The 140,455-nt window shown below is 43.0% G+C and overlaps 10 protein-coding genes, 4 long non-coding RNA genes and 3 other non-coding genes across 23 annotated transcripts; 10 read left to right on the forward strand and 7 right to left on the reverse strand.

Annotated features, from left to right (window-relative positions):
• Positions 1 to 8,714: 8,714 nt before the first annotated feature.
• Positions 8,715 to 16,279, reverse strand: LOC119136961 (coiled-coil domain-containing protein 39-like). The gene is made up of 19 exons (XM_037275856.1): positions 16,214 to 16,279; positions 15,864 to 15,989; positions 15,635 to 15,781; positions 15,397 to 15,555; positions 15,236 to 15,328; positions 15,020 to 15,148; positions 14,155 to 14,346; positions 13,955 to 14,058; positions 13,735 to 13,867; positions 12,113 to 12,307; positions 11,867 to 12,034; positions 11,657 to 11,794; positions 11,151 to 11,359; positions 10,601 to 10,730; positions 10,377 to 10,536; positions 10,059 to 10,165; positions 9,546 to 9,707; positions 9,134 to 9,213; positions 8,715 to 8,936 (listed from the first exon to the last, which is right to left on the reverse strand). Exons 1-19 carry the CDS (start codon positions 16,277 to 16,279, stop codon positions 8,846 to 8,848), a joined length of 2,589 nt encoding a protein of 862 aa, XP_037131751.1. The 3' UTR covers positions 8,715 to 8,845.
• A 675-nt stretch (positions 16,280 to 16,954) lies between these two features.
• On the reverse strand, positions 16,955 to 21,329 carry dcun1d1 (DCN1, defective in cullin neddylation 1, domain containing 1 (S. cerevisiae)). Its single transcript, XM_037275256.1, has 8 exons — positions 21,188 to 21,329; positions 20,783 to 20,825; positions 19,846 to 20,059; positions 19,259 to 19,427; positions 18,800 to 18,930; positions 18,625 to 18,707; positions 18,304 to 18,400; positions 16,955 to 17,855 (listed from the first exon to the last, which is right to left on the reverse strand). Exons 2-8 carry the CDS (start codon positions 20,783 to 20,785, stop codon positions 17,779 to 17,781), a joined length of 774 nt encoding a protein of 257 aa, XP_037131151.1. The 5' UTR covers positions 20,786 to 20,825; positions 21,188 to 21,329; the 3' UTR covers positions 16,955 to 17,778.
• setd9 (SET domain containing 9) lies at positions 20,906 to 21,979 on the forward strand. The gene has a single exon (XM_037275255.1). It carries the CDS (start codon positions 21,124 to 21,126, stop codon positions 21,976 to 21,978), a length of 855 nt encoding a protein of 284 aa, XP_037131150.1. The 5' UTR covers positions 20,906 to 21,123; the 3' UTR covers position 21,979.
• Positions 21,980 to 23,023: 1,044 nt separating this feature from the next.
• On the forward strand, positions 23,024 to 28,475 carry eif4a2 (eukaryotic translation initiation factor 4A). The gene is made up of 11 exons (XM_037275252.1): positions 23,024 to 23,169; positions 24,079 to 24,124; positions 24,208 to 24,340; positions 24,689 to 24,828; positions 25,232 to 25,400; positions 25,611 to 25,720; positions 25,800 to 25,943; positions 26,240 to 26,377; positions 26,762 to 26,851; positions 27,308 to 27,387; positions 27,453 to 28,475. The coding sequence occupies exons 1-11, from the start codon at positions 23,141 to 23,143 to the stop codon at positions 27,595 to 27,597; spliced, it is 1,224 nt and encodes a 407-aa protein (XP_037131147.1). The 5' UTR covers positions 23,024 to 23,140; the 3' UTR covers positions 27,598 to 28,475.
• On the forward strand, positions 24,386 to 24,462 carry LOC119137707. The gene has a single exon (XR_005100990.1). It is a non-coding gene; the product is annotated as a small nucleolar RNA SNORD2 (small nucleolar RNA).
• Positions 25,073 to 25,144, forward strand: LOC119137712. The gene has a single exon (XR_005100994.1). It is a non-coding gene; the product is annotated as a small nucleolar RNA SNORD2 (small nucleolar RNA).
• LOC119137710 lies at positions 25,980 to 26,165 on the forward strand. Its single transcript, XR_005100993.1, has one exon. It is a non-coding gene; the product is annotated as a small nucleolar RNA SNORA81 (small nucleolar RNA).
• Positions 28,476 to 28,601: 126 nt separating the features above from the next.
• Positions 28,602 to 30,900, reverse strand: LOC119136649 (lactosylceramide 1,3-N-acetyl-beta-D-glucosaminyltransferase A-like). Its single transcript, XM_037275254.1, has one exon. It carries the CDS (start codon positions 30,868 to 30,870, stop codon positions 29,740 to 29,742), a length of 1,131 nt encoding a protein of 376 aa, XP_037131149.1. The 5' UTR covers positions 30,871 to 30,900; the 3' UTR covers positions 28,602 to 29,739.
• Positions 30,901 to 31,350: 450 nt separating this feature from the next.
• Positions 31,351 to 32,592, reverse strand: LOC119136652. Its single transcript, XR_005100783.1, has 3 exons — positions 32,415 to 32,592; positions 32,175 to 32,275; positions 31,351 to 31,438 (listed from the first exon to the last, which is right to left on the reverse strand). It is a non-coding gene; the product is annotated as an uncharacterized LOC119136652 (long non-coding RNA).
• A 7,675-nt stretch (positions 32,593 to 40,267) lies between these two features.
• Positions 40,268 to 67,659, reverse strand: LOC119136980 (F-box-like/WD repeat-containing protein TBL1XR1). Of its 2 annotated transcripts, none has more exons than XM_037275905.1 (16): positions 67,445 to 67,659; positions 65,627 to 65,693; positions 60,289 to 60,389; positions 60,023 to 60,168; positions 59,667 to 59,889; positions 59,317 to 59,449; positions 57,268 to 57,409; positions 54,390 to 54,453; positions 54,212 to 54,309; positions 53,770 to 53,830; positions 44,090 to 44,211; positions 43,915 to 43,989; positions 43,693 to 43,820; positions 43,236 to 43,401; positions 43,066 to 43,167; positions 40,268 to 42,478 (listed from the first exon to the last, which is right to left on the reverse strand). In XM_037275905.1, the coding sequence occupies exons 3-16, from the start codon at positions 60,344 to 60,346 to the stop codon at positions 42,452 to 42,454; spliced, it is 1,545 nt and encodes a 514-aa protein (XP_037131800.1). In that variant the 5' UTR covers positions 60,347 to 60,389; positions 65,627 to 65,693; positions 67,445 to 67,659; the 3' UTR covers positions 40,268 to 42,451. The 2 variants fall into 2 exon arrangements, with proteins under 2 accessions (XP_037131800.1, XP_037131801.1); XM_037275906.1 differs by lacking the exon at positions 67,445 to 67,659 and adding an exon at positions 67,043 to 67,246.
• Positions 67,660 to 75,399: 7,740 nt separating this feature from the next.
• On the forward strand, positions 75,400 to 78,120 carry LOC119137440 (calcium-activated potassium channel subunit beta-2-like). 3 transcript variants are annotated; one of them, XM_037276739.1, is made up of 7 exons: positions 75,400 to 75,849; positions 75,945 to 76,078; positions 76,174 to 76,266; positions 76,517 to 76,636; positions 76,772 to 76,942; positions 77,331 to 77,526; positions 77,625 to 78,120. In XM_037276739.1, the coding sequence occupies exons 4-7, from the start codon at positions 76,581 to 76,583 to the stop codon at positions 77,907 to 77,909; spliced, it is 708 nt and encodes a 235-aa protein (XP_037132634.1). In that variant the 5' UTR covers positions 75,400 to 75,849; positions 75,945 to 76,078; positions 76,174 to 76,266; positions 76,517 to 76,580; the 3' UTR covers positions 77,910 to 78,120. The 3 variants fall into 3 exon arrangements, with proteins under 3 accessions (XP_037132634.1, XP_037132635.1, XP_037132636.1); XM_037276740.1 differs by lacking the exon at positions 75,945 to 76,078; XM_037276741.1 differs by lacking the exons at positions 75,400 to 75,849; positions 75,945 to 76,078; positions 76,174 to 76,266 and adding an exon at positions 76,295 to 76,451 and having other exon boundaries at positions 76,497 to 76,636.
• A 759-nt stretch (positions 78,121 to 78,879) lies between these two features.
• On the forward strand, positions 78,880 to 97,350 carry LOC119136959 (phosphatidylinositol 4,5-bisphosphate 3-kinase catalytic subunit alpha isoform). Of its 2 annotated transcripts, XM_037275854.1 has the most exons (21): positions 78,880 to 79,189; positions 79,955 to 80,355; positions 81,711 to 81,920; positions 82,007 to 82,257; positions 82,414 to 82,659; positions 82,819 to 82,904; positions 82,991 to 83,096; positions 83,364 to 83,516; positions 83,646 to 83,780; positions 83,899 to 84,023; positions 84,130 to 84,211; positions 84,410 to 84,574; positions 84,690 to 84,793; positions 85,662 to 85,833; positions 86,804 to 86,910; positions 87,193 to 87,314; positions 91,432 to 91,510; positions 94,688 to 94,858; positions 94,954 to 95,071; positions 95,151 to 95,302; positions 96,011 to 96,281. In XM_037275854.1, the coding sequence occupies exons 2-21, from the start codon at positions 80,004 to 80,006 to the stop codon at positions 96,279 to 96,281; spliced, it is 3,207 nt and encodes a 1,068-aa protein (XP_037131749.1). In that variant the 5' UTR covers positions 78,880 to 79,189; positions 79,955 to 80,003. The 2 variants fall into 2 exon arrangements, with proteins under 2 accessions (XP_037131749.1, XP_037131750.1); XM_037275855.1 differs by lacking the exon at positions 78,880 to 79,189 and having other exon boundaries at positions 80,004 to 80,355; positions 96,011 to 97,350.
• LOC119136960 lies at positions 80,364 to 81,656 on the forward strand. Its single transcript, XR_005100828.1, has 2 exons — positions 80,364 to 80,642; positions 81,561 to 81,656. It is a non-coding gene; the product is annotated as an uncharacterized LOC119136960 (long non-coding RNA).
• Positions 97,351 to 99,822: 2,472 nt separating the features above from the next.
• On the reverse strand, positions 99,823 to 101,079 carry LOC119136988 (calcium-activated potassium channel subunit beta-3-like). The gene is given in 4 exon segments (XM_037275929.1): positions 99,823 to 99,941; positions 99,944 to 100,243; positions 100,429 to 100,603; positions 100,807 to 101,079. Coding segments are annotated over 4 exon segments (807 nt in total). The 5' UTR covers positions 101,070 to 101,079; the 3' UTR covers positions 99,823 to 99,872.
• A 1,693-nt stretch (positions 101,080 to 102,772) lies between these two features.
• Positions 102,773 to 112,533, forward strand: LOC119137405 (major facilitator superfamily domain-containing protein 8-like). Of its 3 annotated transcripts, none has more exons than XM_037276698.1 (11): positions 102,773 to 103,180; positions 103,370 to 103,555; positions 103,733 to 103,795; positions 103,871 to 103,990; positions 104,647 to 104,726; positions 105,318 to 105,603; positions 106,794 to 106,882; positions 108,633 to 108,846; positions 111,446 to 111,568; positions 111,721 to 111,851; positions 112,190 to 112,533. In XM_037276698.1, the coding sequence occupies exons 1-11, from the start codon at positions 103,024 to 103,026 to the stop codon at positions 112,229 to 112,231; spliced, it is 1,491 nt and encodes a 496-aa protein (XP_037132593.1). In that variant the 5' UTR covers positions 102,773 to 103,023; the 3' UTR covers positions 112,232 to 112,533. The 3 variants fall into 3 exon arrangements, with proteins under 3 accessions (XP_037132593.1, XP_037132591.1, XP_037132592.1); XM_037276696.1 differs by having other exon boundaries at positions 102,775 to 103,180; positions 112,164 to 112,533; XM_037276697.1 differs by having other exon boundaries at positions 102,777 to 103,180; positions 106,809 to 106,882; positions 112,164 to 112,533.
• LOC119137406 lies at positions 111,261 to 121,727 on the reverse strand. The gene is made up of 5 exons (XR_005100909.1): positions 121,709 to 121,727; positions 121,053 to 121,398; positions 118,493 to 118,638; positions 115,276 to 115,400; positions 111,261 to 112,339 (listed from the first exon to the last, which is right to left on the reverse strand). It is a non-coding gene; the product is annotated as an uncharacterized LOC119137406 (long non-coding RNA).
• A 10,362-nt stretch (positions 121,728 to 132,089) lies between these two features.
• On the forward strand, positions 132,090 to 139,637 carry LOC119137456. Its single transcript, XR_005100920.1, has 3 exons — positions 132,090 to 132,389; positions 136,198 to 136,199; positions 139,503 to 139,637. It is a non-coding gene; the product is annotated as an uncharacterized LOC119137456 (long non-coding RNA).
• The last annotated feature ends 818 nt before the right edge of the window (positions 139,638 to 140,455 follow it).

A 140,455-nucleotide genomic window follows, 5' to 3' on the forward strand; every position in this document is an offset into this window, starting at 1 on the left:
ACAGAGGCGTTGCTACACTAAAGGGAGGGGAGATAGTGTCTGTAGCAACGCTTATCAGCTAAGGAATGTAGTGTGGTGTGAATTAGCACTTCATTGTCGGCCGGTGACCCCCGCAGACTTTGTCCTCCTTCCTCAACCAGCTGTTCTTCTCATGGTTGGCTGATTTGTCCTCGAGTGGGATCAGATAACTTGAATTGCCGCTTTCCTGTGGAACAATGCAACTAAACCTTGGCTAACTTTATCTACTTGGTAAATTAACACACAATAATAATAAGTAACTTGTCCTAAACACTTCAACACACATTAAGTAAATGTAAGGTAACTGGTATGCAGTTCCTTAAACGAACATTGAGTAAATATAGGATAACTTGTACGCAACTACTTCAAACTGTATATAACACTTAACAAAGAAAAACAGTTCTGACCAACAACAATCTATGAACCAAACCTACAGTTAGATAAAAGGAATGAAGTTCCTCTGAACCAAATAAGAACATTTCACCTATGCAAATAAGCTCGGCTCATTGTTAGTGAAGGCCTCCTACAGGAACAAAAACACACAGATAACATAAGGACAGGAAGGAGACATATGGCTGACAGGGATCAAAAGACATCCCTGTCACTAAAAAGGAAAAACCTAGATGAAAGGAAAGTCATAAACAGTAAAGACAAGGCCTCCAGGTCTGGCAGGCCAAGGCTTCACTTAAATTATTCCAACAGTGAATTTGGTAGAAGTTTCTCCATGTCTGTTACCTGGTCGGCCAGCATCTTAGACAAACTTTTCTGCGTGGCTTCACTCGTACGTGCGTGTGGTGGAATGTAAACAGCCGCCATGACGGTCGAGGAGAACTCCCGTGGTGAATAGAACGGCCGGCAGTTTATGAAAAGTGTTTCTAGGAGAGGGCTGCAAAACTCTTTCAACACCGTGACATCAGTACACCAACGTTCATTAATGTAGAAACAGAGACCACCTCCCTTTGATTTTCCGGAGAGCTCCGCGCTGCGATCTGCACGAGTTAGCCGGAACCCCGCTAGCTCCACGGCGTGGTGGGGGGTTCGTTCGCTGAGCCACGTTTCCACAAAGCACAGCGCGGCGGATCTGCTGAAGTCCGTGTTCCTTGAAGTGAGGAGCAGCAGTTCGTCCATCTTGTTCGCCAGGGAGCGGACATTCGCCAGATGAATTGACGGTAGGGCAGAACGGAACCCTCTCTGCCTCAGCCTTATGAGTGCTCCGGCTCGTTTTCCACGCCACCGTCGTCGTGCTAGCTTGTATAGCACCGCCACTCCGGCTAGAATCTCCGACAAACAGTCTGAATCGGAGAGAACAGGAGAGAAAATACCAGAAGAAGACTGTCCGATGTTTAACAGCGCTTCTCTGGTAAAAGTGATCCGGGATGGACAGCAGAGGACACAGAAAACACACAAAATAAGACAAAGAAACAGAGAGCGACTCACCGTGGCTGCCATCCGCGGCGCCATCATATGACGTCAAACCCGTTTTACCAAAATCACTTTTTAAGGCAGCAGCAATTGCGACACATGGGCCTTGCCATGTGTCGACAGGAGGGATGAAGTCCATCATACATCAACAATTCACTACCTTTGGTTTAGATGCTTACTTGAAAAAATTTTGTAAAGCATGTCCTGTTTGTGTGAAACATAATCCACAAGGAAACATGTGACCTAAGAGAGGCTCATTTCCAAAACCGTCTTACCCATTTCAAATCATGCACATGGATTTTATTGAGCTCACACAAAGTGGACCTCACAAATACTGCTTAGTGATGATTGATGCATTTTCCAAATGGGTGGAAATAGTTCCATCTAAACGAGCAGATGCCTTAACAGTGGCAAAAGCCATCTGCAAAGCCATCATACCGACTCATGGCATCCCCCAAACCATTTACAGTGACAATGGTCCACACTTTGTGAACCAAGTTGTACAGAACCTTGGGATAACATAAAAAAACCACTGCGCTTGGCATCCTGCGAGCGCTGGCCTGGTTGAACGAGCAAACTCCACTATCAAAAGCAGGTTGAAAAAATGCATGGAAACAACAGGCAGATCTTGGCCAGAGTGCCTAGACTTAGTGAAGCTCTATATGAGAATTACTCCCACTTCAGGAGACCATATAGACTACCTGTGTTCCCTGCAGATTTGCAAAAAGCAGATGAAGAACAGTCCTTGGCAGATTATATGATAAGGACGCTCAAACTGAAAGATGTGTCAAATGCAAATTTACTGCCGCCTGATCTTTCCTCCTCACAGGTCGACAACCCCATCAATCCAGGAGACTGGGTCTACATCAAGGTCATTAAAAGAAAGAACTGGGTCAGCCCACGGTGGGAGGGACCATTCCAAGTCTTGCTGACTACCCCCACCGCAGTGAAGATCGCTGAACGGCCCAGCTGGATTCACCTCAGCCACTGCAAGTTGCAGAGAGTGCTGGACCCCTAATTCAGAGTGGTGGGGAAGACTAACTTCAAAGGGGTCCTATCGTTTAGGGTGGGACGTCTCAATGTTGGTGAAGAAAACAACGATCCCCACTCCGCTAGGCGAGGGGATGTCCCGGTGTCTCTGCCATCCTAGTAGCAACGGGGCTCCATATGCCAGATGGATCCTCTGCTGCGTTGTGATTGGAGCGTGCTATGGTCTATGGCAGGGGTGGCCAACCAGTCAGAGACTAAGAGCCACATTTTTTTACTGTGTACCGCAAAGAGCCACAACCCCCCCCCCCCCCCCCCGAAGTGAAGCGAACACGCAGCGTTTGACGTCCCATTAACCCCCCCCCGAAGCGAAGCGAACGCGCAGCGTTTGACGTCCCATTAACAGCCCCCCCCGAAGCGAAGCGAACGCGCAGCGTTTCACGTCATTAACACCCCCCCCCCCCCCCCCCCCCCGAAGCGAAGCGAACGTAAAAGAGCCGCATGAAACCCGGCAAAGAGCCGCGGGTTGGCCACCGCTGGTCTATGGACTCATTTGAACAGACCAAGTGACAATGTTGACCGTGGAAAGCGGTCACACGATGAGAACTTTGAGGACTGGTCATGGGACCCCAGAAACCCATACGAACCCAACACTTGGTAGCCAGGGCTGTGGACTCGGTCGGATTTTTGCACCGAGTCCGAGTCCGGCATCTTGACCTCCGAGTCCGGCTGTCCATTTTTTCTGTTAATTCATGTGACTGCTTAGTCTTTATTCAAGGCTAATTTAGATCAAAATCTAAATAATTACAACAGTTTTGTGATGGCTTTGTCTTTATTAAACATATAAAAGAATACAATAAACAGATACTTTCAAGTTTCAATTCAACGACTTGAGTTTGTTCTTAGGAACAAAATCGCCTCAACCAAGTCAGCCTTCATCGCGCCGCGCTGATCAGACATGATAAACTTGAGCCCGGAAAACAGGCGCTCTACGCTGACTTGGCTGATTGGCATTGCTGTTAGTGTCCGAGTCGCTGCCTTGAGGCCGGACGGATAACGATCAGCTGTAACAAATGGGCTCTCTTTCATTCGACCAAGTGCCAACATTGCCCCAATTTCTTCATCTATGTCGGTTGGTGAGGTGGCGGCCGACAAACGCCGGCGGCGCTCAATGCTGTCAAGTTCATTTTCAAACTCATCCTCCTCCGTCGATGTGGAGCCATCAACCTCGGCCGCATTGATCGTAAGCAGGGCTGTGGACAGTATTCCTACGCGCATTCTCAGCAGCATGATGAAAATAAAATTGAACGTATTTTTTTTATTGTTGGACTCGGTGGACTCGGTCAAAATCAGCACCAAGTCCGAGTCTGGCAAAAATGACCGAGTCCGACCGAGTCCGAGTCCCCGAGTCCGAGTCCACAGCCCTGCTTGGTACCGGTATGTAAAGTTCACTGTGAGAGCCCACACACAGGAGGGGTGTTATGTGTGTTCAAAACTCCCCCCTTCCTCCACGCAAGTTCACTTGGAGGCCAGAGCAATGAATGTCACTGAAGGGAAATGTATGGCATCCATGGGAGGAGTTGGATATCAACACCGTGCTGTCACAGTGAGTGATGACGACCCTTCCCGCCCTGGACTTGCGGAAGGTAGCTGTGATCAGCTTTTCTGGACAAATCTCAATGTGACTGTTAAAGGACGAACATTGCCGCAGGTGGCCTACACAGAGCGGCCACCTGGAGTGAACTATACGTGTTACATCCAAGGAAGTGAGACCCACAAATGCATTGACAGAGACTCCCATCCAGAAGGAAACTGGATGGGAGCTTTGGACATCGCCGCTGAGTGTCAGGATAAGAGAGCCATTTCAGGTGGGGAGGGCTCTCCGACCAACATGGCTGCACCATCGAACGGAACATACTTCATACAGAATGGCTGGTGGCTTTGTGGTCACAAGGTTTATCCGATGCTGCCCGCCAACTGGACAGGAGTGTGTGCACCAGTGTGGGTGACAGACCACACCTACAGGATACGACATCGTCAGCTGATGACAGCACACAACTCTTCTGGACGTCAACGCAGGGCGGTTGCAACCTTTGACCCTCATGACCCTGTCTGGGGTTCAAATGTTCCAGACGACCATAAAGTATGGTCCGTTGGAGACAAAGTTGTTCATGCGCTTTTTCCCTGGGTCGGAGTTGGAAAACATTCACTCTTCATCGAGACACTGAACTATCGTTTTCAATGCTTTGTGAATCTCTCACTGCAAGTCAACGATGGACAAAATAGAGAGATTCAGGCTATTAGGCTGATGGTCTTGCAAAACAGGATGGTTCTGGACTTGTTGACGGCAGCACAAGGTGGTGCGTGCCACATCATTGGGACTTCCTGTTGCACATACATTCCGGGAGAAAATGACACACACATCTACGACGCCATGGCTTCACTGAAGAACTTACAGCAGGCCATGTCGAATGACAAAGTTCCACAACAGTGGGGTTTCTTTTCATGGCTATTCTCTGGCAACTGGTGGCAACTGCTGTTGAAATTTGTGTCTCCTGTGCTTGTTGTGCTGGTGTTGTTGTGCTTGTTTACGACCTGTGTTATCCCATGTTTGAAGTCTGCTGTGACGAGGGTTGTCTCTTCTACCGTAGCGCAAGTACATATACAACTTCTTAGTCGTGACGGATGTGATAACCATAATGAAACGTGGATTGCGTAGGTCAGGGGTGGCCAACCAGTCAGAGACTAAGAGCCACATTTTTTACTGTGTCATCGCAAAGAGCCACATCATACACATGAGCACACATGAACACCCCCCCACACACGCACACGCACACACACCCTTCTGCTCAGCCAAATTTATTGTGTGACATTATTATGTCACGCACCAACATGATAATGACAAATTGACTCCTACAGTACTAAAACCACAGACCAAAGACCACATTTTCAACAATGAGCATTGTGTGCATGTCTCACACAGACAAACTCTCAGTTCAACAAATTCCACAAACAAAAACATAATAAGTTTTTTCACTTACTATGTGTGGCGGGACAGACCATTCGTTTGAGTTCGTCGTTTTCAGGAGACAAGATTTCAATAACGTCACTGAGGCATATTTTAACGAACTCCACTTCATTGTATGGCTTTTTAGCCCGTGCAATGTTCCAAGCCAGTTGAAACAATGCAAGTGTGACAGTCTCTGAGTGCTTCGTAATTTTTTTGAAAAACTGTACCTATTTTTCTGCCTGACTTTTCAAAGTCTCCAAACTTGTGCTTGCGAAATTCAGTCCCTTTTGCAAAGTCCTTATCGATATTGGCATGAAGTGAGCTGAAGTGGCGCTGACCATTTGAAGCTTTTAAATGCGCCAATGACGTCCGACATATCAGGCAGAATGGCTTGCCATAGCGTTCAACAAAAAACAACTTTAACTCTGTTAAAAACATCCTGTGTTCATCGTCATATATTCGTTTAGCTGTGCATTTTTACCTTGCCATTTTGGCAAGCGTCTTGTCAGCTTTTCTGGACCTAATGGGCCCCCGTAGTCACAGTCGCCATTCATAAAAAAAGCAGGCAAAACCAATCGCTCTGTTTGTCCGTCCTCCTTTGCGGGATTTCACCTCACGCGCATGCGCGTTTGACCAAAATACCATATTGAACTCAAGCGAAGCAAATACGCACGAAAAATAAACACAAATGTTGATATGAACGTAAAAGAGCCGCATGAAACTAGCCAAAGAGCCGCATGCGGCTCGCGAGCCGCGGGTTGGCCACCGCTGGCGTAGGTGCTGTTATACTGTGCATGTTTTACAGAAACTTGATGATTTGACCATCGAAAATGCTTCGCAAGTGATGGATACAATGATGTACTGTTTCTGTGTTTTTCTTTTTCTTTTTTATTGATAGCATTCTGGTCGCCTAAGGCAGAGGGACCGTGTGAGACTTTTCCTGCAATTTAACATCGGCCGCAGGTTTTTAGATCACACGCTAAGTTTGAACTGGAGTATTGGGGAAAAACCTCATCTTCACTGGAAATTATTGCTATCATTGTTTGTTGTTTTTGTCATGTTTCACCCTCCACGATCCTTAACCCGTCCGCTGTCATCTGTTTTTTATTGATCTTTTTTATTATTGTTTTTCTTATTTTTACTGTTCTTCTTTATATTTTCTTACTTATGTTTGATTGATCGGGTTGACATAATCATATGATAAAACAGGAGGGATATGTCAGGGTTTTCCAAATTATCTTGATCGTATGATTATGTTGGAATGTAACCAGTAATAAATAACCTAGCTAGATTAGTTTTATGCTTATGTTGGTGTGTAACCAGTAATAAATAACCTAGCTTGTCCCATCCTACACAATGTCGTAAAACACCCCCTGCTATGCTTTGACTAGAGGTCAAGGGCTTTCTCTTCTCTATCCAGTCCACTGTCACCCCCACCCTGTTTCTCTTAAAATGCTCTTGCAGGAAGCGAGAGTCAGACGTCATTCGATCATTGCTGTACGCACAGCGACGAATGGACTCTCCACCTGCAGGTGCCTAAAAAGACTTAATTGTCTCCCATGTGGTTCTTGCAAAATAAGTAAGAGTGAGCACCACTCTAACAGAGTGGACAGGATGGGGTTGAAGCCCCTGGCCTGCTGATCAAAGCATAGCAGGGGGTCTTTTACGACGTTGTGTAAACAAAGCAACTTTGATTGCTTCCTCTGCAGCTAGTCAATCAGTTCAAAAGATCTTAGCACTTTGTTCTACTACTTTTGTTAAGACAGGACAAGCTAGGTTAATTATTACAAGTTACATTCCAACATAATCATACGATCAAGATAATCTGTAAACCCTAACAGATGCCATCAATATTTTGATATGCAGTAGGAGTGGAATGGTTCAGATGAGAGAATGACGATATATTAGAGTCATGGTTTAATTCCTCAACACGTATCTTTTTTTAATGAATGAGCAAATTTTACCCAACCACTCCTTGGAACATAATAATTACAAATTTTAACTTAGAAATTTGAAGTAAATGTTACAATTAAAATTTACTCTATTTTTTTTCTAGAGTTAGTGACTGGTGTTGAGTAGGAACTGACAATTTGTTGCCTTTCAGGAAGCTGTCTCAAATATTTAATTTTGTATTGCTCTTGCTGATGTTCTTTAGTAAACTGCTGCGTTCTAAAGAGGTGCAATATATTATCTAATGCACTTTGAATGAGCGTTTTGTACGTATGTGGTTGGCAATAATGAATAATGAAAAATAATCAAGCATTTATCAGTTTGACCTATCACTGTTCATCGTGGATTGAGTCTGCCATGTTTTTTTCCACACAAGAACAGGAATGGCTTTCTGAAAAACAAGCATCAGTCTCAGAAGTTGACACTAAATACAAATTGTTGGTTTACAAATTGAAATATTAAATGTTTTTGTTGCCTGTAAAATTTAACTAATATTCTATGCTTTACCTTTTGACAGCTATATACGCCTATAAAACGAACACTTGTCCTGACGAAACTAACCAAATTGTTTTTTTATTGAATATTTTTAATGAATAAAACTGCCTTGTGATGGTTTTGAGAGCATGTTTTACTAAGATAACATTTCTCAAAAAAGTTACATTATATAAAAAACATTTAACATTCAAGTTAACCTACTTTAAATCATTAAAAAAAGCTCCACTTGCCGGTCCTCATTCCTCTGGTGAAAACATTTTCTTCAATCTTAGTGTTTTGTGTAATCTAAAGGGGTGTATTGGACAAGGGCCCCACCCTGAGTCCAGAAATGCTTTTCATTTGTTGCTATGTCAAGCAGAAAGGGTGGTCCTCACTTTGTAGGCCCTTTTACCCAGTCCTCACAATGTAGCATGTACAGGAATGCGTGTGTGTGCGTGCGTGCGTGTATTTGCGTGTGTTTACATAAATTACTAACGCGTTTGTCCATTTTCTGTAATCGCCTCTGCACTTATCAAGAAAGGAGTAGCCGACTCACCCGGGACCTCTTCACCAAGTGGAATGTGCCGAATAAATGAGGGACAGAAAAAGGTCAAAGCTATCATTCTTAATTTTTCTAAATTATTGCTGTTCTCTGAACAGGAATAATCTGTTGGCGAAATTACAGGGCATAGGGCCTATGCCCTGTAATTTAGTTCTAAACATTGAAAAACATCAGAATCGTACAGTATTATATCACGCTTTAGTGAATGGCATGAATAAGCATAAAAACAAAATGTCCTGGCTAGTCCACCACAATTCTCGACCACTTAAGAAAATAATTTAACTATTGTCCTTTTTAAAAGGTAAGATGTATATTTTTTCCCAAATAGTCTATTTTTCAGTCACATATGCAAGCGATCATCCAATGCAACCTCACAAGGAGGGGAAGTTCCTGAGCAACCAAATGTCACGAGGGCAAAAGCGTTATGGAAGATCCTGGCCCAGGATCACGGTCTTCACAGTGGGGTCCGGCTCATCAGAAGGCTTGTGGCTACTGGCTGAAAAGGCACCACACCTATTATGTCAAGGGAGAAATAGATCAACATGTGCAGAAACAGTTTTGACAATATTAAAAAAAAAAACACACACAAATAGTTTATAGAGAAAGGGATGACTCATAAGTCAAAGTACGACTGTACTCCAAAAATAAGATATTGTTTCGTCCAAAACATGCATTAAAGTTGTTTTTTTTAAAATAAACATGGATTTGACCTGACAGAGAGCGAGCTGCTGACAAGGTTGGACCTTCGACTAGTGCCAGAGATAGCAGGAGATGGAAAAGACAGATTGGCCTGAAACAAGCACGCGCGTCAGCATGATTGACACATATTAGTTATATATTTGAAAAATCTCATGACACACAACAAAACAAAAAATATATATAATCATAACCATCAAAACAATGATAATCTCATCTCAATTTTCTCAACTAACTAGTGTGAAATGTTCCAACTGTACATCGCTGGCATATACGTGGATGAACATGGAAACATTATTTGTAGTCAATAAATAATTGTTTTCAGGCCAATTAGGTGGTTTGATCTACATGAATTTATCTCTTGAAATGTTTGCTCCAGGTGACTTCAATGATAACAAACCCGCAAAATGCCATTAAGAGCCCAACCTGCTGAAACTGCTGCTGCAGTGCCGATTTGAGTCGAGGTTTGAACTTGGTGGCAGTAAGGATCATCTCACTGACAGAATCATTAAAATCCATAAGTTGTATGACTTCTTTTTCCAAAGCCTGTTTGTCTTGTAGTTGAGTCTTTAAGGCATTGTTAATTGCCTCAGGAGAAAAACGGTAATGAAAGTTAGGCACAAACAAACAAAAATGACAGTGTCAAAGTTACTGTTTTGCTTGACGCATTTCATTTCACAAAAAGCTTTTTTTTTTTCTCCTCCACTTTTTGGTCAGAAACCAATGTATGCGATGAAACCAACCTATGTGAATGCTGATTGCAAAAGAATGGGAAAAACCAAAACAAACTTTTTTTTCTAGTGAAAGGAGAGGGTGCTTTTTCTTTAGATTTGTGATTAGATTTTTACAGAAGCCACCAACCCATTTTAAAAATGTTTTTATAATCCTCAAGATTTGTCTCACATGAGCAATCATAATAACAACCGCGGCTCATAGTACCTGTAGATCCTCACGAAGCTTTTGAGCTAGTTGCTTTTTGGACACTAGCGTCGCCTTGGCTACCTGAAGCTGCTCTTCAAGCTTGAACTTTTCCTGATAATCCGGAGCTGACATGGAAATACAAATCTATAGTTAGTTTCACTTTTCAGGAGATCCCAAAAAGCAGCATGTTGGGTCAGCCACTAATATTGCGTTATCAAAGAGAGCAAGCCATTTTTTACTTTAAGATTTGTCAATAATTTGTAAACAATAACACCCATATGTGTGGATTGCCCAATAGTATTGCAACTGATAAGAGTGTAAATCAGATTTACTCACTGGCTTCTTTAGCTTTGATGACTGTTGTATGAAATCCAGTATTATTCATGCGGAATAACAGAGTTGTGTTTTCCAGAGCTTTATTTTCCTGCTCTGCCTTGCGGATTTTGCTATTTAGACACTCTCCCCGCTGCTTGAGTTCCGCTTTCTCTAGCGCGGCCTAGTGGAAGGGAGTCCCATTTTAATGACGATGCCTGACAAAATACATTCCTGATTGTGGTTACCTGGGCGATGTAGTGAGCTTGAGACTTGACCGCATTCTCGTCATCCTCTTGGACTGCCATGGCAAAGGTCACAACCTCGTAATGCTTCTTGGAGGCTTCAACCTTGGACAACTTTATATTCAGTTCCATGCTAGGGAGGATAGCAAGAAAAGAAATTGCAATTCAATTGCAAATGCAAATCAGTGTTGACAATAAAGTCAAAGGTTTTCCAGAGTCCTTTTGCAACAGGCTCCATGTAGACATAAGCAGTTCACAATGATGGCCCACTGGTGGAGCGAGAGGGGGGGCAGCGGGGACACTGCCCCCCCCTGAAATATGCTTGGCGGCCCAAGTGCCAGGTCAGATGATTGACCTTTGGACATTTTCTGATTTTTCCAGGAATTTTAACAACTTTTCAGCCCACACTATCAAAGGACAAGGACAGGTTTTCCTTGTTTGGCCAAGTTGTGTAAACCCTACCTGGCTTTCACAGTTTTAAGCTTTTAAGTTTTTTTTACCCTTGATGTAAGAGAAAGTAACATTCAGTTTCAACATTTAGTCATGTTTTTACCTGATTTTCTGTCTCTCCTGCTCTGTGGTCTTCAGCTGCTGAGTGAGCATTTGACTGTAGACTCTGATTTCCTCTTGCCGCTCATGAATTGCTTTCTTCACATTGAGCTGTCTTTTCTCCAAGGACACCACACTGTTGGCTTTGCTGAACAGCAGATCCCTCTTACGCCTCACCTCCAGCTTGGAGATGTTCTGCTCCACGATATGTTCCTGATAAAGGGCCACGGGGCAATTGCTTATTATGGACGCATTTGATAAAAGCCATACAATAAAAATACTGATCGTCATGGTGACGGCCAGCCTTAGGCTGGTTCTGTCAAAAGAACTTTACTCAATATATGTAAAGCTTTTTTAAAAAAAATAAAATAAGGGCAATTTAAGTGACCCCGTTCTTTTACATAGTCCCTCACAAAAGTGAGTAGCAAAATGACTTTTTGCCATAATGTAAAGCTGATAGTTGTCAACAGTCTAAATTCATATTGCTCAGTGGAAGTTCATTGTGGCTACCTGTTTCTTTTGCCCAAGTCTCTTCAGCTCCTTCTCAATATTATTATTGATCAGCTTCAGTTCCGCTACTTTGTTGTGCAGCTCTTTCTTCTGAGCTGCGGAATCCTCCCGCTCTTTCAGCAAAAAGTGAATGTCCTCCTGCCATACACAAAAGAGTATCCAGTAAAATGTTATCATGGGGATGGTCACGTGCTGATGTCACTGTCTGACCTCAGACTCTTTGATTTTGATGACGATCTTACTGGATGTCTTCTTCTTCTCCTCGAGGGCATTTAGCAGCTCTGTGATCTTGACTTCCATCCCCAGCTTTTCATCTGAATCACCAAGAACACCTTGCAATCGTGATAGTTTTTTATCTAAAATGATCAACTGGGAATCCTAATGTAGAAAAGTGGCATTATAATGGAATGTGAGTGAAAGCAAGCAGACTGTGTTGTCGTTTTTACAGATGCTTACCTTTTCATTCATGATCATCATCTGTTTGAGTAAGTACTCCTCCTGCTTCTTGAGCTGACATTCTAATGTGTTGATGGTGCATTTGCTCCGTAGTAAATGTGCCACATAATTCTTTTCCTTTGCCTTGGCGTCCTCTCCGTTCTGTTTGCAGCGGACAAGCTCCTTGCCGCGGGCACGTAGCTGGACGTCCAGCTCCTGGTAAACAAAACAGTCTGGTAACTCAAATTGGCTTTCCCCATTAAAATGAATGGTTCATGCAATTAATCGGTTCTAGAGCCACACTCAAAGGATGATTATGTAAAACTAACTTCTTCCGTGACAGAAAGACAGGGGGTAACGTTAACTTCAGTTTAACTGATAACTACTCAAACATTAACTCAACTTCATGGCTCATGTGACTTCCTCCCCCTTTTGATGATTACCAACCTTTTTTTAACTGATTTGTACTGTACTTAGATTTAAGTACCGTCATTTCTGGACTATTAGCTGCTACTTTTTGCTCAAGTTTTAAACACTGCGGCTTGTAGTCCGGTGCGGCGTATATGGATTTTTTCGTGATTTTTGTGATGACTTGATCCCTTTTATACACTCGTAAAAATGCTGTGGATCGCTGTTGTGCGGCACCGCTTTGCTTGGCAGAGGGATATGTGACACGGTCACTGGGGAGAAAAGTGGTGTGTTGATCGCATGTCCATCCGTCGGGCAAATAGTGCCATATAATTCACAAAAAGAAGAGACAGAACAAGATCTAGACAGACATTACTGAAGAAAGGAAGCTTTTATACACAAATCATCATTATGGGGGACAAAAGAAATGCATATGATGCTGCTTTTAAGTTAAAGGCAGTCGATTTGGGCTATTGTTGATGACATTGTGTTGTGTCACCCTTTTCTTTATTTATTTCCCGGTCATGTCAACTCTGGAGCTATACGTGTAGCTCGCTAGTTTAATGTAACTTAGCGCTTCGTGCATGAATAAAATTAGCATGAACAGACCCTCAACATGGAAAATGCTAGAAGAAATGCATAAAAACGACAACGAAAGAGAGACTGAGAAAGTGTGTGGCGTCGGATATCTGACGCTATTCCGATCGGACACTGAGGAGGAAGACTTCGATGGTTTCAGTGCACAGGAGGAAGATGAAGACGGCTCTTTTACTGGGTCTCTTTTTACTTTTACTGGTATGTTTTTTTAACCAGCCCTGTTAGTGCTGTGCTACCGTGTTGCTGCTGTGTTACCGCCACGTCTCAGTGACTTGTACTGGTGTGTTTTTTTATCCAGCCCTATTAGTGCTGTGTTACATCCGTGTTGCTGCAGTATTACTGCTGCTTCACAGGTAGTGTTTGGAAAAAAATGTTAAGGTATGTTATTAAAACTTTAAAAAGGCTTTCTGTATTCCGTCTTTCTTTGTAAATAACTTGCGTGCACATGCGGCTTATAGTACGGTGCGGCTTATAGTACGGTGCGGCTTCTTTATGGGAAAACAAATCCGCGATTTTCTGCTGGTGCTGCTTATAATCAGGTGCGGCTAATAGTCCGGAAATTACGGTAGATGTTTTACCCTAAAGCATTTTTTAACCTTATACTGTGTACTTTAATCTTACAGTGTGCAACGTCCCACCTTGATAACTTGCTGCTCTTCCTTGAGGAAATTTTCCATTTGGGCAGCTCTTTCTTTCTCACTCAGGGCGTTTTGTATCACAGATTTCAGCTTTGCCTCAAGGGCAGTATTGTGGGCCTGCGCTTGTTTCAGTCTGCAATAAACAAAATATGGGATCATTATTTAGTGAAGCGCCAGAGTTGGTTTCGGCATAACACTGTTGCTGTTGAGCTGGACTAACTTTTCGTTGTTGTTCTCGATGGTTTCCTCCATCCTGCGTATGTGGGACCTCATTGAGTGCACATTGGAGGTTGTTCTATCCAATAAGGCTTTGCAACTTTTCAGCTGCAGATGCATGAGGAACAAAAAATAGATTTAAAAACAAACCAAAACCACTTATGCGCTGTTATATAGTTCATAGTTCATAAATGTTGTGATTACCTCATCCTGCATCTCAACGTAATTGCTCTCTCGCTGCTTGTAATCAAGTCGCAGTTTTGCAGTTTGTCGATTGGTCGCGGTTAATTTCTTCTCTTTGACTTTGTTGTCGATCACCTGCGAGTCCTGCAAGTGACTCAGTTCTGTCAAAGAGTCGTTCCTTTCTCTGATGATCTGGTGGGTCTCAGCCAGTTTCTAGATCGATGAAAGGATATGTTATGTTGGTGTGTGTTCAAAATGGTCTTGCTTCAATACAGTGACTATTTGCTATTTCAGTTTATCTTGTGCTGAACTTAGTTAATTACAGTATGTGGGAGGAGTATTTGAAGTCATCAGTGATAAAAGAAATTATTTACATTTTATGCTCTCATTTTTTTGTGTATTCACATATACAGTGTGCTTTAATAATATATAGTTTAACATGTTTTCATATGTTCAGGTCAAATTTGACAGTAATAAAAATATGCTGAATGCTACAAAGGTACAAGATACATTTGACCCCGTCTACAAAAATGGATCTTAGGTTTACTGGTATCTGTAATATTAAGAAAATGAGCATGAGAATAATCATGAATAAATAATAGTGTTGATTTGTGTTTTCACACAGCAAATAAAATGCACTTTTCCTTTTCCCTGAAACACTGATTAAGGATAATCGTTAAAGAGGCTATAAAAAGATCTGTAGTCCTTAATTTGATACAGACAAATATGATGATATTATTTTCCTAACTCAGAACATATTTTGTCTGCATGGAAAATGAACAGATTTAAGGTTTAAACTCCTTTATTTTTATTTTCAATCACAACTTAATTCTTGCAGTGAACATCGCAATGCAATGAATCATTGTGCATCATTGTGCATCATTACCAGAGCAGACTGATGCATCTCAGCATCTCTTTGCTTCATTTGTTGGATGGTGTTTTCCCACTGGTAGATGATCTGCTCAGTTTCTACGTGAGCCTGCTGCAAATTCGCCATCGTCTTGTCCAAAGCAATCTGAAAGGAAAAAACAAGACATACCGCATGGTCATCAATTGTATCCTTCCTTTCCATTTCTGTACACATTTTTGAAGGGTTCAGCACCTGTGCAGATAAAGTCTCTGTCATTTCTTTGTCAAGCCCTTTGCGCTTTTTATTGGCGTCCAATGTCGTCCTCTCGATGGCCAAAGAAAGTGACTGCGGGACGGACAATACTGTTTTAGTTGAGAATGATTCAGAAATGGGGAAAGAAATGCCATGCTAACCTTGATCCTCTGCTCATCCTGATGTGAATACTTCATGATGGCCATCATATCATCATCTTTTATTGTTGACTCCTCCAAAAAAGAATTCAGGGCTTGCTGGTCCCAATTCATTTTCTTCCGAAACTGCTCCAGCTTCTGTTTAGCCTTCGTAATGTTGTTCTGAGAAAATGGCCAAAAGGTTTCGTCAGAACATTTTATTTCCATATTTCAAATCAAATAAATGATGGCTGATATTCACCTTAAAATATTTGGCCTTTTCAGCCCAATGCTGAATTTCATTGTCCATCTTTGCATTTTCTTGCACCAGACGGCCGTTTTCTCTCTCAGCAACGGCGGCGAGGTCTATCTCCAAATCAATCTCTCTTTCTTTGGCCTTGCACAAAGCCTTTGCACAAACATCGTATCAAGTTATTGTTGAGCCGCTTCCCTAAAGACATTTTTTCCAGACTCAAATCAATTAAACCTACCTCTGTGATTTCCAGCTCCTTTCTAACATTTTTCAAGCAGTCGTTTCCTAATTGCTTTTTTTCTTGATTCTGCTCACGTTTGTTTCTCAGTTTCAACAGCGTCCTTTTGATCTCGCATATCTGTAAAAATCAGAGAACAAAGACTGTGTTATGAGATTCCCAATGCTTTGCATTTTTGATTGCTGTTCAGAATTCATTCAATAGTTCTCCAAACAGCTTATTCTCTTAAGGGTCACAGGAAAGTTCTTCAAAAATTCCTCATTAAAAAAAAAAAAAAATGCATTGAAGGTGAAGAATGTACTATATTTAATTTACCGGCAGTAGTGAGAATAAATCAGCACGATACTCACCTTGTCTATTAAACCCTTGTTTTCAGTGTTGAGTACCGGGAGGGCATAGTGCTGCTCCCAGCCCATCTCTGATAAAACTCTCGCTGCAAATGCCGCCATATTTAGTTATTGCAGTTACCCTTCTATATTGATAGGGATTTCTTTTGGTGGTTGATGTGAGTGCAGTGTGAAGTTAAAAGTGCAAGTGGATACAATTGACTCATCACATCAAAACCGTAAAGTATTTTCCTCATCTCCCCGGAGTGATCGAGTATACGACATCGTGAGTTGGTGTCGTAGCCACTCTGATGTCACCACAGGGGATGCATCGTTTGAAAGACAACAATCGGGGGGAGCTTTATGACATGGTCTGGCGATGCGCCTAGCTACTGGGAATGACATCTCTTGTCACTTAGCAACCATAACGGGTGATGGGGGGGTTCAGTCAAGTGCAGAAATGGCTGAAGTACTGTACTTGTGCGGAAGATTCAAAATGTTAAATGTGACTCCTCACACAAATTCCACTATGTCTTTCCTTCCATTATTTTTACTTACATTCACGAGAAGACATTCCGTTATACACATTAAAGGTGGTCAGAATTTAGAATTTTCTTGCTCTCATTTTTTAGTTTTTTTTTTTTTTTTAAACTGCTGTGCAAGCACAGCTATGAAATGACCAAAAATGCTAAACTTGGTTTGATGCAACGCAGTGCTAAAAAACATTAAGTCATGCAAATAAAAACAAACCAAATATTGCTGAACTAAAGTAGTCATTTTAAACACCAATGTTTATTTTAGCTGTAATTTGCCATGAAAAACATTATATTTTCTCAGGTCTGCCTAATGTTTTGGCTGGCAACTGTACAATACTAAAAGTGATTCTAAATCATTCTCCATTCAAGTATGCCTTCACCAGAAGGGAGGAACTGCAAGACATCCAAAGATTTACCTCATTTAACCATCCCTTATGAGCCTGGAAGCATAACATTGTATTCATCACGCAGAGGCGGGCGGCTGCTTTGAGGCACACAGGGGCTGGCAGCTTCAAAGATACCAAATTCAAACATTTATTTCAAGTTAAAAGAATGGAGCAGCATTGATCATGGAAAAAACTGTGATTACACTTCATATGGAATAGTCACAGATGTATCATAAAATAAAAATCTGGATGCCACTCAGGAGTCAAATTAAAAACTATTTTTAGAAAAATGTTTACATGACAGTTGAAGAATGTGTGTGGACATTTGAGCAAAGCCCAAACACATCCCAAAACTGAGATGGTGCTGCTTCTTGCTTGGCTTCGGCACCCCCAGAAAATCCCAAATACTGTCGTTAAAAACGCCCAAACCACCACAAGCTGACCAGCGAAGTGATATGCATTATTTTAACATATGTATTGTACATACACAAACATACACACACACACACACACACACACGCACGCACACACACACGCACGTGTGTATATATAAAGTCTCTGCTGTGTAAAATATTTCAGTCCTGAGGATTGAAAAGGCAACATAGTTGTCAGCTCAGCGTGGGCCACGTGTTCTTTTCTCTTGCTTGTGTAGGCTGTTAAGAGGAGCCTAAACTGCAGTGCTTTTGGTCCCGATGTGCGGTCGTGCAAACTCCACAAAGTCATCAATGAGTACAGGCCAAGCTCCTGATGAAGGGAAAACATTCATGTCGTGAGGACAGAATGATTCTCAGTGATAAGAAAATGTAGTGATCTTCATTCCTTCCTTCATGAAACGCACTAAGGAGAAAATGTTACCACCACCATGCTACATTTTTGATTGTGGCAAAAATTTTTTCTGAAGGCAAATTTCATCCCTATTCCTTGCCTTACAAATGACCCGACTTAAGAGTTTTCATCATATTTTTTCCTGAATACTCGCAAGGATTAAAAAGGGAAGAGAGAAGTGACTGTGTCAATCCTGTTTAGCACTAGAGCCAATTAATTTACATCAAAATAAAAAATAAAGACAATCACATGGGAATTTTGCCAAACCATTAAGTCTGCTAGCTTAATGCTAACATACAATGCAAAAACCATAGACTGACTCCCAAAACTACAGTAGACACATTCCAAATTTAAACAAAGTACTCACCTTCCTCATCATAATTGGACAGGTCATCTGTTATCATTGTGCTGAAGTCTAGCAGCAGGTTCCAAGTGTCCTTGGGAATGGATCTTTTGTGGTGCTCCTGCAATGTAAAATCACAGTCAAGTTGAAGAAACTGATGACAAGACTTTCCACAATACTCTAGTAGATGCTGTAAATTCTCACTTGTTCAGAATTTTTTTTGTCATCGGCAAACAAAACAACAGACAGACAAATTGACATTATTATTTGTTAGCGAGAACTTCAATTTTGGAATATGCCACACAATTAAAAACTGCCAATTGAGAGAGCACACTGTGTACTTACAACTAAAAATGTTTTCCATAGGTCGAGGAACTTGAACCTTCCATCCAATACTAAATTCCAATAAGCAATAGCCATTTCTAAATCTAGAAGAATAAAACAAAAGGAGGAATAAAGTGAAAAAATGGGGTTAAAAAAGGTTAGTCCCTCATTTAGTGTGTCACAGTTCATTGTTTACCTAAACCTTTCTGGCCGGGATTCTTTGCAAAATTAAATGTAAACTGGTAAAAGTCCTTAAATCTTCCTTGGTCTTTTAACTCCTGTTCCATCTTGGGTAGTTGAGCTTTTAGCTTGTCTATACTGTCGCATCTGAGGAAACATAAAGAATGTTAATACATATTATGTCTCATACTTGCACCACAATGTCACAAGATAGCAGAAAGGCATAAAAAACTAAACTAAAGCCAAATTTTGACTTACAGGTGGATCTGACATAATTTGTTTTCGCAATAAAAGACATTGCTCATCTTATTTATTTATTTTGGCTTTGACCTGCGAGCAAGAATTTTGACATATGTGCGCACTTGTGGCAAAGCACTCAAGTCACTTCATAACAGGCTGTAGTTTGACATTTAGTGAACAACTCCAAATCATGAAAGTATAAGGTGAAGGAAGACACCCTTTTCTACAATCTCACCCTTGTTCCGCCATGCCATCTATGAACTCCTGTTTTGAGAACTCGCATTGTGTAGCGGCTCTGAACTTCCAAGCGATGAGGAGAACACTTATACTGGCGGGGTCCAAACCGAGATCGTCACAAAACTGCTGAATCCCCTCAATGCCAATCTTGTTGTCATCGTGAGGATCTGAGTGAAAAGTTGGGAAAATAATCAATGCCAATGATTACATTCACTGTTTTAGTGTAGCACCCCGTGATAAATCTTTCTGCCAGCCCACAACAGGATAAAATGTAATGTGCATGATATCATCATCATCGGTTTAAAGTCCGCTTTCCAGGTGCCGCTGGGTTGGACTGGATTCTCAATATGGCTTTCTTCCACCGAGGACGGTCCATGGCCATCTCGTGGTTGAGAGTCCTATACTGAGAACATTTTTGGAGCAAAACCTTTTACAGCCGGATGCCCTTCCTGACACCAACCCAAGGGGAAATTGATTTTCTGTAGGGGTTGACTCCCTTAGCCCATTTCTCTCCCGAGGAGCCCACTGGGCAGTGGTACTATTTAACCCATAGTTGGGGGCTGATATACATTTTAAAAGACATACCTCTATATCTGGTGTACAGTTGTTCAAGCTTCTTCTTGTCGAAAGCTCCTTTTAAACTGGAAATATAGAGCTCTGGATTTTGGAAAAACTTGTCCGTGGCAACCTCTAGTTTCCAGTCATGTTGTGACAGACAAACCAGTGCAGTCTTCTCATTGGCTTGGGTGAAAATCATGAACTGGCGAATTTTATCCTTCTGTGAGGACTTCAATTTGTTCTACAAAAAAGAAAAGAAGAACAAACTTTCAAACCAAACGTGGAATTAAATGTAGCTGGCACAATCTTATTCTTATGCAGTGGCGAAAGTAACAAAGCTTCTGCCCTAAAATTGCAGCCTTAGCGATTTGAAAATTGCTCTCTAAAGCAGTGGGATGATGATTTAAATTTGATCCATTGGCTTGTTTCTACCAGTCTTATTTTTTTTACATAGGTTTTTACTTCTACCTAAGTAAAGAGTGCAAGTACTTTCAGCCCCTTTGTGCTTACATCCAGTGTAAAAAAACAAAACAACTTAAACTTAAATCTGAAACACACTGCAAGACTGGCTTCATAGCTCCATCATCATCCACACAGACGCTCATGTTTCAATTATCAGACGCCAGAACTCTGACAGCTGTGCCAAACTGATTATCTGCAGGCCACAATTTGTTTATGGATGAAAACACCTCGCCAAAAGCTGGGCGACGACACCTCGGGGGTGTCATTTGCCAGGAGCATACAACTCTGACCATTTGGCATCACAACCTTTTCGCAACTTGGCTAGCGAGTTGGCCTCAATACCTGCAGCTAGTTAGCGCATGCTAACGCGCCCATTTGCGTACTATGGGGATACAGAAGGGCTGTTCAAGGCAATTCTAAGGTTTGTTTACCATAAGCATGAGCTTGTCGTGATTGATGATATTTACAGTAGCGCACGAAGGTAAGACGTAACATTTCTTACCATGATTGTCTTTGCTTGGCTCTCTTTCCTCCCATCCAGCTGTCTAAAGTAAGTAACAATGTTAGAGAAACAAATAAGGTTCCGGTTGGCTTTTTCGAAATAAATTATTATTTATTTTTACTCATTCAGAGAGAAAATATATATCACAGTAATTTTAATAAATAACAAAAATATAAAAATGTTTTTATAATTTGCGATATTTTTACTGACAAAATATTTGGGTACCAATAGCCAGGCGCAAAGGATGCTTTTATTGTGAGGTACTATTGCCAGAAGTGATTGAGTAATTGTTGCAACAACCAATTTAGCTAAGTACAGTACTGAAGTCCTCGTCCCTCTGAATGTTTAGTAAAGTACTAGAGCGATTTCGGCTCAAATGGAAGTCATACCGACACCGATTTTTACCTTGGATTGTCCTAAACATGTCTAAAAATGAAAAAACACTTCGACAAGTCAAAGGGCGTTGTGAGGACAAGTTGATCCCGGACGAAGCGGTGTCACGGAACCTCCTGCAACTCTTCCGAGTTCTCCACGGGGCGAATCATCGTGCAGAGCTCGGTAACTTCCGCTGCCAGGTAATAAGTGACAAAGGGCATTGTGTACATAATGCCATGTTCCAATCTCTTGGATTCTGCATCGACCGGAAGCCCAGCACACTTCCCCATGCAGGAACTGGAGTGTTTGTCACCAGGGGGTTGGTACCTAAAGGAGCAACAGTCGCCATGTATCCTGGCACCATCTACCAAGCATATGAGCCTATTCTCCTGCAATCCATCAGAAATCCATTTGTCTTTAGGTGCATAGATGGTGTCTTGGTTGATGGGAATGATAAAGGGATCTCCAAGATAGTGTACAATTCATGCAGTGGCAGAGACCAAATGGGCCCTTTCACAATGAATGATACCACTTGGCTAACATCCACTCCGCAGAATCCGCTGGCAGTGGGTCAGTATGTGAACAACTGCTCCAATGAGATGCCCGCCAATGTGTGCTACCAGGAGTTTGATGTTTCTGACACTTTTCCCATTGAGTTTCGGTACTATCTTCCCAATGTCAACTACAGCCCACACTCGCAGAGACCTCTTCGTTGTGTAGTCCTTGTATCACTCAGAGACATTACAGAAGGAGAGGAGCTATTTTCCAATTACTACACTATTGTGCACTCGAAGCGACACAATAAAGAAGTCCGGGAATAATAAAATTTGCCTCCACAACTGTTTGATTATTACACTAATTCAGCTAATCACTGAGTCCATGAAACAATCAAGGAGTGGGAGCTGGCCTTCCCTATGTGTCTGTACAATTTCCCCCGCCAGCAGCTGGACAAAAAAATATTGGCTCAGATTAATTCATCCACTTGTCTGCAGTGTCGCTGTACTGTTGTCCTCCAAATACTTTTCAATAATTCTGTGTGTGTTTTCAGGCAAATGCAGGATAGACATTTTTAGCATCCCTTCAGATGTAGAAAGCGCAGGAAGTATTTCATTCCCATTACTGGAATACTGTAAAATAAAACTACAAATTTCAATTGAATAAGATGGTCAGTCCAAAACCAAAAATATTTTTGCATTCTCAGGTGAGAGCCGAATTGTCAACAACTAAAGCACTCCGATTGAGATCGATTCAATGCCCTTAAGAAATGACCTAGATGAATGAGAATAGCCACAAACACTAGTGAATCTGTCTCAGAATGTAAAATATGTTTTCCATGCGTTGTAGTCCCTATCCCCAAAGATAAATGTGACCCATGTCACCCACCACCAGTCAAAGCATGTTTATAAATAGTAATCTGCATTGATTATCTGTGTAATATACCAGTTTGAGCATGTTGTAAATTCACCGGCCACTAGGTATCGTCAAAAAGAAATCTTAAGCAAGACGGCCTCTGAAAATAATTCGCATAAAAATTCAGTACATATCTAGAAGAAAGGTTCGGCCTTCATCTGACTTATTTAAATTGTTAAAAACAATTATCATGATAGCACAATGCACAGTTTCATTTAAACCACTCCTTTGACTCAATGACAACTTTATTACGCAACCTCGACCGCCAAACATTTGTCCACTTAGGAGCACCGTAGCTGCCGCAGCACTATTTATTACTGCAGAATCCTTCCGCTAATAAATATAGTAAGCTACGATTTAGGTTTGTTATTGATATATGTTGAAACTCTTTCAACTAACTGCTATCTATTATATTTCAGTATGGTGTGGGTGAAAATCTGCACACATTATAAACAGTATTCCCGACGACAGTGAGTATTGGGTTCAAACGGCGAAAGTAGTTCGGCTGCATAAAGCCACTTGACGTCGCCATCAGCGATCTTTCCAGTCGCATGCTGAGCTTGGATACGTATCATGTCTAACGATTCTGCTGATTACAACAGGTAATAAGAAAAATCGCGCGGAAAGCTAAAAATTACAATAATGTGGCGCTTAGGAGCGTAGTTCAGTGAATAATTTTTCGCTTTATATTTCGTCGATTAACCAAATAGCCTAGGCCCCGAGGCCGACAGTGCTAACGGGAGGAGTAGCTAACGGTTGGCCCGGTATACGTTCGTGACGAGTTCTTATTCACTCAGTCAAATGTGACTAATAATACATTGTTTTCATGAATATTTTATGTTCTCTATGTATTAAGTTTGAACGTGACTTGGACGGACTACGTTACGATCGCACTGACTGCAGTACAATTATCCGCTGATAGTACAGTACAGGCCCAACTGGCGGACATGTTGGCTCTGTGATCGAACCGCGGGGTCCATGTTGAAATTTTCCGCAAAGTTCGTCCATACGACAATAAATTATGGCAATCTGACCTCAACTTCCAAACTCGGGTCTAATACCTGCTCAGTTACGTAAGCGTCACACTTTTTAAATGTAATCAACCGAGCCCGGCCCCGCTCGTGAAATCTGACGAAAGGCGTTACTTTTACGCGAGTCACCAAAGGCCAAGGTCACCCGATCATTGCAGACGAAGTAGCCCTAATTTTTTTTTTGTTACATTATGTCACAATCTAATGTTCATCCAACACGACTGCGCCATAACTGCAATCTTCCCAGCACGTGGTCGCACCACGTGGTTGCAGGGGCTCAGTCATTTTGGGGGTTGGGGCAAGTCATGAGGCCCTCCACATCTGTACACTGAAAAGATCTTGAATAGTTATATATCACTTAATGTGAGAACATGTGCTCCCTTTTTTTTTATATATATAAAGTACCTTGAGACAACTCCATTTATAAATTTGTGTAAATGTACTAGAATTTAATTGATGGATTTGTTTTTGTCCCAACAGCGACCATGCGGGGCCCGATGGAATGGAGCCAGATGGTGTCATTGAGGTATGAACACTTTGCAACCAATTGATAATGTAAGATGTGAATATATATTGGAGATTTGTATGTTTTTTTTTTTTTTTTAACAGAGCAACTGGAATGACATTACGGACAACTTTGATGATATGAACCTGAAGGAAACGCTTCTTCGGGGAATTTATGCATATGGTTTTGAGAAGCCTTCAGCCATTCAACAGAGGGCTATAATCCCTTGCATTAAAGGTACAGTTGTCTATGAAAAGCCCAAAGTAGCTCTGTGGTATATACGAGTGAAATGATGCTTTACCATCTTTCGGGACTTACCCAATAATGGGGATACCTTTTTTTTATCTTACTGATCACTCAACATGTACTGATTTCCTAACCTTTAAGCCACGGTATATATTTTACATTGGAAAAATCTCACGGCGCACCACCAAACATCCCCAGAAATATATTGCTGCTGCCTGGCAGAATTGTATCTCAAGACAAATGTTGCTGTGGTACAATGGTTGGGAAATCACGGACTTAAAAGTATAATGACAAATGTGTGTGGGACTACTGCATAATTCTGTGCCATTTTGCCATCAGGCTATGATGTCATTGCCCAAGCCCAGTCAGGCACTGGCAAGACGGCCACATTTGCCATCTCTATCTTGCAGCAGCTGGACATAGAGCAGAAGGAGACTCAGGCTCTGGTGTTGGCTCCCACCAGAGAGCTGGCTCAGCAGGTATGCTGTTCCTGAGGTCATGACTCATGAATACCTCAGCAGTGTCTCAGACCTAGGCAGCACATTGAGGACACTGTTCAAATCTGAAAGGTACCGTTCTTTAAAGACTCGTGTAAATTCTGCAAAATTGAAATTTGCCCCTCTAAGATTTGGTGTAGTCCCAGTCCATGACTGCACTGGTCTAAAAGGTGATCTGGCTTAACTTCCTCTCTCCTCTTTGGGGAATTTGTGGCTGTGAATAACTGGGTGACGTGATGGCATACTATCTTTCGGGACTGACTCTTGGTGTTGAGAGCTCTTGACACACTGATCACTTAACAGTTTGTCTTAATGTGCTGCCGCCGTTCTTCTGTGCAACTCTGTCTGAGCTGGTGTGCTTGTCTTGTGCACCCCTGCTCTTTAGATTCAGAAAGTCATTCTGGCCCTTGGCGACTACATGGGGGCAACCTGCCACGCCTGTATTGGAGGGACCAATCTCCGCAGTGAGATCCAGAAGTTTCAGGCCGAGGCTCCCCACATAGTTGTGGGCACTCCGGGTCGAGTGTATGACATGCTCAACAGGAGACATCTGTGTGAGTGCTTTAGCTAATTCATACATTTTCTTTAAAGGCTGTCGTAACTTCATAATAGCCTAGCAGTGAATTGACGTAAAAGGCGTCTGAAGCAACAGAGTACACAAAACATAATGAAACTGTATGTTGTTACTGGCCGCTTGTATGCATTAGTAGGGAGTGGGAATTCACCTTAGCTGCCATTTCACACAACTCTGCCTTCCCCTACAGCTCCCAAATGGATCAAAATGTTTGTTCTTGATGAGGCTGACGAGATGTTGAGTCGGGGTTTCAAAGATCAGATCTATGAGATCTTCCAGAAACTGAGTACAAATATTCAGGTAAGACTAATCCATAAGATGCCTTAACTGCAGTTTGTGCCGGCTTGCCTTTCTAAGCTGCCTCCTCTGTTTTCTCTAGGTTGTCTTGCTCTCTGCCACCATGCCCACAGATGTGCTGGAGGTGACCAAGAAGTTTATGCGCGACCCCATCCGCATCTTGGTGAAGAAAGAAGAGCTCACCCTGGAGGGTATTAAGCAGTTCTACATCAATGTTGAGCGGGAGGTAGGTCTGTTAAGGCCAGTGTTCGTTTTGAACCACACCTTCTCTCTAAAGCATCCTGCTCAAACTGCAGAAGCCGAGCCTCCCAAGGGCTCGGCCTATGTGGGTGTGTAAGCACGGGTACACTAGGGAAGGAGATGAAAGCCACAGTTTCGCAAACGAGGCGTAGAGGGACCTCTTTCTTAATGTCCGCTGTCCATTGTCTCAAGATACTGTGCTACATGGCTTTTTCATCAGGGACTTCGTTGCGACTGAATGTATTCAAGTCACTGAATGTTATTTTTTTTTTTTGGACGTAGGAGTGGAAGTTGGACACCCTGTGTGACCTCTACGAGACCCTAACCATCACCCAGGCTGTGATCTTTCTCAACACGAGAAGAAAAGTAGACTGGCTCACTGAGAAGATGCATGCTAGAGACTTCACGGTTTCTGCTCTGGTAAGATGAGTGACTCTTTATGTGTGAGGGCAAAATACAGCCCATTATGTTAGAGTAGTTACTTCTATTATAGTATAAATTTATTTATTAACTATCCTTCTAGTGATCCTACGCTGCTGGTAACCCTATTTGGATGTCAATAACCTTAAATTCAAGTCTGCAGTATATATTGTAGAATAATTATTTTCTATATTTAAATACACATTTTAAAAGTTTCTACGTGCATTAAAACCATTCTATTCTTTTTTTATATTTTTTTTAATAAACACATCAAGTTTCCTACTTGCATAACAATTGTACAAATAATTGGTCCATTAAAAAAAGATTGCTCACCCCCTTTTCATAGCCACACTGACTGAACAGAAACTCGCTTTCTCTCCCTAGCATGGTGATATGGACCAGAAGGAGCGTGATGTCATTATGAGGGAGTTTAGGTCTGGCTCAAGCAGAGTGTTGATCACTACTGATCTACTGGTTAGTATCAAATAGAGCAGTGTTTATGTTGAGATAATAATCTCTTCTCAATTTACTTGGTGCGAGACGTTAACCCCTCTAAGTTTAAGTTGTAATTCTGTTGTATGAATAGCAACAGCTGGATGGATACACATGCCAATTGTTTATTGTGCCATCTAGTGGAAGAGCATTTAATTGTTATGTCTGTCACAATGTGGCATGAACATAGAAGTAATGTTTATATATTTAAGTGAACCTGATAGCTGAAACTGTAAATTTGTTTCGGCATCTTTGAGGTAGCGGTTGTTTGTTTTAAAGCCCAAATGTTTCCAAAAAATCCTGTGAAAGTCCCTCAATGACTTAGCAGTGTGAACATTTGGGAGATCAGGACTTGTGCTCCACAATGGTTCCCTCTAATGTAGGGATCTGTTACTTTTACGCGAGTGACATTGTACTAATTTGTGACCTGTCCCCCAGGCTCGTGGAATTGACGTGCAACAAGTTTCCCTGGTCATCAACTATGACCTTCCTACAAATCGAGAGAACTACATTCACAGGTAAGTTGAGTTGCGGGGGAGTTCAACCTTCTCTTGACTTGAGTGACGTGCTGTTTCTCCCCCAGAATTGGCCGTGGTGGCCGTTTTGGCAGAAAGGGAGTCGCCATTAACTTCGTCACCGAAGAGGACAAGAGGATTCTGCGCGACATTGAGACGTTTTACAATACTACGGTGGAGGAGATGCCTATGAATGTGGCAGACCTCATTTGAGCCTTTTGGTTTTCCTTTATAAAACGCAGTGATAGTTGACGTACACTTGCATTGTGCTTATTATTCCAGAGGGTGGGGGAGGTTTAAACAAACAAAAAAAAAAATTGATGCTAAACCTTGGATCAGAATATTTTTGCGAGGTGATTTCTATTATAGTCCCTCTTGGGCAGTTGTAGACTCCAAACTTCTGCGATTTTGGCCGGTTGGAGCTACAAAGCCATGGGCTCTATTATTGTGGTCCTTTTCAGGCATTTCTTTCCATGTTCGATTATAATCCGTATATTTGATGTGCTCCACCATTTAGTAACCTACTTGTGGACTAAAAGGTACAAGTGCTGTATAAAGTCTGCAAATTCAGTTATGCTAACATGTGCGATGTGTTGTGGGCCTGCTTACTAGAGGCACTTGTTCACGGTATTATATATATATATATATAATAGTAGATTTGTATTTGCTTTTTGTGAATGTTTATTTAAATGTGTTTTCATCCAACTTGCTGTCAGACATTTTCATTTTGGCCATGGTTTGCTGGTGTCTTGCCTACAATAGAGCACAGGTCATCAAGTCTGGTCCTCCAGGGCACCAATCCAGCCTTTTTTTTGGGGGGGGGGGGATGCAGCTCCACTGATTCAATTCATCAGGAGCGTTATCAGGTTTAATTGAGCTTGCTGATGAGCTGATCATTTCAAGCAAATGTGTTGTAGTACGGCTGCACCTAAAACGCGCTGGATTAGCGCCCTTGAGGGCTGAAGTCGGTGACCCCTGCATTAGAGTATACGTATTAGCATTTACACACATGCACACACCTCCCCCCTGCACTACTTTTCAGTTCTCTCAAATTGTAAGAACGTCTTAATAAATGAAAAATTGCTGTAAAAGCTACGCTTGTCCTTGATTTAAGTAACTCCAACGTTTACATTTTCTTATCCCATTTATAATACATTATTTTTGTGATAAGGACTAATATGTTGCTGAAGCCTTAAAGTAGACATGTTTATAAATCATTTTTTCAGTGGCCTCCCTGGGTTGAAACAGATGAACATTTGTACTTTGACATGTTCAACTGTATTGCATCATACTAATGTGCAATATAAGGTGGAGGTTGTTGGATACATTTATTGTTTTAATGGACATACACATGCTGCAATTTCTTTAATTAAAATGACTCACAATAGAAAAGTTGGTCATTTTATGACGTGTTTTATTTCAGTCCACAAACTGCGTTATCAGTCACATTCAATAGTTTCCTTCTCTGTGTGGAATTTTACACTAAGCCATGTAGATATTTTTGCACTCCTTTGGATTCATAACCGGGATCATAAAACACTTGAGTCAATGCTTTGCATTGTGTAACCAAGTCAGTGGTTTCAAGAAGTCCTTTTATTTGACATCAGTCAAGCATTTGTATCTAGGAAAATAAATATTGAATCAAGTCCTCAGAGCTGATGTTCAATGACCCTTCTTCAGAAATGAGTTTTTTAGTAGTTATACATAAGTACTTTATGCTCCTTACTTTGTCAAAATAGGCCTGCTGTTTTTCAACTTCTGCAGAAAACTACTCGACTTAGAGGCAAATTTCATTAAAGCATTACCAGTCTAAAACCAACATTATTTTACTTGATTTAATAAATAAACAGCATTGTACGGCATAGAAAAAAAAAACAAGAGAATGTAAAGCGGGAAAAAAAGTGTAACTATTGTACATTGAGACAAACTGGAAGTCATAAGTGTGCCAGAGCGTTCTGCCTTAAAGAGGCGTGGTCTGGTGAGTGATGTCAGGAACAATGCTGGTACACACAAAAGGATTTGTCGAATTTTAGAGATTTTTTTTTTTAATCAGTAACAGAACCCACATAAAGAGCAAACCAGGTATTTAAAAGTTTTGATCACATTGTTTGTGGCCTCCAATTATGTCAACACAGAGCACCACACAGACAAATTCTATTACACCACCGCTCAAGTATTAAGTTCTCTGACGCAGAAATCTCATGCGATCTCACAAACAACAAGAGAAGCAGACACTCGCGCCGATGGCTGCAGAGTGTTGCGGAGCAGGACCACAGGCGGGAGCGTTGAAAAACGGCAAAGTCTTTCTTTCAAAAATACAGTCCATCAGCATTCTTGGATGGTCCTCATCCAATCTCAATAAAAGGCAGCTACGCAAGGGTAGCAGTTGAGATGGTACCGACAGAGCAGATAGATCTTCACAGCTGTGCAGTACAGCTTGCCGAGGAATCCAGACGTCCTCTCTTTCACTTGCGGGTGCGTGGCCGCATTCCACAGGCTTTGGAGGTCCTCCGTGTGGCCATGGGAGGTAATCATCTGGTTGTAGATACACAGATGGTCAGGTGTCTTCCCCTCCCCTGAGATATAGTAATGCTCCTGTGGCGAGACGCCAACTGCCTGGGCACAGATGCCCATGAACACATCATCTATGTAGAGCGAGGCGTTCAGTATCAGAGTGGCATGGTAGATCTTGTTTGCCACGTCGCCGGACACCACGTAGCCCGCCCCGGGTGTGTAGTCCGGGTACGACATCCACTGGTACATCTCGAGAGGTACATAGTACTTACTGTCCTTACTCCGGTTCGGTGGTGCGCCCCTATGGACTCGGCCTACCCAGAAGTCCGTGACGCCCCGATCTCTGACTTCCTGCAGGTACGCCACCAAGTTGGGAATGTGAACAAAGACGTCGTCGTCTGCCGTCATGAGGAAGTGAGCGTGTGCGCAACACCTGTGCATCCAGTGGAACTGCATGATCAGCTTCAGGGTTAAATTGTGGAAGGAATCCCAAAAGTCCTGCTGGATTAAATCGCCATGGAAACGGTCCTCTCGGAACAGCTGCCTTTGAATGATCGCATCCGTGCCGTTGGGTCCCCGGGGGGCTCCTAAGGCAAACACCACCTTAACCGTCACTCCCAGGGAATCCGAGATGAAGGTCTCATTGCCCCAAGTGGATCTGATGGACTCACGCCTGGCAGTGTTCATCGGGGATGTTTTGATAAAGAGCAGGAGGAGGACGTCCTGGCCGGCACATTTGTCTGGGTGATCCAACAGGTTGCGGAAGTTGTTGAAGCTCCTGGCCTGCTCCCGCGTGATGGTGAGGCTTTTGGTGATATCGCTAAAGCGGTTCACCAGGAGGCGGTACGAGTAGGACTTGACATGGTTCACCATGCCGTTGTCCCACCATACCGTGACCACAGACAGTACCAGACAGGTGGTTAGCAACCGGACACACAGTGTCTTCCACAAGCGGCGGACTCTCCAAAGCATCTTGTCACTTGGTTTGGGCAGTGAAGCGCCGCGGTGGGTTAAACTTATGAAGGCTCAGTGCAGTATTTAGTGGGTCGTCCATTCTAGGCAGTGTTGATGGGTTTCACTGGGTCTGCTGCGAAACATCACCCATCGCTAAAGTATGTCTCGCCCTTCAAGCCACTTAGCAGCCAGTCATTCATCTTCATCTGAGGAAGGAGAGCATATTTACTGTGGTGACACGATTTTGGCTAAACACAAACTGAGTGTTGTTGGACATTTTGTGGCTTTGTGAAAACATAAAAACAGTGATTTGTAAGTGCATTTCAGCACCTCCGCAAATGATGACACAACGTTGAGCCAAGTGAAGCTCGAGAATAAAAATGGTCCTAATAAGGCAAACTGTGTTAAATCCCCGATGTCAAACTTTGAAAAATAGATGATTTGACAAGTCATGTAGTTCGAGTCAAAGCCAAAGCCAAGTCGTTCCCAAGTTGTTGGCCAGTGATAAAAATAGCTCCTCGAGTCACGTCATATGACTCTTGTCCCCCATCTCGGGCCTTTTCGATAATGTTCAGGAATCTTTGCTCTAAGATTAGAAAAGAGAGGTGGTAAAAAAGGGTATGATTTGAATATCTCCATAAAACAGTATACAAATGACCAGAACTGCATTTTTTGTAACTATGTAGCTGCTTTCAGGTGTGCAAATGGGAATCACTGATTTTAATTTGTTGGCGGTTGTCTTATTTAGTCTCGTTGTGCCGTGAGTCTGCTGAGAAGCGAAAGCGCGATTGTGTATGGCACAAACCAACAAAATCACAAAGATGGGGAGGTGCTAGCAGCAGCAGGAAGGGTGAACGGGGTCTTTGGTAGACATTGGGGTCTGAATGCAAAAAGCTAACACAGCAAATGTTGCCAGGGGTAAGTGGACGGACGCTCCCGTGAAAGCGCTGAGAGCCGTGGAAAAGCAAAAAGCGTGGGGGACACAATGGACGGCATCATAATAGCTGTGCTGCACAATGCAACGGGTGAGAATAGCCTGCTGCTTCCGGCACTTAAACCAGCGAGGGGGCCACATCATGATGGTGCCTGAGCGGCCCGAGACTCCAAAAGCACCCTGAGAGTTTTTTAAACATCACCAGTGGACGCACGCGTGGTGCTTGATGGGGGTCACTTGCTTTTTTTATTGAGTCTGACGAGACGCCCAACCAACCACCACATGAACATTATTTGCACTGTTCTGCGCTTTCCAATAATAACAATGAGACATCCATCAACAAACTTATGAACATAGTAGGCTACAGGACAAACGAAACCGCTCTTACCTCATCCTCGCAGCCCGGTTGACCAATCCTGCAAACAGACTTGTGGTTTCAGGCCGGCTTGACTGTTGACTGAGGGTGTTGCTGGGACCACTGTGGCTCAACTGTGTGTAGAAAATACATCGGCGCTACAAGCGGAAGTGTTTATACTGCATCTAAAACTAGCACAGGAACCGCACTACCAGCATACTTCCAAAGTCAGCATTTGTATAAATAGAAGGCACACCATCATTAAACACTCACCTGAAGAGTGGCTTTAAGCGTCCCCTATTTTTTTCCATCTTACATCAAGTTCAAGTTTGTTAGTTTTCCTTCATATTTTGTTGTGGCTTGCTCTGTCTGTCTGGAGCGCGTCAACTGAGTGATCTATAGTCTTGCCCGCCTCCCTCACTCTCAATTCTCTCATCCCTGTATGGGTGTGGATGGGGGTGGAGCTATTTAGTAGTTGATGTAGTGAGGGCAATTACCGTAATTTTCGGACTATAAGTCGCGTTTTTTTTTCATAGTTTGGGTGGGGGGGCGACTTATACTCAGGAGCGACTTATATGTGTTTTTTTTCAAAAACTTTCAAAAAAAAAAAATGAAAAAAGTGAAACCGCGATAAACGAACCGCAATGTAGCAAGGGATTACTGTAATTTGAATTTCAAGCGACGTCAGCAGCGCGACGTCAGCAGCGCGACGTCGGTCAGCAGCGCGACGTCAGCAGCGCGACGTCAGCAGCGCGACGCGGCGTTGTTTACATAAAGGACAAAGATTGACTCGACGGAGCTCTCTTTCACTTCCGTGGATTGAAGTCGGGGGCCGGCGCTCGGCCGGGTGGCTGTCCAGGGACGGTGGATGGGGCTCGGACAATGCTTTTACGCACGCCCGGTCCTACTCTACCGAGCTGTCTTTCACCTCCGTGGATGGAAGTCGAGGGCCGGCGCTCGGCCGGGTGGCTGTCCGGGGACGGTGGATGGGGCTCGGTCATGGCTTTTACGCACGCCCGGTCCTATTCTATGGAGCTCTCTTCCATTTCCGTGGCTGGAAGTCCACGCCGCCACACGCCTGGAAGTTTGTTTTGTTAAATAAAGAGCCGTTTACCAAACCCACGTCTTTCCTTGAACTTTGTTAACGCTACAATATAGTTATATAGTAGATCTGTGGAATAACGACGAGGCTGACGTCAGGGCGCACGCACGCGCGGCGTTGTTGACAAAGGACGAGGAATTTGATCGATGGATTTAATGATTTAGAGTGCACAGATGGTTTGATAACATTATTGCTTATATAATAGTTATTTGATATATAATTTATATATCGTTATATGGGCCTGTGGAATATTTTGAAGTGCAAGAGCCGTCAGCGGCGCGCACGCATTGTTGACAAAGGACGATTGATGGATTTAATGAATTGGAGTGACACAGATGGTTTTATTAACGTGTTATTTATGTAATAGTTTTTTGATTAACTCTGAATTTTACGTCAGGGCCGTTCTCAGCTCTTAGTTTGTGTTTATGTCACGTTAGCATACCTATCGTCTATGGAGCTCTCTTCCATTTCCGTGGCTGGAAGTCCACGCCGCCACACGCCTGGAAGTTTGTTTTGTTAAAATAAAGAGCCGTTTACCAAACCCACGTCTTTCCTTGAACTTTGTTAACGCTACAATATAGTTATATAGTAGATCTGTGGAATAACGACGAGGCTGACGTCAGGGCGCACGCACGCGCGGCGTTGTTGACCAAGGACGAGGAATTTGATCGATGGATTTAATGATTTAGAGTGCACAGATGGTTTGATAACATTCTTGCTTATATAGTTATTTGATATATAATTTATATATCGTTATATGGGCCTGTGGAATATTTTGAAGTGCAAGAGCCGTCAGCGGCGCGCACGCATTGTTGACAAAGGACGATTGATGGATATAATGAATTGGAGTGACACAGATGGTTTTATTAACGTGTTATTTATGTAATAGTTTTTTGAATAACTCTGAATTTTACGTCAGGGCCGTTCTCAGCTCTTAGTTTGTGTTTATGTCACGTTAGCATACCTATCGTTTAGCCTGTTGTTGCTCGTTCATGACTGTTCTTGGTGTTGGATTTTGTCGAATAAATTGCCCCCCAAAATGCGACTTATACTCCGGAGCGACTTATATGTTTTTTTTTCACTTTTTTGGGCATTTTATGGCTGGTGCGACTTATACTCCGGTGCGATTTATAGTTCGAAAATTACGGTAAGTCCAATTCAGGGCTTTGCAAACTGTTTGGGTCAAGGGAGCCCCCTCTTTTTTTTTTTTTTTTTCCAGGATAAAAAAAACAAACTCATATCCTACAAAAATAAAGTTGTGTTTTTTCAACATAATTCCATGATATTATGAATGATTCTAAATCTTAAAGAGAGGTGAAAGCAATAATTTAACTAGTGAATTAAAAAAATACAACTTTATTCTCCAATTATTATGCCTTTTATTGTAGAAAGATGTCTATTGTGTGAAGGCGATGGCCCTCAAACATGTTATTCTACTCCATTCTCTATTTTTATTGTGTGAAGGCGATGGGCTTCACACATATGTTATTCTACACCATTCATTGTGTGAAGGCGATGGCCTTCACACATACGTATGTTATTCTACACCATTCTCTATTATCCATCCATCCATCCATCCATTTTCTGAACCGCTTAGTCCCCACGGGGGTCGTGGGTGTGCTGGAGCCTATCCCAGCCGTCATCGGGCAGTAGGCGGGGGACACCCTGAACCGGTTGCCAGCCAATCACAGGGCACACAGAGACAAACAACCATTCGCACTCGCACTCACACCTAGGGACAATTTGGAGTCTTCAATCGGTCTACCAAGCATGTTTTTGGGATGTGGAAGGAAACCGGAGTGCCCGGAGAAAACCCACGCGGGCCCGGGGAGAACATGCAAACTCCACACAGGGAGGGCCGGAGGTGGATTCTCTATTATTATTATTATTATTATTGTGTGAAGGCGATCACATATGTTATTCTACACCATTCACTTTATTATTGTGTGAAGGCGATGGCCTTCACACATATGTTATTCTACTCCATTCTCTATTATTATTATTATTGTGTGAAGGCGATGGCCTTCACACATATGTGATTCTACTTTATTGTTTTATACTTTATTATTAGTGTGAAGGCAAAGGCCGTCACACATTGTTATTGTGTGAAGGCGATGGCCTTCACACATACGTATGTTATTCTACTCCATTCACTTTATTGTGTGAAGGCGATGGCCTTCACACGTTATTCTACTCCATTCACTTTATTATTATTGTGTGAAGGCGACATGTTATTCTACACCAGGGGTGTCCAAACTACGGCCCGCGGGCCGCCAGATTTTATTGGCCCGCAGCAAAGAAGAAGTACTGGGCAGGCTAACGAGTTAGCGGAAATATGCTAATTCGCGATCGTGCTAACGCGCGCAAACGGACCTCTAAAGGAAATTAAACGAACATTTGGAGCAATACTACATTGTCCTAAAGGTTAGTTTGTAAAGAGACGGTTGCCTTGTTTAAGGATTTCAACTTAAAGAGACACTATCAGACTAAACATGCGAACACAAACGACCAGCTAACAGGGAGTGACCGCGCTGATAAAGTGAAGCAGCTCCAAGCTGAACTGGCATCACAACAGCGATTCTTCACACGGGACTGTGAGTCAAAAATAAATATTACTAAAGCAAGCTACGAAGTGGCCATGTTAAGACTGTTGATGTTATGGACCTGTAGACCTGACACAAACTATTATTTTCTGAAAGATAATGTAAATGACAAGAGCAAAATTCACTAGTTTTAAGTTTTAATAATAACAGACAACTTTGCATTACTTATAACTCCCGTTTAAAATGTTCATGAGGCAAAAGTAATTTTAAACTCATGTAAATTTAAGGTATTTCATACAGTTTGTTCAATGTTATCTGACTCTTCAGATATGAATGAAAGGCAGAATTTGTGTTTTTAGAGTTGTTCACATCTGCCTGAGTGACTCATATTTGGTTATTTTGTCATTTGAAAAATAAAGACAATTGTGACAATGAAATTTGTTTTATAACAGTGTGTATTTGCATGACATTTTTGTAGTTAAAAAATGTCAGAAAAAACTATTGGCCCCCGGGACCCTTCACTTTATCAAATCTGGCCCTCCTTGCAAAACGTTTGGACACCCCTGTTCTACACCATTCACTTTATTATTATTATTGTGTGAAGGCGATGGCCTTCACACATATGTTATTCGACACCATTCTCTATTATTAGTGTGAAGGTGAAGACCTTCACAAAATTTTCACAAATTCACAAATTTCCGGCAAATTTTTCCCCATTCATTCTTAATGGCAGATTCAACATTTCACATTTACGTTGTTCCAGTTTGAAATTCACATAATTCAACACATTCAAATCACATTGGGGACATTCCCAAACTTGCCAAATTCAAAAATTTCACGTTTTCACTTTTAAAATTTGCACAAAAGTTTGCAAAATTTCACTAAATTTAGTTTTTCACTTCTAATTTCTACATTTTTCCACCGATTCAACTCGTTCCAACTTTCAACTGTTCATCTTTTGCCTCCCTATTCCACACCTTCCCACTTACCAAAATTTCCAAATTTCCAATTTTGAAATTCACACCAAATTTAGCTTTTCCCTTCTAATTTCTACATTTTTCAACCGATTCAACCCATTCCAACTTTATTCACTTTGTTCACCTTATGCTTACCATATTCACCCCCTTCACCCCCACTTCCACTATGCTTACACAATTCAACCCTTGACCCCCACTTCCAGTGTGGCGGCCATCTTGGATTGACCCTGAAGTGCCCCCAATGAACCCAGAATGAACAGGAAGTGCCCCAAATCAAACCGGAAGTGACCCCAAATGAACCGGAAGTGACCTTAGGCAAACAGGAAGTGACCCCAAATCAAACCAGAAGTGACCTCACGTAAACTGGAAGTGACACAGATAAACCGGAAGTGACCTTTTTAAACCGGAAGTGGCCCCAAATAAACCGGATGTGACCTCTGCTAAACCGGAAGTGCCCTATATTAAACCGGAAGTGCCCCAAATAAACCGGAATTGACCTTATTTCAACAATAAGTGCCTTAAATGGAACCAAAAGTGACCTAAATATAACGTTTACTCTAACTTTTACAATTTTTGTCAGATTTTACCCGTTTCAACTTTTGAACTCCAAATTAAACCTCTTGAACCTGTAGATTTCGTTTTGTTACAAATTTAAAAAAAATATGGCGCAATTTGTTTAAAAATTCCCATTCATGGTCTTCGCCTTCACACGCAATTTCTCCAGAAATTGCATTTTGTAGTTATTAATCTATTTTATTCTCCTCACTTTTTTGTCCTGCTACTCCTTCCACATAATTCAACCGATTCACTCCATTCCACTTTTGACGTATTCCAAATATTCACGAGATGAGCGCTTGCATTTTTCTCATTCCGAAAATGTTCCGTTTTTGCAGAATTCGCTAATTTACGACAAATTTTCCCAATTCATTCCCTGCTACTCCTTCCACATACTTCAACCGATTCACTCCATTCCACTTTTGACATATTCCAAATATTCACGAGATGAGCACTTGCATTTTTCTCATTCCGAAAATTTTCCGTTTTCGCAAAATTCGCAAATTTCCGACAAATCTTTCCCCATTCATTCTTAATGGCACATTCAACATTTCAAAGTTACGTCGTTCCAGTTTGAAATTCACATCATTCAGCACATTCAAATCACATTCGGAAAGATTCTCGACATTCCCAGAATTGCCAAATTCAAAATTTTCACGTTTTCACGTTTAAAATTTCCGCAAAATTTCACAAAATTTTGTTTTTCACCTCTAATTTCTACATTTTTCAACCGATTCAACCCATTCCAACTTTCAACTGTTCATCTTTTGCCTACCTATTCCACAACTTCCCACTAACCAAAAATTCCAAATTTTCAAATTTGAAATTCAACCAAAATTCTTTAAAATTTCGTTTTTCTACTCTAATTTCTACATTTTTCAACCGATTCAACCCATTCCAACTTTCAACTGTTCATCTCTTGCCTACCTATTCCACAACTTCCTACTTACCAAAAATTCCAAATTTTCAAATTTGAAATTCAACCAAATTCTCCAATATTTCGTTTTTGTACACTAATTTCTACATTTCTCTAACAATCCAACCCATTCCAACTTTCAACTCTTCATCTTTTGCCTACCTATTCCACAACTTACCAAAAATTCCAAACTTTCAAATTTGAAATTCAACCAAATTCTCCAAAATTTCGTTTTTCTACTCTAATTTCTACATTTTTCAACCGATTCAACCCATTCCAACTTTCAACTGTTCATCTCTCTCCTACTTCCCACTTACCAAAAATTCCAAATTTGAAATTCAACCAAATTCTTCAAAATTTCGTTTTTCTACTCATATTTCTACATTTTTCAACCGATTCAACCCATTCCAACTTTCAACTGTTCATCTTTTACCTACCTATTCCACAACTTCCTACTTACCAAAAATTCCAAATTTGAAATTCAACCAAATTCTCCAAAATTTAGTTTTTCTACTCTAATTTCCACATTTTTCAACTGATTCAACCCATTCCAACTTTCAACTGTTCATCTTTGACCTACCTATTCCACAACGTCCCACTTACCAAAAATTCCAAACTTTCAAATTTGAAATTCAACCAAATTCTCCAAAATGTCGTTTTTCTACTCTAATTTCTACATTTTTCGACCGATTCAACCCATTCCAACTTTATTCACTTTGTTCACCTTATGCTTACCATATTCACCCCCATTCACCCCCACTTCCACTATGCTTACACAATTCAACCCTTGACCCCCACTTCCAGTGTGGCGGCCATCTTGGATTGAAGTGACCTCAGCTAAACCGGAAGTGCACTAAATTAAACCGGGAGTGACCTTATTTCAACAAGAAGTGCCGTAAATGAAACCAGAAGTGACCTAAATATAACATTTGCTCTAACTTTTACAATTTCTGTCCGATTCAACCAGTTTCAACTTTTGAACTCCAAAGTGACCCTCTTGAACGTGTAGTTTACGTTTTGTTCCAAATTTCAAAAATGTTTGGCCCAATTTTTTTAAAAATTCCCATTCATAGTCTTTGCCTTCAATTTCTCCAGAAACTGCATTTTCTAGTTCTTGAAAACAATTCATCATGCACATGAGAATATGCCCGAGTCTCTTTCCCTGCTTCTTCACCCTATGACTTGTAGATTTTGGTCTTCTTCATGTCCTCATGTATCATCGCTATTAAAAGGAGTGTCAAGAAATGGATGAAACATTCCATAATTTGTGTACTGTATTAATTACTCTTGACTTATCTTGACTGGCTACATTCGTTTTACCTTATCTGACCTTACCTTATTCTGAAACAACTGTTGGGAGGAGCCTCACTGTTGAGTTTATCAACTCTGTCAGACTTGAGCAGTTTACAGCACTGTGGCAACCTTCAGCCACGCAGCACCTGAACCATAAAGTAGATAAGGGCATATCTACAGTTTACCAAGGAGAAGAGTTTCATTTTTTCTTATGCAGTACTTCTCAAAGAAAAAAAACAAGCGTTGTTCAGTTGTATTTAACTTCGAAGTTGGATACATTTTCATTTAATTTGTAAAAACTGTTATAAAACGAGGCGGCTCGGTGACGCACTGGGTAGCACGTCCGCCTCACAGTTAGGGGGTTGCGGGTTCGATTCCACCTCCGGCCCTCCGTGTGGAGTTTGCATGCTCTCCCCGGGCCCGCGTGGGTTTTCTCCGGGCACTCCGGTTTCCTCCCACATCCCAAAAACATGCTTGGTAGGCCGATTGAGCACTCCAAATTGTCCCTAGGTGTGAGTGCGAGTGCGTATAGTTGTTTGTCTCTGTGTGCCCTGCGATTGGCTGGCAACCGGTTCAGGGTGTCCCCCGCCTACTGCCCGATGACGGCTGGGATAAGCTCCAGCATGCCCGCGACCCCCGTGGGGACTAAGCGGTACAGAAAATGGATGGATGGATGTTATAAAACGTGTGTAAAGCTTTCTGTTGACACAAGTGGAAGCGTGGAAAAATAAAAACAAGTGTTATTATCAAAATAGACTTTATTCTAGACCTTGAGATTTGACTGCTATTCCAACAGTCAGACTGCAACCATGTGAGTGAGATAATACAACGCAAGTGAGGGCAAAGACATCACCAAAAACAAAAGAGAAAAAAAAAAGATTTGCAAACTGTTATTTACATTTTCTGTGATACATCAACAGTTTTCCAGATTTTTCTCTTTTTGTTCATTTTTGAGTACATAGCTACAAATCAATCTGAATTACAAAAGTTTGGAGGAATACAAAACCTTCAAGGGCTCTCAAACATAGCAAAGATAGAAGAATCATTGTTATTATATATAGATGTTTTTTAATCGGTAGGAACAAAAAGAAAAAAGCTACCACTTGAATGCAGTGTAAAAAGCTTCTCTAAAACAAACATTAAAAAATACCATTCCACTGTCATGGACCTGTTTGAAATTGTGTAATTGTAGTACAGCTCAGTCACCATCGACACCACTGAAGCAAACTTCAAAATAGTACAAAACATTTCAAACAAGTAACATTCTGACCAAGCTCCTGTGTTTTTCTAGATTTGTATTGAGCTGATGTTATGGCTGTGAGATGACAACTGGAATGCAGACATTGGCTTAGACATTTAAACGGACTCGGACGAAATGTGATGAAAACCCTTTGAATCTCTAGAACACTGCACTATTTTTTTTTTTTACTTTTTTCAGATTTTCCTTTTTTTTTTTTTTTTTTTTTAGATGTGTTTGACTTGAATAAACACACCTCCCTGTTTCTCCATTTTACTCTAAAGTGCAGGAAAAGAAAACCCTTTCGAAGGGCAGCTAGTTCATCTTTCCAATGACTGTCAAATGGTATTTATCACAAAAAAAGCATAAGCAAAAAAAAAAGAAAAAAGAAAACAGTCTTCATGGCCCCTGGTCATGCCCAAGAACATCACATGTTGTATTTCAAACATGAAAATGTACTTGACTCCACTCCATGCTCTCGAGTGGCACACAATCGTGTGCAGTTTAACCAACAAGCACTGGCAACTGAACATGACAAAAAAAAAAAAAATCAAATAAACGCGCAGTCCATCTGTGCATAGGCTCAAATGGAGCCCGTCTCCAGAGCGTTTGCTCGAAACGAGGGAGCCCAACGCGAACGATTCGGGCAAAAGTTGGAAAGGAGTTCAAAACTCGTGGTGCACAAATAAGATGGTATTAGTCTGATTATCATTTAGCATTACTTTGCCTTGAATTGAGGATGCAAGCACAATGACATTTAGAACTGATGCAAAGTTAAAGCTTCACACCCCTTTTGCTCTCGCTTTGCTCACAGATCCCAGTTGGTGCAAACGGCCCTCCCAAGCTCCTTCTCTATGACAAAAAGAGGTCAGATCCCGGCCTGAGGTGTATGTTGCGAGGCCAACGTAAAGTATAGAGAATCTCTCTAAGCCTTGAAGATTTTTTTTCCTTTCATTTTTTTTAAAACAGCTCGACATTCAACCGGATGGATTATGAACACCTGAAAAAAAAAATCTGGGCCAGACGCAAACAAAGGACATTTGGATTGTTTGGATTACTTGTTTTGTAATTTGTTTACAATGGCAAAATAAAGCAACAAGTGGATAAAAATGATGGATGACCTAAGCGATACATCTGCATGTTTGTAGAGTGCCAAGAAGTGATGCCCTATTGAACAGTGGACATCCATTTTGAACACTAAAAACTCTCCATCCTCTTGCCCATTTCTCTCTCCCAGTATGATATAAAACTTACAGTAAAATCCAATTTAAAAACAATGTCCACAGGACACCAAATGCTGACATATGCAATATGCACACACCAACAGAGAACAACAATCAAAAAAAAAATCTTTAGAATTCTGGTACAGAGGGTTAGAAGGAGGGAAAAACAAGGAATTCTGGTGATTTGATTTGCACGTATTGGGTCTGAACTGGGTTGAACAGAAAGAAACGCCTTCCTCTTGACAGTCTCTTACACATGCTGAAAAGCAGATGTGATAAAAATGTGGTCCTTGAATGAGTGTTTGAAGGCGGGAAGGGTGGGGGGGGGAGCGTTCTGTTTGGTGGTAATGGCAGGCCATGGCACCTGGCGGGGACTACAGCAGTGTGGCGGACAGGCAGGGACAGGTCAGTCATTTTGGCTATGTACACATTCGTAGTCGGTCCATGGTTCCCCCGCGCGACTGTCATTTCCTCAGGTCTAATACACAAACCTGCAGATGGCAAAAGGACGTCAGCAGTGAACACAACTGACAGTTTACAGGCCGGAAGCCACAAGGGCCACAGTTCCTCAAATTAATAAAACTGAATTCAAATTGTTGAATTGTTCCATTGTTCTCGTCTTTAAATAATTCAAATGCATTGTTCTCCGCTTTAAATAACTAAATGAAATAATGTTATGAATAAAATGTGATTCATTAGGTTTGATTAATTATAAAGTTATTTTTTTAGGAAGAGGATGAATGTCAAACTTTCTACTTCATGTTGTGAGCCTAAATTTGAGGTACGTGAGCAAGGTTCCTATATGCAGCTGCTTGAGTGAAGTAGGAAAAAAAACTAAATTGCCGAAAACTTGCATCCATTCTTTTACTGGGCCAATAACTCAAAGACAATTACGAAATGATTTTTTTTTTTTTTTTTTTTTTTAACGGTGTCATCATAATTGGGCTTCCCCTTTGGCCAACAGACTCTGAATTTCAGGTGGGAATGTGGCGCTCTAATCTAAGCTGCATTAAGTCAGTCTTCTCAACAGGAGTGGCGAATGAGGTAAGCAACAGAGATCAGGCAGAGAGGTACTTACAGATCCATCAGATGCGCTGGCTCCTACTTTATCGCCGGTGGCATTCCAGCACACCTCAAAGATCCCTCCTGTCCCTCTGTAGCTGTGGACTAAAGCACCCGTCTGAAGACACACAAACTGAAGTTAGACACAGCTGTGCGTGCGTGCGTGCATGTCAGAATGAGACAGACCTGAGTGTTCCAGATGTGGACACACTTGTCGAAGGAGCCGCTGGCTAGGTGTCTGCCGTCAGGACTGAAAGCCACGCTGTACACGGGCTCCTGGTGGCGGGTCAGTGTGTGGATACACACCCCGCGCTCCACGTCCCACAGACGTACCGTGGAGTCGAATGATGCACTGCGAGGGAGCAGGGCAGAGTTGCAGTACATTTGATTGAACTTTAAACAACCAGCACCATACAACTGGAACAGTACAGCATGATGTTTTTTTCCCCCCCATGTTGACGTGTATGCAAGCGCAAATGCACATTGAGAGGACCATTATGATCAACTATATTACATTATCTGATCTCACCTGCGCCTTTTGACAAATTTAGTTGTACTGTGCTGTACTGTACAATTTGGTTTGCCATTGTTCCGCTCAGTCATGTCGCTCGGTGTGTGGTGACACTCAACATCCAGGACTCACCTGGCCAGCATCAGATTGGCATTAGGGTTGTTGGTCCCAGGGCCTGTTGGACTCCACTTGATGGTGTAAATTTCTTTACTGTGGGCTTGAAGGTCATGTACACACATGTCCTGTTTCATGCTCCATATCTACAAAGAATCCCACAAAAGACCAGGAAGTTAGTTCCGAGAACACATTTCTGCGTGGCGGTGTAGTGACCAGACGACACATGTATGAACTGACCTTGAGAGTCATGTCATCAGAACAGGAAGCCAGCAAACTGCCAGTGGGATCCCACTTGATTGCATTGACCTCATTCTACAGGTGGTAACAAAAGGTTAGTGGTGGGAGGGCGGTAGTTGTTTGTAGGACTACAAGGACAAACTAACTTTGCTCCAATGACTTAAGTTTGACTTACTGTGTGTCCCTGGAAGGTTTTGACGGGTCGGTCCTGACTCAGTTTACAGACATGAATGCACATGTCCGTACTACAGGAGGCAAATGTGGTATTATTCTGCCAGTCAACATCCAGAGCAGGCGCTGCGGAGAGGAACAGAATAAATGCAAATGATTGTCCATCTCGGTCGACTGGCCCTCGCACTTTGGTCATAGGTGACTCCATTACCTGAAATATTACGCTTAAAAATCCAGCCACGGTAATGTGTATTCCTGGGGGCAGAGCACCTGACAAAGAAGCTAATCTTAGGGAGCTGACTCGCAATAGGTCTCTTCAACAGCGTAGTTCCAACAACACTAGCTACTCGGACATAGTGATACACGTCGGCTCCAATGATGTTAGGATGAGACAATCAGAGATCACAAAGAAAAACATAGCGAGGACTTGTGATCTCGTCAGAAAGATGAGTCGGCATCGAGTATTTGTCTCTGGCCCCCTGCCTGGGAGAGGCACTGACGAGAGGTTTAGTAGATTAGTCTCCCTTAATCGATGGATGGCTGGGTTCTGTAAAAAGCAGGGACTGTATTTTATAGATAACTGGTCCTCCTTCTGGGGCCGCCCCGACCTGCTGAGGAAGGACGGCCTTCACCCTAACCGTGAAGGCGCCTTCACTCTTTCTAGGAATATAGATTACTGTTTGAGCCACTCATGACAGTTCACTTTAGAGCAGGCCGGGGCACAGGTGATTAGATTAGGATGGGTTTGGAGTCTGTTTAGCGCTAGGCTAGACTTCCAGCATGCACATAGCTCCTCGTGTAGACTAGAGCGTGACAGTTTGAATAGTGCTACAGTACACATAAACACACTTTCTACTGGGGTAGTAGACAAATCCAATCACTCCACCCTGACCGGTTTTGTTGATGAAACGGTGCCTGTTTCAGATAATATTACATGTGTAACAAATATTTACTATCAAATTCCCACGGTCATATCGTCCCACCGCGCTAATAAACATTTGAGAGGTGATGTCAGGCCTAGAGAACACAATCTTACTCGCATCTCGTTTAAAAATCATTCGATAGATACGCACCCTGATCGACAGATTACACTTAAACTTGGTTTTATGAATATTAGATCGCTTCATACGAAAGCAGTTCTCGTTAATGACCTCATCACGGAACATAATCTCAACGTTTTTGGTCTTTGCGACACCTGGTTAAAACCTAATGAACTGCTGCCGCTTAATGAGGCGTCGCCTCCAAATTTTGTGAGCTCGCATGTGGCGCGTCCTCGAAAAAAGGGTGGGGATGTCGCCCTCATCTCAAATTCCGAGCTTAGATTTAGGCCTCGTTCCATTAACGTATTTAAAACATTTGAAGTTGTCACTGTCCGATCCACCGCTTTACCGTCATTTTATCTTGCTGTTATTTACCGTCCACCCGGGGCTTACTCTGGCTTCCTGGTTGAATTTTCAGAATTCGTGGCTGATCTAGTGACAAATGCGGATAATATAATTATCATGGCCGATTTCAACATCCACGTGAATTTACCGTCAGAGCCACTTACTTCGGCGTTTCAGACTTTAACTGATACGTTTGGTTTTACGCAAGCCGTACAGGCAGTAACGCATAAGAATGGAAATACCTTAGATCTGGTATTATCCCGAGGACTTGCAACCTCAAATATAGCAGTACTGCCATACACTACTGTTTTGTCTGATCATTACTTAATAAAATTTGAAATTTTAGTTCCTTGTCAAAGACAAGAGAGCAATCAGAATTATAGCAGCCGTAATTTTAACTCCATGACTGCAACTGCGCTATCTGAGTTACTGTCGCTGGCAACACCCATATTTCCCGCATACATCGGCTCTATTGATAATCTTACAAATGAATTCAATGCGACATGGTTAAATGCGATCGACTCTGTGGCGCCGCTACGTCTGAAAACTCGCCGTAGATTGCCTACTCCGTGGTTCACAGATGAAACACGTACGCTTAAGCAATTATGTAGAAAGCATGAGCGCAGATGGCGTTTAACCAAACTTGATGTTTTCCATCAGGCATGGCAGGACAGCCTCCTGAAATGTAAAGATGCGCTTATCTTAGCAAAAACTCGTTATTTTTCGCAAGTCATTAATCTCAATAAAAACAATCCTAAATACAGTGCCTTGTGAAAGTATTCGGCCCCCTTGAACCTTTCAACATTTCGCGACATTTCAGGCTTCAAACATAAAGATATAAAAGTCTAATTTTTTGTCAAGAATCAACAACAAGTGGGACACAATCGAGAAGTGGAACAAAATTTATTGGATAATTTAAACTTTTTTAACAAATAAAAAACTGAAAAGTGGGGCGTGCAATATTATTCGGCCCCCTTGCGCTAATACTTTGTAGCGCCACCTTTTGCTGCAATTACAGCTGCAAGTCGCTTGGGGTATGTCTCTTATCAGTTTTGCACATCGAGAGACTGGAATTCTTGCCCATTTTTCCTTGCAAAACAGCTCGAGCTCAGTGAGGTTGGATGGAGAGCGTTTGTGAACAGCAGTCTTCAGCTCTTTCCACAGATTCTCGATTGGATTCAGGTCTGGACTTTGACTTGGCCATTCTAACACCTGGATACGTCTATTTGTGAACCATTCCATTGTAGATTTGGTTTTATGTTTTGGATCATTGTCCTGTTGGAAGATAAATCTCCGTCCCAGTCTCAGGTCTTTTGCAGACTCCAACAGGTTTTCTTCCAGAATGGTCCTGTATTTGGCTCCATCCATCTTCCTATCAATTTTAGCCATCTTCCCTGTCCCTGCTGAAGAAAAGCAGGCCCAAACCATGATGCTGCCACCACCATGTTTGACAGTGGGGATGGTGTGTTCAGGGTGATGAGCTGTGTTGCTTTTACGCCAAACATATCGTTTTGCATTGTGGCCAAAAAGTTCGATTTTGGTTTCATCTGACCAGAGCACCTTCTTCCACATGTTTGCTGTGTCTCCCAGGTGGCTTGTGGCAAACTTTAAACGAGACTTTTTATGGATATCTTTGAGAAATGGCTTTCTTCTTGCCACTCTTCCATAAAGGCCAGATTTGTGCAGTGCACGACTGATTGTTGTCCTATGGACAGACTCTCCCACCTCAGCTGTAGTTATCTGCAGTTCATCCAGAGTGATCATGGGCCTCTTGGCTGCATCTCTGATCAGTCTTCTCCTTGTTTGAGATGAAAGTTTGGAGGGACGGCCGGATCTTGGTAGATTTGCAGTGGTCTGATACTCCTTCCATTTCAATATAATTGCTTGCACAGTGCTCCTTGAGATGTTTAAAGCTTGGGAAATCTTTTTGTATCCAAATCCGGCTTTAAACTTGTCCACAACAGTATCTCGGACCTGCCTGGTGTGTTCCTTTGTCTTCATGGTTCTCTCTGCGCTTTAAACAGAACCCTGAGACTATCAAAGAGCAGGTGCATTTATACGGAGACTTGATTACACACAGGTGCATTCTATTTATCATCATCAGTCATTTAGGACAACATTGGATCATTCAAAGATCCTCACTGAACTTCTGGAGTGAGTTTGCTGCACTGAAAGTAAAGGGGCCGAATAATATTGCACGCCCCACTTTTCAGTTTTTCATTTGTTAAAAAAGTTTAAATTATCCAATAAATTTCGTTCCACTTCACGATTGTGTCCCACTTGTTGATTCTTGACAAAAAATTAAAATTTTATATCTTTATGTTTGAAGCCTGAAATGTGGCGAAATGTTGAAAGGTTCAAGGGGGCCGAATACTTTCGCAAGGCACTGTATCTATTTGATACAGTGGCAAAGCTAACACTACGCCAGCCGATCCCCGATAGCTCCTTCCACTCAGGTGACGAGTTCATGAAATTTTTTGCTCAAAAGATTGAATCCATTAGGGACGAGATCAAGAATACCATTCCAATCGCTCAGTCGAGACCGCCGTTTACCAGCGCTGATGATCATGCAATAACCCTCTCAAATTTTAAAAGCGTGTCCCTTGAAAGGCTTACACGATTGGTTAGTGCGGCTAAACAAACAACATGTTTACTCGACCCGCTTCCAGCCAAACTACTTAAAGAATTATTTCAAATTTTAGGACCGTCCGTCTTAAATACAATCAATCTGTCTGTCTGTCTCCTCTGGGATAGTGCCAACAGCCTTTAAAACCGCTATCATTAAACCGTTACTTAAGCGACCAAATCTTGACCCGGACTGTCTCAGTAATTATAGGCCAGTTTCAAACCTCCCATTCATAGCAAAACTTCTTGAAAAAGTAGTAGCGCAGCAGGTTATTGATTACATGGTCGCCAATAATCGATGACTCTTTTCAGTCTGGTTTTAGAGCTAATCATTCCACTGAGACAGCACTTGCTAAAGTGACTAATGAACTCCTCATAGCTATGGATTCAAACAAACTGTATTGTTACTACCGTAATTTTCGGACTATAAGTCGCACCGGAGTATAAGTCGCACCAGCCATAAAATGCCCAAAAAAGTGAAAAAAAACATATATAAGTCGCTCCGGAGTATAAGTCGCATTTTGGGGGGCAATTTATTCGACAAAATCCAACACCAAGAACAGTCATGAACGAGCAACAACAGGCTAAACGATAGCTATGCTAACGTGACATAAACACAAACTAAGAGCTGAGAACGGCCCTGACGTAAAATTCAGAGTTATTCAAAAAACTATTACATAAATAACACGTTAATAAAACCATCTGCGTCACTCCAATTCATTAAATCCATCAATCGTCCTTTGTCAACAATGCGTGCGCGCCGCTGACGGCTCGTGCACTTCAAAATATTCCACAGGCCCATATAACGATATATAAATTATATATCAAATAACTATTATATAAGCAATAATGTTATCAAACCATCTGTGCACTCTAAATCATTAAATCCATCGATCAAATTCCTCGTCCTTTGTCAACATCGCCGCGCGTGCGCCCTGACGTCAGCCTCGTCGTTATTCCACAGATCTACTATATAACTATATTGTAGCGTTAACAAAGTTCAAGGAAAGACGTGGGTTTGGTAAACGGCTCTTTATTTAACAAAACAAACTTCCAGGCGTGTGGCGGCGTGGACTTCCAGCCACGGAAGGGGAAGAGAGCTCCATACAATAGGACCGGGCGTGCGTAAAAGCCATGACCGAGCCCCATCCACCGTCCTCGGACAGCCACCCGGCTGAGCGCCGGCCCTCGACTTCCATCCACGGAGGTGAAAGAGGAGGACCGGGCGTGCGTAAAAGCATTGTCCGAGTCCTATCCACCGTCCCTGGACGAGTCGATCTTTGTCCTTTATGTAAACAACCGCCGCGCTGCTGACGCGCGACCGCGACGTCGCGTCGCGCTGCTGACGTCAGCATGACCATTTCCCGTGACTCCCGGTTCAAGATGGTGGACAGGTCTGCACGTCGTCAACCAGCTAAAGCGATCATCTAGTGTTTCTATGTATCTCTATGAAGCCAAATCCCAAAGTAGTAGTAGAAGAAGAAGCACATGTGATTGGCGCTTTGCTGAAGGGCTGCTCACGCGTCACTCGACGGAGCTGTCTTTCACCTCCGTGGATGGAAGTCGAGGGCCGGCGCTCAGCCGGGTGGCTGTCCGAGGACGGTGGATGGGGCTCGGTCATGGCTTTTACGCACGCCCGGTCCTATCGTATGGAGCTCTCTTCCTCTTCCGTGGCTGGAAGTCCACGCCGCCACACGCCTGTAAGTTTGTTTTGTTAAATAAAGAGCCGTTTACCAAACCCACGTCTTTCCTTGAACTTTGTTAACGCTACAATATAGTTATATAGTAGATCTGTGGAATAACGACGAGGCTGACGTCAGGGCGCACGCGCGGCGATGTTGACAAAGGACGAGGAATTTGATCGATGGATTTAATGATTTAGAGTGCACAGATGGTTTGATAACATTATTGCTTATATAATAGTTATTTGATATATAATTTATATATCGTTATATGGGCCTGTGGAATATTTTTAAGTGCAAGAGCCGTCAGCGGCGCGCACGCATTGTTGACAAAGGACGATTGATGGATTTAATGAATTGGAGTGACGCAGATGGTTTCGCGCTGCTGTCGTCACTTGAAATTCAAATTACAGTAATCCCTTGCTACATTGCGGTTCGTTTTTCGGCGTTTCATTTTTTTAATTATTTATTTATTGAAATTTTTTGAAAAAAAAACAAACACATAAGTCGCTCCTGAGTATAAGTCGCCCCCCCACCCAAACTATGAAAAAAAACGCGACTTATAGTCCGAAAATTACGGTACTCGATCTTAATGCTGCCTTCGACACTGTAGACTTCGATATTTTATTAGGGCGTCTTAAAAGTTGTGTTATTTCAGGGTCAGCACTAGGCTGTTTCTATTCCTATCTATCAGACAGGACGCACCGAGTGGTCCATGGCAATACGTCCTCTGAGCTCTACAAGGTTACGTGTGGTGTCCCACAGGGATCGGTACTCGGACCAATTCTATTTATTATTTATATGATTCCGCTTGGAGATATAATACGTAAATATAATATTAGTTTTCAATGCTACGCGGATGACACCCAACTATATATGCCGTTATCGATGACAGATCCGCGGGATTGTTGTAATCTTGAGGCGTGCCTTGCGGAGATCAAGCAATGGATGTCTCTCAACTTCCTTCGTCTTAACCCAGATAAAACTGAGATGTTGATAATTGGTCCAACTCGTTATCAACACTTATTTAAAGAAACCACTATAACTATAGATAACCGTACTACCACTAAGAGCGATACTGTAACTAATCTCGGGGTAATATTTGACCAAACGCTCTCCTTTCAAAAGCACATTAAGAATATAACCAGAATTGCGTTTTTCACTTTCGTAATATTGCTAAGATTCGTCCGATCCTCTCGACCGGTGATGCGGAAACTATTATACATGCGTTCGTCACGTCGCGCCTGGACTACTGCAATGTATTATTCTCTGGTCTTCCTAAGTCCCGCATCAAAAGTCTACAGTCAGTACAAAATGCTGCTGCGAGGCTGCTCTCACGGACAAGAAAATTTGATCGCATTACCCCAATATTAGCGAACTTGCATTGGCTCCCGGTCCATTTAAGATGTGACTTCAAGGTTCTTCTATTAACCTATAAATCACTGCATGGCTTAGCGCCTTCATATATTGTCGACCTAGTTGTTTTATGTTCCATCTCGTAACCTTCGTTCGCAAAACGCTAGTCTTTTAGTGACACCGAGGGCCAAGAAAATGTCTGCAGGGTCTAGAGCAGGGGTCACCAACCTTTCTTAAACCGAGAGCTGCTTCCTGGGTACTGATTAAGGCAAAGGGCTACCGGTTTGACACACTTCTGAAATAGCCAATTTGCTCAATTTAGCTTTTACTATGTGTTATTATTGTCATTTCCAGTTCACATGTAAGTGTGATTTTAACAAGAATAGCGGAAATACAGTCAAACCTCGGTTTTCAACCACAATCCGGTCGAGAAGCAAATCGGTCGAATTCCGAATCTATTTTTCGCATTACAAATAATAGAAAATTTTTTAGTCCGTTCCAAGACAAAAAAAAATCCCTTTTTTTAAGCATTTTTTCATTTGCGCATTTTTGTCCGATTGCTTAACTGCAGCGCACCGCCGAACGCGCAACCGTAGCGCGTCGGACACTGCGCAACTGCACCGCGCTGGTCGCATTATTGTGACAGAGCCGTCGCTGAAATTTAGAAAATATTTTTAAACTCCTGATGTACTTTCCAAAATTCAAGTGGACCTAAGTGCGCAGGGAGCTTAATTTTGTCCGATCGCGCAACTGCAGCGCACCGCCGAACGCGCAACAGTAGCGCGTGGCCGACCGCGCAACTGCTCCGCGCTGGTCGCATTATTGTGACAGAGCCGTCGCTGAAATTTAGAAAATATTTTTAAAGTCCTGATGTACTTTCCAAAATTTAAGAGGACCTCAGTGCGCAGGGAGCTTAATTTGGTCCGATCGCGCAACCGCAGCGCGCCGGGCACTCACTGTCTCATTGCTTTAAGAGCGTATTTGTGTTTTAGGGTGGCTTTACTGCTCCCACTTGCTTTCTTTGGAGGCATGATTAGGGGTTAATACAATCCTCAAAGTAACGAAAATACAATAACTACGGAGTCAGTCGGCATCCGGGCCGCGCGGTCGGGTTTTCTCGGGTCCTCCCGGCTCATCTCGCGAGGTTCGACCTCAGAATTTTGTTCGACAACCGAAGCAGAAAAATCTCAAATTCTTTGTTCAAATTCCGATTTGTTAGAGAACCAGGACGTTCGGAAACCGAGGTTTGACTGTAAAATGAATTAAGATTAAGATTAAAGTCCCAATGATCGTCACACACACACCTGGGTGTGGTGAAATTTGTCCTCTGCATTTAACCCATCCCCATGTGATTTTAATCCATCCCCTGGGGGAGAGGGGAGCAGTGAGCAGCAGCGGTGCCGCGCTCGGGAATCAGTTGGTGATCTAACCCCCCAATTCCAACCCTTAATGCTGAGTGCCAAGCAGGGAGGCAATGGGTCCCATTTTTATAGTCTTTGGTATGACCCGGCCGGGGTTTGAACCCACAACCTTCCAGTCTCAGGGCGGACACTCTACCACTAGGCCACTGAGCTGAATAGATGCACCTCACTGACAAGTGCCGCTATTTGAGCTAATTTTAGAACAGTCCTGCGGGCGACTCATGCGGTCCTCACGGGCACCATGTTGGTGACCCCTGGTCTAGAGCATTTTCTATTCGGGCTCCAAAGCTTTGGAATGCCCTACCAATGAATATTAGAACTGCTCCTCAGTAGAAACATTTAAGATACGTTTAAAGACACATTTCTATGATGTGGCCTTGAATTAACCTGTAGTGGCCGATTCGGCTGGAGTTTGTTTTCGCTCCCTCTCCCCACCCCCCTCCCCCCACCCCACGCTATCCCCACTGTATAAACAGTTTTGACGGTGCACTGCTTCCCCCTCCTGAGACGCCGGATGGTGGACCAGAATTTCTTCGGAGCCGTCCGGAAGTCATTCTCCATGGCCTTGCCAAACTCCTCCCACGCCCGGGTTTTTGCCTCAGCAACCGCCGAAGCCGCGTTCCGCTTGGCTATCCGGTACCTGTCAGCTGCCTCCGGAGTCCCGCAGGACAAAACGGCCCGTTAGGACTCCTTCTTCAGCTTGACGGCATTCCTTACCGCCGGTGTCCACCAGCGGGTTCGGGGATTGCCGCCACGACAGGCACCAACGACCTTATGGCCACAGCTCCGGTCGGCTGCATCAACAATGGAGGCGCGGAACATGGTCCACTCGGACTCAATGTCCCCCGCCTCCCCCGGGACGTGGGAAAAGCTCTGCCGGAGGTGGGAGTTGAAGTTCTTCCTAACAGGGGATTCTACCAGACGTTCCCAGCAGACCCTCACAGAGCGTTTGGGTCTGCCAGATCGGACCGGCATCTTCCCCCATCATCGGAGCCAACCCACCACCAGGTGGTGATCAGTTGACAGCTCCGCCCCTCTCTTCACCCGAGTGTCCAAAACATTTGCGGCAAATGATTGTAGGACACGTTAATGGAGGAAATAGTTTCAAACTATTTTCTCGGTCTCATTTGTACTATCACAAATATCTGACATTCTCTCTGGGGTGTATCAATGTTCTATTGTATACATCAACAATGAACTTGGTTTCAAACTCACCTGAGTGAAAAGGAAACTGCTGCTTTGCCTCTCCTGTGTGAGCGTCCCATATAATTGTAGTCTGGGTAAAAGACAGTGTTTTGTATTTCTAGCAACAATGAACAAGAAAAACTGGCATATCTTGCTTTTGGCAAATATTCAGGCTGCAGTCATCAACTATAACATATAATAAAATATACAATATACCATTAAGTTTTTAAAAACAGTTTGAGTCTCATCCATGAATTTACGGGCTGTGTTGGCAAAAATACGTTATTCCACTGGTGAACACTGGATGGCAATGTTGAATAGCCAGCTAATGGTCACATTAGTTTATAACAGTGCACAGCTAACTTGAAACAGGTAAATATTGTAAACACCGAAAATACATTACAGAAAATATCTGCACACACTTTTCTGCCAGCAGTGTATGTTAGAGACCAAACCACCAATAATGACTTACCTTGTCTACCCCAGCACTAAGTATGAAGTTTCCTTTCTTATTCCACTTAAGTGCAAATATGGGACCTTTGTGCTGACCCAAAGTACTGGCCAGGTTACCTGTAAGAAAAAAAACAACACACATTTGTTTGAGGTATGCAGTAATATTAAACTACAAAATAAAAATAGTGCGAGTTTACCGTCTTTTGTCCATATTCTGGCAAAGCCATCATAGGAGCCTGTTGCTAGGAGCGTGCCCTCACTCTGAAAGACAAATATTTTTCATCCATCCATCTTCCGCTTATCCGGTTGGGTCGCGGAGGAAACTCGTTTCGGCCGCTTGTATCCTGGATCTCGTTCTTTCGGTCACGACCCATAGCTCGTGACCATAGGTGAGGGTAGGAGCATCGATCGACCGGTAAATCGAGAGCTTTGCCTTTTGGCTCAGCTCTCTCTTCACCACGACGGACCGGTACAGAGTCTGCATTACTGCCGACGCTGCACCGATCCGCCTGTCGATCTCACGCTCCATCCTGCCCTCACTCGTGAACAAGACCCCAAGATACTTGAACTCCTCCACTTGGGGCAGGATCTCATCCCCGATCCGGAGAGGGCATTCCACCCTTTTCCGACCGAGGACCATGGACTCAGATTTGGAGGTGCTGACCCTCATCCCGACCGCTTCACACACGGCTGCGAACCGCTCCAGTGAGAGCTGGAGATCAAGGCCTGAAAAAGCCAACAGCACCACGTCGTCTGCAAAAAGCAGAGACGCGATGCTGAGGTCCCCAAACCGGACACCCTCAACGCCTCGGCTGCGCCTAGAAATTCTGTCCGTAAGAATTATGAACAGAATCGGTGACAAAGGGCAGCCTTGGCGGAGTCCAACCCTCACTGGGAACGAATCCGACTTACTGCCTGAAATGCGGACCAAACTCTGGCATCGGTGATACAGGGACCGAACCGCCCTTATCAGTTGGCTGGGCACCCCGTACCGAAGCACCCTCCACAGAACCTCCCGAGGGACACGGTCGAACGCCTTCTCCAAGTACACAAAACACATGTGGACTAGTTGGGCAAACTCCCATGCACCCTCGAGGATCCTGCCGAGGGTGTAGAGCTGGTCCACTGTTCCACGGCCAGGACGAAAGCCACACTGCTCCTCCTGAATCCGAGGTTCGACCTCCCGACGGACCCTCCTCTCCAGCACAACTGAATAGACCTTACCAGGGAGGCTGAGGAGTGTGATTCCCCTGTAATTGGAACACACCCTTCGGTCCCCCTTCTTAAAGAGGGGAACCACCACCCCAGTCTGCCAATCCAGAGGCACTGTCCCTGATGTCCACGCAATGTTGTAGAGGCGTGTCAGCCATGACAGCCCCACAACATCCAGAGCCTTTAAGAACTCCGGGCGGATCTCATCCACCCCCGGGGCCCTGCCACCGAGGAGTTTAACTACCTCAGTGACTTCGGCCCCAGAGATTGGCGAGTCCGCCTCAGAGTCTCCAGGCCCTGCTTCCACAATGGAAGGCGTGTAGGTGGAATTGAGGAGGTCTTCAAAGTATTCTCCCCACCGACTCACTACGTCCCTAGTCGAGGTCAGCAGCACGCCATCCCCACTGTAAACAGTGTTGACGGTGCACTGCTTCTCCCTCCTGAGACGCCAGATGGTGGACCAGAATTTCCTCGAAGCCGTCCGGAAGTCATTCTCCATGGCCTCGCCAAACTCCTCCCACGCCCGGGTTTTTGCCTCAGCAACCGCCGAAGCCGCGTTCCGCTTGGCTATCCGGGACCTGTCAGCTGCCTCCGGAGTCCCGCAGGCCAAAACGGCCCGTTAGGACTCCTTCTTCAGCTTGACGGCATCCCTTACCGCCGGGGTCCACCAGCGGGTTCGGGGATTGCCGCCACGACAGGCACCAACGATCTTATGGCCACAGCTCCGGTCAGCTGCCTCAAATGGAGGCGCGGAACATGGTCTACTCGGACTCAATGTCCCCCGCCTCCCCCGGGACGTGGGAAAAGCTCTGCTGGAGGTGGGAGTTGAAGCTCTTCCTGACAGGGGACTCTGCCAGATGTTCCCAGCAGACCCTCACAGAGCGTTTGGGTCTGCCAGGTCGGACCGGCATCTTCCCCCACCATCGGAGCAAACCCACCACCAGGTGGTGATCAGTTGACAGCTCCGCCCCTCTCTTCACCTGAGTGTCCAAAACATGCGGCCGCAAATCCGATGACACGACTACAAAGTCGATCATCGAACTGCGGCCGAAGGTGTCCTGGTGCCAGGGGGGGTTGTTCCTCCCAATCACGCCCTTCCAGGTCTCACTGTCATTGCCCACGTGAGCATTGGAGTCACCCAGTAGAACGATGGAGTCCCCAGAGGGAACACTCTCCAGCACTTCCTCCAGGGACTCCAAGAAGGGTGGGAGCTGCCGTTTGGTGCATAGACACAAACAACAGTCAGGACCCGTCCCCCCCCACCCGAAGGCGGAGGGAGGCTACCCCACGTTTACCGGGGTGAACCCCAATGTGCAGGCGCCCAGCCGGGGGGCAGTAAGTATGCCCACGCCTGCTCGACGCCTCTCACCGTGGGCAACTCCAGAGTGGAAGAGAGTCCAGCCCCTCTCGAGAGGGCTTGTACCAGAGCCCAAACTATGCGTGGAGGTAAGTCCAACTATATCTAGTCGGAACTTTTCTGCCTCACACATCGGGCTCCTTTCCAGCCAGAGAGGCCTGGCTCCAGAGGGGGGACCCGGTGACCTGCGTCCGGGCAAGGGAAAACGAAGTCCATTTGTGTTTTCCGTCAGAAGGGGCTTGGGTGAGCCGTGCTTTGTCTGGCCCCTCACTGAGGACTCTCTTGCCATGGGTGACCCTACCAGCGGCATAAAGCCCCAGACAACATGGCTCCTAGGATCATAGGGGCACGCAAACCCCTCCACCACAATAAGGTGATGACTCACGGAAGATTTTTCATCATAAAAAACAAAAAAGAGAAACTACCACCAAAGAAAGTGATCACAGGCTCGTGCACTCAATTTAACGCGACCAAGCATACGGGGCATGAGGTGAACTCCTACTCACATTCCAGTCTAGTGAGGTGACGTCTTTGTTGCTGGGTACGTCCTGGCCCCCTTCCCGTATGCAGTGCCTCAAAACCAGCTGGGTGGACCCACCTGAGCTGTTCTCACTCAAGTTCCAGATTCGAGCCGTCGAATCGCCAGACCTGTCGAAGATTTACAAAATTTATGAGTGGATCAATTCAATTTCAAAATGTTATGAACAGGACGCAAATTTAACAGACCACATTTTGAAGACTTCAATTTACAGGATTTGATCAGAATGTTTCTCATGAGAAAAGGCGCTTCAATCATTCAGACGAGCAATCAGGGGAAAAGAAATTACCGTATTGGCCCGAATATAAGACTACCCCACTTATAAGACGACCCCCTCTTTTTCAAGACTCAAGTTTGAAAAAAGACTTTTTGAACACCAAATTTAATTTTTATAATTACAGTTCATCTGAAACAAATGATTATAACAATATATTCGAGAGAAAAAGCATGTTATTTTGCCTCATTCAAATCATGCAAAACCTGTCTATCACATCTTAATATCTGAACATTTAAATATGTAAACTAAAGTGCAATCACATTTGTAAATGAATGGCTTCTGGTTTTTGAAACGTAAATAAACCAATCTACTATGATAAAACAACAAAATTGCAATAACTTCATTAACCATCAAAGTGAAGTCTAACTGTAGTCTTGAAACAAATCTGAATAAGGAAAAACATTGCAATAAAATAATGCAAACTGCTACCGCTATTGTTGGGGAGCCTGAGGACTGTATAGGGCAGGGGTAGGCAATTCCGGTCCTCGAGGGCCGGTGTCCTGCGTGTTTTCTATGTCACCGGATGCAACACACAGGATTGTTATCCAGCTTCTGCAGACCTTGCCAATTATCTGACCATTTGAATCAGGTGTGTTGCAACAGGGTGACATAGAAAACATGCAGGACACCGGCCCTCGAGGACCGGAATTGCCTACCCCTGGTATAGGGGGTTGGCTCGGATGGTTATGCTCTTTTCGCCCCCGGGTGTCGGTCAGAACACAGGAGGGAAGACGTGGTTCAGTTTTGATTGCTTTACTGAATTATTGGCAAAAAAGTAACAGGCACTGTGACTCATAGGGGCATACAGGCAAACTGGCAAAAGGGTATTGTGTGAAGCTTGTGAAGGGTGTGTGTGGTTCTGCAACAGACAGAAATACAGCACGTCAACACTCAACTTCTGACGTCACACAACACTCGTAGACGGCACACATTACATAACTAACTGCTCGTAACGGTTCCGCTATACTAAATAACCATAAATGAAATACTCTCTGCTATACTAAATAACCATAAATGAAATACTCTCTGCAACACACCAAACATAAGTCATCGAGACAACAAAATACATTTGCTGGCGACCGTTAGTCGCGTGCCGCTGCGTAAAGCCTACTCGTACGATGCGAGGCAAACTTAAAGGAGCGCGCCGGAGCTGTCAATCAAACGGTGCGCACACGAAGCAAACCGCAATCGGACAAACGGCACAACAGTGGACACTAGTAACAATGAAATGTATATGCTCACTTTGTGTCAAAGACGCACACGATCACAGCAACATACTCAGTCGATACCAGCAACTTTTAACTTACCGCTGCGCATAAGTAAATAGGTATAATGTCTAGACCCCGAATGTAAGACGACCCCCACTTTTTCAGTCTTATTTCAATGCAAAAAACATCGTCTTATATTCGGGCCAATATGGTATTTCACAAGCTATTACATCTGTGGGTGATTAGAAGAGGAAATTGGGGTAGTGTTGATGGAACATTATGTGAGTTTGCCTGCACGTTACATAACATTGTAGATTAAAAGAAGTTTCACAATACAGCGTTGCTTTGCCTTACAAGTTCAATTCATTCTATGTCCAGCCTAGTAACACTTCTGAACGTAGTTGAATGTTATTCCACAGTGCAATAATTTCACTTGTCAATAGTTTTCCAAATGGGCAGACCAATCATATTATAGTCAGAGATAACCAAACAGACTATTTGTAAAAGTGAATACGTATCTAGAGGCACTGACCCAGACGCCAGCAAGTCGTTGACTGGATTCCAGGCACAGATAAAAACCTCAGATTCATGACCTCTGAGGACCATGGCTTTACTCTGGGGTATTTCTACGTCCCGATCCACCTCCATCATCTCTGAGTGGTGATCTACAACAAGGAGCAGATCAAAGCAAATCAGACAAAAACACAAGTGGAAGAAGAACAATAAATAAGGTTTTTCCCCAAACTTTTCAGAGAACTTTTTTTCTTTTTACACAATCTGGAATTTTAAAAATCGCAGAAATAGCCCAACTGGGGTCCAAACCCTCCAACAAGAGAATACAAAGCGGTTTAATAGTGTGTTTACAACCATGAGCTTGCTTACTGGCTAAGGCATGGGATCCATTTTCCTCCCCATTGGCTGCACCCTCTCCGTTCTTGGTGCTACACTGGGGCCCAGTGCTACTGCCACTGCCTGCTGCCGCCTGCTGTTGCTGCTGGGCCAACTTGTCCCTGTAGGCCTGCTGCCTAGTTTGGACTACATCGGGCATCACTGCATCGATCAGTGACAGTGACTCAATGGGGCGCCCGTCAAATAAGGTCCCATCCTGCACGTACAACCAAACAAACAAACAAAAAGGAAGGACATTAGAGAAATGTGTTGTTAAAGATGTTTTGACAACAGATTAATGCGGGAGTGGCAAAATGAAGCCGCGTGTCGATGTACAGATGACGACTGACTTCATTGATGCTGACTTCAGCCTCCACGTACTGCAGGCCCTTCTGGATGATGGAGATAAGGGCAGCAGGGGGCACCAGGGCTCCATTGATGTTGGACTGGCTGATGTGGCTCTCTATGCCAAAGGTGAATGCTGAGTGTGAGAAGCCTGGAGAAGAACATGACATTAAGAGAAGGAAATGGTTCAAAAGGTAAAAACAACTGTGGAACAGAACAAAACAAAGTCTCTAAGTTGAATGACTTCAATTCACATCACATCTGGGTTTACCTGACTCTTGCAGGTATCTGTAGACCAGGAAATTAACCTCATCACTGCTTATGCTCATTTTTAGTCCTGGTCATTAAACCATTTGGTCAGCACATAGGAGCCTGGGGAAGTCAAAACAAAAAAGAGATTTGCTTATTGACAGTCGAGAGCAAAACACTACGTAGCGTCCACGCACCATAAAAACACAGAGGATGGCATTTCACATAATAAACAAGTACTACTGAATGGAATTACGCTGAAATTTGAGAGGGGGGGGGGCACAAAAGTGATCTTTCACTTGATGAAGAAATTAAGGTTTTTCTCCAAGCTCGGGCAGGAAAACGGTTTCCATTCATTAACCTACGACTGGAGATAATTACAGTCAAACCGTGGTTTTCGACCACAATCCATTCCAGAAGGCGGTTCGAGAAGTGAATCAGTCGAATTCCGAATCTATTTTTCCCATTACAAATAATGGAAAAAGATTTACCGTAATTTTCGGACTATAAGTCGCTCCGGAGTACAAGTCGCATCAGTCATAAAATGCCCAAAAATGTGAAAAAAAAACATATATAAGTCGCTCCGGAGTATAAGTCGCATTTTGGGGGGCAATTTATTCGACAAAATCCAACACCAGAACAGTCATGAACGAGCAACAACAGGCTAAACGATAGGTATGCTAACGTGACATAAACACAAACGAAGAGCTGAGAACGGCCCTGACGTAAAATTCAGAGTTATTAAAAAAACTATTACATAAATAACACGTTAATAAAACCATCTGTGTCACTCCAATTCATTAAATCCATCGATCGTCCTTTGTCAACAATGCGTGCGCGCCGCTGACGGCGCTTGCACTTCAAAATATTCCACAGGCCCATATAACGATATATAAATTATATATCAAATAACTATTATATAAGAAATAGTATTATCAAACCATCTGTGCACTCTAAATCATTAAATCCATCAATCAAATTCCTCGTCCTTCGTCAACAACGCCGCGCGTGCGCCCTGACGTCAGCCTCGCCGTCATTCCACAGATCTACTATATAACTATATTGTAGCGTTAAAGTTCAAGGAAAGACGTGGGTTTGGTAAACGGCTCTTTATTTAACAAAACAAACTTCCAGGCGTGTGGCGGCGTGGACTTCCAGCCACGGAAGTGGAAGAGAGCTCCATAGAATAGGACCGGGCGTGCGTAAAAGCCATGACCGAGCCCCATTCACCGTCCCCGGACAGCCACCCGGCCGAGCGCCGGCCCTCGACTTCCATCCACGGAGGTGAAAGACAGCTCGGTAGAGTAGGACCGGGCGTGCGTAAAAGCATTGTCCGAGCCCCATCCACCGTCCCTGGACAGCCACCCGGCCGAGCGCCGGCCCCCGACTTAAATCCACGGGAGTGAAAGAGAGCTCCGTAGAGTAGGACCGGGCGTGGGTAAAAGCCATAATAGTTTCTCAAACCTTCTGTGTCACTCCAAATCCTTAAAGCCTTCAAACTCTTCGTCCGCCGTGTCACTTAGAAACAAAGCTGCTAATGATGCCGGTAGTACGTGGGGCCCTTCGTCATCTTTGTCATCCCGTGATCAATCTTTGTCCTTTATGTAAACAACCGCCGCGCCACGCCGCGCTGCTGACGTCACTTGAAATTCAAATTACAGTAATCCCTTGCTACATCGCGGTTCGTTTATCGCGGTTTCACTTTTTTTTTTTTTTGTTGAAAATATTTGAATATTTTTGAAAAAAAACACATACCGTTTTTCCCATGTATAATGCGCAAAATTTAACTAATTTATTGTCCTAAAATCTGGGGTGCGCATTATACATGAGTACAATTTTTTTTAATTAATTTTTTTATTTTATTTTTTTATTTTATTTTATTTTTGTGAAGAAAATCATGGTACAACAATTTTTGAAGAAAATCTTGTCACGGATGGTTCTTTACAACGTCACTTTCCTCTTTTCATTTTAACCTAACTAATCGCGGTGGTGCCTTTCTGGGCAGTCGGAGAAATCAACACCAACAAAAAAAATACATCCAGCTTAGTTAAGAAATCACCAGAAAGATCACCATGACAATTGTGAATAATAAATAAATAATTATTATATATATTATATATATTATTATAATAATAAATAATTGTGATAAATAACTGGAACATCACTCAAATATTGGTGATTCCGTTGAGAGTCTCACATATTTCTTCGCTATCGAGTTTGCTACTGCATGCGTAGTGATACTGACCGGCAGAATAACATCCGGTTGTTCCCAAAGATGATCTTTTTTCTGAAATAATTTTATGTTTACGGACTTAAGTAACCCGGCCGGGTCATACCAAAGACTATAAAAATGGGACCCATTGCCTCCCTGCTTGGCACTCAGCAGTAAGGGTTGGAATTGGGGGGTTAGATCACCAAATGATTCCCGAGCGCGGCGCCGCTGCTGCTCACTGCTCCCCTCTCCCCCAGGGGATGGATCAAAATCACACGGGGATGGGTCAAATGCAGAGGACAAATTTCACCACACCCAGACGCGTGTGTGACGATCATTGGGACTTTAAAAAAATAAATAAAAAATTTAAAAAAAAAAAAAAGTCAAAATTTGGGTGCGTATTATACATGGGTACAGGCTATTTTCCAGCATCGACATGCCATTTTTAGGGTGCGTATTATACATGGGGGCGCATTATACATGGAAAAAAACGGTAAGTCGCTCCTTATTATAAGTCGCCCCCCCACCCAAACTATGAAAAAAAACGCGACTTATAGTCCGAAGATTACGGTAATCCGTTCCAAGACAAAAACACCTTTTTTAAGCATTTTTTCATTTCCGCATTTTTGTCCGATCGCGCAACTGCAGCGCACCGCGGAACCGTAGCGCGCCGCGGACCGCGCAACTGCACCGCGCTGGTCGCATTATTGTGACAGAGCCGTCGCTGAAATTTAGAAAATATTTTTAAAGTCCTGATGTACTTTCCAAAATGTAAGTGGACCTCAGTGCGCAGGGAGCTTAATTTGGTCCGATCGTGCAACCGCAGTGCGCCGGGCGCTCACTATCGCATTGCATTAAGAGCGTCTTTGTGTTTTAGGATGGCTTTACTGCTCCCACTTGCTTTCTTTGGAGGCATGATTAGGGGTTAATACAATTCTCAAAGTAACGAAAATACAATAACGGACGGAGTCAGTCGGCATCCGGGCCGCGCGGTCGGGTTTTCTCGGGTCCTTTCGGCTCATCTCGCGAGGTTCGACCTCCGAATTGTGTTCGACAACCGAAGCAAAAAAATCGCGAATTTTTCGTTCGAATTCCGATTTGTTCGAGAACCGGGACGTTCGAAAACCGAGGTTTGACTGTAGTAGTTAATCTGAGGCAGCCATTATAGGGTATTTCGAAATACGTCTGGAAAAGATCTCATAATAACAGATCTCAGTGCTTGTCTTCGGGAATCCAGTTTCTTGCAGAACTAGCACGGTTTAAATGCAAGTGTGGAAATAAACATGGGGTCTGGACAAGGGAATCTTATTTCCATCTGCTAGCTGGCTAAAAGCCTTTCTGAGAAGTTTCTAAGACAAAAACGGAAATGCATATTATCACATGTCCAGACGTAAAAATAAATGCAAGTGAACCACGAATATATATGAAAGACTTGACAAGGAAATGGTACATGGTGAGGAAGCAGCAGAGAAAAATAATTTGTCACACATTCCAAATTATGCAAGTGACGTTCTCAGATTTTTATCAATAGTCTGGCACCCAGCATAATTATCCTCGTAAAAATAAAAACATGAAACAACTTATTTCTTAAGATTGATAGCAGCTTTGTAAATGTTGCATCCATTGAACGTGAGAGTTTTTTGGTCAGCCTCTGCTCAAATTTCTTGCTAGGGTGTCAGAATAGCCTGCAGCGTAGATGTGAACTGCCTCCCAACCTCTATGGCGAAACCAGCACAGACAAGAAAATGAGGATTCTGTAATTACTGCCGTGTCCCGAGCTCCGTGATATGGTTAAAAATAAAGTGCTCATCCTTAAGAACACCTCAAAGGGCAAGTCATGGAGCCGTAACCCTGGACAAGCCTGCCATTCCATTTCAATTCTCTATTTTTAGCTGATGTTCGTGTCCTCCCTCATCCTTGTAATTATAAGCAAACCAGAGCCTTTTTTGTTCAAACGGTGAAAAATACTGCCAAACTGCGGCCAACTCTGCATCCAAAGCGGATGTTAGGTCGCTTTGCAGCACCAAATATGGGCAGGATTGCTTCGTGTCATCATTCCATCCAGTTGTTTTGCTTGACATAATTGCACATGATTAGATGGACAATTTAGAACACAAGTCTGTACTTCAGTTTTACAGAAGCATTTCCGAGCTTTTAGATGGATATGGCAACACTTCGTTGTCGAATTGATTAGGGATGCACTGCTACTGACACTGACTAGTTTACGACTGTACGGTACTCAAACTCATGCAAATGGACAGATGCTACACAAAGAGTCAAGTCAGTTGCATGGAAATACTTTAAAATAAATATGAGTGACAACGATTTTTGCTGACTGGAAGTTATACTCTGCCTGTGCCCCAAGCATCGAGTTTAGACGCTAGCCACTAGCCAAAACGCTGGCAACAGGCGCCGTATTATGCAATGTCTGAATAAGTGCATTTTTTTACCATTCCTAATTAGCAATTGAAAATGGGCACAGGGCGACGTGTTGATGTTGGTGGCAACAGTTTGTGTGTCAATATAAACTGGCCTGACTACAGTTGGGAAGACAAGTCAGCTGCCAGGTCTGTCATTGCCTTTTTTTTAAAATATATTTTACGCTTAATTTCTCCCGAAACTTCATCTTCTGCTGCCCATCTGTCTTTGCGGCGCACATGAGCAATAGTGGTAATCTGGGTCATCCATGATGTAAAAAAAAATCACGATTACATTTAGATTAATTGCCTGGCTCCTCGTGATATTCCCGATTAGTCATTATATAACAAATTTAGTCAGTGCAATCTGATTTTCCATATTTTAAACCTCAACAGGAATTTCGCTCTATTTTCCATCACTGCATTTTCTGTCGTGACTATGATCAGGCAGGAACCAAATTTAACCATCATCAACCAGAGTACCGGCAACAAACAACTGCAAGCACATGACAGCTGCTGCCAACCTCCCTCTCTTAACTGTTGTCATGTTTCCACTGGAAACAATGGTGACAGTCGCAGATTTAATGTGACTAGATGTGGATGGATAGATGTGCCTCCTACACTAATGGGTTAATAGTTTATGTAGTTCATGTAATTCATGAACGCCATCGTCACACTAGTTGAATACGAGGCACTCTCACAGATGGGAAAACGAATGAAAAATATCTTACCCATGTGATCAGTATGTCTTTATGCATGCATCATTGCTTTGTTGTCCTCAAAAAGAAGGGTCAACCCCTAAAAGACACAAAACAAACAAGATTTGTCATAGAAGCATTTATGTTACATCACTGAACAATATTGCAACTCATTATGAAGTCACTCGTCTAAACTGCTACCATGTCACCAATGTTAACCTACATTTAAACTCTACTTCAAGTGAGAAATGTGCAGGCTGAGTCAAATCCTATCCACACATGCCATACTGATGACAGCACTATGACAATGAACTTGTATCAAATAAACACTTCAGTCAAGTTGTGCCAGCGTGGTTGAAAAGTAAACAGGGAGGCGTGACACCAAACAAAGAGAAAATGGGTCAACAACCCAAAGCTAAATTAGTCGTGGATAATTCCACTGCATAATGTGAACATATATTATCAATCAGCTTTATTTGCCGTTTGGAAGTCTACACTTGAAAGATTTTGCATTCATTCGCAGGACATAAAAATGACCCAAATTCATAGGATACCCAAAGTTAAATCTGATATCATCAACCATTCCAATATTGTGTCATGCACCATTTTGGCCTTTTACTCCCAGATTCAAATTTAACAACGGTCAACTGCGTCACCCTGGATTTGCTGCTTTACCGTGGGGGGGGGAACTCACAGCGTATTGCTTTGTCCCTTCGTTATATTTGTTAGTTTCCCTCTACGACGAAGTCGCGTGTGTGCAAAAGCGTGTCAACATGCTTATCTGTCGGGAGGCTAAATTAGCAGGATAGCGTGGCGTGCTAGCCATTTGCGGAAATACGTCGCCCATCCCCCAACGGAGCGGCGCTGAATGGGCTCGACGTAATAATAGTGTTGATTTACACCGATGCACTTCGCCAACTAATGGAGATTTATTTGATCGCTTAATTGACTAATAATGCATTTAGGTTAGCAGTAAGCAATGTCATCACTTAACCATCAAGCGTACATTATTGAAGCCCCTGCATTGTAGGTGAATGCATGACAAAAGGCAACGGCACATCACCTCATTTTAATGTTACAAACTGCAATTGAAGCATATTTAGTGCAATTTAATTACAATTGTTTATCCATTTTCTGGTTATCATTTACACACAGTACAGCGACGCCGCAGCCGGCAATGCTTTTCTAAAGGCGGTCGCCACACAAGGCGCTTTTAATTTGAATTAATATTGTTGTGATACAACAGTGAGTGTTGCTGATACTTCGTAGATGTCTCCATCACAACACCACAAATAGATTACAATTAGCTTCTTTTCAAGGGGATTGATATGAGTACTGAACGAGGACATAGCTAGTTAGCTCCAAGCTAACCTAGCTCCTCCGTGCTAAAGCTGCTAACGAGCTTGCTAAATGCTAGCGTGCCAGGTGTCGCTATAATCTGGTACCTACTTGATTTAAAAACCTTTTCAAATACGACGATATCTCCCGACAGTTCTCGTGTACAACTTGGAGCGTGTCATGTGTGTTATCGATTATCGTTTTTTGTTGTTATTGTTGCAAATGTTAATATCAATCGTTAGGTTGAAATATTAAAGCTAAAGCCAGGCGGTAAGAAGCCTGCAACGCTTTCAGACGTTCGACATAGTGGCTTGACCCAGCAAGCGAAAATTAGGTGCCTGTAACTACTGTTATTATCACAGCGCCGCGCTCATTTCATGTGTACACTCCCAGCATGTTTATGGTTATCTCAAATAATTATTGAAGACACCTCAATCGGTAACACACATTCATTCTTTAGAGCACAAGCAAGCAGTAGTCGCAGTAGCAAAAATCGCGACAACGGTGACTAACCTATTTTCCGAAAAGCAGCAAACACCCGGTGATATTTCCCCTCTTGTTTTGCTGATAAGCTCCGGTTATGTTGGACGGCTTCGTGGTAAAACGGAGTCGCATATCCTTGCCGAGCGATGAGCGGAAAATGTAAAATACCAAGGCCTTGGAAGTTTGTCCTGCAGCCAAGTACCAGTCATAACAACAGAGTGAGCGCCCATCCCCCACTACACAGCTCATTTGTGCATGTGTGGTCACCACTAGCGAGGATTAATGACACCCCACCCCCTATCCTCACCCCCTATCCTTTCCTCAGCCATTCAGACTGGGAAAGTCAACAACAAGTTTACATCATCGTTGCAATTTCTGTTCTACACACATTTTTGTGTGTTTGTCGCTCGATACCTAATCCATAATCACATTATTTCATACAGCGTCCCTAAATACCATATGTATGCTGATTGCTCACTGATAAACTTACACAATTCATTACTATTCGTTTATATAAGAATTTTTCCACATCATCTATTTATTATCTCCGGCTCATCCGGAGTCGGGTCAGTGGCCTAATTGAGAAATCAGGGAATCCCAGACTTGCCTCCCCCTGCTACTTTGTCCATCACTTTTCAGGGTACCCCGAGGTGTTCCCATGCTGACCAAGTGACATCTCCAGTGTCCCCAGAGTACCCTGGGTCTTCTCCAGGGTCTCCTTTTTAGTCACACATGTCTGTAACAACTGAAAATAGAGGCGGCCACGAGGCATCCTAACCAGATACCCAAGCCACCTTATTTGCCCCTCCTGGATGACCAAGCTTCTCACCATATCTCAGAGGCCTCAATGCAGGAACCTAATTTTGGCCAATTGCAATGGTGATCTTGTGCTTTCAGTCATGACCAGAGCTTGTGACTTACTGGGAATGTGGATTTGTCAGTGCGTCAAGAGCTTTGCCTCCTTCCATTGGGACGGGCCCTCCAGGAGGCATCTAAAACAGATGCCCAAGTCACATTGATATCAGTTCAGTTTGGCTGACGGACATTGCCACCCTGCCTCAGGCTTCTCTTATGTTGGATGACGACATACTATGAAATCCATCTTTTACAGGGCTTTCAATTGCAGTGTTGCACCTGAAGCAAACATTTTCAGAGCATCCTTTGATTGTTGTCACACGGTTCATACCGTCTTCTTGCTAAGAAGCAACAGAAAAGAAAAGCTTAATTCACCTTAGGTGTTTCGTCAAACTACTGTCGCATTCATCAAAATTGTTCATTATTCATGCAGGTCATGGAGTAAGAATAGGTTAATATTTACAGTATTTGTAGCTTAGATACGGTACAGTACGCTAGGTGTGTTATTATTTACTGAGGGATTTGGTTGAAGCAGAAATACTGCAGTTAAAGCCTCTGAGCCGTCTGATCCTTCCTCCCACTTAATTATTGCAGAACTCATCTGTTTTTTACTCCCTTTTTTTGTCACATCCACATAATCCACACCCTCAGAAATAATTCCGGACGATCTCAGTACATCCTCATTTTTTCGCACAGGGGTAAAAACTGTAAACAGTCTTTATGGCATCGATTTTGACAATCCTAGATTTGGATATATAATATCTAAAGACTGCATTCCAGATTTATTACTGTTTGGTTCAAGTATGGGTAGTTTCCCATACGGTGCAGTGCCTCTTTGCTTCTCTCTCATCAAGCCAAGAGCAGCGAAAATAAATCCGCTGCATTCCCACTGTGATTCCCATCAATAATATGAGGCGAGTTCCTTCCACACCAGGTTTTACGCAATCTATTTTACATGCAATCAAATTCCCTGAATACTATTCATTCATTCTTATAGCCACATACCGTGCATAAGTAGAAAACAGTGGGAAATGATTATTCTGGATAAATTGCCCCAAAATGATATCTGAGTGCTCATTCTAGCTATGAATGTGACTGACACGAGTACAGCTATCTGTCGCTGTGTGGGGGCAGGGAGTAAATCTGATGGATGGTAACATAACGTTGCTAGGGACGTTAGCATAGCAGCAATGCTGTTAAATTTGAGGCGAACCTGTTGGCATTGTGCTGCTTCCATACAGGACTAATGGCAGCGTGCCCCATCATGTGACTACATAATTGTGGCTAAAGGTAGATTGTTGTTTGTCAAGATTAGAAAGAAATAGCAACTGATATAACTATGAATACAGGCACCTATTGATAAACAAAATGGCGGTGTGATTGAATACATTTACAATATTAATCCTTGCGTTCTTGACAGTTTGCAGATTTTTCTTTTTAATTTCAAGATGCACTGAGATAGTGAAACTAAAGACAAATAGGAAAATGGAGCAGTAAAAGGAACTGCATGCTGTCTTTAGTGTCTGCTCAGCAAGAGCTATTTTTAGATCTTGCGAAACAAAGACAAAATTGCCTTTCTTCCCCTTTAATCTAATTCCACCTCCAAATGTAGCATTCAAGGGTAGCCTACAATCAATATTTCCATGTTTAGATGCAAACATGAAGAACATATGACTTCTTTATCTGCCATTGGATATTTGTTTCTGTTTGTGCAAGATTTAGTCATGAGTGCAAAATGTCTTGGTGGTATTTTTATTTTTCCAGGGCTCAATCCAGGCTTTGGTATAACTGAATGGTAACACGTGGAGATTTTGAGCAATACACAGAACAGTATTATTGTCTGCTCATTTGCTGGATGGAGAGTCCAAGTAGAACAAATAAAAGATTCTTCCTAAATAATTTTAGAATAAACAATAATAAATCATTACATTAATAAAATAATGCATCTGACTTTTATTATTTTTTATTATTATTAGTAGTAGTAGTAGTATAGTCAAACCTCGGTTTTCGAACGTCCCGGTTCTCGAACAAATCGGAATTCATCCATCCATTTTCTGTACCGCTTTGTCCCCACGGGGGTCGCGGGCGTGCTGGAGCCCATCCCAGCGGTCATCGGGCAGTAGGCGGGGGACACCCTGAACCGGTTGCCAGACGAACAACCATCCGCACTCGCACTCACACCTAGGGGCAATTTAGAGTGGTCAATCGGCCTGTCAAGCATGTTTTTGGGATGTGGGAGGAAAGCGGAGTACCCGGAGGAAACCCACGCGGGCCCGGGGAGAACATGCAAACTCCACACAGGGAGGGTCGGAGGTGGAATCGAAACGGCACCCTCCTAACTGTGAGGCGGGCCTGCTACCCAGTGCGCCACCGAGCCGCCCCAAATCGGAATTCGAACGAAAAATTCGAAAATGTTTTACTTTAGTTGTCGAACAGAATTCGGAGGTCGAACCTCCCGAGATGAGCCGAAAGGACCCGAGAAAACCCGACCGCGCGGCCCGGATGCCGACTGACTCCGTTCGTTGTTGTATTTTCGTTACTTTGAGGATTGTATTAACCCCTAATCATGCCTCCAAAGAAATCAAGTGGGAGCAGTAAAGCCATCCTAAAACACAAAGACGCTCTTAAAGCAAAGCGACAGTGAGCGCCCGGCGCGCTGCGGTTGCGCGATCGGACTAAATTAAGCTCCCTGCGCACTGAGGTCCACTTCAATTTTGGAAAGTACATCAGGACTTTAAAAATATTTTCTAAATTTCAGCGACGGCTCTGTCACAATAATGCGACCAGCGCGGTGCCGTTGCGCGGTCGGCGGCGCGCTACGGTTGCGCGTTCGGCGCTGCGCTGCAGTTGCGCGATCGGACAAAAATGCGCAAATGAAAAAATGCTTAAAAAAAGGCGGGTTTTTTTTGTCTTGGAACGGATTAAATTTTTTTCCATTATTTGTAATCGGAAAAATAGATTCGGAACTTGACCGATTCACTCCTCGAACTGCATTCTGGAACGGATTGTGGTCGAAAACCGAGGTTTGACTGTAGTAGTAGTAGTAGTAGTAGTAGTAATAGTAGTACCATATTGGCCCGAATATAAGACGACCCTGGTTATAAGACTTTTTCAAGACTCAAATTTGAAAAAAGAATTTTTGAACACCAAATTTAATTTTATAACTACAGTACTCGACAAGCTGGGCCTTAGTACCTACCTCTGCAACTGGCTACTGGACTTCCTCTGTCAGAGGCTTCAGGTGGTACGTGTTGGCGACAAAATCTCCACCAGCATCACGCTGAGCACGGGGGCCCCCAAGGCTGCGTGCTCAGTCCGCTGCTCTTCACCCTGCTGACGAATGACTGCACTGCAACCTACAGCAACAACCGCATAGTGAAATTTGCTGACGGCACGACTGTGGTGGGTCTCATCACCAAGGGCGACGAGACTCAATACAGGTTGGAGGTTGACCTTCTGACCACGTGGTGCAGGGACAACAACTTCCTGCTGAACGTCAACAAGACCAAGGAGATTGTTGTTGACTTCCGGAAGGGTCACACCCAGCACCTGCCACTGACCATCGACGGTGCTGTGGTGGACAGAGTGAGCAGCACCAGATTCCTGGGGGTGCACATCAGTGAGGATCTCTCCTGGTCCACCAACACCGCATCACTGGCGAAGAAAGCTCAGCGCCGCCTGTACTTCCTGCGGAAACTCAGGCGAGCAAGTGCTCCTCCAGCCATCATGACTACATTCTACCGTGGCACCATTGAGAGCGTCCTCTCCAGTTGTATCGCTGTTTGGGGTGGTAGCTGCACTGAATACAACATGAAGGCCCTGCAGCGCATAGTGAACACGGCTGGTAAGATTATTGGTGCTTCACTCCCCTCCCTGAAGGACATTTACACCTCCCGTCTCACCCACAAGGCGACCGCGATTGTGAGTGATGTGAGTCACCCCGCTCACTCTTTGTTTGATCCTCTGCCCTCTGGGAAGAGGTACAGGAGCCTGCGCTCCCGCACCACCAGACTCACCAACAGCTTCATATCCAGGCTGTTAGGATCCTGAACTCTCTCCCCCCTTCTGCGTAGCGTCCTGTACTTTTGCACTATATTCTGACTGTCTGCTGTATGCACGCTTGCTCCATTTTTGCTCCTCTTATTTATTATTTTATTTGTTTATTTATTATTTATTCATCACTCTTATTTATTCATTGTTTGTGCCTTCTTGTTTTTATTTTTTGTGTTGTTTACTTGTATGTATATTGTGTACTATGTCTTGTCACTGTGGGATAGTGGGAACGTAATTTCGATTTCTTTGTGTGTCTTGGCATGTGAAGAAATTGACAATAAAGCAGACTTTGACTTTGACTTTGAGTAGTAGAAGTAGTAGTAGTAGTAGTAGTAGTAGTAGTAGTACAGTGGAGCTTTGGTTTTCGAACGTCCCAGTTCTCGAACAAATCGGTATTCGAACAGAAAATTCAAGATTTTATTGCTTCGGATGTCGGACGAAATTTCGGTTGTCGAACCTCGCAAGATGAGCCGAGAGGACCCGCATGCCAACTGACTCCGTTCGTTATTACGTTCTCGTTACTCTGAGGATTGCATCAACTCTAATCATGCCTCCAAAGGAAGCAAGTGGGAGCAGTAAAGCTGTTCATGGCGAAAAGAGGAAAGTACTGCGCAAAACGGTTGAATTTTAAAAAGAATTAAAAGAATTTCTGCAGTTTTTTTTTGTTTTTTGAAATTAAGAAAGAAAATGTTTTTGCTGTTTTTGCTGCACACGAACTTTGATACAGTACGTATACTGTATGTTATCTTTCATTAGAATTTCTGCAGTTTTTTGGGGTTTTTGTTTTTTGAAATTAAGAAAACGTTTTTGCTGTTTTCTTTTACATGATCTTTGAAATGTTGTCTTTCATTGGTAAAAATAAAAAAATGTTTTGATGTGCTTTTTTCCCCTCACAATTTAAAAAGATGTCTTTTACTATTAGAATGAAACACACAAGCGAGTGGCTATAGATAGAGTGGCTACATTCCCCAGCCTAGCCTACTCTATTAATTCAGTTGATTATTTATATTATTTATTTATACATTACCTACTCACTTATTTATGTAGTTTATGGTGTAAAATAATGGAAAAAAATGCTTTATAGAACGGATTAAATATCTTTCATTATTTGTAATGGGAAAATATGATTCGAACGATTCACTTCTCGAACAGCCTTCTGGAACGGATTGTGGTAAAAAACCGAGGCTCCACTGTAGTAGTGTTTTATGTATTCATTTTTTTAATCAAAAGCTAACGTGGCCTTAGAACACAAACGTTTGCTCACCCTTGGAATAGAATATGGAGTATTCTCCATTTTGTATTATTGAAAAGACAGATCTAAATGCAAAAAGGAATGCGTACTTGCGCAATTGATAATCAACAACTCCTCTTTAAACTGAAAAACACCCGCTATGTGAGCTTGTTCCTGTTACTGAGGTTGAAGAGACATCTTGTGGCATAAAATGGTAACACCGCTTTCAAGGTGCCCGAGTACGGTTCACAGTACCCACGGCAAGGCCAAGACGTTTGAAATATCACGCCCAAGATTGCTCCTTTGAGGTATACGACTGTCTGAAACAAACATAGCAACAGGCCTAGGCTGGTGCCAGTCACAACCGGCCATTCATTCACTGTGCAGTGACCAACACGGAACAGGGAACAAACTCATGTTACGTACACAGGTATGGTAGGCATCCTGTTTGCTTGGGGTAAGAGTTTAAATATGAGGAGGCCAGCTGGTGGACCCCGAAACTGGCCCCAAAAGACCAGAGCAATTTGGTAAGCTACTGCTGACAGTTATAGCCAAAGTCTGGATTATCATAACAGCCCGACAGTAAAAGGTAGGATTTGAAAGAATGCACTGATTCAATAACTAACCATCCCTATTCTGTTATGTAAAATGAAATACAATGCAGCTGTAAAGCAAAAGAAAAAAAATCAAGATGACAGATGAGCATGATATGGCCTATACAAAGGTTGTAGGGAGTCCCCATATGAGACAAATAAAAAATTATCTTATCTAATAGCAAATTGTTTCCCTTTCAAAGGATTTACTAGTTAATCTTGATTGCATGCTGGTGCAAATTGTATGACAAATTTATTATATGTATGTCAACTTTCCCTTTAGTTGAGGAATAAAAACTTTAATTTTGGAGTTATGTCAAATGTGCTACGATTTTAATTTGATAGAATAGAATAGAATAGATCTTTATTGTCATTGTCACATGTACAACGAAATTTAAAAAGTGCCAACCGATCCGCGCATGCGATAAAAAATATATAGAATAAATAGAATTTGGACTGTTTATACACTTCAGGTGGGTGTTCCCAGCCTCTAAGTCATGTTCTGTTGAGCCTATTTAAAGTCATCAAACAGAAGAACACCTGACAGTGAAGCAATAATCACTGGAAGGACAGGGCAAAAATACATGCTGACACATTCCTCATCAAAGAGCGCGTGGAGAGCAAGATTGGGCTTTGAATACCAAACCACACAATGTGGGAGTAAACGCCTCCAAAATCAAATCGTTTTTACAAATGGAAAAAAAAAGCAGTGAAAAGGAGTCACTATGGAGAGTAATTAAAATTTATTTTCACTTTTGACGTTGAGCTCTGCAACTGAGCCATGAAAAATAATACAAATAGAAATAAACACCAGCTTTACACTTATGTGGTCTGCCACATACCATCAAGATTTACCACTCATTCACTCACGCTTTCAAGAAAGGAGAGCGGCAACTGGAAAAAATGTAAACCAAGCCACATCAATCACATCCTTGCAGGATTTACGTATGCTGTACAGTAAGGTCAGTTGATGGTGTCCGCGTCAGACTTAAGATATGTGCTTTCTTAACTTACAACAGGTGGTCTGAAGTCCAAATAATAAGTTGCTGCTGGGTGAAGTCACACAATTGTAAGAACATGAATAATCTATGGCGTAGATTTTGCTCAGTGGGCTCGTATTTCATGTGGCAACGCTTATGCGTTTCATAATTATGCGTGTTTTAAAATGTGTTTTATCTTCATTTCCCAAACCATTGAAATATGACTTAGGCAATTGTGCTATGTTTCCGATGATATCCATGAGAGTATTATTCTAATGACTGTCTGCATGTGTTACTACACCTTTTGTGCTCAAATTTCTGTTGTCCCTTCTATGACATTTGACAGTATGTGATAGTATTAAACTAGCGGAGCTGCAAGGTTAGACTCAAAGTGACTCCCAGCCCTTTCCTGTAAATCACTCCGAAGTGTGACACTAGCCATTCCTCATGAGCCATTTGACAGGAAGTCACCTGTCACAGTAAGTCCAGCTTCTGTAGATTGTAGAGCATGGTGAACAACAAGTGAACCACTCTCCAAGTAGTTTACAAGCTTCGATCTGACTGAAGTTAGTTGAAGGAGTAAGATGGTGATTCGGAAAATGTATGTGTCCATGTTTAGCTGAAATCAATACAGGTATGTGTGGAACTTGAGGCACTTGGGACAGCAATGGCCAGCCTGCTCACACGACGGAGAAAAGTTGTAAGACACGGCGTCAAAATCATGTAAGTGTGATTCTTTGAGATGGAAAAGCATAATCACTTTAATAGTTTCCTTTAAATGTCTTGTGCAACTCCTGAAAACATTTTTCCTGAAGCAGCTGGGAATGTAACACAATGGAGAAATTAGTCATCACCCGGAAACTTGTTGGCTTGGTGAAAACTATGGGCCAGCTTACATGTTGTACACTGCATGGTTGATTTAGAATGACTGCATCTCAACTAATTCTATTGTGTAAATCTAATTCAAGTGTCAATATTGACTAAAAATGTCTATCAAGGACTGTGTCATGTACGTATGTGCCTATGTTTTACGTACATCCATGGCAGGAGCTGCAGAGAGAAAAAGGATCCTCATGCAAAGTGTTGTTGTTGTTTTGCCAAGCGAGGACCCAATGACTTTGTGTTGACATGATCCAGCGGGTAGGTTTTTTCACCGTTTCTTTGTCTTCAAAATGGAATGTTTACCCAGTAGCCGCCACCAGGAAGTCAACCATAACAGGAACGATCCCGTTCCGACAACACCCTAAAAATGAGGGAGCACAGCATTTTTCGTAGATATAATCTCTTTAAGTATCGCACTGACAAAGAGTAGACATGCACCAAAAGTGGGTATTGTTTGTTTTGTTGCTCCTGTAAATTATCTGCCAAAGTATTTCATCTTTCATTGCAGAGCTTTCCAGCAATCTCCCAGTTCCACTTCAGTGAGTAAAGGAGGAAGAGGATCATCAAGAAAAATGTTTTTTGTTGCCGGGGCCAAAAATACAGCATCGGGCGTAGGAAATGAAAGGAGGTGAGGAAAGGGCAAGTGGATGGGTGTATCGAGAGAGGCGCTGTAAACAAGCACTTTGATTTCCAGCTTGTTATATTTGCTGTGTGGCTTCAAAGTGGCAATACAAGTCGCTCTCATCCGTTTTGTTATTGTCAGGTCAATCTATCAGAAATTCCGTGAGGTTGATATACTGGACAAGAAAAAGACCGTGACGGCTCTGAAGCCTGGTGAAGATAGAGCTATTCTCCTGGGTCTAGGAATGATCTTCTCCTCCGTCATGATGTACTTTGTTCTTGGGATCACTATATTACGCTCGTATGCTGAAAGGTAAAATTCAAAATTGTTATATTCAAAAACTTCACAATCTTCACTTGAAATGATAATGAAATAAAAACTTGATACAGCGATCCCTTGCATATTTACGATTCGGCTTCACAGAATTCTTTTCGGGAACACTCCGTTTTTGGGTGGCTGAAACAAATTAATGGCTTTTCCATTTGTTTTGATAGGGAAAGCTGATTTGAGATTTGTAAGTAATGCTTTGCTGCCCTCTTGTGGCATCTATAGGCAATTACAAACTATACAGAAGTGGCAATAATTGAATAACAGGGGTTCACCATACTTAGCTTTGTTTTATCAAGACTCTGCCGAATGTTGGATGTGTGTGTGTGTTACTTAACATTCAATTTGTACCTCCATTTAAATTTCAAAACAGTGCGTGGACAGAGGAAGGCGTGTGCGTTGTTCTTAACTCCACGGTCACGGCAGACATGAACTGTTCCTACAACTGTGGCTCAGACTGCTGGCGAGTCTCCAAATACCCCTGTCTGCAGGTCTACGTGAACGTCAACAACACAGGCCGCATCAGTCGATTATCTCACAATGAAGAGACACAGGATGCCAGCTCGGAAGTGAGTAGTACTTGTGGATTTACTCGATAGGATTTGGAGTTAGTCAAGTTACAAGTGGACAAGTGGAGGACTGCTCACAGCCAGTCCTTCCGTTGCAGTGTTTCTATGTGCCCAGGTGCCAGAAGGACAGCGCTCAAATGCACACCATGATCATGAACATCTCCGAACGTCTGAAGGCCAAACAGCAGGTTCCTTGTTACTTTGACCCCAGCGAGCAGCAGGACACGGTTCTCCTGACTCGGCTCTACGACCACAGTGTTGTCTTCCACTCGCTGCTGTGGCCCTCGTGCATGTTCATCGGAGGCATCCTCATAATTGTGATGGTCAAGCTCACACAGTACCTGTCCAGATTGTGCGAACAGATCGTGAAGATCAGGATGTGAAGCCATTGTTACAAGGCACCTGACATAATGAGCAAAAGCAAAGTTTTAAACAAATAAGGATTCTGGCAAGGGATGCCTTTGGCTCAGGCATTTTGAGGCAGCTGACTCTCTCAAGATTGAGGAACGGACTGAATGAACGTTCCTGAAGACGAAAATGTCAACCGCGGCTATTTCTAGAAAACTGACTGAAAGGTGGGGGGTGGGGTGTTAGGGTTGGGGGGGTGTTAGGGTTGGGGGTGGTGTTAGGGTTGGGGTGGTGTTAGGGTTGGGGGTGGTGTTAGGGTTGGGGGGGCACACAACTCTACAATCAAACCGTTCAGAGACGGTTTATAAGTTTTCTGTCTGTACGTAGTATGAAATATATTGTATGAGAGAGATTTGACATACAGGACAATGAATCCCAAACTTGTCCACTATTTGTATGAGAAATTTTATTTTTCACATATTTCTTGTACTCCAGTATAATTCAGAAAACAGACTAATGTGCTTGCTATTTATTCAAGTGACCAAAACAAGCAGCAGGTCTCACCAGTCCTTCATTTCATTCTTATTACTTTCCACTTCTTTTTTTATTTAAAATTCTATGCATTTTCTATTAGAAATAAAATTCCTTTTTGTATGCAGCATTATAGTGTCAGCCTTGATGATATATGTTGATCACTTTCATAGTATGAGTGGGGGAAGGTTACACACAAAAAGTGCATCACATCTTTGACCTCTTTAAAGTTTCTGTCAAGTCAAAATAAATGTTGGGCCCATCAAACTTAGAATTTTTACACATTCTGAACAATGTTTTCTTTTTGATGTTGTTGCTAACTTCCATTAGAAAAATACAGCTCTCAGGGATGACACCAAGAACCAAGAGTCCCAATCGATTAAATACCTATGCGTTTACATCATTCGCTTTAGCAGCAAGATAAACAGAATGTTTCCAGTAAACTCTCCGCCGTCAACAAGCCCCTTCCCTCATCTCGGAGAAGGCGGTCCGTCACAAGGAGCCCGCTAGCAGTTAGCTCCATCCAGCTAGCATGCTGCCACACTGTGCCGTTCACTTTGTGGGCAGCCCATTGGGCAACATCATGAAGTAGTCAGTCATTTCTCGCACAACTACGGGCCAATTCGAGGCGTATTACGGCCCCACGGTCATAGTTTGGAAGGACTAATGTTCGGACCTCCAAAGCTGGCACGAATGGGATTTGCCCAGTTAGCCGCCGCTGCTAATGATTGTGCTGGATGGCTAGCTTCGCGGCCATCCGGTTCGGGCTAGCGCTGTGACACAGGTAGTTTGCATTGTTTTCTTCTTTACCCTTTCTGATAAACAAGCACTCAATAACACATGTATATGTTATGGATGTATACGGGCTTGTGTTTGCCTACAGTGGGTTTACGCATTGCTCGTGACATCGATCTACATAGTTGGACAATTCGTCAACTAGCATTAGTAGCAAAACAAAGTTTGAAGGGATGACTGGCAAGTTTATGTCCCCCAAAAATATATTAGCACCGCAAGTCTCAGAGCCTGCCCCCTAAGACATTTTCTTTTGAAGACGATTATATTCATATCACAATTGCAATGTGTTTTAGTGGTAACCGTGAGATTTAACATTACCTTGGTCATTGGAATATTGGCGTGTAAAAGATACATTGATTTACATAATACCAGCATTATCTAGAAAGATCCTTTAAAAAGGACCGCAGTCGTATAATAACAATTTTCCTGAAACAAACGATAAGTTGTGACTCTTTAAAACACGTGACAATGCACACTTTTATTGTCAATGTTTTAATAAAAAGACAGTGTTGACAATTGAATTAAAGTTTGAAACTGTCATAACCTTCTTAATCTTTTATCGTACTTTAAAAAGACTAGTATCATTGGAAACTCAGCGAGCGTGTACAAAATGTTCCAAAACAAAATTCTTCCCGTTAAGACAAGTAAGCTCATCAGCTTTGAAATAAAAAATACAATTTTCAGTACTGTACTGCATTATTGTTCTTGGTCCAGTTGTTCATTTGTAACTCTTGTTTTCCTTCTATTCATTTAGCTGGTTCCCATAAATCTCATAATACGCAGGTGGATCACCTGGAACAACCATGCCTCCCCGGCCATCCTCAGGAGAATTATGGGGGATGCACTTGATGCCACCCAGCATCAAAGTAGACTGCCTCCTGCCGAATGGCATGATCCTCACGTTGGAGTGCCTCCGTGAGGCCACGCTGATCACAGTGAAGCACGAGCTTTTCAAAGAAGCCCGGAAATATCCTCTTTACCATCTACTGCAAGAGGAGAGCTCCTACATTTTTGTCAGTGTCACCCAAGAGGCAGAACTAGAGGAGTTTTATGATGAAACCAGGAGGTTATGTGACCTCAGACTCTTCCAGGCTTTTCTCAAAGTCATTGAGCCTGTAGGCAACAGAGAAGAAAAGATTCTCAATCGAGAAATAGGTACGTATAGTGTTTGAATTACGAGAAAAGTAATAAAATAATGTGATAATAATAATACCGATGGTCACAATGAGACCTGTGTATGAGCTGTATGGAAATCTGTCAAAGCTAACCAGGCTTGCTTTTAATTGACATTGTCAGGGAGATATTATATTGATAATATGTTTATTGTGATTGTTGTTTTCAGTGAGGTAGGACGGCACTATGTATAACTTAGATATTTATCACAACCACACTCATAAATGTATAACAGTCTATGTGTCTGCTCTTTAGCCACAGTGCTCTAGGTCAGTGGTCCCCAACCTTTTTTGCACCACGGACCGGTTACGTGTCAGAAATATTTTCGCGGACCGGCCTTTATATAAATAAATATATTTATATATTTATTATTTAAATATTTATATATATAAATAGGATGAAATAAAATGATACAACTGGCATAAAAACAAATATAAACCACATAAAAATAAAACGTTGAATTAGTGGGAGCACCGAGCTCTTTTCTCAGAAATGAGCCATTCCCATCTAGGCGTAATCGGAGACAATGACACCCGAAGTGATTAAGGTTTGTCTTTAAATGCAGGATGCTTGGTCTCCATGTGCCGAAGCAGGTTTGAAGGCTTCATTGCCTCGTTAGCTAGCCTTTCGCCACATATGCGGAGTGCACTTGGCGCGTCAGAGTCACCTGTGGCGATAAATCCATATTTTAAGTAGGACTCCAGAAATGTTCTTTTAAATGCAGCTTTCCTTTTCTTAGAAGTCGTAGCCTCTTCTTCTTCAGTGTCCTCATTGGACGTTTTTCCCTTTCCGAAGAAGCTTTCCAAACTTCTCTGTTTCTTGCGCATTTTTGCTTGCCTCGCGGGCTTGACTGTGGTGACATGTCACGTGACCGAGACGAGCGCCCTGTGTCAAGAGTCCTTATTTTTCAGATGCACCGACAGATGTAATTGGGAGAGATTCGCCAAATTTTTTATATTTTTCAAAATAAATTCTTACTCATTTTTGCTAGCTTTGCGGGCTCGACTGGGGAAACATGTCACGTGACCGGGACGAGCGTCTTAACATGAATGAATTGATCGTCAATAAAAAAAAAAATAAAAAAATTTTTTTTTTTTTTTTTTCCTGTGCGGCTCCGCGGCCCGGTACCAAGTGACCCACGGACCGGTACCGGTCCGCGGCCCGGTGGTTGGGGACCACTGCTCTAGGTGGCACCTTTGTCACCATTTTTTTGTGTTCAAAATGTCCACAAGTATTTCTGTGCTTGTCCAAAAATTGTTAAAGAGGCATGCAAAGAAAGAAAGCAGAACTTAATTACAGTAGTCATACTGTTGGTATTGTTTGCACTTCCCTTGTAGGTTTTGCTATTGGGATGCCCATATGTGAGTTTGATTTGGTTAAAGATCCCGAAGTGCAGGACTTTAGACGGAATATTTTGAATGTTTGCAAAGAGGCAGTGGACCTTAGAGATTGTAACGGACCCCACAGTAGAGCGTTGTATGTCTATCCTCCCAATGTGGAATCCTCAGCAGAACTGCCCAGGCACATCTACAACAAACTAGATAAAGGTGAGAGAAAAAGAAATGTTAGTGATCATATATATTTTTTCTTAAATCTATATTTTAACAAACACTCTGTATTTCCTTTTCCTCAGGTCAAATAATTGTGGTAATATGGGTTATTGTGTCACCCAGCAATGATAAGCAAAAGTACACTTTGAAGATCAACCATGATTGCGTGCCGGAACAGGTTATCGCTGAGGCCATTCGCAAGAAGACGCGCAGTATGCTGCTCTCCCAGGAGCAGTTAAAGATGTGTGTGCAGGAGTATCAAGGGAAATACATCCTCAAAGTCTGTGGTTGTGATGAGTACTTACTGGAGAAATACCCCCTGAGTCAGTACAAGGTAATCTAATTCATGGGACTACATCCAATGATTATCCATTGAACGCAAAATCCATCGTGTCAAATTAGTATCAGATTTAATTTGAATAAAAATGTGTTATAAATATAATGTGCGAATATTTATTTCATGAATGTATTTTTTTTTGTCTGTCCTCAGTATGTGCGCAGCTGCATCATGTTGGGGCGAATGCCCAACTTGATGCTGATGGCAAAAGACAGTCTATATTCCCAACTGCCAATGGACAATTTCACCATGCCATCGTACGCGCGACGAATATCCACAGCAACACCTTACATGAATGGGGAAACATCCACAAAGTCACTATGGACTATCAACGGAGCACTAAGGATTCGGGTGCTGTGCGCTACTTACGTCAATGTCAATATTAGAGACATAGACAAGGTACAAATGCAGCAAATGTATGTGGTTACATCATATGTTATTATTATTGTTGGTTGCAGTTGTTAGCTCTTAGTTTGGCAAGTTTTGTGCTTTTCCTTCACATTATAATGTAGTCAGGATGGAGGTGAATAATTTGGTGTTTGTTTGCGCCCGATTTAGATCTACGTCAGGACTGGCATATACCATGGTGGAGAGCAGCTGTGCGACAATGTCAACACTCAGCGCGTGCCTTGTTCAAATCCCAGGTAATTCCTAACAAAATACAACAAAATAACACACTCGTTTGTTTTGTTTTTTTAAAATTTGAAAACGTCATCCTTATCTTTTCCAGGTGGAATGAATGGCTCAACTACGACATGTACATTCCAGACATCCCGCGCGCTGCTCGTCTTTGCCTCTCCATTTGTTCTGTTAAAGGGAGGAAGGGAGCAAAAGAGGTTATCTGCAATTACAGTATCTTTAGTTCTTTTTTAAAAATGCTTTTAAATGGTGTACTTTTAATCATATAAAGCACATTGTGTTACCTTGTGTATCATATTCACTATATTAACAAGGCTGCCTTGCTTTGTTTTGTCTTAAATCAGCTCTGACTTGATGTACTCTACTTACGTTGACAAACAGCATCATGGAACCCAAATAAATTAGTCATGTGGCTTTGTTGCTATTGTTTTCATACACATCATCTTGCTGGTATTTTCTTGTAGGAGCACTGTCCTCTGGCCTGGGGCAACATTAACCTGTTTGACTACACCCACACACTCGTAGCAGGGAAGATGGCGCTCAACCTCTGGCCCGTCCCACATGGCTTGGAGGATTTGCTCAACCCCATCGGCGTCTCTGGCTCAAACCCCAACAAGGTTAGCCAAATTTTCTTCGGAATCTAGTTCTGTATTCTATGGAACATAGACATCAGAGTCTCCATTTTTAATATAGCTGGCGGTAACCACATTGTTGAATGTAATAAAATCTACATTAAAATCTTATAGGAAACCCCTTGTCTGGAGTTGGAGTTTGACCATTTTAGCTCACCAGTGACGTTCCCTGATTTGACCACCATTGAGGACCATGCAAACTGGAATATATCCAGAGAGCTTGGCTTTAATTACTGCCCCACGGGTTTGGTAAGAGAGCACACGTCTTAAGTTTGTACCCAAATCATATTCTAAGCATACAAAAAAAACAATGTTCCACTGTTATATGGTCTTTCAGTTTATTTCAATGTGTCATGTGGTGCTATAGAGCAATAGAGTGGCCCGAGACAACCCCTTCACAGACATTGACAATGAGCAGCTTCGCCAAGTGTGTAACCGGGACCCGTTGTCTGAGATCACTGAGCAGGAGAAAGACTTTTTGTGGAGGCACAGGTAATGTGTGCAAGTGCATCATGTTGCATGATGTGACGGATAGTATATGGCAAATAGGTTTCTTAGGTTTCTGGGTAGTATTTTAAAATAGCATTTTGTTTCACAGACATTACTGTGTCAACATGCCCGACATCCTTCCCAAGATCCTCCTTGCTGTGAAATGGAACTCCAGAGATGAGGTTGCACAAGTAAGCACCCCCCATTGCTGACATTAATTTCAGGACATTGTTTGGGTAAACAGACGTCTACCAGGCTTATTTTTGTTACAAATATAACTCAGCAGATTTCACAATTGATAAACACAGCTAATTCCCTGTTTCATCAACTGTAAATTTGTTTTCGTGCGTTTGCAATTACTCAGCGTAATTGTACCTCTATGCCGACAGATGTATTGCCTTCTGAAGAATTGGCCTGCTATCAAGCCGGAACAAGCCATGGAGTTGCTGGATTGCAACTTTCCCGATCCCATGATCAGAAATTTTGCTGTAAAGTGCCTTGAGAAGTATTTAACTGATGACAAACTGTCACAGTACCTTATTCAACTGGTTCAGGTGAGGTATATATATTTTTTGTTTATTCTTAAACTTCTTTTATCACATCTTTCAGATGATGCACATGCTGAATTATTCATGCTTTTCTTGTATATTTCTAAATATTCTCTGACAGGTTCTAAAGTATGAGCAGTACCTTGATAATCCACTCGGCCGTTTCCTGCTAAAAAAGGCATTAACCAATCAGAGGATAGGACATTTTTTCTTTTGGCATCTAAAGTAAGTTCATTTTTATGTACAGTATAGAAACCGATTTGTCTTGATGGGTTTATTAGGAATTGATGCCAAAAAATATTTTGCACCAAAAATATTCAGAACAATATAGGTTGCATATTTTAACTTCAACTTGTGACTTTCAGGAACATATGGAAAATCAAGTAATTGCTTGTATACAAATAGTTGGGTCTCTGGAGTGCTTGCCTTTTAATAAATAAAGTTACATTTTCTTTCATTCTCTTTAATTAAAACGGAAGACACGTTTGCCAGCAAATGTATTCATTGTGCAAGGTGAAGCTGCAAGCACAGAAAGAACACAATGAATCAAATAATCTATTGTTCCTCCCAACCATGCTGTATACCGCCTAGGTCATAATTGTATGAATTTTTGGGAGGAATGGAATTGCACCAGAGCAGTGCGGTGCCAAGAAGGCTGCAGTGTGTGACTCGAGAAGGTGGTGGGAAGGGAAGGGAAGGAAGGGAAGGGAAGGGAAGGGAAGGGAAGGGAAGGGAAGGGAAGGGAAGGGAAGGGAAGGGGGGATGACTAAGTGCAGCTGTCAGTGTCCAGACTGCAGAGCTCAGCTAAGGTGATGAGGTTAGCAGTGAGTACAAGTTAGCTTTGCAGCTGAGTGTGGGTGGGTGTGCCTCTGGAAAATCACCAGGAAGACTCTTTAACATTAATTTGAATGTGACTGGTTAATTCTCAACACAGCCACAGTCCCAGTTATAAGAAAACAAACATGTTACTTCAATTGCAATTTCATTCTTCCCCTTTAAGAAAGAAAAAATAAATGAGTTGTCCAGTGGTACAGAATTTCTTTTGATAAGGCATATAGACACTAACAATGTTTCTTTCCCTCTATGTCTTCAGATCAGAAATGCACAACAAGACAGTGAGCCAGAGGTTTGGACTCCTGCTGGAGTCGTACTGCAGAGCCTGCGGCATGTACCTGAAGCATCTGAGCCGGCAGGTGGAGGCCATGGAGAAACTCATCAATCTCACTGACCTCCTCAAACAAGAGAAAAAGGATGAGGCACAGAAGGTAATCTGACTGCTGACAGCTGCTTGGCCAAATCATTGAGTTTAATCTCATCAACATCTGGCCTTGGGGCTATCGAGATCATTATAGTGCTTTAGAGTGGGATGAGGTTGGAATGGTTGCTGTTTTCTTGTGGTGCTTCATGCTTTATCCATCCATCTATCCATTTTCTGTACCGCTTAGTCCCCACGGGGGTTGCGGGCGTGCTGGAGCCTATCCCAGTGTCATCGGGCAGTAGGCGGGGGACACCCTGAACTGGTTGCCAGCCAATCGCAGGGCACACAGAGACAAACAACCATTCGCACTCGCACTCACACCTAGGGACAGTTTGGAGTGCTCAATCAGCCTACCAAGCATGTTTTTGGGATGTGGGAGGAAACCGGAGTGCCCGGAGAAAACCCACGCGGGCCCGGGGTGAACATGCAAACTCCACACAGGGAGGGCCGGAGGTGGAATCGAACCCGCACCCTCCTAACTGTGAGGCGTGTGAGGCGGACGTGCTACCCAGTGCGCCACCGAGCCGCCGCTTCATCCTTTATACTATGTTTTATTATTAAAAAAAAATTAGAGCACCGTTTAGCAGGGGCAAAAATTGGCATTGTATGCAAATGACTGTCAGAGACACTTAGTATTATGATGGGGTATCATTTTTCTTTTCCTAGAAATAAAAATGGCCATTTATTTTTTATTCTAAATGGCTAATATTATTTTACCGTACAATCTATCAACCAGAATCTTTTCATCATTCTTGCTTTGTATTGCTAAGAGTTGTGTGTGGACAGCATAGATGCCCACAGGGTATTTATTCTCTCCCTCATCCTTGAGTACATCAGTGTTACATCACTGTGAAGCGTTGCTAACTTTCCTGAAACAAGCAAGCAGATGGGCAATGCTTCTATTTACTGCTCCGACTTGGCTCCCTCAGCTGTCCACATCTGCCGTGTTATTGATTTACCTGTTTCTCTGTTCTCAGGTTCAAATGAAGTTTCTGGTGGAGCAGATGAGGAGGCCAGACTATATGGATGCACTGCAGAGCTTCACCTCCCCACTCAATCCAGCACATCAGCTGGGAAACCTCCGGTACTTGAGATTCCTTATGTAACTCGCCGGACCGCTGGTATAAAAACGTAAACATAACAAATGCGTTTCAAACTCGGGAGGCAAAATGTTAATAAAAAGCATGAGAAAAAGCCTCGGCACTCTGGTACAGATGAGTTTATGGTCCAATGCGTTTTGATACAGCCTGGATGAAGACTCTCTCTTGATGATTTTTATAATTAAATTATTTTGTCAGCCATCTCTCTCCAAGTTCTACCATTCTTTCTCTGCTTCACACTAATTGTGTGCTGGTTTGTTTTCCAGTCTGGAAGAATGTCGGATGATGTCATCTGCCAAGCGACCTCTGTGGCTTAATTGGGAAAACCCAGATATGATGTCAGAGCTCCTGTTTCAGAACAACGAAATCATCTTCAAAAATGGAGATGGTGAGTTTGATGAGCACATATGCTCTTTCTTTCAGGAATTGCTCTGGCACTCCTGATGTACCGTATTTTTCGGACTAAAAGTCGCTCCGGAATATACGTACGTCGCATCAGCCATAAAATGCACAATAAAGTGAAAAAAAACATATAAGTCGCCCCGGTGAATAAGTCGCATTTTGGGGGAAATTTATTCGACAAAATTCAACACCAAGAACAGACATGAACGAGCAACAACAGGCTAAACGATATGCTAACGTGACATAAACACAAACGAGAAGCTGAGAACGGGCCTGATGTAACAATGACAGTTATTCAAATAGCTATAACATAAATAACACCTTTATCAAACCATCTGTGTCACTCCAAATCATTAAAGCCATCGATCGAGTTGGTCCTCCTTTATGTAAACAAGTCCGACGTCAGCGGCGCGTTGCAGTTTATGATTTTCTACAGGCCCATATAACAATATATAAAGTATGTATGAAATAACAATACTACAAACAACAATTTTATCGAACCATCCGTGTCACTCCAAATCAATAAATCCATCAGAATCTTTGTCTTCAGTGTCACTTGGAAAAAAAACAACAACAAAACAGCTGTTGACGCCGGAAAGACTACGTGCGCCACGGACGTCAGACTAGATATATCAAATAAATGTAACATAAACAACAATTTTATCGAACCATCCGTGTCACTCCAAATCAATAAATTCATCAGAATCTTCGTCTTCTGTGTCACTTAAAAAAAAAAAAAAAAAAAAAAACACCGTTGTTGACACCGGAAGTACGTGGGCCGTTGACGTCAGACTAGATATATCAAATAAATGTAATATAAACAACAATTTTAACGAACCATCCGTGTCACTCCAAATCATTAAATCCACCGGAATATTCATCCTCTGTGTCAAAAAAACAACAACAAAAAAAAGCAGCTGTCGATTCCGGACCGACGTGCGCGCTGACGTCACCCTTGTTGTCAGTTGGCGGCTCCAATTATTCCACAGATCTACGTATATAACTATATTGTAGCGTTACCAAAGTACCAGGCAAGATATGGGTTTGATAACCGGCTCTTTATTTCATAAATCAAGAGCTCAACATGTGAGCCAACACATGCAAGCGCCCTGGATAGCTCTCCCCCCCACACACTTCTGAAATAGCCAATTTGCTCAATTTGGCTTTCACTATGTTTAACAAAAATAGCAAAAATACAGTCAAACATTGGTTTTTGACCACAATCCGTTCCAGAAGGCGGTTCGAGAAGCGAATCGGTCGAATTCCGAATCTATTTTTCCCACTACAAATAATGGGAAAAAAATGTAATCCGTTTCAAGACAAAAAAAAACCCGCCTTTTTTAAGCATTTTTTCATTTGCGCATATTTGCCCGATCGCGCAACTGCAGCGCACTGCCGAACGCGCAACCGTAGCACGTGGCCCACCGCGCACTTGCACCGCGCTGATCGCATTATTGTGACAGAGCCGTCGCTGAAATTTAGAAAATATTTTTAAAGTCCTGATGTACTTTCCAAAATTTAAGTGGACTTAAGTGCGGAGGGAGCTTAATTTTGTCCGATCGCGCAACTGCAGCGCACCGCCGAACACTCAACAGTAGCGCGTCGCCGACCGCACAACTGCACCGCGCTGGTCACATTATTGTGACAGAGCCGTCGCTAAAATTTAGAAAATATTTTTAAAGTCCTGATGTACCGTATTTTCCGCCCTAAAAGGCGCACCTAAAAACCTAAAATTTTCTCAAAAGCCGACAGTGCGCCTTATAGGCCAGTGCGCCTTATATATGGATCAACTGATGAATTTGTTGATCCATACTGGTTGTACACAGTGCTCTGCCAAAATGTTTCAGTACGTTTTAGTACGACTAGTAAATTACAAGGTCGCATCGCTTCCCAGCATTACGGCAACTGTAGTCAGGGGGCGTCACCGAATAGCTGTTGTACCCGCGAGGCTATTTCATGTCAAAATAGGCTGCTCTGTTAATGTTTCGAGTAAATCTACGGATCGATATGGAAGGGAAACATAGGTAAGTAGTACCAATGCGTTAGATCGAACTTTAGTCAGTTCCGATCATTTTATAGGAGATCGTTTGAGAAACGCGATTGTTTACACTTTGCTGAGGCTCATGGGAGATTGCGAGCTGAGGCTCGTGAGACTTTGCGGATGGCTAATGCTATTGCGATAGCTGCTATACGTACCAGGCTATTTCATGTCAAAATAGGCTGCTCTGTTAATGTTTCGAGTAAATCTACAGATCGATATGGAAGGGAAACATAGGTAAGTAGTACCAATGCGTTAGATCGAACTTTAGTCAGTTCCGATCATTTTATAGGAGATCGTTTGAGAAACGCGATTGTTTACACTTTGCTGAGGCTCATGGGAGATTGCGAGCTGAGGCTCGTGAGACTTTGCGGATGGCTAATGCTATTGCGATAGCTGCTATACGTACCAGGCTATTTCATGTCAAAATAGGCTGCTCTGTTAATGTTTCGAGTAAATCTACGGATCGATATGGAAGGGAAACATAGGTAAGTAGTACCAATGCGTTAGATCGAACTTTAGTCAGTTCCGATCATTTTATAGGAGATCGTTTGAGAAACGCGATTGTTTACACTTCGCTGAGGCTCATGGGAGATTGCGAGCTGAGGCTCGTGAGACTTTGCGGATGGCTAATGCTATTGCGATAGCTGCTATACGTACCAGGCTATTTCATGTGAAAATAGGCTGCTCTGTTAATGTTTCGAGTAAATCTACGGATCGATATGGAAGGGAAACATAGGTAAGTAGTACCAATGCGTTAGATCGAACTTTAGTCAGTTCCGATCATTTTATAGGAGATTGTTTGAGAAACGCGATTGTTTACACTTTGCTGAGGCTCATGGGAGATTGCGAGCTGAGGCTCGTGAGACTTTGCGGATGGCTAATGCTATTGCGATAGCTGCTATACGTACCAGGCTATTTCATGTCAAAATAGGCTGCTCTGTTAATGTTTCGAGTAAATCTACGGATCGATATGGAAGGGAAACATAGGTAAGTAGTACCAATGCGTTAGATCGAACTTTAGTCAGTTCCGATCATTTTATAGGAGATCGTTTGAGAAACGCGATTGTTTACACTTTGCTGAGGCTCATGGGAGATTGCGAGCTGAGGCTCGTGAGACTTTGCGGATGGCTAATGCTATTGCGATAGCTGCTATACGTACCAGGCTATTTCATGTCAAAATAGGCTGCTCTGTTAATGTTTCGAGTAAATCTACGGATCGATATGGAAGGGAAACATAGGTAAGTAGTACCAATGCGTTAGATCGAACTTTAGTCAGTTCTGATCATTTTATAGGAGATCGTTTGAGAAACGCGATTGTTTACAGAGGGCTCGTTGGTTATTGGCTAGTGGATGCATACCGCAACCCTAGTCAACCTCAGTTTGATGCAGTATAGCTTCTATTTTATGCGCCTTATAATCCGGTGCGCCTTTTAGGGCGGAAAATACGGTACTTTCCAAAATGTAAGTGGACCTCAGTGCGCAGGTAGCTTAATTTGGTCCGATCGCACAACTGCAGTGCGCCGGGCGCTCACTGTCGCATTGCTTTAAGAGCGTCTTTGTGTTTTAGGATGGCTTTACTGCTCCCACTTGCTTTCTTTGGAGGCATGATTAGGGGTTAATACAATCCTCAAAGTAACGAAAATACAATAACAACGGAGTCAGTCTGCATCCGGGCCGCGCGGTCGGGTTTTTTCGGGTCCTACCGGCTCATATCACGAGGTTCGACCTCCGAATTGTGTTCGACAACCGAAGCAAAAAATCTCGAATTTTTTTGTTCGAATTCCGATTTGTTCGAGAACCAGGACGTTCGAATACCGAGGTTTGACTGTAAAATAAACAGATGCAGCTCACTGACAAGTACCGCTATTTGTGCTAATTTTAGAACAGTCCTGCGGGCAACTCATGCGGTCCTCACGGGCAACCTGGTGCCCGCGGGCACCGTGTTGGTGACCCCTGATTGTGTGACCAAACTAACTTTGACAGCTGTCCTCCATAAAGCCTAAAGGCATCATACAGTTACTCATCCTGTTGTTGTCTCCTTCCTCATCTTGTACCTCTGTAGATTTGAGGCAGGACATGCTGACGCTGCAGATCATTAGGATAATGGAGAACATCTGGCAGAACCAAGGCCTTGATCTCAGGTAGGTGCCTCACTTCACTGTGACAGCAAGGATGCAGGTGCTCATTAATAGGCACTGGATAACTTTTATCTTCTCTGATCTCTGCCGTAATGCAGAATACTTGCAAACTGTTCCAGCCACCTAAGGTCATCTGACACTAAAGTTACTTTGACATTTGCTTTCCAATAAATTGGCACATCAGAGGTGTAACAGTCGAGCCTGTACTTATTCGTTCACCTCTTCCAGACTGAACTCATTGAAGAGGGACAGCCCCAATGCGATGAGACACGATGTGCTAATTAGTTGGATGGTGATGTCGGCGCAATGGCTACAATTGCTTTAAAAAAGAAACAGGCTTACACAGCGAGTCCTGGGTGTTAAACTTGACACTTTGTTTGCAGCGTCGATGCATCAGTAGCTGGCAAATTCCTGGGTTGACTTCAACCACCCCCATCTTGCATTAGTATGTGACATCAGGGGTTTTAGGAGTGAATAGATTTGTCCAAAAAATGACCTTATGACTCTAATATTGACTAACCCTACACATTGTGTTCTGAAAATATATACCGTAATTTTCGGACTATAAGTCGCGCCGGAGTATAAGTCGCACCAGCCATAAAATGCCCAAAAAAGTGAAGCTCCGGAGTATAAGTCGCATTTTGGGGGGCAATTTATTCGACAAAATCCAACACCAAGAACAGTCATGAACGAGCAACAACAGGCTAAACGATAGGTATGCTAACGTGACATAAACACAAACTAAGAGCTGAGAACGGCCCTGACGTAAAATTCAGAGTTATTCAAAAAACTATTACCGTATTTTCCGCCCTAAAAGGCGCACCGGATTATAAGGCGCACCTTCAATGAACGGCCCATTTTAAAACTTTGTCCATATATAAGGCGCACCGGATTATAAGGCGCATAAAATAGAAGCTATACTGCAACAAACTGAGGTTGACTAGGGTTGCGGTATGCATCCACTAGCCAATAACCAACGAGCCCTCTGTAAACAATCGCGTTTCTCAAACGATCTCCTATAAAATGATCGGAACTGACTAAAGTTCGATCTAACGCATTGGTACTACTTACCTATGTTTCCCTTCCATATCGATCCGTAGATTTACTCGAAACATTAACAGAGCAGCCTATTTTCACATGAAATAGCCTGGTACGTATAGCAGCTATCGTCATAGCATTAGCCATCCGCAAAGTCCCACGAGCCTCAGCTCGCAATCTCCCATGAGCCTCAGCAAAGTGTAAACAATCGCGTTTCTCAAACGATCTCCTATAAAATGATCGGAACTGACTAAAGTTCGATCTAACGCATTGGTACTACTTACCTATGTTTCCCTTCCATATCGATCCGTAGATTTACTCGAAACATTAACAGAGCAGCCTATTTTGACATGAAATAGCCTGGTACGTATAGCAGCTATCGTCATAGCATTAGCCATCCGCAAAGTCCCACGAGCCTCAGCTCGCAATCTCCCATGAGCCTCAGCAAAGTGTAAACAATCGCGTTTCTCAAACGATCTCCTATAAAATGATCTGAACTGACTAAAGTTCGATCTAACACATTGGTACTGCTTACCTATGTTTCCCTTCCATATCAATCCGTAAATTTACTCGAAACATTAACGGCGCAGCCTATTTTGAAATGAAATAGCCTCGCGGGTACAACAGCTATTCGGTGACGCCCCCTGACTACAGTTACCGTAATGTTGGGAAGCGATGCGACCTTGTAATTTACTAGTCGTACTAAAACGTACTGAAACATTTTGGCAGAGCACTGTGTACAACCAATATGGATCAACAAATTCATCAATTGATCCATATATAAGGCGCACTGGACTATAAGGCGCACTGTCGGCTTTTGAGAAAATTTTAGGTTTTTAGGTGCGCCTTTTAGGGCGGAAAATACGGTACATAAATAACACGTTAATAAAACCATCTGTGTCACTCCAATTCATTAAATCCATCAATCGTCCTTTGTCAACAATGCGTGCGCGCCGCTGACGGCTCTTGCACTTCAAAATATTCCACAGGCCCATATAACGATATATAAATTATATATCAAATAACTATTATATAAGCAATAATGTTATCAAACCATCTGTGCACTCTAAATCATTAAATCCATCGATCAAATTCCTCGTCCTTTGTCAACAACGCCGCGCGTGCGTGCGCCCTGACGTCAGCCTCGTCGTTATTCCACAGATCTACTATATAACTATATTGTAGCGTTAACAAAGTTCAAGGAAAGACGTGGGTTTGGTAAACGGCTCTTTATTTAACAAAACAAACTTCCAGGCGTGTGGCGGCGTGGACTTCCAGCCACGGAAATGGAAGAGAGCTCCATAGAATAGGACCGGGCGTGCGTAAAAGCCATGACCGAGCCCCATCCACCGTCCCCGGACAGCCACCCGGCCGAGCGCCGGCCCTCGACTTCCATCCACGGAGGTGAAAGACAGCTCGGTAGAGGACCGGGCGTGCGTAAAAGCATTGTCCGAGCCCCATCCACCGTCCCTGGACAGCCACCCGGCCGAGCGCCGGCCCCCGACTTCAATCCACGGAAGTGAAAGAGAGCTCCGTCGAGTCAATCTTTGTCCTTTATGTAAACAACGCCGCGTCGCGCTGCTGACGTCGCGCTGCTGACGTCGCGCTGCTGACGTCGCGCTGCTGACCGCGACGTCGCGCTGCTGACTGTGACGTCGCGCTGCTGACGTCACTTGAAATCCAAATTACAGTAATCCCTTGCTACATTGCGGTTTGTTTATTGCGGTTTCATTTTTTTTTTTCTTTTGAAAATCTTTGAAGAAAAACACATAAGTCGCTCCTGAGTATAAGTCGCCCCCCCCACCCAAACTATGAAAAAAAACGCGACTTATAGTCAGAAAATTACGGTAATAGGAGTCGTTGATTTAGTATCTTTGCTTCATTGGCACATTTTTGAGGTGCACTTTTTAAAATAGCACAATATAATCATTATTGCAAGCTATAGCTTGTGGAGCCCGGTTTTAGAGCCACTGCCCAAATGAAGGTGAAGAAAAGGTGGGGGGGAAGCCATCTTAGATGGCCGGTGTATAAGGAAGGGGCTTACTAGATCTTAGAGACTCCTTTCAATTAGTTGCAGTTTCACAAACCCAAATCTTTGATCTTGGTGCTCAACTTTTTTTTCCTTTTCCCCCGTCTTTCAAGGATGCTCCCCTACGGTTGTCTGTCCATCGGTGACTGTGTCGGGTTGATTGAGGTGGTGAGGAATTCTCACACCATCATGCAGATCCAATGTAAAGGAGGCCTAAAGGGGGCGCTGCAGTTCAACAGCCACACGCTGCACCAGTGGCTTAAAGATAAGAACAAGGGCGAGATGTGAGTGGCACAAACAATACAGGGGCTAGTCACAAGAAGTATGGATGGAACTGAATTCTGATGCACATTTTTATTATTGACATTTATTCTTTTAGGTATGACCAAGCCGTAGATTTGTTCACACGCTCGTGTGCAGGCTATTGTGTCGCCACATTTATCCTGGGCATAGGAGATAGACACAATAGCAACATCATGGTCAAAGATGATGGACAGGTAAAATTCACAACATGACAGTATATATGTTCTGTTATGCTCATCTTGAGTGTCCCTATTTTTTTTGGGTGCGCCACAGCTGTTCCACATAGATTTTGGTCATTTCCTTGACCACAAAAAGAAGAAATTTGGATACAAGAGAGAGCGTGTGCCCTTTGTTCTGACACAAGACTTCTTGATCGTCATAAGCAAAGGAACACAGGAGTGCACCAAGACAAGAGAGTTTGAAAGGTACAGTCAGTGCTCCCTATGGATTGGGATTATAATTTATGGTTTGGTTATTATAGTGAATCCCTGTTTATCACAGGAGATACAGCATAAAATCTGCAATATAGAGAAACTAGATCAAAACCATGTTTAAAAAGGATTTACCCCTCCCCACACCAATTAAACATGATTCCAACCTGTAAAAACCTATTTTTTAAAAGTCAAAATAAGAGGCAAAGTGCTTTAAGAACCAAATTGTTCAACCAAACCATTTATTCCAGTCAATATTCGATAATGACAGCCCTCGAGCCGCGACACATAAACGCAGCCGAAATCAATACTCACAAATGGTACCTTGAGATAAAAATGACCTGGCTTATGAGGTTTTTTTTTGTTGTTTTTTAGCTCCAAGGTATGCTTTGAACATTTTTTATTTTTAATATTGAGCACAAACTTAAGTTACAAGCTTTGTATCGTGGCAGGTAATATAACACTACTCACAGTCATACTGTATAAAAGGAGTGACTTGCCCTAGCACAGGATATTTGTAAGAATGAAAAAAAAAAATTTTTTTTTGGCAGAGCAGCTTTCCATTCATTTCAGTGGGTGAAAATTAGACTTATAAAAGTATCTCAAGTCACTGCTGTCTCAGGGGAACACCATACCTCCAGCTTTGTGACAAAGATGGTCACAAAGGTTAACGAGGTTTTGGCTTTCCTTTATGGCCACCAGATTCCAGGAGATGTGCTACAAGGCCTACCTGGCAATCCGACAGCACGCCAACCTCTTCATCAACCTCTTCTCCATGATGCTGGGCTCAGGGATGCCTGAGTTACAGTCATTCGACGACATCGCTTACATCCGGAAGACCTTGGCCCTGGACAAGACGGAGCAGGAGGCTCTCGACTATTTCATGAAGCAGATGAATGACGCTCATCACGGCGGCTGGACTACTAAAATGGACTGGATCTTCCACACCATCCGCCAACACGCCATGAACTGAAATGGAAAGCAAAGTAGCGGAGTGAAGCGAAACTATGACGTGAATCAGCTGCGCACTGAGAACCAAAAATGCAGTAGCAGCAATGAATTGCCACACTAAAACCTGGTTTGTCTCTTGCCAGCATGCGACTCTGAACCATTACCTGCCAGCGCAGTATGAACAGGGGTGCTAAGAAGAGCCTTTATCAGGGACACTAAATGTTTTCATGCCCTTATGATTTTCTTTTTGGTGGCTGCACGATATGAACTTCAGAGTTGTATTTCATCAGTTCCCTCCATAGGAACTAAAACCGTTTAATGGACCTTGGGCACATTTGGCCGTCTTCTTAAGAACTAACGAGAGACACTTTATTTTCTACTCTCTCTTTTTTTTTTTTTTTTTAATATAACCATCGGAAGACATCAGCATTACGAGGAACATCACTATGAATTTGTGCAATCGCAAGCACAGCAGGCTTTTTTCTTTTGTTTATTTCTATATCTCAGACAGCTGACAGGAATCACACTACATGAGTTTCACTACCTTTATTTAAAAACTATGAATGATAGAGAAAGTGGAGACGGTATTGCTGCATGTGGGAGAAAGAAAAGGCCTTTGGAAAAGTCTGTCCAGATTACTCATGAAAATCCTGAAAAGGAACTTGCAATATTCAGAGTAGAGATGGAAAGCTGTTTGCATGGATTCAATTCAGCACGCTCTTGGCCCTCACAAGTATGACAATTCTGAACACTAAAAAAATAACGACTCACTAGTAAAATGTCTCCTCTACTTCCTCCCACTGACATTTCTGCACAATAGCAGGTCTACTTTGGTAAGGCTAAACTATGTACTCCTTGCACTAGTACCTCTAGTGACGATATAAGAAAACTGTGAAACTCATGGAGTTGTCGTACAAGTGAGGACAAAGCCCTCACTAATACAGCAAACGTAATTTGGTTTCCATAAGGCCGTTTTTAAATGTATTTATTCTGTATCCTTGATATCAAGCCTAATGTCCATTTACTACTTGGACGGTCTTTGGCCTCATAAAAAGAATATCAGCACATGAATAGAATGCCTGTCTCAATGGTAACATTACCCCCCCCCCCCCCCACACACACACACACACACTACTAGTGCTAATTTTGGCCTACTGGTAAGCAATTAAACTAATAAATTATTTCCCTATTCCTACCACTACTTTGGCCCAGCTCGAAGGCATGTGTCATGCCCTCATAGCCTCCTGGACCATCACAGTAGATCCACTAGTAAGATTTGATTGTATACTCGTCGGTTTAAAATTGCACTAGTTGTGGAAAAAAAATAGTAAGACATTTGTCGTGTGTTGAATTGTCATACAAGTGAGGCCAAAAAGCTTACTAGTGCATAGACATCAAACTAGATATCAAGAATATCAAACAGCTTTCCATAAGTACGGTATGAGACTGACAGATGTGTTGTTGTTGCAAACACTTCAATAATAGCATTTATTACTTGGACTTCCCTGCTTTTGCTGATTAGGTAACTTGGTGCATCCAGATAAGTCCACCGTTTTGAAGTCACTCTTTGACTTTTGATGTTTGTTGTTTGGTACAGCATTATATCCATCGCCGTGTATGCACAGATTCCTTTTTGAATCAATTTCTACTGAGCCAAAGTACTACATGTGTAAACTCAGCAGTCTTATTGTTTTAAAAAGTCCCTTTGTCTATTCCCATTCTCGTGTACTCATCGCACTGATTTCTGATTTCTGTTTTGTGTGTCGTGTCATTTTATCAGTATTATGGGGTTGGAGGAAAAAAAAAGCGCAGATTTAAATTAACCTCTTTGACCACTCAGTTTAAATTGGTCTCACTTGGAGAAAGCAAGGGGGAAAAATGCAGTGTTCCTTTTTGTCAGTTGTTTTATGCTGTTACACTATGCAAATTGTGATCTTAATAAGTACTGTATTATGCAAAAACAACACAAAATAGTTGATGTCAAAGACAAGGAAAGCAACCCCCTCAACTCGGAAGTGTGTGAACTTTAAACTCATTATACACATGGAAGAAATTAATGCACAATGCTGCACTGTAACTGTATCATCAACTTTTGTTTCCAGAAGCCTAAAAATGAGACTTGCTTTTTCCTGCCTTTTTAACCTTCAACCGGTTATGTCTAGTCTCCTTCTTAGTACACTTCTTTAACTTTGCAAGTGTCCTCCTTCCTGTGATTGTCGCCCTTATGCGTGCAACGGAGTCATACGTAAGAGGTACCTAGCTTTACCAAATAATGCATTTATACACATTTTCCTTTTGTATTGTCTTCAAAAAACGAAACCAGTCCTGGTCACATGCTTGGGCAGGACCCATTCCAACTGAGACCCCGATCGTCTGTACTTTCTGGATAAACAATTCAGATTCTTCTACATACTACATATGTTTTGTCATGGTTGTTGTTTGTCCCACTACATTCTGTATGAGGTTATTTTTCTTTTTTTGACCTGATGCTGTTTACTTGAATTTCATGTATAGAATTGACCTTGTTACTTGTGAGGTACAACTCCGTCACAATGAAGGTAACAGAACTGCTACTGCTACTACATGTGCAAATTCCCCCTTGAATAACTACAGAGGTAATATATTTTTGTATTTTTCAAAATATAATCATTCGTATATGAAATTCCAAACCAAAAAGGAAAAAAAAAAAAACAGATCGAACCCAGTTGACAACTAGTAGTTGTTGAAAGACAAAAGGTTGACAGGATGAATGAAGGACACGGGTTTATGATGGCTTTCACAAAGAGCACAATTAGGGGAAAATAAATACCCTGCATGTTTCAACAAAAAAAATCCATTATCTATCCATCTGTGTACATATTTACATATATATTATAAATATAAAGCCCCCTCAAATACTTTGTAGTCATTCTCATATGACATTGTCTGATAAGAAAATGTATTCATTGTTAAATAAAGTTTCTCCCTATAAACATTATGAGCTTTATTATTTTACTGTGAACAAACATCGAATGTTTGCGTAATGGCACTTGCCTCTTTGTGATTATTTTGATGAAACAAATAAAAAATTTCAGTCAAATATTATCAAGTGATATTTTTCATTCTTATGCTGCACTCTAAAACTCAAATGCCTTAAGATATGAGTTGTACTATGTTCATCTTGTTTTCAATTTTCAATTATTTTGCTGGTTCTTTTATCACAAACAAATTATTTAGGTTTCATTACCTGACATGTTTCGGCTATCACTTCCGCCTGATGAAGGTGAAGTGATAGCCGAAACATGTCAGGTAATGAAACCTAAATAATTTGTTTTTGATAAAAGAACCAGTAAAATAAAAGCCTTGAGATATGAATTTCAATATGTTCCATGAGCACGCTAACTAAAAATCATCTTTCCCAACTGAAATCAATGGAAATGCACTTCATCTGTGCCACCCTCACCCACCCCCCAAAAATAGCACTCTAGAATTTTACTTTGTTTACTACTGCCACATAGTGAAACTAAAAGCATCTCAAGTAAAATTCTACACTACTGCTTGGATCTCATTAAACTGGTCACGGGATGACAACCTTGGGCACGTTGCTTATTTCCCGACAATGTCGACATCGCAGTCACATAGGCGAGGACACAGCCGACCTCTGGATGAGTTTGTAGAATTTCCCCAGAGTGTATCTGGAAGTCATCGCCGCCCCCCCGCCATCACGCTGCATATCTGGGCCGACAGATGAGCAAGACACTGTGTCATTTTGACCAGGACCACCAGCAGGGCTCCGCCAGCCAGCATCAGGCTAGGCCACAGTATTGCGTACAGGGTCCTCTTCAAGGTGTACTTTCTGCTCAAGATGACATCCCCGGGGTGCCTGGCACGGTCTTTGAGGCACGAGGAGGCGCTTCCCAACTGAGAGTCCAAGTTGCTTTTCACCTTCAGGACTTCACCTTCAAGTTCCGATTGATCCATTTTACATTTGTGCACGTACAAACACTGCGAGAATAAAAAAAAAATCATTCCGTGAAGGTGCTGTTATACCACAGAGCTTTTGAGATAACTCATTGACTAGCATCTGAAGAGACCGAGTTCAGTATGTTGTCGCTTTGTCGAGATGTTGAAAAAATAGTTAATTAGCATTCGGGTTATTGGGGTTATCGGTTACTTCCATTTATCTTCACCTTGGGTGTAAGCAGCACCGACTCCTCGTCAAAGTGCAGAAAGGCTTTTTGATTGGAGTGTGTGAGATTAATGGTGACCACCAGGCACGGCATGCTGCTCACACCTCTGCAGTCCACCCACTCGTCCAAGATTTCAGTCTGCAGTAGCACACAACTGTCCTCCTCCTCCCACTTACTGCAGCACAAAAAGGAGGCGTGAGTTCAGGAAAAGCCGCAAGAGGGCTTTTGTGAACACACACGCATACAACACACACTGAAAGAGGCTGCAGTAAAGGCCCGAGAAAACATTTTAAATGAAGGCAAGGTCACAAACTTCGTGAGGGTAATGCCGCTAAATATCAAATGTTGGTAATTTAATAATGTCACTTCTACTTTTACCTGTTCACATGCGGTTTGACTGTTGTGATTCCAACAACAAAGAACATGAGCACTGAGAAGGCCATCATGCTGAAGCCCAACAAGATGGCTCGCTCTTCCCCGATGCTCGCCACTGACTTCTGGGTCCGGAGTCTTTGCTCCTCTTGGCCTTCTGCAATCCCACTTCCCTCATTTTCTGGGGATGTCACCCTGTGCAGGAGCTCCCTGCGTCTCACACACACATACGGTATCAATACATACAGTATGAACATCAGGCACATCATTCAGAATCATTGAGATCGTCGCCTGAGTGTCCTACCTGTTGTGATCACCTCCACAGTTGTGCCTCTAGCTTCTCGAACCCCTCTTACTCATCGACGCCACGTTCTCGTGATCCTCCGGTCTGCAGTAAGATCCCCGCCACAGCCACGTCGAATCCTCTGACCAAGACTTGTGTGTTTTGCTCGCAGATTCCCTCCACGGCTCACCGCCAAGATCCACCCCGTCTGGTTGAACTCCACACGCTCCGCCGTTGCCGCTCCCGCTCCTTGCTTCTGGCTCAGATCCTCCCGCTCAGCCTCCACTGCATCACCTCTAATAAACACTCATCACTCATTCTGAACTTCTGAGTTGGTTTCCTGCATGTGGGCCAAATCAATCGCCAAAACGATGACAGAATGAAGTAACAATGGTTAGATCATAAAAGATAACTTGATGACAAAGAAATTATAAAACAAGTGGTGTTTCTGACTAGAGGCCTGCAATAAGTTACACAGAGTAATTATTTTAAGGGCCAACTCCTCTGCCAGCTTTTCTTTTCCATGAAGCATGAAGGGCCCGGGGGTCCTCTAAAACAGTGAGACAGATGGATTGAGTAAGAGTGGCTCTTTTAACGATGACTGAAAGTGGAGCTTGTGGCATCTGCAGCCAAGGATTATTCAACTCTGCCCCGCTGCTATGAAACAGAGCAAAGGGGCTCCGAATTCTGCAGCCATCACGAGCTGTGTCTTAATGATCTTTTTTAGGTCTGTCATTTTTACAAAGGAAACAGTTTTTGAACTGTAATGTATTGAGCATATACAATTAAATAATGATTCAGTGTGTCTCTGTTGAACAGAATCCTCGTGTCTCCAAAATAACTACTCTTCAGTAAATTTGGGGAACCAGCCATGTTGGTTAACCTACTAAACACTGCATCATTCATATTGGTATTATATATTTTATTACCGACATACACAACACCACCCCCAAATCATATTCAAACGAAATTCTACCTTCATGGCTGACCAGTTCCTTCTGCACCAAAGTTGACAAACTTGTTCTCAAGCTATTTTCAACACTATTGTATAAAATTAACAGATGATATTGGGATAGACTAAAAGTATCGATTTGTGAAAAAAATAGTAAATTTGGACATCTAATTTTGCTGACTAACAGCAACAACACAATATAGATTTTTTTTCCCCTCTAAAACATGTACCTTGGCTCAAATAAGCTTAGGAAACTGCTGCAGAGAAAGCTGTTGTGATGTGCGGTAAATTGTAACCAGCAGAAGTTTCCATTGTTTTCAGCAATGTTATTAAGTCAGAGATACAGAACGAAGTAGACACTACTTATTAGAGAGATGTCCGTTATTAATGACTTGATGCAGCGTGTAAATGAAGTTCGAGCGCCAGCTCATTGTTCACAAGACAAAACCTGTACAACTGCTTTTAAAAAAGCCAATCGTAAACCAAGTCCAAAATTAGCCCACAAGGTAGACTTCCTTATGTGTATGTTGTCACATTAAGATGTGAAGATGGGTTAAGACCCATAGTCAACAGAAAAGAATATTAGCTATCGAGCAGACACCTCACTGGCAAACTGGATTTTTCCAGCGGCTCAATGTGTTTGATGAAACTCGAGACAACAAACTAAAGAAATGCATAAAGCTCAGTGTACTTGACTTCACCTGGTAACCCAAGACATTTCCTTGATCATCAGGCTCACAGCGTGATGCCATGCTTCATCTCCGATGTGACTCAAAGAGAATTTCATCTTTAACATGGATGCCAAATGGAAAAGTGACTGGAGAACTATACTGTCATTTCAGACTGAACCGATTTGATGCGTTCTGATCAGCTTTTTTTTTTCTTTTTTCTGCGGGGCTTTAACACATGATCTCTATTTTCATCATGCTCCAAAAGGACTTGTGCAACAAATTGTCCTCATGGTCCGGGGAAGGCGCTGTAATTGGACATGTTGTGTGTCTTATTATCTTATTTTAACACTCCACCACAGGACTTGTTCAGACGTAATTGTATATCAAGTCACAGCACCATGGATTATCTCCAAAAGAAGAATCTCAGTTTTATTACCATTGGACTAATATTTATGCTCAGCGGCATAGAATATGGTAAGTTTATCCTGACAGTATTCAAAATAACCGCCGTTGGGACGTAATGCAGCAAAAACGAGTGTAAAACCTAAACCAAACGCTCCCGTCAGAATGTTGGCTTCATTCTCCCATTGAGGAGTTTGCATCAGATTTTACTGACATTTCCAAAGTTGTGGTCATTCATTGATCCCCTTCTGGTGGTTTCAGCTGTCATTTTGCCTACAATATGGCGATATCTCCAGATCCTAGAGGCGCCTCCATATTTCTTGGGTCTGGGTTTGTCTGCTTTCAGTCTAAGCGGGCTGCTCACCGGACCACTATTTGGCTGCTGGTCAGATCGCAGCGGAAGCACCAAGCCCATTATTCTTTTCTCCAATCTTTTTGAGATTGCTGGTGAGTTGCAAATCCACATGAACTTAATTATGTGATATTTTGATGGTTCACTGTCTCTGCTCAGCTAGTTTATGCATGACACTGCAAAGTGGATAGTACTGGTACATATTTGAATTTGGCATGTCTTTTCACTGGACGCACTTTTGGTCCTAATGATTGTCTTTATTATTTTCCCAGGTAACTTCATGTATTTTATCGGCTATTCAAAGTGGCTGTTAGTAGGCAGTCGCCTTGTGACAGGTTTCACAAACACACACATACGCACACTGTCAGGACTTTGGTGTGTGTCATAGATGGATACTGTTTTCTTCTCAGGTGTCGGCGCAGGAGCGGGATCCTCCATCTTCGGTTTCCTGACTCAGTGCACTCGGCCAGAGGAACGAGCTGGTATCTTTGCAGCCATCATGGCCTGTCGACAAGCAGGCCTACTTGTGGGTTAGTCACCGCCCATGCCAGACACTAAAATGTGCATTTGGTGTGTGGCCATTCAATTGCTGGCTTGATCCACATCTTGGAATTACAGTAACCAACAAAAGTACACAACTGGGCTACATCATCTGGGAGCAGTTCACAATTGTTATTTATTTAATAACAAACACAAAAAAACATTTAAATAGCATACATCATACTCACCAGATATAATCATTATTAGACGTGTGAACTTGTGCAGATCGCAACAGATATGTTTGCAGCAAATATGAAAATGACCATATTTGGACATACAAGCTTTCTGTCTTTCATCGACGAATAAATTGAGTTACCTGAGCCATCATCACTGACTGGGATGTTACCGGGCAGATTACAATGGCATGAAAACACAGAAAGATTGAAATTTGATTGGACGAAAATAAAAATAATAACACTTGCATACATGTACAAAATAGACAATAAATTGGACACACACACACGTACGCACACACACGCACACACACGCACACACAACACACACTCACACAAAGGCTAGCATCCTTTGCTGTCTCCACCTCACATGCCTTCTGAGGAAATATCAGACACATAAAAAGTATATTTCAAAGGTGGAGCTGTTGTGTTATTCCGTTTCATCTTTAAAGAACTTCCTCCTGTCTCTCCAGGGCCGGCGTTCAACCTGTTTCTGCGGCTGTGTAATTTCAAACTTGGACCCTTTGTTGTCAACAAGTTTACATCTCCGGGGGTAACAGCATCTTGATCAATAATCTAAATTTCCTCCTCAACCTCATCAACACAGTGGTAATATGCTCAAATTGAGCGCTCCTCCTTCGTCGAGTGCTTATTGTACTCCCTTAGAGTAAGAACATAACTTTGCTCGCTAAGACTTCCAACAACACACATCGATCGACACTTCATATGCTACTCCTGCATAATTTAGAAGAAGAAAAACAAAAATTCCCTCCTCTTGAGGGGAAATGCAGTTTTCACTTTTCAGTTTTCTTCTTTTGCATATACATGAGCATAAAGTAGTTGGGTCTTTTGTGCATTGCTCAAGGGATTTTCAACTGTGCTTAGAAGCAAACGGTGCTCTCCACAAGCAGTCCAAGGTTCCATAATTTAATCTATAGCTGACGTTTTCTTTTAGGATCCCTTAGCCAAGCCCAAATCTTGTTTACCTCATTTGCTTAGTAATTCATATAACGCATAGCAATTCGAAAACAATAGTAATAAAAACAGTCAGTCCGTCCATCCATTTTCTGAATCACTTGTTAAATTAAATTAAATTGATCCGGGGATCACTAAATACATTTCCTGGCTCATTTTTTGCTCTCAGATCTTCATGTGCTTGCTATGGTTGCTGCTCCAATTTGTGGTCCTCGCAATGTACTGGGACTTAGCGGCTATTGACACCTCAGAGGGAGCCATACCGATGATGGAGCTGCAACTGGAGGAAGACGAGGACGATGAAGACGAGCCGCTGATCAGCTCGGATGGTGTGCAGGTGCACACTTACAAAGCTGTCGCCTCCACGCAATTGGAGATGTCAGCTGAAATGCAAGCTCTCCACGAGGCCTCATTGTCTGGACCCCAAGCATTCGATAGCTTCAGCATTAGTGCAGGTGAGCCAACGTTGTTGAAAGCCTGTCTGGATTGAGAATTATTTTTATATTCTTTTTTTTATGTCATTTCTGGTCACTGGTATGTTGTGAGATTTTTCTCATGTAAGATATCTGCCTTGGCTCAAAAATGGTTGAGAAAATTTGCCCTACAGGATTAGTGTCAGTTTACACACATAACAGCCATTGAATGCTTGGATTGATTATCTATATTTCGTACGGTAGCTTATGTGCACGTGTTTATTGTACAGTGCGTGTGCTGATATCGATTGTTTCGTTCTGTGAAAATGTGCCAAAGGAACAGCGAGATAGACTAGACAGCACACTATGTATTGACCAAGCACGCTGTGCATGCTGACTTGGAATGCAGAAGGAAACGGTCGTGTGCTTCACCAGCTTGATTTTCTTGTGCAGGAAAAAAGCTGGGACTACCCTGCAAAAAAAAGGGGAAATGTGCATTCTAGCAGCAAGTCAGCTCATTATTCAACTTCTTTCTTAACATAGGCATAGATTCAACACTTTGTTGTTTTCTTTTGAAAGGGCTTGTTCTTCTCCATGGTCACTGCAGCAGCAGAAGGCGCTGCAGTAACCTTCTGTCTGTGATGTGAGTCTGCAGCACCCAATAAATAAATAAATAAATAAATAAAATTGAGTCATTGAGTTGTTGACAAACAAAGTCAGAAATAACTGTATAAAAAATAAATAAATGATTGAGTTGTTGACAAACAAAGTCAGATCTAACTGTATTTTGAAAGAGTCATCGTGTAGTACATATCCAGAACTGTAATACTAAGCTGTTCTCCTCAGCCATCTGGTCAAGCCACATCCAAATTTAGCAGCAAGAGTAGCTCAGTTTTCACTCTTTTCCTTCCAAGTCTATTCCCAACAATTCCTTCTGGAGAAGATAGGCTCAAAATTTGGAATTGATTAGAATACACTTTGTTCTAGTCTTTATTGCATTTTGGACAGAAGAAAAACAAGCACGCCATTTATCTCCCACGAAAAGCAGTGACAGGTCAAGATGCACACAGCCTGCCTCTTCAATTGTAACTCCTTTTTTTCTCTCTCCCTTTGAGCTTCTTTTTCTCGTCATAAATTGCCAGTTTAAGCTCTCGATTTAATGGTAGCACTTGAGCTGATTTCATGATATTTTTCCCTCTTTGCTTGCTCAGTGCAGCTCTCTCTCATTTTAGTCTTTCACTCCTTAGAGTTCCTGAGGGAGGAGGTGATTGTTCTTCTCACAGCTCAGTTCATCACTCTCTTCAATCAGACTGCGCTGGAGGTGAGAATTGCCACACAGCCTGTACCCATCAGCCAAAATTCCCCAAAGTCTATATTTCATGCTGTTTTAGCCTTAACCTCATCCCTTCCCGAAAAACACATCCATTTGAGTAATAGATGAATCGTTCTGAGATTTCAATGTGAAGCACATTTAGAATCAGAACATCAATGTACTGTATTTTAACCAAAGGCAGAAAATGCACTCTTGTCCTCTACAGTTAAATACAACTGAGCAGTACTTTAAATAAATGTGTGTAGTCAAGTCAATTCAACTGCATTTGAACCAAATTGCTGTACATAACAATACATATATATATATATATATATATATATATATATATATATATATATATATATATATATATATATATATATATTATTATTAAAACAGGCCCATCGTCTCGTGCTGAGTTGAAATCCAAACAATAAAAATGGGTCTTTGAAAAAGGACACTGAGGTGGCTTGTCTAATGAATAATGATAAATGTTCTAGTGCAGGGGTCACCAACCTTTCTTAAACCGAGAGCTACTTCCTGGGTACTGATTAAGACAAAGGGCTACCAGTTTGACACACACTTCTGAAATAGCCAATTTGCTCAATTTAGCTTTCACTATGTGTTATTATTGTCATTTCCAGTTCACATGTAAGTGTGATTTTAACAAGAATAGCAAAAATACAGTCAAACCTCGGTTTTCGACCACAATCCGTTCCAGAAGGCGGTTCGAGAAGCGAATCGGTCGAATTCCGAATCTATTTTTCCCATTACAAATAATGGAAAATATTTTAGTCCGTTCCAAGACGAAAAAAACGCCTTTTTTTTTTTTTTAATCATTTTTTAATTTGCGCATTTTTGTCCGAACGCGCAACTGTAGCGCGTCGCCCACCGCGCAACTGCACCGCGCTGGTCGCTTTATTGTGACAGAGCCGTCGCTGAAATTTAAAAAATATTTTTAAAGTCCTGATGTACTTTCCAGAATTTAAGTGGACCCAAGTGCCCAGGGAGCTTAATTTTGTCCGATCGCACAACTGCAGCGCACCGCCGAACGCGCAACCGTAGCGCGTCGCCGACCGCGCAACTGCACCACGCTGGTCGCATTATTGTGACAGAGCCGTCGCTGAAATTTAGAAAATATTTTTAAAGTCCTGATGTACTTTCCAAAATTTAAGTGGACCTCAGTGTGCAAGGAGCTTAATTTGGTCCGATCGCGCAACCGCAGCGCGCCGGACGCTCACTGTCGCATTGCTTTAAGAGCATCTTTGTGTTTTAGCATGGCTTTACTGCTCCCACTTGCTTTCTTTGGAGGCATGATAAGGGGTTAATACAATCCTCAAAGTAACGAAAATACAATAACTACGGAGTCAGTCGGCATCCGGGCCGCGCGGTTGGGTTTTCTCGGGTCCTCCCGGCTCATTTCGCGGAGTTCGACCTCCGAATTGTGTTCAACAACCGAAGCAAAAAAAATCTCAAATTTTTTGGTCGAATTCCGATTTGTTCGAGAACCGGAACGTTCGGAAACCGAGGTTTGACTGTAAAATAAACAGATGCAGCTCACTGACAAGTGCCGCTATTTGAGCTAATTTTAGAACAGTCCTGCGGGCGACTCATGCGGTCCTCACGGGCGACCTGGTGCCCGCGGGCACCGTGTTGGTGACCCCTGTTCTAGTGGGTCTATCTGATGCTTTTGAATAATTGCTCTAATGAGGCTGTTTTTCTTTCTTGGACCGTATCTGAGTGACCTTGTACATTTCAGACCATGGTGACTCCTCTGACGCAGCGCTACTTTGGCTTTGACGAGTTGGGCAACAGTGTGATGTACAGCTTGTGTGGAGTGGAAGTCATCCTGGGCTTCCTCTTTGTTCGCTGGCTGAGCGGGAAGGTGGCTGATCGTGCAGTGCTGGCTGTGGGCCTGCTCATCTGTTGCACCGCCTGTATTTGGTGCCTCGTGTTCCTCTGCAACCTCCGAGGTAAGAACCAGCACAGGCAACACATGTAACCCCTGCCGTCTTGCAGTTCAGTGTTCATCCCCTTGTTATATGGATTCCTTTTTGGGGTGGGGTTCATACTAGGGTTAGTGTTTCAGAGTAGGGTTTAAAACTAGGTTTAGGGTTTCAAAGTAGGGTTTAAAACTAGGGTTAGGGTTTCAAAGTAGGGTTTAAAACTCGGGGTAGGGTTTCAAAGTAGGGTTTCAAACTAGGGGTAGGGTTTCAAACTAGGGTTTCATACTAGGGGTAGCGTTTCAAACTAGGGTTTCATACTAGGGGTAGCGTTTCAAAGTAAGGTTTAAAGTTAGGGTTTCAAACTAGGGTCAGGGTTTCAAACTAGGGTTTAAAGCGAGGGTTAGGGTTTCAAACTAGGGTTAGGGTTTCAAACTAGGGTTTCAAACTAGGGTTAGGGTTTTTAACTAGGGTTTCAAACTAGGCTTAGGGTTTCAAAGTTGGATTTCATACTAGGGTTAGGGCAGTGACGTGCGGTGAGGTTCAAGACTGGGGAGGCACTGACGTCACCCCCTCATCCCGGTAAAATTTGTCCGGCACCTAACCGTGTCACAAAAAAGGTTGGGGAACGCTGCTCCAGTGTGGCTTATTCATTATTTAATTTGAACTATTTGAATTAAAATCTCATATCAGCAGTCTTCACACATAAAACACTCAATAAAGCACATGAAATCAAAAACTTGTTTTCGATCGTGCGTACCACTCCGTTCCGAAGTCCCGTTGTCCGAATCAAACCTTTTAACTCCGGAGTTGGTGTTCCCTTTACTGATGACCTCCTGCTTCGACCAAAAATCCATAGTTGAAAATCGTTTGGATATGTAATCCTCCATTGTAAAACGAAATGTATAAACGGTGGGGGGACGAAACAAATGGACGACTGCTCCTCAGTTGTTCACTGTAAATTTGAACTCGAGATCTCTTATTCTACATCCCGGGATCACAAGCACCCCCTGCCATAAGGCTGGAGAACCTTTTCAAAGCCGTTTTGTTCATCTAAAGAAACACGACGTTACAGACAGATGACAAAAAACACAAGATATTATATACACCATCTTAACTACGGAAATTAATTAATATAGCCATAGTGTTTGAACTCTTAAACAGCGACATGAAGACAGAGAGCAGTTCAGTCTAACTGCATAGCCTGTCAACATAGGCAGCCGTGTGATTACACAATCCTCAAAGGAGGCTAGACAGGACGTTGGCTCCTCCGAGCGAATCGTCTTCGGTTTTAAAATAACTATAAAAGTTCAGCGATTTTGGTTCAAAATGATACAAAATTATTGAAATTAAAAGGAAAATGACTATAAGAACAATTGAATTTGTTTTTCCCCTTTTCATGATGGCAGGAGAGGCGTAGCCTCCTCTGACCGCACGTCCCTGGGTTAGGGTTTCAAACTAGGGTTTCAAACTAGGATTAGGGTTTAAAAGTAGGGTTTAAAACTAGGGTTAGGGTTTCAAAGTCGGGTTTCATACGAGGGTTAGGGTTTCAAAGTAGGGTTTAAAGCTAAGATTAGGGTTTCAAAGTAGGGTTTCAAACTAGGGTTAGGGTTTTAAACTAGGGTTTCAAACTAGGGTTAGGGTTTTAAACTAGGGTTTCAAACTAGGGTTAGGGTATCAAACAAGGGTTTCAAACTAGGGTTAGGATTTCAAACTAGGGTTTCATACTAGGGTTAGGGTTTCAAACTAGGGTTTGAAAATAGGCAACCTTTTAATTTTTTCAACATTTAGCGGTCCACATGGCAGCTATGTTTAATTGACATTAGGACTAAAAGGGTGTCCTCTTCTGCAGAAAAAGCTTGAGAAGCCCTGCTTTGTAGTGAATGTGCTCTGTAAATGATATCACCCAGCATTTGTTAGGCCATCTGGAGCTCATGGAGGCAAATGGATCCCGTGTCTCCACGTCGGTGCGTGTCTGCCTCGGCATGTCGCGTTTATCACTGTGATAACAAACGACAGGTGCCAGGGTGGGAAATTGCCCTAGTACATATAAAGGGATTACGGTAATCTTATTAGACCAGTATGCTATTTGTTAAAGCATATCATACATTTGTAAACTATTTGTTACGTCTGAAACAGCAAAACAAAGAAAGCAATCTTAATGTTGACGTACCTGCAAATGCGATTTTGTCTCGTACCATTTCGAAGCATGTCCGATTGATTGAATTGCATTTTGAAAATGAGATTAGAGGCTTTCACTTGAGAGAGGAACAACCAACATTTTCTTGAGTGGGCACACATTCACACAAACATAAGCAGTCCAGAACAAAAAAAATGGGAGCTTGGCATAGGTTTCAGCTCGAGCTCTCTGTGCTTTTGCCAGAACATTTGTGGACACAGAAAGAGCTGGAGCAGTGACTAAAAGAACACGGTCTACCAACCAGTGAATATCTGAGATTTACCAATAAGATTGTATTGGATACATCAGACATAAGTCAACACACCCCTGTTCAAATGAAACCATTTCAAACCTGCTTTGACTATTAATTTGAATTGGACCGATACGATCAATGCGGATTAGCCTCGTGCATGACTGGTGATATACAAATAAACACGATTTGTCTTGTAGGTAGCTACGAGTGGAAGCTGTCAGCCTTCATTATTGGCGTATTCCTGCAGCTGCTGGGGCTCCCGTTCGTGGCCGTGTCTCAGGTGTCTCTCTTCTCCAAAGTGACAGCGGAGAAAACACAAGGTGACCTTGGCCATGTGCATGTAGCTCATCCATGGTAGTAAATCAACTTTTTTAGAGAATTTTTCGATTGTGAACTATATAGTTAACCTATCAGTCAAATCAGAAGAAATATAACAAAATAATGGGCAATCATAGTGTTCTTTGATCTAAAGGATTCAGCCAAGGTATAAGACGATCAGTCGGGGGCCTTGCCACCATCATGGGTCCTTTGTGGGCCGGAGGATTGATCAATCATTTATACATCATGATCGGTATGATGTTGGGTCTCCTTTTAATGGTCACGGTAAGTAGCACTTTTGTTATGACTAACTTTTCAACCTGTTATGGAGCTAGCTACTTCGGATGACATTTCCATTTTGAAAAGCACCGGCTCCGAGCTATTGAATATACATTACAAAAACACAATTTTAAAGAATGAGGTTATTTTTCTGCACCCAACAACCATTCTATCTGTGCTAGTCAAGTAAAATAAGAATAGAAGGAAAATATATGAAAATAGGGCAAAATATCTAATAGCTTTGGGATACACTTGGATGTAAACGCCTTACACACACACACACACACACACACACACACACACACACACTTTTTCTAGGTTATGACGGCGTTGTCGTACGGCAGTCTGACTCAGCGCAGAGTTGTGCAGTGTGCACGGAGCTCTGACAGTGGAGGATAGACACAAAGAGTGGGAGCGGCTACACGCAGAGGGAAGGCCCTTCATCTCTGAGAGGATCAATGCAGGTGGATTGAAGAGGAGAAGCTGAACTGAGCCTCAAAAAAAATCACTGGTGGGAAGTAACAAAGATTTTGTTACTGTACTTAAATGTATTTTTCAGGTGTCTTTTCTTGAGTACACTACAATGTGACAGCTTTGTATTTTCTACTCCTTACTATGTCAAAATAGGACTTTATGTTTTTCAATGTGTTGTATCTTGTGCCAGCCTTTATTAAAACGATATATCTTATTATTCTAACTTGATTGACTTGATTGTTACTTCTACTCAAGTACAGACTGAATATTTTGGCCACCTCTGATTGTCCTTAAAAGCTTGCCAGACAGGGAGTTGAAATCCTCTCACTGCAGGGCTGACTACCAACACTGCCAAGACTAAATCATACACAAGGGGTCAGTGTTGCTCTCATGTAGAAGATGCTTGGGGGGATAATAATTGAGGAAGAAAGTGATTCTTCTCACAACTAAACTATTTATATTCCCATGTGTTGATGGAAAGATAAGAGAGGTTTTTCCATGTGACCCAACTTACTTCTCATTCCACATCTCCAGTCTTTTTCTTTCTGTTATTTAAAAATAAAAAACACTTGAAATAAAACAGTTGACATGCTGAGTGTAAAAGTGGAGCTGTCAACGTCTTATCTGTTTCAGGACAGTGAGCTGACAGGAGCGCATGTTCAAAAATAGTGATGCATTGCAAATGGCTTAATATTCATCACAAAAAAAGTGAATTTTTATGGCTCAATCAAAACACAAAGCCTTGACTACACCACAAAGAGCATATCTGAAATATACCGCCATGGCCTGAATCATACTTGTCAGTTGATCATATTTATTCGTTCACAATGACGGAGAATACGCATTTACAGCTTCATTTTCTTCATTTGTAATTCAGCGCTTGTGGAAGTTCTTAGCTGTGCATTCAGCCACTTTGCGGGTTTATGGTCCTTCAGGATGAGACGCGTGCTACACAACTGTGTTTGACAGGAGATGCCTGGAAGCAACATGAAGGCAGTCGATTCCTTTAGTTGAGCTGATCACGGGCCCAAACAATCTCTCTGGTTTTTGCATAATTTACAGATAAGGCCCAGTAACCTTTCCATTTTTCAACAATCAGCGTCCGTTGTTTGGCTTTCTGGAGCCTTTTCACCTGAAATGGAAAATCTAATCTCTGGGGCTCAAGGACATAGTATTCATAAGTACTTTCATGCCATGATCAGCATATTCAGCTACTTGACATTTAAGGGAGATAAGAAATTGTATAGAATCAGGTCAAAGCTGATTTTACACTCTTTGAACTAGCTGTTTTTTTCAAACAATGCTTGGCCATAACTTGAAAGCAGCGATGAGGAACAGAATTTGCATGCTAACATAAGGTAAACACTATTTGTTTATTTGACAGGGACTGTCACGGATCGAAATGGAGCAGGGTGACCAAATGCAGCTTGGACCAGGGTTTATTCAGCAAAACAAACAAACCCGGCAAACTGACATAACGTAGCAAAACAACAAGAGGACTAACCGACAGGGACGTGAGACAAAGGACGTGAAGACATTAATGATCCGACAAGGCGTGAGGGGCAGACAGGACTTAAATACACGACAGGTAACAAGAGGCAGGTGAGAATGATCACACTAATCATGGGCACACAGGAGGGGAGGGGCGAGCACACAGACAGAAACCATGACAACAGACACATAGTGGAACAGCTGGGGACGAGACGTGACAGGGACAGTGTACATCAATGTACATTTCTGTAGATGCACCAGAATTAGCCAAGATTATTATAGCATAATAATAATAATAATAATAATATACGCAACTAGAAAATGCAATTTCTGGATAAATTGCGTATGAAGGCAAAAAGGCTGAATGCAAACTTGTGGCATGATGTCAAATGACAGAATAATAACAGGAAATTGGAAACATTTCTACTTTATTACTTCCCATTGATATGGTAGTATAATCCTACATATTCTGGTTCGTTGCATCAGCAAGCCCACACGGCCCAATAATATACCCCCCCTCAACAAAGGACGCAAATAGACAAGTCAGAGGCCGCGGGGCTTTTATGTTAAATGCCCCAAAGGTACGCACAGAGACACTCTGTATGAAAATTTAAACATACGGTGCGCAGAAGAGCCATTTGAAGCAGTGGCCAACTATCCATGTATGAATGAGATGTTTGTTGCCATGGAGATAGGGTGTTGTAGGTTAGAAGTAAGAGCTAAAGATCCAATGAGATTATGTAATTGAGAAGTGGTGGCAGGACAAATTCGGGTGGAGTGGCAATATTTGCATGTTGTAGTCGTGGCTGACTTGAAATGCCTCCATCCTTCTGCTCCACAGCATGAAGTGGCCTGTGCCCAAGAATAATAAGTCAGCTCTAAGCATTTATTTTAGTCTGAAAATAGCCATTATTCAGTGTTAAGTAGCTTTTGGGGTCACTGTTGCTGTACAATGAAGTGAACCGTCAAGTAATTACATTTAGTCCTCTCAGGCTTTCTTCTTACATTGTCACTGTTTTTATGTTCGGACCTAGAAGAAAATTGCAATAACCGTATTGCTTTGTCATCTTGGCACCAAAGAAACAATTTTACGTGAGCTGAGGGGCTTCAATCAAACCAAAAATTGTCCTTTGCCACTATCTAATTGGCATCTATATGAAACTAAAACCCTTTTAGGGGGCCCATCAATTACTCGTGACTTCTCAGCAGGGAGTTCACCATATCATGTTTTATTGTATATTATTCGTTGTTCCCATAGAGCAGAGAGAATAAATGTTTGTGTTCGGAGGTTTAGAATTACAACAATTGTGGGAAAGGCAACATTATCAAAAAAAAAAAAAAGGCCTTTATTCATTTATATAGGGTCGATTTGACCTATGACACCTTGAGTCTTAAATGCATGCCCCGCAATAAACCAGGGTTCGGTGTATATGAACAACTCCAAAAGATAAAGATAATTGCTCACAAGGTGTGAAGCGGCCTTTTGAAGTCAAACAATTATCCTTCGCAACATCATCTCTTCTCGCCGATGCTATTAGCTGGACCGAGGATGGCTGTTAATGGCTCCCGCAAGATAGATGAGTTCCACTGCTGAAAAATACAAAGGGATTTGAAATCCTGCCAGCTATATTCAATCCATAATTTCCCGCTGCTATCCAGGCTCATGGCCACCAATCATCTAAGTGGAAGATTTAATCTTATAGGAATATATTTATCCCAGGGTGTCATTTTGCTTCAGTGGACGAGACCATTTATTTAAAGATTTTTTTTTTAAATTGATGTCAGTGGCTGCTTACCGCTCAGCTTGGTCAAAAGATTTACGGCACCGCCATCTTTGCTGCTGGATGTCTCTGGCAGGGTGTTGCCTCAGTCCAACATCAAATGAGAGTGTGTGCTTTCAGTAACCAATTAAATGAGCATTTTTGTTCTTCTTCTAATTGACAGTATTATATGTCTGAGGAAATGTAATTGAAAGAGAGTCTCAATCTGGAGCCTCTAATTTCGAGGGGCTATAACGAGCTGACTAAAACAAAAAAAAAAGAGAAAGCTGAACCAGACAGCCCATGGTTGGGTATCGATGAATACAAATCACTTTTTTCCCTCGTGTCTCCGGCTTGGGATCTGACAACAAGACGAGCGGGCGGCGAGGCAAAGTGATTTGATTGATCACATGTGACGGCCGACCGGCGCCTTGCGGTGCAAGTAGGTGGAATCTGCAACCGCTCAGGTAGCTAGCCTCCCTCTGCACTTCATATCTGTGTGTGTTTGTATTCTACACACCGGCATAGCCTCACATGCATTGAATCAATTTCCTCAACCCACACTAAGATTCCGCCCGCACTCTCATAAGGGAGTCTTGGCGAGATTAATGTGTCGTGGACTGGCGCGTAAATTGCTAGGCGCCCTTGCTTACAGCTCATTATGATGGCAAAATAGTCAAACGATGGAACGCTATGAGTGAGGAATTATTGTCCAAATATAAACCTGGTTAAATCTATGTCATGTACACAAATATGCTTCACATGCAAGATTATGTATTATGATAGCGAAATTTTGACAGGTATTGACTGGTATTCAGATTCATGAAATTGCTGAATGAAATTTCATCACCGTTATGATTTTTTGTGCTTCGTGGCAATATATATATATGTATAGATACAAAAAAGAAATAATTCAAAATGATATGACTTTGGGAGCCTTTCATTTTCATGGTCCTGAACGAACAGAAAAAAAAATAAAATCGCAACTTGAACATGTGCGGTAAAGAACGATCATGCTACGATAATGTGAAGAACGCAGTTGCTGGCGCTTGTTGCCTGACTAAGGTCGAGGTTGGCTGGGCCCGCTGGGACATTGCCAAGCTCATTAGTAGTAAGTGTGACGAATAATATCAAATAATGAGAACGTTACCGGGGGGCGGACACGGATCAATATCAAATCCTGTTTTAGTCATAATCCTGCAGGGTAGAGAGGCTCGGCGGGGCTTAGCTGCTCGGAGATGGCGGCGTTTAACAATTTACTTTAATGCTCATGTGAATAAACGTAATAAGAAACACGTGCTCTGAGATAACGCTTTCCTCGTCTGCCCGCGGGCAACCGATGCGCTAAAAATACACCTGATGAATGATGGAAAAGCTTGGACCAAGAACACAAATATGATCATGGCCGCCACCAGAATTTGAAATAGACTCCATAAATATTTGCACGTCGGCTATTTTTAAGAGGATGTGGACGCCGCTATCTTTCACCCTCTTAACAAACACTAACTTCAGATCACAGATACAGATTACACATTTAATGAAGTCTTTCTCACACTTCAACTTAGAAATGTGATGATTGTTTGTCTGCCTAGATCAGGATTGACATTTGACACGGCCAGCAACATTATTAAAAAAAGAAAATGGTGGGTGTTGCAACGCCTTCGGCACCGACAACTAATACTCATACATAGTGTTTTTATATCGCTTTTTCTTGATATACAAAACTGCACTGTGTCTTTCTTCTTAAAAAAAGCCCCTTGCCAATGCTGCAGTGGTAAATGATCCTTGTCCTCACATCTATTAGAATGATTAGAAAGGAATTCTACGTGCAGTAACATTTAGGACATTTCAAACTAAAATAGTAGTAATATTTCTCTTTATAACGGTAACTTTAATTATCACAGGCAAAAATGCTTTCCTCACACTTTCTGCGCGGCATCAAGGTCTGATTTGTGAACAAAACCTGATTGATGATCTAAAGCACTGGTCAAACATAAGGACCGGGGGCAAGATCTGGTCCGCCATGTCATTTTATATGGCCCGCAAAAGCAAGTTGCCGCTACAACGTGGCCTGCAATATAAATGAGTGTGACACTCCAGGCACCTCTAACGCAACTTTTTCTCCTCCAAACTTACAACTTTTGATTCTAACGTCTTTGGACAATTAAGCTGTGAGATTGTTTGAAGTCGTCCGAAAGAAGAAAGGCAATAATTTTGGTGAAGGGACGCACCACAGGGGTCCAGCTTCCCAGAGCCTGTATGTGTAATCCAGTCTAACATGCATGCAAATCTCATCTGTGCCAGCACACAATGAAGCGTCTGTGTGAGAGAAAAGTGGGGGTTGGGCCGAGGGGGGGCGGCATCCCCGAAACTGGAACGTGGCATGATGGGTCATGGCACTGACAAAGTGGGCTCGCAGACTGTAAGAGTGTTTTGTGTGTTTAAACACCTGCATAATTATTCCAATATTTGTGGAGTTCTTCTGAGTGAAGAGAGTGAGAGAGAGCCTCGTCTGTGGAAAAGAGAAAATTGCACATTCCTGGCACTGCAGCTCTTTCCTTTGCTGTGCAAATATTCTCCGGGGAAATTAAAAAATCTTTGTCTTATCCAGCCAATTAAATGGAGTAAAATTTTGTACATGGCGCTGGACCATAGAGTGTATTTATGACTGTGTTGTGGTTATTTCTTCTACAGGATGAAGCCACAACTTGGTTTTCCCAGCGACCCAAAGAACCAACCAACGTACTTTCCATCTGTCACGATCTTATACTTTTTATAGGATTAGGCCAAGTGCTGCTTTTAGTCCTCACTTCTTTCATGTGAAACATTGGATCAAACAGAGAGGATCCTTTTGTGTGGCGTCTCTTTGTCTACTCTTTTATGCTGGTGTTTCTTTCATGGAATTTTATTACATTTGGATACCTTCATACATGTGTATGCGCCTCCGTGCGCTTCTGGGGCCCGTGTGGGAAGACCATAGCTCAGCAGGGAGTCTTCAGTCCAATTTGCCATCATTTGTCACCATTTGTCTCTTGCAAGCAGCAAAATGTTGACCCTGGCTGCCCCGTCTGTCAACCGCAAGCACAAGTCATGGGATCAGCTACTCTCTTCCTCTCATGGTTCTATTTCAGTGATTCCCAACCAGTGTGGCATGAGAGCACATCAAGCGTGTTGCGGGAAATTATCCAATTATTTGGAAAATTATTATTTATTGACTTAATGATAGCTGGCAAACATATTCAAACTTGGTACTCGAGCAGAAGTACAGAAGATGGAGTGGTGTCTTGAGATTATTTTTTTTAGATACGGGCTGATGTTCGGACGATCTTTTTGCTTTGACTTGGGAGCACAGACAACTTCACCTCAATCCGCAAGCTTCATGCTAACGTCAACGTTGCATTTCAACTGATTGAACACAAATGGTGTAGCAAAACATGTAGACCAGGGGTGGCCAACCAGTCAGAGACTAAGAGCCACATTTTTTACTGTGTCATCGCAAAGAGCCACATCATACACATAGCACACATGAACATTCCCCCCCCCCACACACACACTCACGCACACACACACACACACACACACACACACATGCACACTCACACGCACAAACGCGCACGTGCACACACACACACACCTCTGCTCAGCCAAATTTATTGTGTGACATTATCATGTCACGCACCAACATGATAATGACAAATTGACTCCTACAGTACTAAAACCACAGACCAAAGACCACATTTTCAACAATGAACATTGTGTGCATTGTCTCACACAGACAAACTCTCAGTTCAACAAATTCCACAAACAAAAACATAAGTTTTTTCACTTACTATGTGTGGCAGGACAGACCATTCGTTTTAGTTTGTCGTTTTCAGGAGACAAGATTTCAATAACGTCACTGAGGCATTTTTTAACAAACTCCACTTCATTGTATGGCTTTTTAGCCCGTGCAATGTTCCAAGCCAGTTGAAACAATGCAAGCGTGACAGTCTCTGAGTGCTTCGTAATTTTTTTGAAAAACTGTACCTATTTTTCTGCCTGACTTTTCAAAGTGTCCAAACTTGTGCTTTCGAAATTCAGTCCCTTTTGGAAAGTCCTTATCGATATTGGCATGAAGTGAGCTGAAGTGGCGCTGAACATTTGAAGCTTTTAAATGCGCTAATGACGTCCGACATATCAGGCAGAATGGCTTGCCATTGCGTTCAACAAAAACCAACTTTAACTCTGTTAAAAACGTCCTGTGTTCATCCTCATATATTCGTTTAGCTGTGCATTTTTTCCTTGCCATTTTTAGAGCGAAATTGACACTCAAATGGGTTTGTCCCTCCTCCTTTGCGGGATTTCACCTCACGCGCATGCGCGTTTGACCAAAATACCATATTGAACTCAAGCGAAACAAATACGCACAAAAAATAAACACAAATGTTGATATGAACGTAAAAGAGCCGCATGGAACCAGCCAAAGAGCCGCATGCGGCTCGCGAGCCGCGGGTTGGCCACCCCTGAAGTAGTCAGAATCATATCTTGTATCTTCCAGAAAGAGCCGAACAATAGCCATTCAAGTAACAAAAAATTATCTTTTGAATTATATTTAATGATGTAATTACTGTTTATTTTTAGAGCTAAAGATTTTTCATATGTGCCATTGCTGAATAATGTTTAGAAATCCCGCCAAACATCTTTTTACCCCAGTCTCATTCTTGATCATATATTTTTCTTCCACATGCTTGTCGAGACCCTAAAATAGTTTCCCTGTCTAATTACAGTATTTCATCTGCCATTAATATTGTAGAATGCTACTGTTGCATTATTGATGATGTGTTTATTCTGCTGCATGAGATGCTAATTAAAAGATAAACTGGGACTCTATGACAGAGGCTGAAGGCAACTAGAAGAGCTTTTGAATTCTTCAACTCCCCTTTCAGGGGCTGTATTGTTGATGCCCGCTCTGATGTCATTGCCTACTTTGTTAATATCACTATCACTAAATTTCAAGGTAATGGCTTGATTAGCCGAGTTTGATGATAAACGGACGCTGGCTGGACTTCTAAGCCTTCAGAGGCTTGAGCGCTGTGGCCGAGATGGCTCGGGCAGATAACAGCTTGCACGTTGATCCTGATTTCCAGCCTCCTATCACCTCTTTCCATCTTTCCTCGTGCAGCTGAGAAACTCAAACATGGCCAATTGATCCCTTGCCCATAAAAACACAGGCAGGTCAGGTATTTTAGAGCTTTCTAAAGCTTCCTCAGGGATTACAGGCGCTCTTTGCATTGCTTGCATATGAAGAGGCAATAAACCTGTGGGCACTGGACTGTGTTGATGGTGGCAAGGAAGGATGTAGAAATACTTTATTATGTTAGAGTTTGCAACTTCTGTCACCTTCTCTCATTGAGATATTCATTGTTTTATAAAGCAGGAAAAACAGACTTGACCCAGAGAGAATTCAAGAAAACAGCAATGAGCTGGAGAAGCAAGATATTACCCATCCAGGGCCTTAGTTGTTGATGTTGACAAGTTTCGACTTCCATTAAAAAATTCTCCATCCAATCAGAAAAACAAAACACATACAGGTAAAGTGTATTATTTTCAGTTGTTATCATTAACTAGTTTTGCATTTTCTAATTTGTCAGAGCAAAGCTATGATTTCAAAGGATAATGGTCTACTTAACTCATTCAGAGCCATTGATGGTTATAGACGTCACAGATATTAACTGGGTTGGCAGCGAATGAGTTAAATACAGCGTGTGAGTACTGTTCTCATCTCTGCGGGCAATAAATCTTGACTGTCAAAGGGTGAGTCCACTCAGTGATGTGCTTTTGTCCTTCAGCTCAGTGGCCTAGTGGTAGAGTGTCCGCCCTGAGACTGGAAGGTTGTGGGTTCAAACCCCGGCCGGGTCATACCAAAGACTATAAAAATGGGACCCATTGCCTCCCTGCTTGGCACTCAGCATTAAGGGTTGGAATTGAGAGGTTAGATCACCAACTGATTCCCGAGCGCGGCACCGCTGCTGCTCACTGCTCCCCTCTCCCCCAGGGGATGGATTAAAATCACACGGGGATGGGTTAAATGCAGAGGACAAATTTCACCACACCCAGATGTGTGTGTGACGATCATTGGGACTTTGACTGACTTTTCACTCCTGCCGGAAGCTTCAACTGCCAACGGTGAGACGAGCTGAGCTTACAGTTGGTCAGGCAGAGTGAATGGCTGCTGCCCTGGTCAGTGAATCCTCAGATACAAATAAGTTGGCAAAAAGTCGGAAAGAGGCTGCTTGCTTGGCACCAAAATCCCAGTGAGGACCCCAAAACAGATGTCTGGTTTCAAGCCACGGAGAGCTTGTTTGAAGTGAGCCTGGAGGCATCGCTCATTTTCAGCCCTTGTATCATGTCATGCGCATACCTTTCTTCACAGCTTGAAGACTCTCATTATGTCAAATGAAGAATGTCAGAAACTGAGGAAGCCATTAAGGAAAAGCAGCGGGCTGATGGTGGTAAAACATGAGCTGAGAGGAGATCTCATCATTGTCAGCGTAAATCTTGTCATTCTGACAGACGTGAACCAATCTGAAGGCTGCGTTGGAACTCAGCAGCAACAAAAGTTTGATCCAGCAGATACGACAGATCGTGAAAGCTGAATGGGGAACAAATTCAGAAACTTGCCATTTATTGTAACAGTGTGACATCCATAAGTGGTGCTGATGGGGCAGAAAATCTTGCCAAGTGGAAATTTTACACCAGTGTTCCAATGTCACAATGTTTGGACCACCGGTGTCAAACCCAAGGCGCGGTGTCGCGCCCGTGCCGGAGCACGCTCGGCCGGCAACTTCCCTCAGCCACACTTTCGTTACCGTAATGTCTGTCACCTGCTTCCTCTGTTACCTTGTGTATTTAAGGCCTGCCCGTCTGTTTGTCCCTGTCGGTGTCTACGGTTGTGTTCCATTCCTGTCCGCGCCCGGTGTTCCTATCGTCTGGTTTCCCCCCGGTCTTGTCTGGAGGCTCACGGTCAGAATTTTAGCCTTGTCCAAGTGGACTTCTGTCGGTCGGTCTGTCTGTCTGTTTGCTGGCCGTGAGTCTCTATCTGTGTCTTCGGTTCCCCACCTACCTCCCTTCCAACTCCCTTTCCCTTCAATAAATCCTGGTTCAAGCTGCATTTGGTCACCCCGGCTCAACTCATTCCTGACAGATGACACCGACCATCACAGCGACCAGCGCTTGGATCAATCCCACCACCAGCGCCTATTCGCAACGCCGGACGCACGTGCGCCATCGGGATCCACCCCAGCGTCGCCGGATCTGCGGCCGCCATCGGAGTTCCTCCCGGCGCCATCAGACTCTCGGTCGCCATCAGGCTCCACCCCAGCGTCGCCGGACCCACGGCCGTCGCCGGACTTCGCTCCAGCGACGCCGGACTGCAACATGCTCTACTCCTGCCGCTGCGCACAGTTCCGCCTCCCCAAATGCCGCCGATTGCGGTTCTGACTCCCTGAATGCCGCCGATTGCGGTTCTGACTCCTCGAATGCCGCCGATTGCGGCTTTGACTCCCTGCATGCCGCCTATTGCGGCATGGACTCCCCGAAAGCCGCCGATTGCGGTTCTGTTTCTCCATTGCCGCTGTGCGCGTGTAGGACTTTGCTGCTGCTGGTTCGGACTTTGCCACAGACCAGTGAGGTCATTTGGACTGGTGCGCTTCCCTCCCGCCCCCCCGCACGCCGCGTGGGGTTATTTTGTTTTTGGGACGTCGGGGGCCGTCCCTTGTGGGGGGTACTGTCACGACTCGTCCCTGGTTGTTTTATTATCTGTAGGTTGTCATGGTTTCTGTCCACGTCTGTGTACTTGCCCCTCCCATCCCTCAATCAATGTAATCACAGTCACCTGCCTCTTCTTACCTGTCTTGTATTTAAGTCCTGTCTGCCCCTCACTTCCCTGTCGGATTGTTGATGTCTTTTTGTCTCACGTCTTTGTCGGTCAGTTCCGTTTCTGTTATCCAGTCTGTCGGTCAATCCTGCTGTTGGTTTTGTTAGGAAGTTATGTTAGTTTGCCGGTTCTGTTGGTTTGTCCCCTCATCCTCCTTCAACTACCTTTTCACCCAATAAACCCTGGTCCAAGCTGCATTTGGTTGCCCTGCTCCATTCCAATCTGTGACAGAACGATCCGAACATCACAGCGACCAGCGCTTGGACCACCATCCACCACCAGCTCCCGTCCGCGATGCCCGATCCGCGGCCGCCATCGGACCTGTGGCCGTTGCCGGAAGTCGTGCCAGCAACGCCGGCTCCGCGGCCGCCGTCGGAGTTCGCTCCAGCGACGCCGGACCCGCGGCTGCCGGACCCGCGGCCGCCATTGGAGTTCCTTCTGGTGCCAGCGGCTCCGCGGCCGCCATCGGACTTCGCTCCAGTGACGCCGGACGCACGTGTGCCATCGGGCCCCACCCCAGCATCGCCGGACTCGCGGTCGCCGTTGGACCTCGTGCCAGCAGCGGCCAAACTTGCGATCATCACCCGACCCCGCGTCTTCGACTGCAGCATGCTCGACTCCTGCCGCTGCGCACAGCTCCGCCTCCCTGAATGCCGCCGATTGCGGTTTTGCCTCCCTGAATGCCGCCGATTGCGGTTTTGACCCCCTGAATGCTGCCGATTGCGATTTTGACTCCCTGAATGCCGCCGATTGCGGTTTTGACTCCCCGAATGCCGCCAATTGCGGTTTTGACTCCCCGAATGCCGCCGATTGCGGCGTGGACCCTCCGAATGCTGCCGATTGCGGTTGTATTTCCCCTCTGCCGCTGTGCACAGGTAAGACTTTGCTGCTGCCGGTTCAGACTTTGCCACAGACCAGTGGGGTTGTTTGGACTGGTGCGCTTCCCCCCCGCGCTCCACGTGGGGGTTTGTTTTTTTTGGGACGTCGGGAGCCGTCCCTTATGGGGGGGGTACTGTCACGCTCAGCCGGCAACTTCCCTCAGCCACACCCCTTTTGTTACCGTAATGTCTGTCACCTGCTTCCTCTGTTACCTTGTGTATTTAAGCCCTACCCGGCTGTTTCTCCCTGTTGGTGTCTACTGTTGTGTTCCATTCCTGTCCGCGCCCAGTGTTCCTATCGTCTGGTTTCCCGCCGGTCTTGTCTGGAGGCTCACGGTCAGAATTTTTGTCTTGTCCAAGTTGTCAAATCATGCACTTATCTAATGTAAGTGACCGGCTCTCCTTTTGAAGGGTAAAATTCTGTACTTTAGCCCCGCTGCAGTAACGCAGCCTTTAAGGGGAAACGAGAATTTATTTAAGCCAGTTCGGAGAGAAGATTCGTTCCAAGTCTAACCGCTGTTCAGGTAACTAATCTATTGTTAGATTAATTCCGTCATTTCCAGACACCAGTCCCTTTTAAAGCAAACAGACCCCGGTGTTGAGTAATTACCTTTTCAAGACCCGGGATCAAATTGATCGCGGCCATTTCAGCGGCTCTTCTTTCCTATTAAGATTTGGGGCTTTTGTTAACCACTCGGAATAGATTTAGCTGTCTTTTTTAAAACCGCGGGAACTCGTTTATCTACCCTAGCGTGCACCCACACTAGCTGAGCTTAAGTTAACTGTTTCGAACCAGATCTGACACTCCCTGATGTTAAGGATTAAAGCTGTCTTCATTTAAAATTTAACTGAACGGTTTACAGTATGACTCTGATAGAGAAACAAAAGAGATTTAAAGCATAAAAGATCAAAATAATCATTCATTGAAATTAATTGATTATAAAGTAGAAATTTAATGAATAAGCAAGAAAAAGAATTACAAGTCTCAATTGTTCGAACAACTAACAATAATTCCACTCACCACTTTCAATAGAGCAAAAATTATTCAGTGTCGAAGTTCTCTCGATTGAAAACTCAAAAATACAGGACTGTCTCAGAAAATCAGAATATTGTGAACAAGTTCTTTATTTTCTGTAATGCAATTAAAAAAACAAAAATGTCATACATTCTGGATTCATTACAAATCAACTGAAATATTGCAAGCTTTTTATTATTTTAATATTGCTGATAATGGCATACAGCTTAAGAAAACTCAAATATCCTATCTCAAAATATTAGAATATCATGAAAAAGTAGACTAGTAGGGTATTCAACTAATCACTTGAATCGTCTAATTAACTCGAAACACCTGCAAGGGTTTCCTGAGCCTTGAAAAACACACAGCTTGGTTCAGTAAACTAAATCACAAGTATGGGGAAGACTGCTGACATGACTGCTGTCCAGAGGACCATCATTGACACCCTCCATCAGGAGGGTAAGACACAAAAAGAAATTTCTCAAAGAGCAAGCTGTTCACAGAGTGCAGTTTCAAAGCACATCCACAAAAAGTCTGTTGGAGGGGGGAAATGTGGCAGGGAACGCTGCACAACCAAGAGAGATGACCGCAGCCTTAACAGCATTGTGAAGAAGAGTCACTTCCAGAATTTGGGGGAGCTTCAAAGACAGTGGACTGAAGCTGGAGTCCAGGTATCAAAAGCCACTGTTCACAGACGTGTCCGGGAAATGGCCTACAATAGCCGTATTCCCATGGTCAAGCCACTTCTGAAGCGTCTGACTTGGGCTATGGAAGAGAAGCACTGGACAGTTGCAGAGTGGTCCAAAGAGTCTGGAGAAAGGCTGGAGAGGAGCAAAATCCAAATCGCTTGAAATTCAGTGTGAAGTTCCCACAGTCAGTGATGGTTTGGGGAGCCACGTCAGCTGCTGGTGTTGGTCCACTGTGTTTCATCAAGTCCAGAGTAAATGCAGCTGTGTACCAAGAGATTTTAGAGGACTACATGCTTCCGTCTGCTGAAAAGCTCTATGGATATGATGATTTCATTTTCCAGCATGATCTGGCACCTGCCCACAGTGCCAAAACCACCAGTAAATGGTGTACTGACCATGGCATTACTGTCCTCGATTGGCATGCCAATTCCCCTGACCTGAACCCCATAGATAATTTGTGGGGTATTGTGAAGAAGAAACTGAAAGACACCAGACCCAACAATGCAAATGAGCTAAAGGCCGCTATTGAAGCATCCTGGGCATCCATAACACCTCAGCAATGCCACAGGCTGATTGCCTCCATGCCACGCCGCATTGATGCAGTAATCTGTGCAAAAAGATTCCCAACCAAGTACTGAGTGCATTAATGGACATTTTCAAATGTTTGATTTTGTTTTGCTGTTATAAATCTTTTGTTTTTACTTGGTCTAATATTTCTAGTAATATTATTATATTCTAATATTTTGAGATAGGATATTTGAGTTTTCTTAAGCTGTATGCCATAATCAGCAATATTAAAATAATAAAAGGCTTGCAATATTTCAGTTGATTTGTAATGAATTCAGATTGTATGACTTTTTTTTTAATTGCATTACAGAAAATAAAGAACTTTATCACAATATTCTAATTTTCTGAGACAGTCCTGTATAGTAAAAAAGGGTAAGAGGCTAGGGGTCTAAAATGCTGTTTGGTGGAAAAGTCGAGTGATCAGTTCTCCTTGTTCCAAAAATCCGAATTCTGTTTAAAAGAACAGGCTGGCCTAAAGAAGGGAGATGATGACGCCCTAAAAATGGCTCCTCTCTCCTGCACCGAGGTCTGCAAACTCGTCTCCGCTTGACAGCCCTTCTGTCTTGTGTGTGTGCCGCACACATGCACATAGCTACTTCTTGTGGCAATTGCACTGCCTCCACAACTAGTTTAGCAGTTAAATCTTCTTTAGTCACTTCCTAATCATTTCAAGATTCTTTTTTTCCTTCCTTTCAGCAATAAAAAAAAACAATCCCAAAAAGTTGAACCCAAAATCTTTTTTTTTCCCCACAAAATAATTTTTGGGGAAAAGATGAAAAAAAAAAAAGGTTTATTTAACTCAATTGTCTGGCTTAAAACATCTATATGCAGTAAAGTGCTGTATTACAACAAAGTATCACTATCTGTAACTCATGCATCACTCAGACAAACATTTTGGAAGGATGAGTCCAGATTTTCCCAGGAGAGGGGGTCCTGATTCCATCATCATTTAATCTGACTTACTTTGTTTTTATGTTCTTTTCTTTTCTTTTCTAAATGCCTCTCAGCTTCCCAGCAGCAGGTACTCTCCCCCCCGGCCCGCGCGCAGTAACAGCGCCTCCCGCGCGAGGGGAGCCCGGCATCAAAGCAGATCACAGGCTGACCCTTCTCAAGGTCCCTGATAAACCAAACTACTGATAAAAAAAAATCAACAAAATAACCGTCAGCAAATGAATCAGAATTTCAGTTCTTTTTTAAATGAAGACAGCTTTAATTCTTCACATCAGGGAGTGTCAGATCTGGTTCGAAACAGTTAACTTAAGCTCAGCTAGTGTGGGTGCACGCTAGTGTAAATAAACGAGTTCCCGCGGTCTTAACAAAGACAGCTAAATCTATTCCGAGCGGTTAACAAAAGCCCCAAATCTTAATAGGAAAGAGCCGCTGAAACGGCTGCGATCAATTTGATCCCGGGTCTCGAAAAGGTAATTACTCAACACCGGGGTCTTTTTGCTTTAAAAGGGACTGGCGTCCGGAAATGACGGAATTAATCTAATAATAGATTAGTTACCTGAAAAGCGGTTAGACTCGGAACGAATCTTCTTTCCGTACCGACTTAAATCAATTTTCGTCTTCCCTACTTACTACTTTACAGCAGAGGGGCTAAAGTACAGAATTTTACCCTTTAAACGGAGAGCTGGTCACTTACATTAGATAAGTGCACGACAAGCTGGGGACCTCTCGGTCAAGCTCAAGCGTGGGATCGCAGCTACCCAAAAATGCCCTACCGACCGTCCAGGCAAATTTTATCAGATTCAATCCACAAGAAATGCACCTAGGTGCATTCGTAACTCAACGTACCATCTGAAACACATAGAACTAGGGGTGTAACGATTCATCGATACACATCGATTAATCGATATAATGCTCTACGATTTGTTGGCATCGATGCTAAACGTAAACATCGATCTATATCGCCCATTTTTGACCTCGGACATTAGACGCGACTTTATTTTGAAATCCAGTTCATTGTTGCTTGCTTCCTCTTTCCGGGAGCAGTGCGCGGCGTGTTGTGTTGTGAGCAGAGCAGGCACGTGAAAGGGGAGCCGACAACTACGCGGCTCCTGGGCTAGTGCTATGGCTAGTGTCCAAGAAGACGAGGAAATTCGCTCCCCTTTGGGCTTCAAGTTATTCGTTTGGAAGCACTTTGTAATTTCCTAAATAAAGAGTTTGCAGTACCTTGTTGATTTTGCGTATGAATTGTTATAAATCAGGATATTGTTCTATATCGATCGTAGAGCACTATATCGTGATGTATCGTGAATGAATCACAGCAGGCTTTAAGATATCGGCAAATATCGTATCGTGTTTCTTTGTATCGATATTATATCGTATCGTGACAAAACCCGCGATTTACACCCCTACATAGAACATATAACGGTCAAGCTCTACGCTTAGCGCTTACCCCGTCCAAAAACAAACTTAATCTACACAAAAATTTTACGAAAACAAAGCGTCCAAGGTAGTCCAAAGTAGGATTCAAACAATTCCCAATTAGTGCTGCGGCTACTCACGTTTGTGTCCCCATGGCTCCGGGGATTACCGGGAAGACCAATTCTCAACGTGCCGTGTTTTTTTAGTATTGTTACCTTCCTTCGTTGGAGTACTTGATTGGACTAGCAAGCCCAAGTGACCAGACGTCGTCGGGATCGCCACTTCCATTGGCCTCCCGGCTCCGCCTTACAGACGGCGCAACACCAACATTGGCTGCGACGTAGCATCAGGATGGGCTGGCCGGAACAGTCCTGCTCCACTTCTCATCATTGCGTAGAGGATCATTGCAGCAACGACCAGGCACAGTCCCAAACTTAGCCATGTCCACACCTGGCTCCATAGCCAGGAAATCACTCCTCCAATGGCATCTGTCACAACATCTCCAACAGCCCCAACAGCAGCCGAAGCCACCGCCTTCAGGGCACCTTTTACTCTCTCATACGAAGTAGACACATGGATATTGGTCCCGTGCCCACATTGGAGCCAATGTTTGCCAGGGGAGAAACAGGTCCCATTGGTAAAGATCTTATTCGGTCCCACCCAATCGAACCCAATAAATTGGTTGCCTTTGCCTCTTCCGAAACGCCCGTCCTTCGGCTATTTGAATCAGGGCTGGTAGGCGATAGGGAATGGATACTGGCGCAGCGAGTGCACGCAGCCCCTCATCCCGCACCCATGTTGTACATGGCAAGCAGGTGGCATCAGGCTGACGTCTCCACCTTTTTTGTGGAGTATCAAACTCCCACCTTGCCCCTTCTTTACTTCTATAATTTTCATCTTTATATTTATCCGCGCAAAAGCACTTCCAGTTTGGCAAAGTGGTGCACTGTTTGCGGGCTAAGGCTACAAGATATTGTTTCCTATCTGAAGTGCAAGTCATTCCCCATGGCCTTGGATTAACATACATGTGCGGCGAATAGATTCCCGTAGGCCACATATCAGTTTCCTTAGTATATACTGTTGACACAAATTGGTATCGTACCCAATAATTATCGGTGATATTCAAGCACGGCACAACCCAGTGTTTCATCTCATACCCCGTAAATCCCCACCGTGTCTTGGCTGAATCACATCAATGGACTTCAGCCCATGCTTGTAAAACCCCTTTCACCGTTTTGTTTGCTAAAAGACCAGCGCAGTTGTAAACCCATCGGGTGCCCAGGAAGGATCGTTTGATCTCGACCAGGTCACAACGTGGAGATTTTCCAACCACCCAAACTCTGCCGTGTAACGCATCATAAATTGTTTTCACTACACATTGATTAACTTTATCAAAGTCTCCCGGAGTTACCGTGAACAAATCGGCAGGGGTTGGTAATTTTTGAACCCATAGTTGTCTAGTTCCTAGGTATAACCCATGTTTGCCCTCCTGGCTATCAACACTACCAATTCCCATATCAACCTGCCACAACCATGGTAACGACTCGTTCAACCAAAATTTGTAGTCCACTAACCCTTTGTTAGGTTTGAATTTCCCTTTCCCTGTGTTCTGGGAAGTGATAGTGATATTGACTGACTGGTATCTATAAGTCCGCATAATAACATGGAAGTTGTTCTCACAAAACCTTCCAACCTTGTAATAGCAGGGGTTCAATCTATTGAATACCCTCTGACATTCTATATCCAACGACGTCCCCGCATTTGGCAGGCTTCTTGGAGCCCTGCACAGGAGACGTTTTCCGTTTGAAAAAGTTGGTGCTATTTCACAAACTAAATCTAAACAACTCCAGCATGGTTCCCATCCTGGATAGGTACCGTTGCATGTGGAGTTTTTCATTGGGGCTGGGGATGTAAATTCCTCCGGTAATTTACTACCTTTCTCCCAATACCTGTTACTTTTGGTCTCAGGCAATGGGACACATGAGGCATTACTGTACCATTGTGCCTGATCAGCCCACTCTTTGAGGATCCAATTTCGTTTAACAATTTTGGTCTCTAGTCTACTCTTGCAAATCAATTGTACCGTCAAATTAGCAAAGTCAGCTGGTGCCTCAAAATCACTGAATTCACATGAATCTATATTACCATCAATGGGGAGTCGCCCCTTCTTCTCAATGTAATTAGGGTAGTGGGTATATTTTCTTATCACCTTTCTATTTTTAATGTATACTGTCTGGCGTCCCGGGGCCCGAGAGGCTCCGGGAGTAATCAAAAAGTCGGTCTCTTTGTCATGGTTCTGTAGTGCTGATGTCAGTCCTTCCATAAAGGCTTGGGTGTCTGCGTCAGATTTCCACTTGACGATGATGCTCAGTTGGTCCGCTGTCCAGCATGTCTGGTTGAACAGCCGCGTCCCATCATGCCGTATGTTGATCATCTCCATCGGGTCATGATGAGTCTCTGACCGTTTCTCGTGGCCAAAGATAATTACCAGCACGATGATTGCTGTCATCACTCCTATCGCCCATCCCGTCAGCAGGATTCGGCTCCATGGCACTTCAGGGACAGGGAAAATCTGAGGCTTCCAATGTATCGTGCTCCAGTCCAATGATCGTCTGCTCGAGGGACTTGGGGGATCAACGATGCCAAGTAATTCGTATCCGTCGTCATCCTAGAAAGTCGTCTGTCGAGGTTGGTCAGTAACAGCAGTCGGTTCATCATATCTTGATTGATTGATTGATATCTTTATTTCAAACACATCCAAAACAAAAAAAAAGATTTAAAAAAAACAAAAACAAGTAACACTTTAAAGTGCCATATATAAGTCCGTACAACAAACAAACAAACAAACAAACAATAAACCAACAAACTGAGAAAAAAAAAATATATACATATATATACATAAATAAATGTATATTTATTCTAACTCAATAAAGAATGCTCGAAAAGGAGAAGGAGGAAGCATAGCTTTAGATTTCTACCCCTTTCTCACTTTATCCATTAAAGTAATGATGCAACATATACATCTACAACAGAACACAAGTAGATATACTTTCAAACTTATTTTTGTGTTTCATTCCTGCTTTTGTGTAGCCATTTGGCATTTTTAGTCCTTGTACCCGTTAATCAACATATTTTTGTACCTTTTTTTAAATTGGTGGCTATTTGGACTTTGCTTGAGTTCCTCACTTATACTGTTCCATAGTTTGACCCCGGTTGTAGTTATACAGAAACCTTTTAAGGTTGTTCTTATGTTTAAGATTTTAAAGTTGTGATTCCCCCTTACCTTATAACCTCCCTCCCGATTCCTAAATAAGTTTTGGATATGTTCTGGTAGTTGTTGTGCTTTTGCCCTATACATGATGATTGCTGTTTGATAAGATACTATGTCAGTGAATTTCAATAGTTTTGATTGTATGAAAAGTGGATTTGTATGCTCCAAGTAGTTGACTTTATGAATAGTCCTTATTGCTCTTTTCTGTAGATGATAAGTGGCTGTAGTGGAGTTTTATAAGTATTCCCCCAAACCTCTGCACAATAATGCAAATAGGGCAAGACAAGAGAACAATAAAGTGTACGAAGTGAATGATAATCCAGTAATTCTTTAGCTTCGTAAATGACTGCCATGCTTCTTGAAATTTTAGACTGTACGTGTTTGATGTGTGGCTTCCAACTCAGCCTGTCATCTATTATAACCCCAAGAAATTTGTTTTCCTGCACTCTTTCAATTTCAGTCCCATCTATTTCTATTTGTATCTTTATGTTCGCTTTGCCTTTGCCAAACAGCATAAACTTGGTCTTACTTACATTTAATGATAGTTTGTTCCAGTCAAATCACATTTAAATTTTTTTCATTTCCTCATTCAACACTGATTCCACTTGTTGGATGTTATTACCTGAACAAAATATATTTGTGTCATCTGCAAAATGGACGAGTTTTACTTCTTTAGAGACTTTGCACATGTCATTTATATACAAAATAAACAATTTAAGGCCTAAGACTGACCCTTGTGGAACACCACAAGCTATGTCCAAATATCCAGAGCAGTGATTATCCAACTTTACATACTGTTGCCGTTCTCGCAGATAATCCTTTATCCAGTCCAATACTAATCCCCTTATCCCAATATTTTTCCAATTTATTGAATAGTATATTATGATTAATTGTGTCAAAAGCTTTTTTGAGGTCAATAAAAACTCCGACTGTATGTCGTTTGTTGTCTATTGCATCTGTGATTTCCTCAATTGATTCCATTAATGCCTGTGCTGTTGATCTGTTAGCTCTAAAACCATATGTGTTCTCTGCAAATAATTTATGTTTTTCCAAAAATCCCTCCATTCTACTGTTGAAAAGCTTTTCCAATATTTTTGAGAGTTGTGGCAATATTGAGATAGGTCTGTAGTTTGTAAAGTTGTGTTTGCTCCCAGTTTTATGAAGAGGAATGACCTTTGCAATTTTCATCTCCTTTGGGAATGTACCAGTTAAAAATGACAAGTTACAGATGTACACAAGTGGCTTTGAAATCCCTTCAATGGTTGGCTTAACTAACATCATATCAATCCCATTGCAGTCAGTAGATGTTTTATTTTTGCATTGTTTTACAATGTTAATGATTTCATTTTCCTCAACTGCCTTCATAAACATTGAGTGAGGATTCCTTTCTGTTAATTTATCTCTGTTGCCTACATCTTGCGCTGGATTTCAAAGTCAAAGTCTGCTTTATTGTCAATTTCTTCACATGTCAAGACACACAAAGAGATCGAAATTACGTTTCCCACTATCCCGCGGTGACAACACAAAAAGTAAAAACAAGAAGGCACAAACAATGAATAAATAAGAGCGATGAATAAATAATAAATAAACAAATAACATAATAAATAAGAGGAACAAAAATAGAGCAAGTGTGCAAACAGCAGACAGTGTCATGCTGTCCTGTTTTGTGGGCTGTCTTGTTTTGTCATGTCACTTCCTGTTTTATTGTGGTAACTCTCATTTCAGTTCGTGGGTCCTTCCTCTGCACGTCAGTCCACTTGACTTCCCGGATCCCCGACTGCGTACACCTGTGTCGTTGGCCCTGATTGTCTGCACCTGTGTCCTCCTCCTCCCGTGCGTGTATATAGCCTGCGTCTCCCCCTTGTCTTTTGCCAGTGCGTCTTGATTTATCACGAACACTAGCGATCCCGAAGTCACAGAAATTCCCAGAGAAAGCCTAGATAAAAGATACCTTTTGCCCAAGCTCTGAGTTTTGTTTCGTTGGATTTTTGCCTTAGTAGTTCCCTCAGTTTGAGGCGTTTTTTGTTTGCTGTTCTCAGCCTTTTTTCCCTCGTGTGAGGCGCTTTTTGTTTTTTTGGTGCTGCCTTCCGTTGGAGAAAATAAAACACCTTTGGTTGGAACTCTGCATTCGAGTCCTCTCCCTGCTCCACGCCTGACAGACAGTCAGAATATAGCGCAATAGTACAGGACGTTACGCAGGAGGGGGGAGAGAGTTCAGGATCCTAACAGCCTGGAGGATGAAGCTGTTGACTTAGACTTAGAGACTTAGACAGAACTTTATTGTCATTTTGTCAACACTAGGTGTGTACAAAACGAAATTTCGTTGCATACGGCTTTCAACAATGTAGAGGTATTTCGGCTGGTTAAAAAGTGACATTCTATATAAAAATATGAAATAAGATAATTATAAAGTACAAAGTGCAGCAGTGATAAAGTATGTAAACAGTGCAGGAGACAAAAGCAGTATTTACAAGTGTGCAGAGGAATGCTACGTTTGAATGTTCAACAGTCTGACGACAGCAGGGAAAAAACTATTGCAGAACCTGGTGGACCTGCAGCGGATGCTGCGAAACCTCTTCCCAGAGGGCAGTGTGATGGGTCACTGATAATATTTCGGGCTCGGGACACGCAGCGCTGGGATGACAAGTCCTGAATGGAGGGAAGAGGAGCCCCGATGATCCTCTCTGCTGTCCTCACCACTCTCCTCAGGTTCTTCCAATCGGAGGCGCTGCAACCTCCACACCACACCGAGAGACAGCTTGTCAGAATGCTCTCTATGGTGCTTCGGTAGAACGTCCTCATGATGGGTGGGGGCAGGTGGGCTCTCCTCATCCTCCGCAGGAAGTACAAGCGCTTCTGTGCCCTCTTGACCAGTGTTGTGGTGTTCACAGTCCAGGTGAGGTCGTCTGTGATGTGGACTCCCAGGAATTTAGTGCTGCTGACCACCTCCACAGCTGAGCTGTTGATGATCAGTGGAGCGTGGTGAGGCTGGTTCTTCCTGAAGTCGACGATGATCTCCTTCGTCTTCTCCACATTCAGGATCAGGCTGTTTTCTCTGCACCAGCCCACCAACTGCGCCACCTCCTCTCTGTAGTCCAGGTCGTTGTTGTCCCTGATGAGGCCCACCACCGTTGTGTCGTCTGCAAACTTCACGATGTGATTGGTGGTGAACCTGGGGGCGCAGTCGTGTGTCATCAGGGTGAACAGCAGGGGGCTCAGGACGCAGCCCTGAGGGGAGCCTGTGCTGAGGGTGATGACATCTGAGGTGTTCTGTCCGACCCGGACTGACTGAGGTCTGTTGGTGAGGAAGTCTAGCAGCCAGTTCCGAAGGGGGGTGCTGAAGCCCAGGTGTTCCAGTTTTTCCACCAGATGTTGTGGAATGATGGTGTTAAACGCTGAGCTGAAGTCCAGGAACAGCAACCGCACGTGGGTGTTCCTCTCCTCCAGGTGAGCCAGGCTCAGGTGAAGAACGGAGGAGATGGCATCCTCAGTAGAGCGGTTCTGCCGGTAGGCAAACTGGAACGGATCGAATGTTGGGGGGAGTCTGGAGACGATGTGATCTTTGAGCAGCCTTTCGAAGCACTTCATCATGGTGGGAGTCAGTGCCACAGGTCTGTAGTCATTCCATGAGGTGATTTGAGGTTTCTTCGGCACCGGAATGATGGAGGCAGCCTTGAAGCACACTGGCACTTTGGCTTGGTCCAGCGAGATGTTAAAAATGTCTGTGATGACACCAGCCAGCTGGCCTGCACATTCTTTGAACACCCGCCCAGGTATGTTGTCGGGGCCTGGGGCCTTACGTGGGTTGACTCTTCTCAGAGTCTTCCACACGTCGGCTGAGTCAAGGCAGAGGGCCTCCTCTTCCTGGTGGGGAACAGTTTTAACTGCAGGAGTGCTGTTTAGTGCCTCAAAACGCCCAAAGAAGTTATTTAGACCATTCAGGAAGTCAGCATCAACCTCACCCACCGGGGGGGAGGGTAAGTTGTAGTCCGTGATCGCCCGTATGCCTTGCCACATACTCCTGGTGTTATTGGCGTCGTGGAAAAAATCCTGAATTTTTCGACTGTGGCTTCGCTTCGCTAGCCTGATGGCACGGTTCAAGTTGGCTCTCGCTGTCCTCAGTGCCTCCTTGTCGCCAGACTTGAAGGCTGAGTTCCGTGCTCGTAGCGTATGACGTACATCCTCAGTCATCCAGGGTCGTTGGTTGGCTCGGGTGATGATGTTCTTAGTGGTGCTGACGTCCTCGGAGCATTTGTTGATGTAGGCTGACACAGTCATGGCGTACTCATCAATGTCGATCTGATTGTCATATGTTGCTGCTGACTTGAACATGTCCCAGTCAGAGCACTCAAAGCAGTCCTGGAGTGCCTCCATGGCCCCCTCAGACCACACCCTCACCTGCTTCACTGTGGGTTTTGCTCTGATCAGCAGGGGCCTGTATGCAGGGATTAGCATAACAGATAGGTGGTCTGAAGAGCCGAGGTGGGGGCGGGGGGCTGCTCTGAATGCATCCTTTATATTGGTGTAAACCAAGTCCAGAGTGTTCTCTCCCCGAGTTGGAAAATCCACGTGTTGGTAAAAATGAGGGAGAATAGTCTTCATGCTAGCCTGGTTGAAGTCCCCAGCAATGATGAAAACCCCCTCTGTGTGCGTGGATTGCAGCTCACTGATTGTCCGATAGAGAACCCTCATGGCCTCTTTAGTGTTAGCGCTAGGAGGCACGTACACAACCGTGATGCTAACAACAGTAAACTCTCTGGGCAGGTAGAAGGGTCTGCAGTTAACAGTCAAAAGCTCGATGTCCGAAGAGCAGAAGCTGGCGACAGATCTAGCATTTTTGCACCAGTTGTTGTTGATGTAGACACACAGCCCACCTCCTCGGGATTTACCGCTTAGCTCGCTGTTTCTGTCGGCGCGGAATGTAGCGAGCCCCTCCAGGCTAACGGCGTTGTCCGGCATTGATGAGTTCAGCCATGTCTCCGTCAGGATGAGAGCGCAGCAGTTTCTAACTTCCCTCTTTGAAGAGAGTTCCAGTTTTAGATGGTCCATTTTATTATCCAGTGAGCGGACGTTGGAGAGGAAGATGGATGGAAGCGGCGGTTTGTAGGGGTTAGCTTTAAGCTTAGCCGTTAGCCCACCTCGACAGCCGCGCTTTCGCCGCCGGTCACACCGCCTACGCTTACTCCTCCTCCGGCGTGTGCTGCCCGGCGAGCCCGCTGCGTCGTGAGCTCCTGGGGCTAGCGCCCTAAGCACTCCGAGGCTACGCAAACAGACTAGGGTAGTTGTGGCTACGAGTCCGAAAACACTTGATGACCGTACCTCCAGCAGGCGCTGGACTTTGTGGACAACTTTGTGTTGTTTGTAGTGTCCTAGGCGACATATTTTGCGAAAATCCTCGTCGGATGTTGAGACCCGTAGCGGCCGCGGCCAACTGGGGCGCCGCCATCTTGGATGGCAGATCTTCTGGAAGGGCAGAAGATCAAACAAAGAGTGAGCGGGGTGACTCACATCACACACAATCATGATCGCCTTGCGGGTGAGATGGGAGGTGTAAATGTCCTTCAGGGAGGGGAGTGAAGCACCAATAATCTTACCAGCTGTGTTCACTATGCGCTGCAGGGCCTTCATGTTGTATTCAGTGCAGCTACCACCCCACACAGCGATACAACTAGAGAGGACGCTCTCAATGGTGCCACGGTAGAATGTGGTCATGATGGCCGGAGGAGCACTTGCTCGCCTGGGTTTCCGCAGGAAGTACAGGCGGCGCTGAGCTTTCTTCGCCAGTGATGCAGTGTTGGTGGTCCAGGAGAGGTCCTCACTGATGTGCACCCCCAGGAATCTGGTGCTGCTCACTCTCTCCACCACAGCACCGTCGATGGTCAGTGGCAGGTGTTGGGTGTGACCCTTCCGGAAGTCACCAATAATCTCCTTGGTCTTGTTGACGTTCAGCAGGAGGTTGTTGTCCCTGCACCACGTGGCCAGAAGGTCGACCTCCGACCTGTATTGAGTAGAGATGCACCGATCCGATATCTGGATCGGATATCGGCCCCGATATCAACAAAATAGATGGATCGGGTATCGGAAAATGCAGCCGATCTGTGAGCCGATCCTTTCCTTAATCTATTGGGACGCGGGCTACGTCATACGTCAGCAGCACGTGTGCCGCATGCCACGAGAGTTTTCTAAACAAACGTAAACATGGAGCGAACGAAAGAGTCAGCTGTGTGGAGGTACTTTAAACTGAACACGCCAACTAGCTCGACGGCAGTTTGTGATATCTGCAAAGCTAATGTTGCCAGGGGTGGTGGTAGTACTGCCAGTTATAGTACTACCAATTTAATTAAGCATCTCCAGAAACACCACGCAACGGAGCACCAGGAGTTCCAGCAGTTGAGCAGATCAAAGGGAGCGGGAGGTGGACCTACACAGCAGTTAACGTTAGCAGATGCACTGCAAAGACGGGAGAAATTCCCAGGCAATAGCGCAAAAGCTATGAGAATTACTGAGAAAGTGCTGGAATTCATGGTTTTGGATGGACAACCGATGAGTGTTGTTGAAAACGAGGGCTTCCGACGTTTACTTGAGCACCTGGAGCCACGGTGCAATTTGCCATCGCGCAAGTATTTTTCTGAGACCGCACTGTCAGAAATGTATGAGAAAGTGTGCGAACACTTGTCACAAGAATTAAGAGATGTAGATGCCATGAGCTTCACAACTATGTAGAGACATGTTTACATTGCTTGATTATTGTATTTGACCAAGTCACTTGTTTATTCTCTTGTCCCGATGCTATATTTTATTTTTAATTCCACTCTGCACTTTCAGTATTTAGAAATAATTTTGAATGGTTTTTTTTTGTGTTCGACTACGCAGAGCTTGTTTTCAGGGAGCACTTCTCATTGCTGCTTAAATGAGCATTTAGAGCAAAGAACTGTGTCGTCATGCCTGATGCCATTGCCTCTAGTCTTTTCTGTTCCACATGTAGAGGTATGTAGCTTGTTAAGTCAACCATAATATCGGATCGGTATCGGGTATCGACCGATACGCAAAACCACGGCATCGGTATCGGTATCGAAACTGAAAAAGTCGGATCGGTGTATCTCTAGTATTGAGTATTTCGTATGATTTTTCCTATTTGAGGCCCAACATTCACAAAGAACTGATTAAAACTGTTTGCAACTTCTTCCATATTATAATTTTCAGTATCATTTATAACAAAATATTTAGGTAATTTGTGTTGTTCGGTACCTTCTCTAATAATGTTGTTTAGGAGAGTCCATATCCCCTTAATATTATTTTTGTTATCCTCTAATTTATTCTTCTAATATTCTTTTTTACTTAATCTTATAATATTAGTTAATTTATTCTTGTATATTTTATATTTATCTTCAGTGCCTTCTGTTAGTTGTTTTATGAAGTTCCTAGAGTACATTTTTCTTTTTACAGGCATTTCTCAAGTCTTTCGTCAACCATGGACTGTTCTTATATTTAGTTTTTTTATTATATTCCTTGGTTGGACAATGCTTATTATATAATGAAGTGAAAATAGTCATCAATTTATGGTATGCATTATTTACATCTTTTTCTTTATATATTGCATCCCAGTTCTGTTCCATTAATTCATGTTTTAGAGTAGCAATTGTCTCGTCTGTCCTTTGTTGTTTAAACACCCCAATTTCAGATTTGAAATTATTGTCATATACTGTGAACACTGGAAGGTGGTCAGTAATATCAGTAATTAATAACCCGCTTGTTGTCCTGTTTTCTATTATATTGGTGAATATGTTATCTATCAGAGTAGCACTCTGTGATGTTACTCTAGTGCAGGGGTGGGCAAACCTTTTGAGCTCCCGAGCTACTTTTGAAATGACCAAGTCACAAAGATCTACCCACTAAAAAAATATATAATTTTATATATATATATATATATGTTATCGTGGAAAAAAAGTCCGACTCCCATTCCCTATGAAAGTGATACTTCTTACTATGGCCAGCTGCCCCACTCATTTTTATACCCTTTCTTAAGTTTAAGAGAAAAAACAGGGTTCTGACAATTGGAGGGAACTCGCGAGCTAGCGTGTTTGTGTTGTGTTGTTAGCGCCGTTGTTTGTACACGCGTCAAGTGCGAAAAAAAAAAAAAAAAAAAAAAATTAATATCACGCGATCGACCAATAGTGGCT

The sequence above is a fragment of the Syngnathus acus genome, chromosome 17 (genome assembly GCF_901709675.1).
Source record: "Syngnathus acus chromosome 17, fSynAcu1.2, whole genome shotgun sequence".
NCBI classification, from domain to species: Eukaryota; Metazoa; Chordata; class Actinopteri; order Syngnathiformes; family Syngnathidae; genus Syngnathus; species Syngnathus acus.

Coding starts and splice junctions, on each gene's coding strand:
- LOC119136961 (XM_037275856.1), bottom strand. CDS start 16,279: ATGGGCTGGGAGCAGCACTATGCCCTCCCGGTACTCAACACTGAAAAC. Junction 11,795..11,866: donor TCAAAATCAAAGAGTCTGAG/GTCAGACAGTGA, acceptor TGTGTATGGCAG/GAGGACATTCACTTTTTGCT. Junction 10,166..10,376: donor CATCAAAGCTAAAGAAGCCA/GTGAGTAAATCT, acceptor TTTCCATGTCAG/CTCCGGATTATCAGGAAAAG.
- dcun1d1 (XM_037275256.1), bottom strand. Junction 19,428..19,845: donor ACTGTACACCAGATATAGAG/GTATGTCTTTTA, acceptor CTTTTCACTCAG/ATCCTCACGATGACAACAAG. Junction 18,931..19,258: donor GATGGCATGGCGGAACAAGG/GTGAGATTGTAG, acceptor ATGTTTCCTCAG/ATGCGACAGTATAGACAAGC.
- setd9 (XM_037275255.1), top strand. CDS start 21,124: ATGTTTAGTAAAGTACTAGAGCGATTTCGGCTCAAATGGAAGTCATAC.
- eif4a2 (XM_037275252.1), top strand. CDS start 23,141: ATGTCTAACGATTCTGCTGATTACAACAG. Junction 24,341..24,688: donor TATAATCCCTTGCATTAAAG/GTACAGTTGTCT, acceptor TTTTGCCATCAG/GCTATGATGTCATTGCCCAA. Junction 27,388..27,452: donor CGAGAGAACTACATTCACAG/GTAAGTTGAGTT, acceptor TTTCTCCCCCAG/AATTGGCCGTGGTGGCCGTT.
- LOC119136649 (XM_037275254.1), bottom strand. CDS start 30,870: ATGCTTTGGAGAGTCCGCCGCTTGTGGAAGACACTGTGTGTCCGGTTG.
- LOC119136980 (XM_037275905.1), bottom strand. CDS start 60,346: ATGAGCATAAGCAGTGATGAGGTTAATTTCCTGGTCTACAGATACCTG. Junction 53,831..54,211: donor TTAGTGCTGGGGTAGACAAG/GTAAGTCATTAT, acceptor TCTTTTACCCAG/ACTACAATTATATGGGACGC. Junction 43,168..43,235: donor TCCACATCTGGAACACTCAG/GTCTGTCTCATT, acceptor GTGTGTCTTCAG/ACGGGTGCTTTAGTCCACAG.
- LOC119137440 (XM_037276739.1), top strand. CDS start 76,581: ATGTTTTTTGTTGCCGGGGCCAAAAATACAGCATCGGGCGTAGGAAAT. Junction 76,637..76,771: donor GGCGTAGGAAATGAAAGGAG/GTGAGGAAAGGG, acceptor TGTTATTGTCAG/GTCAATCTATCAGAAATTCC. Junction 77,527..77,624: donor CACAGGATGCCAGCTCGGAA/GTGAGTAGTACT, acceptor CTTCCGTTGCAG/TGTTTCTATGTGCCCAGGTG.
- LOC119136959 (XM_037275854.1), top strand. CDS start 80,004: ATGCCTCCCCGGCCATCCTCAGGAGAATTATGGGGGATGCACTTGATG. Junction 83,781..83,898: donor ATTACTGCCCCACGGGTTTG/GTAAGAGAGCAC, acceptor GTGGTGCTATAG/AGCAATAGAGTGGCCCGAGA. Junction 87,315..91,431: donor CATCTTCAAAAATGGAGATG/GTGAGTTTGATG, acceptor GTACCTCTGTAG/ATTTGAGGCAGGACATGCTG.
- LOC119137405 (XM_037276696.1), top strand. CDS start 103,024: ATGTTGTGTGTCTTATTATCTTATTTTAACACTCCACCACAGGACTTG. Junction 106,883..108,632: donor TCAATCAGACTGCGCTGGAG/GTGAGAATTGCC, acceptor TGTACATTTCAG/ACCATGGTGACTCCTCTGAC. Junction 108,847..111,445: donor GTTCCTCTGCAACCTCCGAG/GTAAGAACCAGC, acceptor TTTGTCTTGTAG/GTAGCTACGAGTGGAAGCTG.